This window comes from Pipistrellus hanaki (assembly GCF_964339955.1).
Source record: "Pipistrellus hanaki genome assembly, chromosome: 3".
In the NCBI taxonomy this organism is placed as follows: domain Eukaryota; kingdom Metazoa; phylum Chordata; class Mammalia; order Chiroptera; family Vespertilionidae; genus Pipistrellus; species Pipistrellus hanaki.
In genome coordinates this window covers 145,570,373-145,714,551 of record NC_140505.1, presented here as the reverse complement: position 1 = coordinate 145,714,551, position 144,179 = coordinate 145,570,373, and the positions used below count along the sequence as shown (strand labels likewise).

The 144,179-nt window shown below is 43.7% G+C and overlaps 3 protein-coding genes across 4 annotated transcripts in view; all 3 read right to left on the bottom strand.

Moving 5' to 3' along the window:
- Positions 1-69,780: 69,780 nt before the first annotated feature.
- On the bottom strand, positions 69,781-107,150 carry RPAP3 (RNA polymerase II associated protein 3). The gene is made up of 17 exons (XM_084880394.1): positions 107,091-107,150; positions 102,759-102,917; positions 101,737-101,877; positions 97,522-97,641; positions 96,575-96,702; positions 92,571-92,692; positions 91,577-91,647; positions 90,410-90,535; positions 89,350-89,477; positions 84,624-84,745; positions 83,013-83,083; positions 82,794-82,895; positions 77,998-78,236; positions 76,130-76,316; positions 74,658-74,755; positions 74,105-74,205; positions 69,781-71,973 (listed from the first exon to the last, which is right to left on the bottom strand). The coding sequence occupies exons 2-17, from the start codon at positions 102,909-102,911 to the stop codon at positions 71,888-71,890; spliced, it is 1,995 nt and encodes a 664-aa protein (XP_084736520.1). The 5' UTR covers positions 102,912-102,917; positions 107,091-107,150; the 3' UTR covers positions 69,781-71,887.
- A 2,537-nt stretch (positions 107,151-109,687) lies between these two features.
- On the bottom strand, positions 109,688-118,439 carry ENDOU (endonuclease, poly(U) specific). The gene is made up of 8 exons (XM_084880395.1): positions 118,359-118,439; positions 117,725-117,859; positions 117,104-117,275; positions 116,526-116,725; positions 113,289-113,402; positions 112,598-112,704; positions 111,724-111,866; positions 109,688-111,017 (listed from the first exon to the last, which is right to left on the bottom strand). Exons 1-8 carry the CDS (start codon positions 118,390-118,392, stop codon positions 110,897-110,899), a joined length of 1,026 nt encoding a protein of 341 aa, XP_084736521.1. The 5' UTR covers positions 118,393-118,439; the 3' UTR covers positions 109,688-110,896.
- A 20,218-nt stretch (positions 118,440-138,657) lies between these two features.
- Positions 138,658-144,179, bottom strand: part of RAPGEF3 (Rap guanine nucleotide exchange factor 3) — a 22,619-nt gene continuing 17,097 nt past the window's right edge. For both annotated transcript variants that reach the window (XM_084879176.1, XM_084879175.1), the window contains 10 exons: positions 143,885-143,982; positions 143,318-143,443; positions 143,037-143,218; positions 142,534-142,624; positions 142,364-142,414; positions 141,617-141,704; positions 141,110-141,174; positions 140,560-140,614; positions 140,395-140,466; positions 138,658-139,086 (listed from right to left, as the gene is read on the bottom strand). In XM_084879176.1, coding sequence (XP_084735302.1) covers positions 138,968-139,086; positions 140,395-140,466; positions 140,560-140,614; positions 141,110-141,174; positions 141,617-141,704; positions 142,364-142,414; positions 142,534-142,624; positions 143,037-143,218; positions 143,318-143,443; positions 143,885-143,982 — 947 coding nt within the window. In that variant the 3' untranslated portion in view covers positions 138,658-138,967. The remainder of the gene's footprint in view (positions 139,087-140,394; positions 140,467-140,559; positions 140,615-141,109; positions 141,175-141,616; positions 141,705-142,363; positions 142,415-142,533; positions 142,625-143,036; positions 143,219-143,317; positions 143,444-143,884; positions 143,983-144,179) is intronic.

Here is a 144,179-nt window from a genome sequence, read left to right as displayed (position 1 = left end):
AATTGACCACCATCTTGGTTGGGTTAATTTGCATATTTATTCCTGATTGGCTGGTGGGCATGGCTTGTGGGCATAGTGGAGGTACAGTCAGTTTGCATGTTTCTCTTTTATTAGATAGGATAGGTCTGACCATCTTTACTTCATCAATGCTTAACTCACTCGAGTAGCCACTCCAGGGATTGGCTTTTTGGGACTGAATTTGGTGTGTAAATTATAAATGCCTACTACCACTCTCCAGCATGGACAGTACCTCTGCCCATGCAAACTGGGGCTAATTACCAATAATGTGATTCACAAATTACAATAAATACTGCCCAACTCAAGAAGGTCTCAATACAAAAAAAGATTCAGAAAGAGCCTGTAAGGAGGCATTCCATTTTGTTTATAAACTTGCCCTTGTCCTCATCTTTTCTAACACCTTGGTGAGCTAGATGGTCCCCCTAATTTGAATTCAGTAATCCTACTGGACTTACAAGAGGGGTTCCCACCATAATCCGCACACAGGAAACAGCTGGAAGCTTATTTGAAGAACAAATTTATCTGTTGAAAAGACGGGTGGGAAGAACAAATCCAATATCACAGCCTATGAAGGACATTTGTCTTTTCAAAATGCCAAAGTCGTTTTCAGAGTGGTGATTTCACATGGTGCTTCAAACAGATTACTTTGAGGGAACAAAAACAATAAATCGAAATACAATGATGGCACTTGAAGCAGAAAGAGAAACACAGGAGAAAGGGAAAGCATTGCTTCTGGAACAATCAGAGGCTCACAGACAGGGCATGGCAAAGTGGGTTTACAGTGGTGAGTTCGTGAAACAGAGTTTATTCTTGTATTATTATTTATTAATTATTGTATTATTTTCCATATGAACAACTATAAGCCTACTTTTGCCCCACCCTGTATTTGAATTATAGGCTAGTCAGATAATTTTTAAAGTTCTCAAGCTGACTACATGTCCATGGTACGTTTAGGAATTAAAAATTACAAATATTTTTATTGTGCTGTTGGTTAGAGAAGTGGAGAAACTTGAAAGTAAAGACCCAAATGGCCAGCAGTGGTCTAGGGAGGCAGCTAGGGGCTCCGAAACTGGCTCAATTGCTCACTGGCTGTGTGACCTTGGCCGAATTAGTTAACTTCCTTTGGCCTCCATTTCCTCATCTCTAAAATGGGGATGAGCATATCAATCTCGTAGGCTGTTAATGGATTAACCAAGGTAATACCTGCAAAGCACTTGGAATTGTGTCTGAATATGGTAAGTGCTCAGTAAATATTTGCTCTTAGAACTACTGTTATTTTATTTTTATTAAAAATAAAACTAAACGTTTTAAGCATTCTTAGCTTTAAAAACTGAGAAATCTAGTAGCTATGAATACTGCATGACTAGCTTCATTGCTATGGAAGCACCTTGGGGCATTTGGTAACCATCCATGAGGTACATACTCTATCCTTACATTAAACCCAACCCCCCAGACTCTCCAGGGTTTTGGGTCTTCTGCCTTTAGTTCCCTGTGCACTGTGTGCTCACCAGTGCCCGTAATTTGTCTGAATTTTTCCTACCTCCACTTATGAGTAATTTATTCATACAGGCTGCCTTGCTATGTTGCACATTATGAGAGGTGTTTTCATAGATATTCAATTAACTTTCTGGATCTGTTTTTCTGTGGCAGGAAGCTGTTACTAAATTTTACCAATGTCCTCAATATCTCAAATTATTCACTGCAGCATTGACTGGAGCAAAAGAAATAACCTGAATGTCATGTTTAATTAATTATGGCACATATGATGGGATACTATGCAGCTGTAAAAACTTTCTTGGTAATGCACTGTCACCAAGACATGGTGTGTGTGTTTCTTTAATCTTTTATTATCTTTTAAAATATGTTTTTATTTATTTTTGAGAGGAAGAAGGGAGAAGGATAGAGAGATAGAAACATCAGTGAGAGAGAAACATTGATTGGCCCTGACTGGGGATAGAACGTGCAATTTCTTGGTTTACAGTCGACGCTCAATCACTGAGCCACACCAGCTGGGAACCAAGATGTGGTTTTAAGTGCAAAGAGCACGATGCATAACAATGTGTACACATGGCCAACTGTGAGGGAAGAAAGGCAATATAAATGGGGCTACTGGGGAACAGGGTTTAGAGGGGGCACTTTTCACCTCAGACTTTTGTACCATGTGACTTTTTAAAAAGCAAACAATTTATTACCCCTATTTAAAAAGCAAACAATCTATACTAATAAAAGGGTAATATGCAAATTGGTCAGGACGCCCTCACAGTAATGACCGAGCAGCAGGCTGCATGGGGTGATAAGGCTGGCAGGGAGGTTAGTAAGAGATGACCAAATGACTGAACAGCAGGCTGCATGAGGTGACCAAGCCAGCAGGGGGAAAGGCATATGGGGGCAACCAGGCCAGCAGGGGGGCAATTGAGGGTGACCAGACTGGCAAGGGGATAGTTGGGGGCAACCAGACTGGCGGGGGCGGGGGAGGGGTGTAGTTGGTGGTAACCAGACTGACAGGGGAGGGAGTTAGGGGTGACCAGGCTGGCGTGGGGGGGCAGTTAGGGGCCATCAGGCAGGTAGGCAGGTGAGCAGTTAGGAGCCAGTGGTCCCGGATTGTGAGAAGGATGTCCAATTGCCGGTTTAGGCCCAGGGATTGGGCCTAAACTGGCAGTCAGACATCCCCCAAGTGGTTCCAGATTGGAGAGGGTGCAGGCTAGGCTGAGGGGACCCCTCCTATGCACAAATTTCATGCACCAGGCCTCTAGTATTAAAATAAGTATTAAAACATTATTTTGACATTTAAAAATAAAACAGACTGTTCCTAGAGAAGAAATTATATCTCAGGTAAGGACAAATGGGCTAGGACACATGATTCAGAATTTTGTCCCTAACCAAGACGCTGAGAAAAACATCTTCAATAGAAGAAGTTAGGTAAAGATGATTCATAACAAATACACAACTGACTGCCTTAGCAGCAAGCTGGCCATAGGAAGGAGTGGGAGAGGGCTCACCTCCAGAGGCCTGTCTCATTTTCTCTGTTTTCAGCTGAAAGTGGAACGGTCAGCGGGGTGACTGATACAGATCCAGGCTTTCCAAGGGTGCTTGGGGATTCTCTGGACCTGCAGGGATTGGAAGGTATGTTGGGAAGAGTCCAGCCTCTCCGGGTTGAATAAATATTTTCCTCTGCTGAAGTTCTCAGAAGCTTTAATTTGGGAATGGCAACTCTGAACCTCCCAAAAGCGGGTGCACTATGTAACATGTCCCAAACACTTGACCACCAAAAAGCAGAGAGCCTCATTTGACTAGAGCTCCTCAGAGTTCACCGCAGAACCCTGGTCCACTTGGAGTCATACTGATGAAGGCAGATACAGAAATGCCTGATCTTACATAGATGGACCACTTCATAATACCTAAGATAACCACTTCCTTCCTGTGGGCCAGAACCTCACCATCTGGAAAATGGTAAACGTGGTGAGAAATTCACAGCTAAATCTATCTTCCTCGTTCTTTGAAAGGCTATAGTATTTAATTTATATAAGATGTGACATTTTTCTTTTTCTGCCTTATGCTACAATTTACCTGTAGCCTTGACCTATTCAACTCCACTGTGCTGTATACTTCTTGAGCACAGAGATTTTGCCCTTGTTTGCAATGCACTCAGAAAGGTTTAGGAGATGAAATAGTCCAATTATGTAACACAGAAAATAAGTATAAAAGGATCAGGGAAGGACAAGGACACTGGAATCTGGTGGTGTTCCTGGCAGCAAAACATGAAAATGGGATGAGCAGAGAGAAGGGATGGGGTGTGTAGGGACCAGGTCAGAGGGTGGCATGCACACCTGAGTGCATGAAGGAAGCACTGAGCTTAACATTGATAGTGACTGCAATACCACTTTGGAATACGTAGTCTTTTATTTTTATTTTTTATTTTTTAAATGTATTTTTATTGATTTCAAAGAGGAAGGAAGAGGGAGGGAGAGATAGAAACATCAATGATGAGAGAGAATCATTGATCAGCTGCCTCCTGCATGCCCCTACTTGGCACCAAGCCCACAACCTTGGCATGTGCTCTTGACTAGAATCGGGCATGTGCTCTCGACTAGAATCGAACCTGAGACCTTTCAGTGGGCAGACCGATGCTCTATCCATCGAGCCAAACCAGCTGGGGCTAGACTGTTATTTTTAAATATTAAAATAGTGGTAGTTTGATACAAAAACAAACAAACAAACAAACAAAAACAACCTTTTACTCTTAATTATTTACATATTAATAAACCCAGAGAATTAGAGGTAAATTATTTTATAAAGCAATCTGACCACAATCTCCCTTTGGCTAAAACCCTTTCAAAGTATTTTGCTCTTCTAACAATTAGCATAATTCTTTCTTCTTGCATTTCTAATGAGGTTGAGAACATTGTCTTCAGGTATTAGTCATCTCTATTTCCCCCCAGCTGTGTGGATTCCTGCCTGCCTTCAGCATCCCGAATGGTGTGGAGGGCATGAGGGGAGGGGTTGGGGTAGAGAGTGGTTCTCAACATGTGGCTTCCTCATTTGAATAAGAACTTTTTAAAAATAGATTTTTATTGATTTCAGAGAGGAAGGGAGAAAAAGAGATAGAAACATCAATGATGAGAGAGAATCATTGATGAGCTGCCTACTGCACTCCCCCTACTGGGGATCTAGCCCACAACCCGGGCATGTGCCCTGACCAGGAAACGAACAGTGACCTCCTGGTTCATAGGTGGATGCCCAAACCCTGAGCCATGCGGCTGGGCAGAATTTTTCTTTAATGATCCTCAAAGTGAATGGAGATTCTTAATCTCACTCACTAATAGCCCAGGGATTTCAATCAGCAAACACCAACCCATGGCAAAAAGATGACGGTGAGGTTTACCTCTGCTGTGACGCCTTCGTCCCCACCACGCTCTGAGCTATAAGGCTGCAATTTCCTACTCACTGTGCTGGCTGTCTCAGCCCTACCTGTGGAGCCATCCTGGACATGTCTTCCTGGCACTGTCACCACCAGCTTTCCCCTCTAGTGACATAACTGACCTGCCTCTGCTGAACTCCTTGGAACCTTTAATTTGGGAATGGCAACTCTGAACCTCTCAAAAGCGGGTGCACTACGTAACATGTCCCAAACACTTGACCTCCAAAAAGCAGAGAGCCTCATTTGACTAGAGCTCCTCAGAGTTCACCGCAGAACCCTGGTCCACTTGGAGTCATACTGATGCAGGCAGATACAGAAATGTCTGATCTTACATAGATGGACCACTTCATAATACCTAAGATAAGTTAGCTGCAGCGGTAGGTTAATGGGTGTGACCTGCTAAGACACTTATTTACATGAACACAACAGCAATAGCTCAACCCAACAATTTTCAACATTTTTCATCCCATGGCACACATTAACTAACTACTAAAATTCTGAGGCATACAAAAATATATATTTTTTGCAAGTATGACAAATAAATAGGTATAATTTTGATTGACTAAAAAATGATAATAGTAGTTATCTACCTTTTTTTGTTCCAAAGACACTTTTTTAAAAATCAAATGCCTATACATCTATATGAGAATTTCTGGTACCAATAATTAACCAATCAGATGCGACCTTATTATGCAAAGTGACCAATAAGATGCAACTCTAGCCCGGCCAGTGTCGCTCAGTGGTTGAGCATCAATCTATAAACCAAGAGGTCATGGTTAGATTCCCGGTCAGGGCACATGCCTGGATTGTGGGGTCAATCCTGAGAGGAGGGCATGCAGGAGGCAGCTGATCAATGATTCTCTCTCATCATTGGTGTTTCTATCTCTCTCTTCCTCTCTGAAGTCAATAAATATATATATTTTTTAAAGATGTAACTCTATTATGTCACCTATATATTTATGGTTCAAGACAGGGCATTCACACCTGATAGCTATTGTTGTGTTGGCTATTATCATTTTATTATTTGACAATGTAAGGAAAAAGAGGTCAGTGCCCCTGACTAAATAGTCAGCATTGCATGTTTAAAAATTCTTATAGCACACTGGTTGAAATCACTGGCTTAACCCTAAAGAATAATTTTAATGGTAATAATAACCACCATTTAATAAGTAGTTAACAGTCCTGGCGGTGTGGCTCAGTTGGTTGTAGCATTGTCCTCTACACTGAAAGGTCACAGGTCTGGTTCTCAGTCAGGGCTTATACTTAGATTGCAGGTTCCATCCCGATGTTTCTCTCCAATCCCTCCACCTCACCCCACCCCCATCTCCAGTCTTCTCTCTCTAAAATTCAATGTTTTAAAAGCATGAAAAAAAATTTATTTAAGTAGTTAACATATGCTAAGTATGTTGAAGACATTATCTAAATCACATTAAGCCCTGGAGATAGGTTATAATGATCTCAGGAAACTATGTGTCCAAGGTCACATAGCTGACAGCACTGACAGCATCCGTGCTCCGAACCGTGCCACCTCTCTGCAGGAGGTGAGAGAGGGGAGGCTTGGGGTCCTGTAGCATCCTGCAACCCAAAGGACAAAACACTTGGAATTAGCAGGCCTGTAATCTAATGTCTTTTGAAATCTTGGCTAAATTACAACTTTTCTGGCATTGGTTTCCTCAGCTGAACATTAGGATAGTGACAACTATTTACCTTAAAGGACTAGAGATGCTCCAGTGAGGTAACAGATAGAAGCAATTAGCTCTCAAACTCTGCACAGATGTTAAGACATTTTTCTTCAGCTAGCAAAGCATTCTGCTTGTTGGACAAAGGCTGGTCAATACTAATTTACTCAGTTTATGAGTCCGAGATGCTGATTTGAGTGGAAAAGCACTTATGACCTGATTTCCAATTGCTTATGCTCTGATGCCCTTTTTACGTTCATAAATATAACTGGTATATAATAATGCCTTTCTCCTATTAGTGATAACTGTTGATAGAAAAATATCCCTGAATTATGGCCATATTACAAATAAACCAAAGATATCAAACTAAACTATTTTTTATGTCTTTAGCCTCTATTCAAATGGACCATAAAACTGATGTTTTTGTCTTGAGATAAATTCAGAAACTGAAGAGAAACAGGGAAGTAAGAATAGGTCAATAAATACAAATGAATTGGGGTTTCTATGACAATAAATAAAGTTTCCCCAGAAGAAAGCATTGGACTCTCATTGGCCTCTCACTGTAGCTGTGTAAGTAAGGTTGTGCAGGACAAACGTCTTGGGGACGGACCTGAAGGTGTCCGAAGGCAATTCAGGTCAGTTCCTTGAACTGTCACTTCAATTAATGCGACCTCCTTTGGCCACAAAGAATTAATGAGAAAATGTCCTTGATCCGCAGGAGGGAAACAGTAAGTTGGACAGTGGCCTATGGTGCATTAGGGAGGCTGTTGACTCCCTGAATCAATTAGATATTCTCTCTTCAAAAGTTTGAAAATGGCTCCACAATGAGAGAGCTAGTTGTTGGTCCTGGAAGGACAAAGAGAATCACAGATGAATAATGTGAATAATAAAAAATGAGGAAAGAGTTTTGTGTTCAGAGAGGGTCTCTGAGTGACAGGATGAGCAAATTGCCCCCACAAATCTGTGTTGGGCATGTGTTATAAGGGAGAAATAAACTTGTGTTCCACCACTGAGATTTTGAAGTTGTTTTTACTGCATCGTAACTTGCCCTAAGACAATTTCACTATATATTTTTATGGTGCATTTCATTATATCCATTTATGGTGCATTAGGGAGGCTGTTGACTCCCTGAATCAATTAAATATTCTCTCAAACAAATATCTCCCACTTTCTTCCCCTTTCCTCCCTCTCCCCCCAGCTCCAAACCACCTCCCTAGGTCTTCACTTCACCACTGCCTGTGTCCATGAGCTATGCATATAAGTATATGTTCTTTGTCTTATTTCTTCTTGTCCTCCCAACCCTGCATCGAGGTATGTCAGTCTGTTCCATGCCTCGCTGTTTCAGGTCTTATTTTGTTGGTCAATTCCTTTTGTTCATTAAATTTCTGCAAGGTCCTTGGCCCGAGCCCCCACTTGCTGCTGCCATGGCTGCAGGCCTCTGCCACCTCTGCCTCAGCCCCCACCTGATGCAGCTTTGTCCAGAAGGAAGGACATCTGGAAGGACGTCCAGTCTAATTAGCATATTATCCTTTTATTATTCTAGACTAGTGGCCCGGTGCCTGAAAATTCATGCAGTGGGGAGGAGGGGGAGAGTCCCTCAACCCGGCCTGCCCCCTCTCACAGTTCAGGAACCCTCAGGGGATGTCCTACTGATGGCTCAGGCCCACTTCCCACGGAGTCTGCAGTATGACCTCCTTCAGTGGGAGGTGACTGGGCTGATCAGGGGAAGGCACCGCCTCCATCATTCTGTTGCTGCTGCCACTGCCGACACAGTGGCTGAGAGGCCTGAGCCCCAGGCCTCACAGCTGCCTAGGCTCACAGCTGCCTGAGCCCCAGGCCTTGTAGCTGCTGTGGCTTTGTCCGGATGAATGTCCGGAAGACCTCCTCCTTAATTAGCATATTACCCTTGTATTAGTATAGATGAGGAATGGAAAAAAGTTTTGTCGTCGTTTTGTTGTTTTATCCTTTTTCTACATTTGCACTCAGGGATATCATCCTTTCATGCATCTGTGAGGACCACTTTTAAAGGGATTCCTCATAAGGGAAACCCTATTTCCAGGTGCCCATTGCTTCACTCAACTTTCCAGCCATTACCTTAAACTCCACGCAATTCAGTTCCATGAATATTGGCTGAGTATTCACTAAGCATCTGGCTTTGTGCTAGATGCTCAAGATGTTGTGGTTAACAAGACACAGATATCACCTGGTCCTTATGGCACTTACAGTCCATCAATAGATCACTTTAAACTCAATGGTTCCAAAGAAAACTCTTCATACCAACCACGCAAATAGATGCATTTACCTAAAGGCCAGATTGTTACCATGGACAGTTCTTTTTATTTTTTGTGTGTTTTTATTTATTTTATTTTTAATATATTTTTATTGTTGATAGTATTACAGATATCTCCCATTTTCTTCCCCTTTTTTCCCTCTCCTCCCAGCTCCAAACCACCTCCCTAGGTCTTCACTTCACCATTGCCTGTGTCCATGAGCTATGCATGTAAGTATATGTTCTTTGTTTTATTTCTTCTTGTCCTCCTAACCCCACATCGAGGTATGTCAGTCTATGCCTTGCTGCTTCAAGTCTTATTTTGTGGGTCAATTTCTTTTGTTCATTAGATTCTACAAATAAGTGAGATTGTGTGATATTTATCTTTTTCAGTTTGGCTTATTTCACTTAGCATGAACAGTTCTTTAAAAAAAAAATAATAGATAGATAGATAGATAGATAGATATTGATATTGATATTGATATATATGTTTTTATTGATTTTAGAGAGGGAAGAAGGGAGAGGGAGAGAAAAATAGAAACATCAATGCATCATCAACATCAACATTGATTGGCTGACTCCTGCATGCCCCCTGTGGGGAACAAGCTCACAACTCAGGCATGTGCCCTGACCAGGAACCTAACTGTGCATGTGTTGATGGGTTCATAGGTTGATGCTCAGCCTCTGAGCCACACCTGGCCGGGCCTATGGACAGCTCTTCTTCCTTATCTTAGTTTAGCGAGTGTGGGAGGTAGGGCTGGCTCTCCTCTCATCTTCGTTCCTTAAACCCAGATAGACACTAAGTCCCCTTGATTCCTCTGAGCGCCCCCCACTCTTCTTCCCTCAAACACACCTGAGCCCCTCTTCCTTGCACCACTGCTAGCTGGCTTCGCTGCCTCTCACATCTACCTGGCCCAGATAAGACACATTTGGACCAAGATTTCTAAAACAGCTCCACCATAATATTACCAAGAGCATAAAACGAGACTTGCCTAACATTTCAAACCTCATTAAATCCAAATTCCTCATTGTCATTTTCATCATCCACCCAAGACATATTTTCCACTTCTCTAAAAAAAAAAACAATAGAAATGTTAGCTGTTTATTGAGCACTTACAATTATATGGCACTATGTTAAGCTCTTTTGTTCACTCATTTATTAAATCCTTACTAAAACTGCACGAATTAGAAGAATGGCTATCCTCATTTTACAGGCAAGGAAATTACAGCTTGGAGCAGTGAGGCAAGCCCAGGGTCAAATAGTAGATGGTTTTAAACATGGGTCCTGCCCTGGATGGTGTGGCTCAGTTGGTTGAGCATCATCATGGGCACCGAGAGGTCACTGGTCCCCCTGACACACGCCTGGGTTGCAAATTCTCTCTCTCTCTCTCTCTCTCTCTCTCTCTCTCTCTCTCTCTCTCTCTCTCTCTCCCTCTCCCTCTCTCTCTCTCTCTTCCCCCCTCCCTCCTCTTTCCTCTCTCTAAAATAAATAAAAATATATTTTTTAAAACAATAAACTTGAGCCGAAACCGGTTTGGCTCAGTGGATAGAGCATCAGCTTGGGGACTGAAAGGTCCTGGGTTCGATTCCGGTCAAGGGCATGTACCTTGGTTGCGGGCATATCCCCAGCAGGGGGTATGCAAGAGGCAGCTAATCGATGACTCTCTCTCATCGATGTTTCTAACTATCTCTCTCCCTTCTTCTCTGTACAAAATCAATAAAATATATTAAAAAAAAAAAAAAAAACAATAAACTTGAGTCCAAAACCATGTTTCCTTCTGTAACATGGGATCAAGGATCATTCTTCCTACTAGCTTATAAACCCATGGTTTTGAGCACAGTGCTGGACAAACATAATTAGGTTTATAATAGCAATTAGTCAGTTAACATACTCTCTCTAACCTATTCTAGTAAAGGAATAAGATATTCTTAGAAAGATGTCTGAGAACACCTCTGCAAGGATCCTGTTTCAAATCAATATATGTTGATTTATTTCTTCTGAAAGGAGCAAGTTCAATGAAAGGTCAAAAGAAGGGACAGGTCTGAGCCAGTAGCCTAGAAGTTTTGGGTTATTTGTTGTTGTTGTTGTTTTTAATGACAACATTGTAATAAATGAGCCAAATAGTTAGTTTGTCCTCCCAACTTTTATTTGTAATATTAAGAGGTTTTGCACCTGAGGCTATCTTGGAGAGTTCCGATAAGAGAAGAACTGGAGAAAACGATCGATTGACAGGGGTTGGAGCAGCAGCCGAGTTAAACAGAGTCCCACCAGTGTGTGTGAGCAAATTATGAGAAAGACTGCAGTAAAACATTTTCTCCAGGAAATGCATTGTAAAGGAAAAAAGTAAAAGGAAGAAGAATGGGAAGGTGTAGATTGAAAAAGATGTGAGAGACATATCAATCAATTGCAAAGTGTGGGCCATGTTTTGATCATGAGTCAAACAAACTGTAAAAAAATATTGAGAAAATCGGGGAAACTTATATATTGCCTTTATATTGGATGATATTTGGTAGTTTTTATTAGTCATTTTACTTGTGATAATTGTAATTTTTAAAAAGATTTTTAAATTGATTTTGAGAAAGAGGAAAGGAGAGGGAGAGAGAGAAAAACATCAATGCGAGAGGAAAAGATTGATTGGCTGCCTCCTGCATGCCCTCTACTGAGATTGACCCTGGTTCTTAGTATATACCCTGACCACAACCTTTTGGTGCATAGGATGACACCCAACACACAGCCACACCAGCCAGGGCAATAATTATAATTTTTAACAAGAGTTAGTTATTTTCAAAGATAGTGAAATATTTACTGACCACATGACATAATGTCTGGAATTTGCTTCAAAATAATTCACGGAGGAGAGGGGAAAGTAAGGAGTAGAGATGAAATAAGAGGAGCCATGGGTTGACAATTGTCAACGTTGGTTTGTGGGTGGGTATGGGGGGAGATTTGGATGTATTTAGTGTTTGCTTAACATTTTTCTCTGACTTAAATAATACATTGTTACTTTTATTAAAATATGAGGCATCGTTATGCTATTACCAACTAGCTTTTTATTTTGTAGATATGGTGGGATATGAGAGAGAGTTGGAGGCAGAATCCACAGGGTGTGTTAAAGGGTTGGATATGGAGCTAGGGAGAGAAAAGTGTCCAGGGTGAATCCCAGGCCTCTGACTTTCAGAACTGCTGGGTGGTGGCGTCACTTACTGATGGAGAGAGAAAACACCAGACCAGAGAGAGAGATAGAGAAAGAGGAGAGAGAGATGCACCAGGAGAGGTTTGCATGAAGATCCTGAGTCAGGTTTTAGATGTGATAAACTTTAAATGCCTTTGAGGTCTCAAGTAGGTTCAATAAATGTCTCCTTAATGTGTGAACAGATTGGCTCAGGCAGTGCTGAAGGGAGGTGAAACTCAATAGTGATGCTTCAACTTTTTTGGGTCATGGATTCTCCTGTGAACATACTGAAAGCTGTAAGCCTTTATTCTGACACTAGAGGCCCAGTGCACATATTTGTGCACCAGTGGATCATTCGGCCTGGCCTATGGGGATTGGGCCAAAACTGGCTCTTAGACATCCCCTGAGGGTTCTTAATTGCAAGACAGCATAGGCCAGGTTGAGGGATCTCATTTGTGCACTAATCCATGCACTGGGCCTCTAGTATTCATATAGGACCTTAAGTTAATTTCTTCCTGCCTTCCCCCCTACCCCCTTCCCTCTGAGATTCATCAGTCTGTTACATGTCTCCATGCCTGTGGTTTCCTGAGTTGAGCATCTTCCCCCTGGTGGTCAGTGCACATCATAGCTACAGGTTGGTCAGTTGGTTGGCTTGTCGGCTGGTCACTTAGGCTTTTATATACATAGATAAGCACCAAGTTTAACACAACTTCAGAGCCCTTCACAGAACCCTTAAGGACACTCAGACCCCAGATGAAGAACTTCTATTGTCTTTCATCACAGCAATTATAGGTCCTTTGTCTGGAACTTGAACAGCTCTCTCTATAGAAGGCAAATGGCAGACCATTGAAAGCTTTTCATGAGACCTCCTGCTCTAACACAACATAAATCTCAAAAGTGAAGGGAAAGTTACAGTCTTCCTCTTGCTCCTTTAAGGCTCGCCAAAGCTAAGACATCCGGTACAGCCACATCTGTGCCGCTGTGTGTAAGAAGCTGTGCCAGAACAGAGGTGAGGAGATGTGGGTTAACTGGCTGTGTGACCTTGAGAAGGCCACTTGTCCTTGAGGTGAGATGAAGATGTCCCAGCCTCCCAGTCACCTTCGGAAGACACCGTGGCTATCTCGGTCATGGGGAACTGGAATCATCTCCTCTCTAGGATATGGTGATTTATCTTGGCTCTTGGATGCAGAGAGAGGACATGGGTTCTGTCCACATGTCTCTGTTTCATGTGTTGAGCCACCTTTTGTATCAAACAGAGGAAGCCCTACGTGCCCACACCTTGCTGGTTACCAGCCATTGCTAGACAGGCTGCTTCCATTAATGGTGGTTTTAGATGTCCGTCACCTGAGAGCATGTGGTCATCTGTTTAATGAATCAGACGTGCCCTGCTGAAGTGAGTCTGTTCTCCAGTGCCAGCCTGGCCCGGCCCACACCTGGCCTGCCATCTGCTCTCCTGGGCTCACCTCCAACAGCAGCAATCCTGGGCTGCCTTTGATTACATTCCCAGCCATATGCTTATCCCTTTCAGTCCGAAAGACCACAGGATACTCCACTTAGGTGAGATGCCAGACGGCTTGAGCTTGTCCATGTCTTCCCTACAAACACTCTCATGTAGGCTTTAGAGATTAGGGTGAAGGGGGTTCCACTCTTCTCTACCAAATCAGCAGCAGCAGCAATAATAAAAATAGTATATATTTATTAAGTGCTTAATATGTGCCAGGTATATATTAAATATTTTTATTTATTATCTCATCACATTAATCCTCTTGACATACCTATGAGACAGATGCTGTTATTATTATCCCTATTTTCTAGCTGAGGAACCCGAAGTAGGAAGATAATCTGTTTAATGCCACATAAGAGATGGAATTTGAGGAGGAAGTCTGACTACATATTTAACTACTGTTCTACTGGTATTTCTCCCAGACCAGGAAAACTGAAAGCTTTCTAGGTATGCAAGCAAAAAGAGATTAATTACTCTTTTAGGTATTTTGTGCTTACAAAACTGTTTAGAATCGTGTGCTTACAAAATTATGTGAATTGTGTGTTTATAAAACTGTTGAAAGGTCTGGAAGAACTGAAAGTTAGGAAGCTGCCGATAAGTTGTTAGGTCATATGCTCAAGTGAAGACCTGGAATTTAAGAAGCTCCGGGATCCCTGCTGAAATCAATGCTTCCCACCCCACCCCCACCCCATGCCCACGGCCAGTAACTGGCAAAGGGATGCAGAGCCTGGCCAGACACTGAAAAATCTCATCCTTTGACGCTCCTGTCAGCCGCCCCTATCATTGGAGGATGAATCGCTCCCCTTCCTTCTGCCTCCCAAGGAACAACGCATTGGCTGAATCTGAATGTATCCAGAACCCTGCGGGGAAGGGAGTCTGAGAAAGATCGTTCCTCAGGGGAGGAATAGAAAGGGGTGGGAACCATTGCCAGGTGGTAAGTGTGCTGAACAAAAACATCCAATGTTTCTAGAGATGATGTGGTTAACCAGCCTCTAGGTTGGCCCTCAGTGAACTCCACCTCCTGGTGTTCACATGCTCATGTAGACCCAGCCCACATCTTATCGGGGTTAGTTCCTGTGACAATAAAATATGGCAGAAGTGATGTCATCCCTTCTGAGATTAGGTTAGGGATAAACTATGGCTTCCATCTTCAAGGTTCTCTCTCTCTCTCTCTCTCTCTCTCTCTCTCTCTCTCTCTCTCTCTCTCTCTCTCTTTCTCTCTGTCTCTCTCTCGCCTATGGGGAAAGCAAGCTGCCATGCTGTGGAGAGAATCATTAGAGGCTAAGAAAAGTAGAAACAAGATGATGCACAAAGAGAAGCAGCAATAGAGTGAGGCACTGAGCCCTGGGACTTGGAGAACACTCAGGTGAAGACAACAAGCCCCACTGCTTGTGTTCCTGGAGTAGCTCTGCATTCTGAGAAATGTTGGTCACATGTAACTGCCAACAGATTGTTTTATCATATCCTGGTGCCCATCACCCTAATTATCACTGGCGTCCTAAATGCAAATTCCTCATGACTCAAGCTAGCATGAGTGAGTTTGTGCTCCTTACCATGGAGCCTAATCAGCACACACTGCGGCCTGACTACCACCCTTTGTTACATGTTCAGAAAAGCTTCTTGGCCCTCAGCAATTTGGCTGCCAGAAACTCTGTGCTTGGAACACTCCTCCTTTGTTGCTGGCATGAAGTGGGAGCCTCGTTGGTTGGAAGAGTTGGCCTTCTTCAGGGCGCAGCTCCCAAGGCGATAGTTCTCTTCACAAGATAAAGATGTACCTCCCACAACTGAGAAGAATCCAGAGTTGGTGTCCTCTGCATCCACAAGGGCTTATGCAGACACTAACTTGATTCTGTTACTCAACTCCTTTCTTTACTGGAAGCTCAGGTTAGTACAAAAGGTACCTGGATCAAAGCCCTTACGATTCCACGTTAGCCCCAAAGGCTTTGCCAGTGCCTTCCCAGGTGATCCTCATTCTTACGGGATGTGTCCTTTGTTTATTATTTCTATGGACACTTCTAGAGCCCTGAATAGAAGTTTTCTCTGTCCCAGGTGCTCTCATCCTTCCCTCCAGTCTCTCCATAAGCACCATACACACTGTTGTTATGACAACCATTCTGCGTAAGTGCCCTGCAGGAAGGTAAATGCTGTGAGAAGCAGCTGTCCATCTAGGATGAAGACAAGAGGGCGAAAACAAAAATGAGGATGGCAGGAAAGAGGTATAGAGGATCAGAAGTGGAGAAGAAGGTGGGTTTTCCAGCCTGAGCCAGTGACCCGGGAGCAATTCCCAAACCCACGACAAGGCCACGTTAACAGAGCATTTGACTCAGCTGGGACATTGTTCTCCCAGGCCCGCCTCTGCCAGTGTTGAAAAGGCCCTGTTGGAGCTCTGCTACTCACAGATCAGGGAAGAAATAGCCAGGGTACCGGTCATATTTGTCCTTCAGTACTGATTCTCAGAGGAGGACACATGTCTACTCTTGCGCTTCCCAGAGGCCTGGCCTATTGAAGAAGCCACTTAACCAGAGTCTGCTGCTGAGTGGAAGAGCCAAGGGATGGTATGTGTGGGCTCTGGGGCTGAAGGCCCGTCTGTTATCTGTTTCGGTGCTGCAGCTGTCCATCAGCTTAGCTAGTGGGCGATTATCTTGGAAACTACCTATTTTCATAATTATACTGTGTTTTCAGTATATTAGTTTTGTTTTCCACATGTTTATTTTGTTCATCAGATTATAAATTTGTGGATCTAGAAATACATATAATTTTAAATACATCCCTTTCCAAGTATGTGAATGCACATTTCCCCAGCTGCAAATTCTCAAGAGAGAAAATGGGGTTGAGCCACAAAGGGTCAGACATCCTACTATGGTCTAACAGCCTGTGGCTGCAGGAAGCAGTCATGGAGAAACCTATTATTCTGGAAAAAGAAGAGGAGGGTCTCAGAAAAGGAGTTCAGTGATGGGGCAGACACTCAAAAAGCTATCTATTTCAGTAGAACTACTCAAAGAGTGGTCCATGGGCCAACAGCATTGGCACCAGCTGGGAGTTAGAAGTGCAAATTGTTGGCCTCACCCCAGACCTTTTGAGAATCTAGGAGGGAGGGGTGAGGGGGCCATGAACCAGCTCTAATACAAACTCTCTGGGTGAGTTTGTGTTAAAACTATAATACAGGATTATTCAGTCCAGGACTAAGGAAACAAACCATTTTAACATTCCAAGTGTTATAATAGGATTAGACTATTTTATATCCTATACTAGAGGCCCGGTGCATGAAATTCCTGCACATAGGGAGGGAGGATTCCCTCAGCCCAGCCTGCACCTTCTCCAATTGCCCTCCTCTGCTGGCCAATTTGGTTCTGATTGGTTGGTTTCTATGCCAATCAATGTCAAAAGCTCTGCCTCCTAGGCAGCCATTGGTTCTTCACAGCACCCACATTTGGGTTTTGATTGGTCAATTCCTAGTCATGGTCTCTGGGCCTATTAATGGGGCCTGATCAGAAAGGCAGGGCTGATCAGCAGCTCCAGAGGAAGCCTGGAGAGAAATGGAAGCATGACTGCTGGACAGACAGGGAGAAAAAGAGAGAAGCAAGTGCTGATCAAAAGCTGCCACAGAGGCAACAGATCAGTCCCTGCTTCTCTTTTCAGGCCTTTCTCTGGCTCTGATCCATGGCCTCCTCAGCAGTCAGTGCTAAAGCACTGCACCTAAAATGGACTGACTTCTGGTTGGTCAAGCCTTGGTCATTGCTGGTCATTACAACCCAAGGTTTTTATATATTAGGATAATAAAGAGGTAATATGCAAATTGACCATCACTCCAACACACAAGATGGCAGCCCCCACGTGGTCAAAGATGGCCACCCCCATGGGGACACAAGATGGCTGCCACAAGATCACCAGCAGGGGAGGGCAGTTGGAAGGGACCAGGCCTGAAGAGGAGGACAGTTGGGGGCAACCAGGCCTCAGGGGAGGGCAGTTGGAGGCAACCAAGCCAGCAGGGGAGAGCAGTTAGGGTCAATGTCTGACTGCCCATTTAGACACTTATTTTTAGTAGTTAGAGATAAAGGTGATATCTTAAAAGGATGATGACAAGATTCTACACAGTTCTTGGGGGGAAAATATTTTAAATATCACCCAACACCTTTTTTCTCCTTACCTGTCAAACCACAAGGCAATACACCATACAATGCTCTTGTGCAGGGGCTAGACTAAAATTAGTTAAAGTGTACAGAGTGTTTCCAAGCTCTTGCACATTATATTCTTGGTACAATCCAGTAAGGCTACCACTTGAAATAATTATCTTCTCTTAGTTTTCAACCTTAGTATCTGTTCCATCTGGCCCTGGAACACAGGTGTCATCTTCTCAAGGTTTGGGTCTTGTCCTCAAGAGTAAATCATTGGACTCCTTGATAGCGAGTGTTGTGATGCAACAACAAACCTAATGTTTAGTATTAAAGTCCTGAGGAAAATATGTGAGATTACAAATGCATTTAGAGGAATTCAATTTAGAGGAATTTCCATTTTACTTCTCAAAGGGCCTCAAACTAAGTCCTTGGTTTTATGTGTAGGGTCGAACTTTTTTGCATTTGGATTTTTGTAAGGTAAAAAAGGTCAAATAGCAAAAATTTTATATTGTTCAACCTAATTAAAGCAAACGTCAGCACTAATTCGCAGGCAGCAACATAGATTGTTATATGGCATTTATTCAGAAGCTCATCCAGAGAAGACCTGGAAGAGAAGATGATGTTTTAATAATGTGATTACAAAGATTCTGAGGGGCCTCCTACCCCTCTTAAACCATCCCACCTATACCCAGAGGTTGAAATTCAACTCAACTTTTGGGGATCACCGACCCTTTTGATAATCTGCTGAATTCTATGGACCTTCTTCATAGTAATGACCTGATGACATAATTACCACCGATATTAATTGTACACAATGATTTCATTTCACCAACATAAATTATACATACAATACTTAATGCTTATAATCTTTAACCTTTAATGCAAATAAAAAGCACAAAATAGACTTTTTAAACAATACACAAGTCAATTACTATTGTGAACTAGAAGTCAGTGATTCTCTGAGAATAGACCTTTGTGTAAGACATGTACAACTACTAAGAAGACAGCCTGATGACTCACACCTCCCTGCATCCAGCAGCTCACAGAGCTACCACCACATTGGTCTTTATAGATGCTAAGAGATGCCTTTAAAGCCAAAGTAGGGATCTTAAATAATATAACCTAGAAAGTTAGGGTTTCTCAATCCAAATAGGCAGGTAGTGGGGCATAACTGAATTTGTCCAAACCTATGATCTATGGTGCTAAGTTTGAAAACAAGATCTCTTATACTCTCTGCCCCACCACACCAGCCTTCAGCACGCAGGACAGCGAGAAGCCTTCGTAGACAAGGACTAGGGCTTAGGACCAGAACTGCTTTAGAGGCACAAGGCAAGAAAAGGCTCTTGTCTTAGTCATAACAACCCCACCCTGCAGAGGTAACCAGCCGTAACAACGGAGAGTGAGTGTTTTAATTTGTTTGAATCTCATAAACTCATAGTACAGGAAATAAGGCATAAAATTGACTTTATGCAGTGATCCCCCCCCACCCCCTTTTAGGCCCAATTTTCATTTTGTTCCTCTCTTTTTCAGATTGTGCTTCCTGTTTTACAATAAGACTGTTTGTCTATCTGACTATCTTCTCCAGATACAATTTCCTGTTGGACTGCAATCATATCTTACCATCTCTGCTGCCTAGTATTGTCCCTGGCATAAACTAGACACTAAAAACTATCTTTTGAATGAATAATTAAATAAGTGAAACATTAAGTCCTACATCTTGAAAATACAATTGCTGTTGAGAAGAAGATTTAAACAAGTCAACTGTAAATTTGGCTTCCACAGCAAACATTAACTCAGGTATTATTTTTCAGTTTTGCATATTAGATACACTAATTATATGCTGTTATTATTCAGTCATATAGAGCTGTTAACTCTAGTATCACCTGCCTCTGATTCGTAATTCTTAAAGAGCTTAGTAAAATAAGCAAAAGGAAAAAAAATAGGCTCTTTTCTTACAGTCCTGTCATGAGATTTGAGAGTTTTCAAACATCCTTGAGAGATTTCATCTCAGGAAACAGAGGCAACTCCATTTTAAATGGCTTTATGTTTTTTAATGATTTTCTTTCCGAGCCAAGAGGTATCATCTGCCAGGCAACAGAACATCCCTCTCCCTCCTTGCCTAATTAGAATGTGTCACTTACTCTCCTAAGGAGAAGAAAGTAACACCTGGCAAGGGATTGCCAGATTTAAGCACACACACATTGAAATGACATAGGAGCCTATTAAAATGGCAGAAAAAAAATAAGTATTGTATGTAGTGTTGTCCAAGAATTTGGGGCATGTCAATTGATTTGTTTTTGTGCCAGTTTATCAATATTGATAAAAAGCTTTTTTAAAAACCTTATGTGCCGAAACTGGTTTGGCTCAGTGGATAGAGCATTGGCCTGTGGACTGAAAGGTCCCAGGTTTGATTCCGGTCAAGGGCATGTACCTTGGTTGCGGGCACATTCCAAGTAGGGGGTGTGCAAGAGGCAGCTAATTGATGATTCTCTCTCATCAATGTTTCTAACTCTCTGTCCCTCTCTCTTCCTCTCTGTAAAAAAATCAATAATATATATATATATATATTTAAAAAAAAAAAAAAACCATATGCCTTCTGACCCAGTAATTACATTTATAGGAATTTATCCTGAGAAAATGACTAAAAATGTGGATCAGAGATTTAACTGTAAGAATGTTCACTGAAGCACTGTAGCAAAAAGATGAATTCCACCTAAATATCCAATAATAGAGAATGTATTGAGTACATTATGACACAATGAATTACCATGTAGCCATTTGGAAAATGCTACCCAAGTAACTTTAATGACTTCAGGAGATGAGTATGCTATATTTTGAATGCCAAAACCAGTTCACACACACAAAAAAAATCTATAGGAAATTAAGTATGGTACAATTATATACATAAAAATAGGTACCGTGATACTATATCTTATATTATGGAATTATGGCTGCTTTTAATCTACTTTTGGCTCATCTGATCAATTCTTTCTCTGCGATGAATATGAATCCCATGTATAAATAAGAGTTACCCAAAATTAAATGCATTAGGATGCAGCGCACATGCCCTTGAAATCCCACCAAGCCAAAGCCTTTGAAATCTGATCATGATGGGAACATCCCACACATCCCCTTTGTTAGGGATGGCAGCACGGGCTGGGACAGTTACGGAAAGCAGGGAAGTGAGTTCTGCCCTGTTATCAAGGCAAAGCCCCTGGAATAAGCAGAGGCTTTCAGAGTGGTTTTTGAGGCGAGTTCTTCTGTGCTCTCTGAAGTCAATCTTTTTGGATAAGCCCTGGAAAGCCACTCTTTAAAAGCACAATAAATGTTTACCCTTTTACATTCGGAAACTCTACAAAATTGTGTGGGAAATAACCATATCTTATGCTGTCAGAGTAGAAATGGAACTGCCAAGACTCACACCTTTGGCAAACTACAATGCTACTCAATCTTTTGGGAAACAGTTTAGCAAATGCCTACATAGAAAGAGGTCTGGGTAGTCCTGTGGAAAGCCCAGGGGTGTTGAAATCTGACAGACCTCAGTTTACATCCCAGAGCAGCCTCTTACTAGAATTGTGACCTTGAGCAAGTTACTTAACTTCTTAGAGCATCAGTTTTCTCTGATATCCCTTCAAAACAGGAATATGCTAGTGCTATCTCTGATGATATTGAGGGAATCAGTATAATACATGTAAACATCTGGTAGCATAGTGCCTGGCCCTGCACAGACACTTAACAAATGGGGGTAATTATTATAACCATGTCTATTTTTGCCACTGGACACTGAGTTCACAGAGTGCTGGCTCTAGGACTCTTACCTGTGACCATACAGGACTTAGAGGACAGTAGACCCTCAGTAAGTGTTTGTTACGTTAATTGCTCATCTCTTAATTTGTTCTTAGCCTTTGACCCGTAAATTAAACTCTGGAATTTGCTCTGTGGAAATCATTCAAAAGGAAAAAAAGTATTGAAGGCATCTATTTTCCAAAGCAATATTGCTGATAATGGAGAAAATCAGAAATAAGCCACACATCCAAAAAGGAAGGGTGGTTAAATCAATAAGGATTTCGCCATGGTGTGAAATATCATAGATCATTAAACGTGATGATTCTGATATGTAGGTAACAGCATGGCAAACTGATGTAATGTTGCAGATATCGAACTGCAGCTGTGCTCTGAGGGGCTGCTCTGTAAAGCAGGGAGCGTGTGAACCAATGCCAACAGGAAACTAAGAAATAAAAACAGTTGGCAGAATACAACCAAGATGGCCGTGTAGGTTAACTTGGTAAGTGCATCCCCCCACAACCACATCAAAAAATTACAACTAAAATACAGAACAACCATCATTTAGAACTGCCTGCAATCTGGCTAAATGGAAGTCCTACAACTAGAGAATTAAAGAAGAAGCCCACTGGGACTGGTAGGAGGGGTGGAGGTGGGGAATGGGCTGGTCCGACTCCCACATGTGGTGTGTTTTTAATCAGGAGGGCTACCTTGGCTGTGTAAGCCTCCTGTGAGGAGCAAAGGGTCCCAGCCCCACATCATATCCTCAGTCCAGGGTTTCAGATCTGGGAAGAGAAGTTCCTGTAACACTGGGCTGTAAAAACCAGTGGGGACTGTGGCTAAATAACATAGAGGCTGCTGGCATCCCAGGAAGTTCTTTTTAAAGGGTCAGCACACAGACTTACTCAGACTCACTCCCACTGAGCTCCAGTGCTGAGGCAGCAACTAGAAAGGATTCAGGAACATATGGAGAGGAACTAAATTGTCTAGCATCAGGAACTCGGGTGCAGACTCAGTGAGCACGAAAGCCCCACTAAAGCAAGTCCTCCATAGGGTTCTCTTACACAACAACTGTTTTTGCTGTAGTTGCAGCTGGTCCTCACAGCCAATTGGCCTAGGGATCAATTACTCCCAGTGATGCCAACAGCAATCAAGGCTCAACTACAATAAGACAGTTTACATATCCCACACAGGGTCACACCTGGAGTGCCCAACTCAGGTGACTGGGAAGGCTGAACTACTGGGCCCTACAAGCACCTACTACACAAGGCCACTCTACAAATTCCAAAAGACATAGCAGCTCCATCTAATACATATAAACAAACACAGTGAAGTAGCCAAAATGCAGAGACAAAGAAACATGTCACAAATGAAAGAATAGAAGAAATCTCCAGAAAAAAAGCTAAGAGAAATGGAAGAAAGGGAACTAATAGATACAGAGTTCAAAACAATGGCTATAAAGATGCTCAAGGAACTTAAGGAGACCTTCAAGGGACTTAGTGAGAATTTCAGGGATCTTAGTGAGAACATCAAAGATATGAAAAAAAGGACCAGTCAGAAATGAAGGATACAGTAACTGAAATAAAGAATAATTTACAGGGGACTCAATAGTAGAGGACACCAAGAGTTGAATCAGCAAGTTGGAATATGAGGAAGCAAAACACATTTAATCCAAAGAGCAAAAAGGAAAAAGAACCCAAATATATGAAGATAGTATAAGGAACCTCTGAGAGAACTTCAAGCATACCAACATTTGTATCATGAGGGTGTGAAAGGAAAAGTGAGAAAACAAGATATTGAAACACTATTTGAAGAAATAATGACAGAAAAATTCCCCAACCTGGTGGAAGAAATAGACTTACAAGTCCAGGAAGTTCAGTGAGTTCTAAACAAGATGAATCAAAAGAGGCCCACACCAAGACATGTCTTAATTAAAATGCCAAAGGTTAAAGACAAAGAGAGAACCTTAAAAGCAGCAAGAGAAAAGCAGGTCATTACCTACAAGGGAGCACCCATATGACTATCAGCTGATTTCTCAACAGAACCTTTGCAGACCAGAAGGAAGTGGCAAGATATTCCAAGTAATGAATAACAAGGACCTACAACCAAGATTATTCTACCCAGAAAAGTTATCATGTAGAATTGAAGGTCAGGTAAGAGCTTCATAGACCAGAAAAGGCTGAAAGAGTTTATCACTACCAACCCAGTATTACATGAGATGTTGAAGGATCTACAAGAAGAAGAAGGAGGATGAGGAGGATGAGGATGAAGAGGAGGAGGAGGAGGAGGAGGAGGAGGAGGAGGAGGAGGAGGAAGAGGAGGAGGAGGAGGAGGAGAGGAGGAGGAGGAGAGATATCAGCAATAAATACATATCTACCAACAATTAAGTCTAAAACTCAAAATAAACGTCTCTTTGTTCATTGGAGGAAATGAAAGTCTGGAAAAGAAGACACATTCTGGTTTGCTGATATGTTTTATATTTGATCATAGGACGGTCATTAAAATGCACTTCCAGCTCTTGCAGGACTCAACATTTGAAGCAAAGTTAATTTACTTCTTTGCCCAATGATCCTCACTGATGGTCATCTACTAATGACCTGTATACTCGTGTATTCTGGAAGGTACCTCACTAGGGGGGACACGAAAACACAGGACGGTATGTATCACATAATCCCATTCAGAGCAGGTGCTTGAGCTGGCCCTCAGGTCTCCAGCCTTCCCAGTCACCCTTTCCTGTGACACCCCAAAAGCACGATTCAAGCTTCCATCCTCCAGCATGAAGTTAGCCCCCCAAACCCAGCGAGCTCCCAACATTTCCAAAGATTCCAAAGGAGCCCAAGGTTATGCCTTTCTCCAGCCAGTGAGAATATCCTCTTATTTTTATATGCAAAGCAGCTCAGTGCCTCTTAGTTTCCACCTCTCCCCGTGGACTGGGCTCTGGACCTCGCCTCTGCTTTTTCAAAAAGCTTATGAAAGGGCTCTGTTTTCCTAAAGGAGAGGTTATTCTCTTCCTAGAACAAGGGACACATACCACTGACAGCTTCTGAAAGATTAATTTTTTTTTTCTGTTTCTGCTAGAACTGCATACAGATCGAGAAATTGATGGTGACATTTGAATAGAAGAGAGTTTAGACGGCTCCAAGGCCATCTTCTAAGGGTGATCTTTTAAATCTGGTGAGTGGGATTGAGAAAGAAGAGGTCAGGGATAAGTGCTGGTATTTTATTTGGCACTTTGAATGATAACAGAATAGGGGTATTATATTATAAATGCATTCTTTGCCATTTTTTCTCTTCCCTCTTTTTTAAGGAGGTTGGGCCTAGGGATTGCACTATCTTTTTTAAAAATATGTTTTTATTGCCCTAGCCTGTTTGGCTCCATGGATAGAGTGTCAGCCTGTGAACCAAAGGGTTCCAGGTTCAATTCTAGTCAAGGGCACATACCTTAGTTGCAGGTTCCTCCCTAGCCGGGCCCGGTTGGGGCTCATGCAAGAGGTATCCAATTGATGTGTTTCTCTCACATTGAATGTTTCTCTCTGTCTTTCCCTCTCTCTTCCACTCTCCCTAAAAAAATAATAAATAAATAAATAAATAAATAAATAAATAGAAAATCCCCTTAGGTGAGGATTAACAAAAAAATAAAAATAAAATAAGCCGAAACCGGTTTGGCTCAATGGATAGAGAGTCGGTTTGGGGACTGAAGGGACCCGGGTTCGATTCCGGTCAAGGGCATGTACCTTGGTTGCGGGCATATCCTCAGTGGGAGGTGTGCAAGGGGCAGCTGATCGATGACTCTCTTCATCGATGTTTCTAACTCTCTGTCTCTCTCACTTCCTCTCTGTACAAAATCAATAAAATATATATATTTTTTTAAAAAATAAATAAATAATAAAAATAAAATAAAATAAAATATTTTCTTATTGATTTCAGAAAGAGGAGGGAAAGAGGGATAAAAACATCATAGATCCACGATCAAACACAGAGCCACACTAACTGGATGCTCTATCTGTAGGAAGCGGTTATAGGGTTAAGCCTCGGACTGACTTGCTGGCAAAGTCGCAAACAAGTCCCAGAGTCCCAGCTTGGAGGGCACAGCCCTCTTAGCATAATGAAGCTTGATCTTGTGACTGCTCCCTGGATCTTTCCTGGGTAGCTAATGGGCTGTGGGAGGGGCAGCAAGTGCTGCCAAAACAAGTGATTTACAACAACATTGTAGATTACCTTGTTTGTCCCTGATTATAAATAAAGCCTCAGCTTTGCAGTCTGGATCTGTTCTGTGGCCTCAGCCAGTGCTGGCCCGGCACACTGTCTTAACAAAAAAGGAAGGGTAGGGCCTGGGGGAAGGTTGGTCTGCTTGGAGTTGACAAGAGGAGAGGAGAGAATTTGGGAACAGCTTTTGTGAGAACTTTGGGAAAGAGTCACTGCTAAACATGACCTGGGGCAATGAAGCCAAGTGTTATGCATGTGACCTCCTTCCCCAGACCCTTCAGGCAGGTATGTTTGTGTTTTTTTCAAAAGCAGACAAGTTTCACTTCAGAAAGTGCTGGGTTTGTGTGATAGGGATTTCACAGGAAAACACTTGAGACCCGCCACAGCCCTGCCAGAGCTCCACAACTGAGGCAGCGCAGCTGAGCGGAAAGTGAGCGAGGTCCTTCCCTTTGGGGTGGGCTTTGCACGGGCAGCACCTCTCTCACTGGCTGCCTGGCCGTCCATCAAATTAGCTGGGAAGGACGTGCAAGCCAACACCAGTACCATGAAGGCTCCTCTGAATCCCCTCCTTTTGGACTTTCTGACTTCTTGGAATATTGATAACTTTTGCATTCTGTGCAAAGGGTAAGCTCTTTGGAATTAGCCAGGCCTGGAGTATAATCATAGTGCTGTTGACTTCTGCCTGTGTGCATTTCCACAAGTCCTTTTATTTTTAACAGTACTGAGCCTAAGTTTTCTCATCTGTTTGAGGATTGATGGTTTCTTAAAGATTAGAGATAATGTGCTAAAAATAAGCATTAAGCACATATCTATACAGCCTAAGTGACCATTACAATGGAACCACCAGAATAACCAGTCGCTATGATTAGCACTGACAACCAGGGGACAGACACTCAGTGCAAGAGCTGCCCTCAGCCTACAGGCCTCAATCATCGATGGGGCCTGCTGGCCAACCTACCGGTCCCTCCTCCCCCACCCCCCACCCTGGCCAGCAGGTCCCGATTACCCAATTGGGGATGGTCCCTGGGTTGCAACGGGGAACCAGGGGTGGGTGGCAGCAGATGCGGGCAGCGAGGGACAGAGGAGGCAGGGAGGTGGGGAGGTGGGGAACCTAATTGGCCTAATTCATGCACGGGTGGGGTCCCTAGGCCTGGTTGCAGGCCTAGGGACCCCACCCGTGCATGAATTTTGTGTACCAGGCCTCTAATATTCAATAATTCTAAGTGTACCAGTTAATAATGTGGTTTTTTTTCAATAAATGGAGTTACACATATATTGATATATATGCAATTCGATACATAGGCTATTTTGTTGTATTGACAACAAGCTTTAAAACTTCATATGTCAAATTTGCTGAAGGTGTTACCATCATAGATATTTTTACACTTAAAAATGTCAAATTCCGTGCCAAAAGAAAGTGCATTTGTGAGAAGTTTTAATTCATTACTTTATTTTGAAGGCCAAATTACTTTGGAAAGAAGACAATGCTCTGAGTTTGGTGGGGTTAGGAAGGTGTGGTGTATTATGAGCTTTTAAGACCAGGTGAAACCATTAATAATGATCACCACTGACAACACATAATCAATTTGAACCACACTTTGATGGTGAAATTACCAGAATGTGCCAGAAGACACGGCAAAGTAATTTTGCTTCATGATGATGCACCATCACACACTTCAAAACCAACTAAAGACACATTAAAAGATCTTGCCTGGGAAGTATTAACCCACCTGCTGTATTCACCAGATCTTGCTCCTTCAGATTACCATTTGTTCCAATTGATGGCACACGCACTTTCTGAGCAGCACTTCAAAATGTATGAAGAAATGGAAAGCTGGTCTCTGAATGGTTTGCCTCAATACAAGAAAAGTTCTATTGGGATGGTATCCACAAATTGCCATCCCAATAGAACTTAGAGGGGGAAATGTGTACTTAGCGATGGACATTACTTTGAATAAAGAACTTTTGATGTTTCTCTTGAACTTATCGTGTTTTCTTTGATTACAAAATCTGCCATTATTAACCAATACATCTAGTATGTAACTAATTACATAAAACCTTACAAATGACCAGACCTGGCTATCATATGGATGTTTTTTTGAACTTATCAAAAATCCATTGAAGCCATGTATAGAGTGTAAAATTAAAATTTTTTTTTTAACTTTAAAACCTGTGAGGAAAAAGTACTTCACTTCTAGAAGGTTTTAATCTGGTTGGGATGAAATACATTCATGTTAAACAGTCATTAACAGCACAGGACTACAAATGCTAAGTATTTGACATACTGGGGAAAACATCACTGAAATGAATAGTTTGGAGACATTTATCCTGCTTGGTGCTCTCTCAGCTTCCTGAATCTGCAGTTTGATGTCTGACATTTATTTGGGGGCATTCTCAGTCATTGTTTCAAATTTTTTTTCTGCTATTTTCTCTTTCTTCTCCTTCTGGGACTCCCATTGCTAGTACATGTATGTTACATCTCTCGTAGTTGTCCCACAGTCCTTGATATTCTGTTTTGATGTTTCAGTCTTTGTTCTCTTTGTTTCTCAGTTTGGGGAGTTTCTATTGAATTGCCTCAAGTTCTGAGATTATTTCCTCAGTCATGTTCAGTCTACCAATAAGCCCATCAAAGGCATTCTTCATCTCTGTTAGTGTTTTTACCTCTAGCATTTCTTCTTGGTTCTTCCTTGGGATTTCCCTCTCTCTGCTTATATTGCCCATCAGTTCTTGAATGCTTTCTGCTTTTTTATCCAGTGGATCCCTTTGCATGTTAATCATAGGTATTTTAAATTCCAAGTCTGATAATTCCAACATTTCTGCCATGACTGGTTCAGATATTTATTTGCTCTATCTCAATTCAAATTGTGGGTATTGTTTGCCTTTTGGTCTGCTTTGTCAAATAGTGCAGTATGTATCTCTAAAAGGTGAAGAGTCCAAACTATCACCACAGTATTATTATAGCACCTAAAAAATAATAGTAATGCCCTAAAAGTCATTAAACATCCAGCTATTGTTTCAATATCTTCATTGTTTCACAAATTTAACAATTTGTTCATATTGGTAACCAAATAAGGTGCATAAGTTTCAAGTAGTTGATATTTTTATATAGTTTTTTATAATTTAACCAACTTGAAAGTTATAGATAAGTTTGTTACTTTAGGACCATAAAATGGTACAATCCTGTTTGTTCATAAATTGTTTGGCAAGTACAGTTATGTCAGATAGAATAAACTTAATAACTTTAATTTTTATTATTTTTTGTTATGAGTAGAGCAGCCAGCTGCTGATCTCTAAGGAAGATGTCATCTCTAATTTTCACATGAGAAGCAAGAAAATACTTCAGAATTGAAGAAACCATCAACATTACAGCAAAGAAAAGGGGGTTTTATTTTCTGAGCTTAATTCCTTTTGTCATGTGTCAAGCAGCCATCCTAGAAAAGGAAATAAGAGGGGGAAAGAAGATATGTCTCTTTATATTAAATTTGTGTTACATAAAAGTTTGCCTAATCCGTTCTTCTTTCTGAACTTTCTAATATACAATGTATGGGGAGTGGAGTATCAGTTAGAAATGTATTTAACCACAAATAATAGGAAGGGAAGCTTGAATACACAGGGATTTGTTTTTTTCTTCATGTTACAAGAAGTCCGGGGTTCTCAAGTCCAAGGTTGGGGTAGCTGTTCTTCAGTGTCATCATGGACCTAAGCTTCCTCTACCTTTCTGCTCTGCCTTCTTTTGTGTGTGGTTTAGTCTCCGTGGCCACAAAGTGGCTGCTGTACCACCAAGCACAGGCTCCTCAGCCTAGGCATGAAGAAGGAAGAAGGGCAGAGAATGAAGGGCAGAGGACTTTCTCAAAAGGGGGCCTCTTAGGGCAGAGCTTTTGCCTTTTTGTTGGGAAACAGAGGTTCCTCCCTGCAATGACATTCTGATGCTCACGAGACTACCCTCACCTCAGATATCAGCCACAAGCTTGGGGGTTCCAAGGCCACCTGTACTTTAGATCAGCCGGATACAAATTCAGGGGCTCCAACTATACTCTCAGGCTCGATAATTTGCTGCAGTAACATAGAACTCGGGAAAGCACTATGCCTGCAATTACAGTTTTATTACAGCAGAAGGATACAAATCAGAACCAGCCAAAGAAGAGACCCATTGACCGAGGTCTGAGAGGATCCCAAATGCAAAGCATCTGTATCCTCAGGATGCATCACCCTCCAGGTGTCACCAACCAGGGAACCTCCTCAGAGCTTTGGGACGTCAGAGTGTTTACAGTGGTGCCTCACACAACGAACTTAATTCGTTCCAGGAGCAAGCTTGTTATGCGAAAAGTTCGTTATGTGAAACGTGTTTTCCCATAACAATACATGTTAAAAAAAATAATTCGTTCTGTAGCATAAAATATGCTAAGATGACATAAAAAAAAATATGCTAAGATGACATATTTTTATTTAGATACATCTAAAAACATAATTTTTTTAAAAAAAAAACACACATTTTTTTAATTTTAAGACAGACTAAGTAGAGTCTACCGAATCTTGCACATCTTCATCCATTTTCTGCTTTTTGGCCGATGGTTTCATGAAAAACCTGTCCAAAGTTCGCTGTGCGAGGCGTTCGTTATGCGAGGCACCACTGTATTGGAGTTTCATTATACAGACACAATCTATAGGCTCATTGGCCACATGACTGAACTCAATCTCCAGATCCTGCAAAGACCAGACTAATGTCATGTGGCTCAAAGACCCAACCCTCTAAACATGAGGATGGTCTTTCTAGCAAGACCAGCTTCATCCTGGAACTATTTAAGCACCTCCCCCTCTCCACCCCCCATGAGTCACCTCATTAACATAAACTCGGGTGTGAATAGCAAAGACACTGATCACTCTTGGGAAATTCCAAGGGTTTAAAGTCTCCCTAACCAGAAACTGAGGACAAAGAGTCAAGTTCTTTATTATACACATTCCTACATCTCTTTGGCTGGATCTGTGTGGCATGGCCACCCCTGGCTGTCAGAGAGGCTGGAAGACTGAGTTTTTACTTTTACAGCCTCCAAAGTAGAAGCAGACAAGGGGAACATGGATGGAAATGAAATTGATTCAGCCAGCTCTGTGTCTGACATAACCATCAACTGTTTGGACACTTGAAAACTGGTTTTGTTCAGATTAAAACAAACTCCCTTTCCTTTTACATGGGACTTTATTTCTTAAAATGTTATTTTTATAACCATAAAACTATCATCTCTAACGGGTTGCAGAAATTCCCACAGTCTTTGACCCAATGAATCTCAGGGCAGAAGCTTGGACAGTATGATCCACTACAGTTGAACTAAGAGTAATTTCTTACGTTTATACAGCCTTTTGTAATTTGCAAAGCATAGTGTGCCCCTGTGAAGACATGCAGCACCGGGGAACAAGCCAGGTGGAGCTAACTGTGCCAGAGTAACCACGCCTGAGATGAGTCCGTGGGAGGATTAAATAACAACGTGGAGCTAGAACACCTGAGCCAGTGCCTGACACCAGAAATTATTTACCATGAGCCCCATAGTGACCCTTACCAAGGTCACTCTTTACACTTCCCAAGTTCATTTCCAAGTCACGGCTTGAACCAAGTTGTCCAACTGTAAATCCAAAACTCTATCCACGACACCAGTCTGATTCCCCACATTTAGCACTCAGTGGACCAAGAACCCAATCCCCCCACATAAAGGGCATCTGGGTAAAGAGGTAACCCCAAATTGTTCCTATATGAATTCACAGAGATAATAAATATCCCCAATATGGGATGAGGCTGTCCCCATTTTAGTTTGTACTCTCACCGATTTGATGTTAAAAACCTATTAAGAAGAACAAAATCATTCTATCCAACCTTCAAAAGCCTTCTGTGATTACTATCCTCCCATGTGAGCTACTGAGGAGGAGCCAAGCCAGAGAAGCCTCTCTGCATCATAATCAGCCCTTGTCACATCTCCACTCCGAGGAAGGAAGGGAAGCTGTGTTTAGCGATGTGAAAAGTACTTTTTAGTGCCTCAGCTTAAAGACTCTGGCTGTCCAAACAAGCATTCCTTTCCCCCACCACTCCCCATCGCTGCTTGAAGTGGACCCTGTACAGATGTTTTACGAAAATGCTTCCCTTTCTACTCTTTGTCATCAGCAGCTTACATGTTCTTGGCAGCAGTTGCCAAAGAAACAGATGAGATGGAATTTCCCAGAACTGAAGAGGATGCTCCTGGGCTTTTGTGGGTCCGCCTCTGAGAGAGTGTGCCCTTTGCATAAAGTCAGGGGCGCGGAAAGGCCAAACCACTCCTGGAACCTACTTCTCCTCTCTCCATTTGCTACATTAAAAACAAAACAAAACAAACACAAACCAGCTCCTGGGTCCAGTGCTAGAAATGAGGGCATGTTTATTTTCTAAGCTGTTTCTGATCCTCCACCCTCACATAAGAACTCCCCTACTTAAATATGTTTATTTTTTAAATTGATTTGGGAGAGAGAGATAGAAACATGGATCGGGCTGCCCTACATGCCCCCAACCTGACCTCAACCGGAGCTTGTGCCCTGACCTGGAATTGAACTGGTGGTGACCTCTTGGTGCATGGGACAACTCTCAACCAACTAAGCAACACTGGCCGGGAAGAACTCCCCTAAACTCTAGATCTAGACAACCTCAACTAGAGATGTGCACAGGTCAGCAAATGGTCCCCTGGTCACATATCCTTTTAAATTTAGCCAGACACAGCGAGTTTTAAAAAAGAAATTATGGCCGAAACCAGTTTGGATCAGTTGATAGAGCATCGATCTGTGGACTGAAAGGTCCCAGGTTCGATTCCAGTCAAGGGCATGTACATTGGTTGTGGGCACATCCCCAGTAGGAGGTGTGCAGGAGGCAGCTGGTCAATGTTTCTCTCTCATCGATGTTTCTAGCTCTCTATCCCTCTCTCTTCCTCTCTGTAAAAAATCAATAAAATATTTTTTTTAAAAAAAGTAATTTTGAAGCAACACATCTCAACTAGGTCTTTCTGTCAGCACGTGGAATCTTAATGGAAGAAAGGGAGGAAGGGAGAAGGGGAGACAAGAACATTCTATTTTCCATTTAACTATTTGATGACTATTTATTGAACCCTTTCACATGTACCATTTGATCCTCAAAGCAGGTATGTGGCAAACCCAGGTCTCTCTGACCCAAACACATGCTTAAATAAATTAATATGGTTTTATTTTTTTAATATATCTTTATTGTTCAGATTACTACAATTTTTCCTCTTTCCCCCCCCCCCATAGCTTCCCTCCACAGGGTTCCCACCCAATCCTCTGCCCTAATCCCCCCACCACCACCATTCTGCCATTGTCCTCATCCATAGGTGTACGATTTTTGTCCAGTCTCTTCCCCCCCACCCTCCACACCTCTTTCCCCCTGAGAACTTTCAGTCCACTCCCTTTCTATTTATTCTCTTTAGCAGATTTTTTATTCTCTTGATTTTTAGATTCATTTGTTGATAGATATGTATTTGTTGTTCATAATTTTTATCATTATCTTTTCCTTCTTCTTCCTCTTCTTAAAGAGTACCTTTCAGCATTTCATATAATACTGGTTTGGTGGTGATGAACTCCTTTAGCTTTTTCTTATCTGTGAAACTCTTTATCTTACCTTCAATTCTGAATGATAGCTTTGCTGGATAGAGTAATTTTGATTGTAGGTTCTTGCTATTCATCACTTTAAATATTTCTTGCCACTCCCTTCTGGCCTGCATAGCTTCTGATGAGAAATCAGCTGACAGTTGTATGGGTACTCCCTTGTAGGTAACTGTTTTTCTCTTGCTTCTTTTAATATTTTCTCTTTGTCTTTTGCTCTTGGCATTTTAATTATGATGTGTCTTGGTGTAGTCCTCTTTGGATTCTTTTTGTTTGGATTCTCTGCACTTCCTGGACTTGTAAGTCTATTTTTTTCACCAAGTGGGGAAAGTTTTCTGTCATTATTTCTTCAAATAGGTTTTCAGTATCTTGCTCTCTCTCTTCTTCTGGCACCCCCATAATTTGGATGTTGGTACACTTACAGTTGTCCCAGAAGCTCCTTACATAAGGTGACCAAATCGTCCCGCTTTTGGAGGGACAGTCCCTATTTTCAACAATTTTTCCTGCATCCCACGGCATTTTTTAAAAGTCCCAATTTTTTGAAAGATTGAAAAGATTCTTTCCAAAAATCAGGACTTTTTTTAAAACGCCAAGGGATGCAGGAAAAATTGTTAAAATTCAGGACTGTCCCGCCTAAAGCGGGACGATTTGGTCACCTTATCCTTACACTATCTTCATATTTTTGGATCCCTTTTTCTTTTTTCTTTTTGGTTGGGTTTTTTTGCTTCTTCATATTTCAAATCTTTGACTTGAATCTTGTGATCCTCTAGTCTGCTGTTGGATCTCTGTATATTATTTTTTATTTCAGTCAGTGTATGCTTAATTTCTAGTTGGTTCTTTTTCATTATCCTTGAGGGTTTCACTAAATTATCATCTTTTTCTAGGAAATTATTGAAAAACCTTATAACTATGGTTTTTAACTCTATATCCAGTAGTTTGCTTTCCTCCATTTCTTTTGTTTGTGACCTGTTTCTTTGTCTCCACATTTTGGCTGCTTCCCTGTGTTGATAGAGTGGCTTTGTGTACCAGGTGTCTTATAGGGCCCAGTGGCTCAGCCTCCCCAGTTACCTGAGGTGGACACTCTTGGTGCTCTCCTTGTGGACTGTGTGCATAGTCTTGTTGTAGTTAAGCCTTGATTGCTGTTGGTACACTGGGAGGAATTGACCTCCAGGCCAATTGGCTGTGAGGATCAGCTGTGTTTACAATGGGAGACCTTCTGTGCTGGAGACACCCTTATGGGGCAAGACTTGCTTCAGTGGGGCTTTGGTACTCACTGTGTCTACCCCCTGATTGTGGCCCTTATGGATCTGAGGAGTTGTAATCTGGATGCTCCCACTCTCACTGTTGGGTACACTGGCTCTTGGATCTCCAAAGAGGTGCTAATTTAGCCTCTGCTTGAGGCCACCCAGCAGGAGCTACAGAGAGATCTGCAGATTCCTCTTCTTTCTTTGGGTTTTGGAGGTTCCCAGATGAGGCCCAGCTGTGAAGCAATGCAAGCTGCTGTGGGGTTTTGGGCCTTCTTTTGGATGTTCAGGGTCTCACTGACTCAGCTGCAGTTTGTTAGGTAAGTTTAGAATTCAAAGGACCAGGTCATTCATATACAAAAGCCGCTGTGCTCAGCTTGGATGGGGCAGAGTCTCAGGGTGGAGCAAAGAGCTATGGCTTCATGGGGTGGGATCTCAGGGCAGAGCATACAGAAATGGCTTCCCATCAGCCCTGCACTAAGAGGCCCCTGTCCCACAGTAATCACTGCAAGCACCTCTGAGAGAAAGCCGCCCTCAAGACCTGCTGCCAGACAGTCCAGTTTCTCCCTGTATGAGTCTAGATCCCCAGAACCTTGCCTGGAACTGGAGCTCAGAGCAGTTGGGAGCTTGTGTCTCCCTCCTGCTTAAAAAAAGCAAGCCTCATACTCAGTTCCCAGCCCTCTGTGCGCATGTACCTCCAAACCTCTGCCTTCCGCAGCTCCTGTGAGTCTCAGTATGCTTTTCTCTTTCTTTCTAGTTGTAGAATTTTCACTCAGCCAGCCTTTCTATGGTTCTGGTAGATGTTCATTTTGTCTTTTAGTTATAGTTTTGAAATGGTTGTGTGATGCAGCAGTTTAGATGTTTATCTATGCTGCCATCTTTGCAATTCAAATTAATATGGTTTTAATTAAATGATTAAGAATTTACATTTCAAATAGATTAATATTTACTCCCCTTAAACTTAATATTGCTTAATAAAATAGGAAATAGAAGGCCCTACAATAAATATCATTGCATCTTACTGCAAAAACTGGCACTGTTAACCCAAGCTAACATGGATCCTAGGATGCACTACATTATAATATTTCTTTAAATTAAGCTGGAGACCTATGGCACCTCCTTATTAAGGGGGTATGACAGAGACTGCTAGTTGTCACCCAAATCCCATCCCTTAGTAAAAGAACCCTAACTTTTTGGTGGGGACATTACCACCCAGCTATGATTACATTTTCTTAGTCTCCCTTGCAGATGGCTGTGGTCATATGACCAATTTTGGCTCAATGAGATATAAGAAGCATTATGCGTTATTTCCAGGAATTCTCTTTTAAAGAAGGAATCCAGACCCTCACTTTCCCTTTCCCCATCCTACTGCCTAGAACACAGCCTGTCAATTTCTCAAAAAGAGCCAGCGTGATTTGATAAGGATTTCAGGATTGTGTTGACTTTGTAGATCAGTTTGGGTAGTACAATACTGTCATCTCAACAAAATGCCTTCATAAACAGGGATATCTTTCCATTTATTTAGATCATTAATTTCTTTCCATGGCATTTTATAATTTGCATTATACAAGTCTTACATGTCTTTTGTTAAACTTTATTTCTAAGTTTTTTATTCTTATTGATGCTATTGTCAGTGGAATTATTTTCTTAATTTCATTTTCTGATTGCTTTATCACAAGTGTATAGAAACTCCAGTTACATTTTTTCATAGTCTTCTTTACTTTTCTTTACTTGAAATTCCAGGCATAGCATTTTCTATTTAGATAAGAACTAATAGAAATTGGTTGTTCTATGGCTTATAACCTTTTCCCCAAGGGAGAGAAAGAAGCTAAATAAATTTTACTCTTAGAAGATAAGTAGAAATGTCAGATGAGGGCAATAATAAAGTACAATTTACTGTTTGGTACCAGCTCCCAAAAATGCAATTGAGAAGCAAATCTGGAAGATTGTAAATAGAATTCAGTTTCTTGTTTTCTCTTTGGAACCTGGTACTTCTAACTAATTACATTTACAAGATCTGTTTGTTAATTGTTTAGGAGCAGCTGGTCCTAAATAAATGGAGGCTGGAGACAATGATAGTAATTTACATATGGTATTTTATTATAATTAAAGTTCCAGAAACAAGCTTGAGTCCTTACAATGTAGAGCAATTACATAAGACTATGTTTTATTAAATGTGCTTATGGACAGTAAAGAATGTTGACACATTGGGTCTGTCCAATTGCCTAGAACCTTAAAGTTAACTGGAGCTTTTAGTTAAAAAGAAAGAAGCAAGTCATTAAAAAATATTGACAATTGACTTATTAAAAACAAAATAAAACTCACTTCTAGAAGCAGTACATGTTTAATTTTAATCTCTTGCAATTAAAGAGAGGCACTTGGCCTGGCCCGAGTGGCACAGTGGTTGAGCATCAACCTATGAATTATTCCTGGTCAGGGCACATGCCTGGGTTGTGGGCTTGATCCCCAGTGTGGGACTTGCAAGAGGTAGTTGATCAATGATTCTCTCTCATTATTTATGTTTCTATCTCTCTCCCTCTTCCTTCCTTTTCTAAAGTCAATGGAAATACATTTTTTAGAAAAAGATTTCAGCCTCAGAGTGAAAACAAAGAGTTCTGGCACTTCATTAACTAGAGAAATTCATCAATCTTGATAGCCTTAACAATCCAAAATGAAGTGGGTTGGTATTTGTTTTTATTTAAAGTAGATCCATTCTTATTGTTTTGATAATATCTATCATTTATTGAATGCTAGTCCATGCTTTGGTGTATTATATAATTACTAGAGTCCCGGTGGATGAAATTCATGCACAGATGCAGTTCCTAGGCCTGGCCAGCGATCGAAGCGCGAGTGTCTAGTGTGGAAGGGCAGGTCCCAGTTAACCTCTGGGCCCTTGGCAGCATTTGGGCCCCAGGGCCCCCACGTGCCTCCTTCAACCTGAGTCATGGTGCCTGTGTCCCCATGCAGAGATGCAGTGAGCACGGCAGGATGCTGCTGGCCGGGGTGCAGCATGGGCCTCTGTGCGGCCCACCAGCATGGTCCCGGTGGGGTCCTAGCAACTGCAACCAGCTCATGGGGAAGCCCATTGGGGCTGGCAGAGCCTCCTCTGTTGCCCACTGCCAGCACCTCGTCATGGACACCTGCCATGTTCTGCATCGCCCCCTGGTGGTCAATGTATGTCATAGCGAGCAGTTGAGGGGACAATTTGTATATTTAGCTTTTATTATATAGGATTTAATCTTCACAGTAACTCTATGGATTAGTTTCCCAGGATTAACATAAAGTACTCAGACTAGGTTATTTCAACAACAGAGATTTATTTTCTCACAGCCCTGGAGGAGTTCTAGAAGTCCAAGTCCAAGGTGTCTGCAGGATCGGTTCCTTTGAGGTCCCCAAGGGAGGGAGCTGTTCTAAGCCTCTCTGTGGGGCTTATAGATGGTCATCTTCTCCCTGTGTCTTCACATCATTTTCTCTCTGTATGTGTCTGTATCCAAATTTCTTATAAGGATATCAGTCATGTTGGACTAGAGCCCATCTTAATATCCTTATTTTAATTTAATCATCTCTTTAAAAGACCCTATCTCCAAATATGGCCACATTCTGGACACCCTACCTCCAAATATAGTTCAATGTATGAATTTGGGAGAAAGACACAATTCAACCAATAACAGCTATATATATTTTCCATTTTACAATGGAGAATACAGGCCCAGAAAGACTGTTACTTGTCCAAAGTCTCCAGTTAGTGGTGTCAGAGGCAAGACAAACCCAAATCCGTTGAATCCCAAAGCCCAGCTGTTAACCGTGACAATACACTACTGCCCTTCATAAGAGTCAGATGGCTCTTTTCCGTCAGTGTTCCCACTCAACCTCAGGCTCCCACATCCCAGAGACTCTATTATCCTACATCTTCAATACCTCCCCCACTAGCCTCGAGTTATCTCATTCTCATCTCCCCAAGTCCTGTTGAATGTTCTAGCCAGGCCTTTCCTCCCATGCGAGTCGCTGAATGGTCCACCACCCTGCTTCCATCATCCCCATCTCTACCTCCCAAGCACACACAAGTGAGACACCACTGCCTTTCACGGTAACACGTTCACACTACTTTTCACAAAGGCTCTCTGGGCCACCAATGTCTTAACCCACTAGCCAATAAATTACGCCACAACAATGAACTCAGGAGAGCATGTAAAGGCCACCAAAGCAATGTGTGTGCTCACTGCACCCCTATCTGTCACTGCTCACCTCCTTCACGAGCCTTTCCTGACCCAACACTCCTTCCCAATAGAACGACTTATGTCCCACAAGCCCCAGATAGACTTTTATCGAACACCAGCAACACTTCAGTGCAGGGATTTATTTTCTCATCTGCCTCTTCTCCCGATTGTGAGGTAGAAACTGCATATTATTTATCTCTGAAACCCCTGTGTAGCATTGATTGGTGAGTATTTAATAAGTGCTTGATGAATGAATGAGTCAGTGATTGAATTCTTTACCTTACACCTCAAGATACTTTCCCCATCCATCTTAAATGATGCTTAAAATTAGAACATTAGATAATATAGTTTGATTTTTTGTTTGTTTGTTTAAGAATTTGTGCCTTATTAAAGGATGGGAGCTCTTGGGTAGTGTAAGCCTCAGTGCGAGTGATTTCCTCAGAGGGGGGTGGGGGGTTGTAGATGGGGATATTAGAAGAGATGATTGCTTGAGGTGCCTAATAAGGGGTGAGGGGAAGATACAGAAAGATAGATTGAAAGCCTAGAGGAGCTTTCCCTCGTTAACAGCTTTTCTGAAGAGCAGCTCTGGTTGCCATAGCAACAGCTGCAATTTGTGGTACTTCCTTCAGCTTCCTACCTGTTGGTGAGGAGGACTTGAAAGCTGCAACCTCTTATCCCAGCAGGGCATTCTCCTGGCATCTCTTGAGAGGCTAAGACTTGGGCATGTGCAGCCTGGGCTGAATCACAGGGATGGTGAAGGGAAGAAGCTAACAGGGGCAAGGTGGGACCTCGGGAGCCACAATGCTGCCAGGAGAGGAAGGCTAATGCGTGGGCACTGGTCACAGCTGGGACAATAGTCCTCAGACATGATTACCCAGAGTTCCTCTGGCTTAATTAATTTTATACAACCTCCTGACTGCAACATTGGGAGCCTCACACAATAAAGGCCATTTTCAAAGGACAGCTGCTTGTTTAAATGGACACCCCACACAGAACTGTTTACTGGAGCTCCTAATGACTTATTCTTCTCAACCAAGCCAGAACGCATTTTCCTAAACAAGCAATGGGAAGAATGCCAGCTCTATGAATAGGAGATTGTGCATGAGAGTGTCGCTACAATGTGTAATTAGTACTCTCATTATAAATTAGACAAATTAGACTAATCAAATCAGCGGCTTTATAGAAAGATTTGCCCTTTTCTGCAGCAGAAATATGATTTGGAAATGCTAATGAAACCACACCAACTTTCTAGGTTCTTCTTTCTGCTCATTCTAAGTCTTGCACATAACCCAAATCAACAGTTTGTTGTTGTTTATTTGTATGTTTGCAAGATATGAGGAAAGGGGAGGATTGGGGATAATCATAAGTTACTCTTGATACATGTATTCATCGACTTCATTTATTTGTTGCTGAGTAACAAACAACCCAAAATGAAGACCTAAAGGAATTGTGAATTCAGAAATAAACATATTGGGGCTTCTAAAAATTCCTTGCAGAGAAAAGTTTCTATCAACACCAAAGGGAAAACTTGCCCACACAATTCCTAGGGTTGATCACGGTCAAAACAGCAGAGCCTTGCTTTTTCAGGGCCACTCCCACCACGGGCAGCCTCTGCTTACCAGCAACGAGCCACAGGACTTAGTTAGCAATCCTGCTGCTGGCATTTAGCCTTTGTCCTTCACACATCTGGTGCTCCAAGTATGATGCATTCAATAAACAGGCGTATAAGCCAGTAATTTATTTATGGTGCTACTTTTGCTTCTTTTCACACCAAACTTCATTCACAGGGAGGAAACATGTTAATTGTCTCATTGTTAAGTGACCTTTCTTACTATCGTGTTTCCCCAAAAATAAGACATCCTCCCCGAAAATAAGACCTACTTACAGGTTTCCTTCTGAGTGAAATATAAGGCATCCCCCGAAAATAAGGCCCCCCTAGGCTCTGTCTCAGAATGCTATTGCTAAACATGAGAGATTTGGTCCACTGATTCTGAAAGAAATGGAGTCACAAGAAATTCACCAGGAAATTCAGGAATTGGATTGTTAAGATGATGTTCCAGAAGATGATGACATGATTGTCATTGAATAAATGAGTAAATTCTTAATACTATAGGATTCATAGTTTGTCTGGTTTGTGTTGACAACTACCATACTACCGTACCGTATACAGGTAATAAATTTCCTTTATTTTCATTTAACAATAAATGTGTACCGTATTCTTCTTCATGGAAAAATAAGACATCCCCTGAAAATAAGACCTAAGGCATCTTTGGGAGCAAAAATTAATATAAAACACTGTCTTATTTTCGGGGAAACAGGGTATGTTGTTATAAGATTTTACAAAGCATGGAATGAGTATGCTCCTTGGAATCAAACCCAGGTTAAGCTGCTTTCATACAGCAGTCAGAAGTGAAGCTTCAAGCCCAGGTGGGGTAAGAGGGAGATCCACCTCAAAGCATTCCCTGAAGGCCTCTCAGAGTCAAAACAGCCGCAGGACATCACCCTGATGTACCTCCTGACCTCCTGATGACAATGCATTAGTGTTTCCTTTTACTGCTCCGTATGAAGATGGAAAATCAAATAGAGCTAATTAGATTTGGTTTGTGAATATTTTATGTGAAAAACAGGCAGATGGAGATGCCAAATAGTTACAGAACAACAAAGGTTGTTTGCTGTGTCTTCTAAACCAGATTATTTTTACAAAAATTTAAATGGATCTTCTTTGCATAAGAATGTCATCCATGCACCCAAATGACCCTCCCCCAACCTTCCCTGCCAAAGTGGTTCTCTAGGTCCTTGGAGAAAAAGTGGAAGTTCCTAGGTAGGGGTTGATAAATTTTTGTTCACTTTCACCAAACGGCCACATGTTGGAGTTCGGATGTGTCAAATCAAGCAGATGTGTGGAGTGTAGCATCTAGTTTTAACTAAACTAACTCATGAAATGGAGAGGATGGAAGAAAACATCAGCAATACTGAGGGGGAATATAAGACAAGTGGGGGGCTAGCAAAATGCATCTGTGCCCAGTAACCACTATTCTGATGCACATTCTTGCCAATATATAATTAAGCCCATTCTTATCATTAATGCTTGTCCAGCCTTGCAGACCTGTTTTCTGGAATACTTCCATTTTTACAGAGGCCATAAACCATGAACCATACACAAACCCCGGAGGGGGTTGACAGTGCTGGCGCCAGCCAGGCCAGGCTTTTGGGAATAATCTCATTTCCCCCATTCCAACCCACAGGGGCTGCAAAGCCTGCCACAGAGCCCAGAAGTTAAGAAACGAAGAACCCAGGGCTATTTAACGTGGGAACAAACTATGCTCAGCGCTCAGGCTTTGGAGACTGACTCCCCTGAGCCACCGCACATAGTGCACCTGCATGCAATTAAAGGCATTCTTTCTGAACCCTCTGGGTGCCTGGCTGATTGTTCTCCCATGCCACCTGGCAGCTTATCGTAACAATACACACAAGCAAACAAAAAGGCAACTGCAGAGCTTATGCTTCTCTGGTCCTTGGAACACAATCCTTTTATCAGCCACATTATGAGGTAAAACAAGGATCTGATTGCATCTCACAAAGAAGCAAATCCACTTAAAATTAATAAAAAGGTTTATAATATGGGTTTACCTCTACTCTTGCTCCTTGTGAACTTTGCCTTGAGTTTGCAGTGTTCCTTTGATATTGGCTAACGGCCAATGAAGGCATCAGGATTAGCAAGAAATTTTTAACAAGAAGCAGACAGAACACTCATTGTTGTAGTTGAGTGATATTATTCTATTAATGAATAACGTAAGAAAAGGACAGTTATTTCATCATTAGGTAATCCTTTCAGATTGCTATTTTATGTATGCTTTATAATATAGATAGCATACTGTTATACTAGCACATGTATTAAATTACTTATAAATATGTGATAAATTATATATAATTTATAAATAAACCTATACAGATTGGAAAAGCATGCTGACATACTTTTTTAACTAATGAGGTACATAATTAAAACAGTTGGGATACCACTGCTATAAATAACAAAAATTAGCAGGCTAAATGGAATTATTAAACTTAGAATCACTACACTTGGAGAACACCCATTAATAATTACTTTAATTGTGAAATAGTTCCTCTTAAGACTGCTCTTTCTGTTAGCGGCCTGATCCCAGGATGCATCGCCCACAGAGGCCACTTCCAGGTTGCACAGGAAGAAACTCACTCCACGATTTTCTTTGGCCAATAAATAGGCATCCACATTAACCAAAGCCAGTTTCAAGTCATTAATATTTAACATTTATAAAGGAGGTTCAGAATAGAGCCCTGCTTTATGCCACTGAACAGTTAGCTAAAATATAGAAAGATAAGCCAGAAACAACCTAAGTGTCTATCAACAGATGAACGGTAAACTTTCAAACGTGGTTGGTTTTGTTCTGCTAAGGCAGTGAGACTCCTGTGATGAAGTATTACACAGGAAATCCAATAAACAAAGCAGACAGGAGCAGAGCCCACAGCCTGAGCTGCAGGTGTGGTTTCCCCCTGCCCCCTCGAGTGGCTGGGGTTAGTGAGGCAGGAGGAGCAGGGGAGTGGGGTGGCCCCAAGGGCCCTCTGTGAAGCCTTTGAGTTAAGAGCAGGCGAAGGGGAGTGAAAGTTGGGGGCGGGGGGGCGTGAAAGGAGAAACACAGGAAATAAAAAAGGAAATTGCTGTAGGCTGGCTCCTTCCTTCCTTTTTTTTTTTTTTTTTTTAATATATTTTATTGATTTTGTACAGAGAGGAAGGGAGAGAGATAGTTAGAAACATCTATGAGAGAGAGTCATCGATCAGCTGCCTCTTGCACACCCCCTACTGGGGATATGCCCGCAACCAAGGTACATGCCCTTGACCGGAATCGAACCAGGGACCTTTCAGTCCCCAAGCCGACGCTCTATCCATTGAGCCAAACCGGTTTCGGCTTTTTTTTTTTTTTTTTTTTTTTTTTAATTAATATATTTTACTGATTTTTTACAGAGAGGAAGGGAGAGGGAGAGAGAGTTAGAAACATCGATCAGCTGCCTCCTGCTGTACCTACTGGGGATGTACCCACAACCAAGGTACATGCCCTTGGCCGGAATCGAACCTGAGACCCTTGAGTCCGCAGGCTGATGCGCTATCCACTGAGCCAAACCAGTTTCAGCCCTTCGGTCCTTCTTAATAATTTAGGCAGAAGTGATGCGGGCTTGAGTGCTCCAGCCTTTCTGAGACTCGCTAAAATGTGAAAAACACTGCTGTGGACCTCAGATGGTGAAATAAGTTTCTAGGACCAAGACAGAGCCGCCCCTGCAAGGAGCACCCCTTAAGGAAACCAAAACACATCACTTCTGCGTCCCCGTAAATGTTCTGCTTGACCAGAAACGCAGCCTCTCCAGGCAGCCAATCCCAAGCACCAAGACCAAGCTGACCTCAATACTTACTTTCTGTTCTTTATTCACTTCCTGTTTTCCTCTTCCTGTTCCTCATCCTTTACCCTGTAAAAACATCTTCCTCCCCCCCATTTGCAGTTCTCTGGAATAGAAAACGAGACTGCCTGCTTCATGAAGTGTTTGTGTCATTTAAATTGTATTTTATTCATTTTTAACACAGGGCTCAGAAGAGCTCCTCTCTCCTCCTCCTTCGCCTTCTCCTCCTCTTTCTCCATCTTCATCTTTTTTTTCCTTTGTTTCATGTTACAAAGCAACCAGCATCTACCAAAGAACACACTCTTTTCAAGAGTCAGTGAGTTTACTGTGCCAGGCATCTCAGCCGCAGGCCTCAGCTCTGATGCAGTGCCTGGCTTACGGTCAGCATTCAAGAAATAGCTGTGGAGTTAGGAATGGCTAAGGGGTGATATGTATATATTTTTTTAAGTTTACTAATTTCGGATACTAAGTTTCATTACTCTCATATTAAAAAAGAAATAGCAGTAGCATTTTTCAAGTGAACATTTGCTGATGACTTTGACATTCTCTCGGTCCAACCTTCTGATACCTAGCACTGCCTGGCTTCTACCGAGTAATGGCTGTTCACATGGACATAATGTGCCCACAGCTCTGCAAAGCTCTGAGTCACTACAGGAGCACACATTGTGTTCAGGGGGGTTTTAGAATAGCAGTGATTTCAATGCCCCATGGGGGACACCAGCCCAAAGACTGAATGACCCTTGAAAATGGATAAAAGTTCCCATCTAACCAGGGTGAGGGAGAGGCAGACTAGATGGTGTGTGATTCACTAATATAATATTTCATGGCCAGGATCTGTAATTTTTTTTAAAAAAAAAACTGTCAATAGAATACAGCTGGTTTTATATCAATAGGAACCTGGTTAAATATATTCTGTCCTACCCACAGGAGCCCCATGTGAGCAAGGAATCGGGGCTGTACACAGTGACATGGAAAGAAGCCCTTAATCTTTTTTGCTAAAAAAAATAAATTACAGAAGATTATGTATATATAAACAATTGAAGTTTGAATTTACAAAGTAAATTTTGTAAGTTTGGGGAAGAGAGGAGAGTTTTAACCATGCTTGGAAGAGTCCATATAGACCAGCCTGACAGTGGTAGCGAGCTCTTAGGCATGAGAAGGGAGGAGGCCAGGACGTGGTGGGCTTTCACTGTAGTATACTTTTAGGCATTTTCATCTTGCTTGAGTTTTTTACAAGTATGTAAATGATATAATCAGTCACCCAATGTGTGCTAACTCCCGTGAGCCAGCATATGAATATTCTGTTTCTTTCACAAAAGAGCTCATTGCCTTTGGAGCAGGAACAACAGACCACGCCCACTCCCATCTCTGCCCCAATCAGCTGTGGGCCTTTAGGAAACTCCCTGCATCTTTGGAACCTCTAGCAAGAGAGTGGAACAGATTCTCTCAAGTTGTGCCTAAGCTCAAAATTCCTTAAGGAGGAAATAAACGTTATGTAAGTCTCCATTTAAAAAGCCCGATTCAGCCTCAACTACCTTACTACAGTATTTTCTTGGTGAATCGGACAGTTCAAATATTTGAAGAAAACATAGTCAGTGGGAATGGGGAAAAAAATCTATTGGACTTTTATGTAAACATTTTCCAGTAAACATTTGCCTACAAAACCAAACTTTTCTCAGTTCTCTAATGCTTTGTATGAGGTTCATTCAAAGTTACCAGAAGCTGTAAATTGCTTTTTCCCACATCTTCCTGCTCTGCACATATTCATAACTTTCCATCTTCTTTGGGGGAACAAAAAAAATGGAGTTATGCAAGGTTTTGCTGTTGGGTATATTTAATCCCCCATTAAGCCAAGCTTTATATCAAAGTCAGAGTTAAGAGGAGGGACAAAACAATTTATTTTGAACCTAAGTAAACATTCAAATACAGAGTGGATTATGTATCAATACCAGGAGATTTCATGTAAATCCTAGAAACCAGGAAATTGGTTATGTTTCAGTAATGTTTTAATAATAAATACATTTTAGCTGGAACCAGTCTAACAGATTGTGTTTATCAGTCAGAAGGAGCCAAACTAATAAACAGGCCCTTAAATGCCCTTTAAAAAATGATTTGACTACCACATAAAGAACAGGGCCTGGAGCACAGATACATTAAATTGTCAACAGCAACATTCACACAGGGTTTTCGTCACACCCCATAAAGACCGTGTGTGGCTTATGGACGGTTGGTGGACATGGGCTAATCGGGCTGAGGCTGCACAGCCACCCCAGCCCAGACCACCCTCATCTGAGGAGCCAGAGGATGCGCTCCCTGGTCCCTGGCAGTTCGGGCTTTGGAGTAAGAGACGACACTGTTTAAATCTACCTCCACCTCTTACTAGGCCAGGCCCTTAACCTTTCTGAACCTCAGTTCTCTCCTCTGTAAAACAGGGATAATACGTACACAGGAATGTGGTGACACCCAAATAGGATATAGGAACTAGGGCCTCCTGGTGGTGCCGTGGACACAGTAAGCACTCAGCAAATATTAGTCCCTTTCCTTCCAAGCAAAGTCTCTATTTCCAAAGCCACAGGATACCAGGGTGAACTGCGGACCGATTTTATACTCCTGATCTGATTATTTTGCTGAAGTAAAACTGACCACCATGTATTCCTAAGTAAGTTGCTTACGCTCTCTCCATCTATCTTCTTATTTATAAAGTTGGAATAATGTTTCCTTGCCAGCCTTCTCCATAGGATGTCATAAAGAATGAGATTTTCTGTTTCTGTAAAGAGTATTTATTCAAGTGTAAGCAGTAAACTGGATCCAGAGAGGTGATGCAACCTGCTCACAGTTGTTAGGAACAGAGCTAATGTTGGCATTCAGTCTCCTGACTCAGAACTGCCGGAAGCCGATCATTGTTTTAATAACAGAGAGCTGTGGACAGGGAATTCAGAGGGCTGCTCAACCTTAATTGCTTTTAAAGGGTCAGAGCTGATTATTAGATATTGGTAGTTGAAGAAGCCCCCACTTGTGAGTCCTAAGGCTTTTATTGGAGTTTCCTGCCTAGAGCATATGGGTGTATCATATAATATTAATCTTAATAAAAAGGATGGAAAAGCTAGAGCGAGTAGTAGTTCTCCCACTAGAGTTGGACTACCACCTGGCTCCCATTTCCCAATTAAATCTTTCCTAAAGTCTCTTTTCATTTGTGTGCAGCCTTCTCCTGAACCCGAACCCTGAACCGGAACGCTGAATCATGCGGGACATGAAAGGAGCTCCCACACAGAACAATGCAGACACCACTGGACCTCAGCCAGGATGGGGAGTCAAGCCCTAATAAACTTATGTTGTATCTTTTTGATACAGCAGGCCCTTTTAGAAACTTTCAGAAAGAAACAACCTGTGCCTTTAGCTCCTCCTGTGAGGCGCTGCTCTTCGCAGTGCAAACCCAGAGCCAATGCTGAACCCTAGCGCTGTCATTCCATTTTCATTTGTTTCTAGATAACCCAACCTGCCACATGTGGCCACACTCAGCTACTTAGATGGATGATAAATGTAATAGTTTACTTGGTGGCCACGTGTATTCCATAATACCCCTATAGTAGGTTTTGCACAATGTCTTACAGGAGGTATTCCAAATATTTTTGAATGAATTAATGAGAATGTAGTTGAATGAATGAATGAATGAATGAATGAATGATAGGAATCCCCAGGGAAAGGACAACGAACCCAATTAAATGTATTGGGTCATGTGAACATACACATAAAGTAAATACTTTACTTATCAATAGTTAAAAAAACATAAGCACACTTTATGACACTCATTCTAATTTCACTTAAAGAAAGAGAGAAGGATAGTTTCAAAATGACTACCATATTTGGAAAGAAGAGGGAAAGTATTTGTTATTTTCTGTGAGAATTGCTAATGTATCACACTACTTGAGAAAATATATTTTGTTTGTTTGTTGTTTGTTTGTTTTATTTGCTTGCTTGTTTTTGCCAAAGCAGAGAGCACGTACGAAAGGAACCTGCTGTCTGTCTCCTGGAAATGTTAATTCCCTGAAACAGAAAGGAGATTTTAAAAACCCAACTTTGTACTTTTCAACACATTTGGCACGCCAAGGAATTTTATAGTGAAAGAAGAAATTAATTCATAAAATGTGTTTCCCCAAAGTATATGTACTTTTGTCAGGGAAATAAAACGTTGCCAGACTCAACAGCAGGTGCTCTGTGGACACAGTACCCCTGAGCAGGGGTGGGGGGGGGGGGGATTTGGGACAATGGACAAAGAGGGCTAAGGCCACGGGGGCTGGAGCCCCAGAGCCTGGAGGAAGGAGTCCGAGGCAGCCCAGAGGCCACTGTGCCCACACTGCTCTCTCCAAGGCAGGGAACTGAGTCTGTGGAACAGAACGCCCCCACCCGCATGGAGCATTTAAACAGCAGCCTTCTGCAGGTAGCAGCTAGTGGACAAAGAAGATATTCCGCACCATGGTCCTCAGAGCAGCCTGATTACTCACATCCTTGGGCGCACGCCCTGCATTCAAATGAGCACCAGGAGGAGAAACAAAATGTATGCAGTATTCAACGTGAGAACATAGCCCAAAGGCTTTTTGATACAACAGGCCCTTTCAGAAACTTCCAGAAAGAAACAACCTGTGCCTTTAGCTCCTCCTGCGAGGAGCTGCTCTTCCCAGTGCAAACCCAGAGCCCATGCTGAACCCTAGAGTGCTGTCATTCCATTTCCCTTTGTTTCATGTCCAGCCCAAGGCCAACAGCATGACACACTTTTATTTTTCTTCCAGAAAGCAAACAAACATAAGGCTTTGCGCAAGAAAGAAAGAGGCCAAATGTGGCTATTATTCCTCATTAAAAACTGAAAGTGTGAAGCTCTAACCCCAAGGACGATGCTGAGAGGCAATAGCCGGGAGACGTTTATTGACTGGAGGCAGGAAGTGACAGGTGGAAGAGGGTAATACAATTTCTCCCTCTCTGTTAGGGTTGGAGTCTCACTGTGGGGGTTTTCCATCACAGGCTCGGTTACATCTGTCATCCTGGAGCACCGGCCGCTGCCTCTGGGCACCTCAGCCTCATTCCCAGCAGGAGGGCTGAGGGGGGAGTCCTCTCGGCACAGCAGGGACCGCAGGCTCCTGACTCCCTAACGTTCCAGACACTATCAAAACCAGAGATGCATCTTCTCAGTTACTCCAACGGAAAGGTACTGTTTTAATCCCCATTGTATACACGAGGACATTAAGGCTTTGAGAGATCAAGTAAACTGAAAGAGATTAAAACTGCTCAATGAGGATCCAGGATACTATGGAGATGCTGCCTGTTTTGGAGGAAAGGGATGGTTGTGGAAATGGCAAAAACACTTTCTTTTATTTATTTTTTAAAAAATATTTTTTATTGATTTTTTACAGAGAGGAAGGGAGAAGGATAGAGAGTTAGAAACATCGATGAGAGGGAAATATCGATCAGCTGCCTCCTGCACACCTCCTACTGGGGATGTGCCCACAACCAATGTACATGCCCTTGACTGGAATCAAACCTGGGACCCTTGAGTCTGCAGGCCAATGCTTTATCCACTGAGCCAAACCAGTTAGGCAAGTACTTTCTTTTAAAACAAAATTATGCCCCCTACATTTCCTGTTTGCTCATGAGCTACACACAGAGGGTAGATACGTTGAGAAGAATAAATGAGATGATGACGGAAGGAGGCACAGTGGCCCACAGTAGGCACCAGGCCAATGGTAGGCATCAACCCTCACACCATCCCTGTGAGAAACAGGTGTCTTCCCTCATTGACCCCTAAGGAGACTGAGGTTTGGCCAAATTGAAACATGCCATCCAGGTAGGGAATGGAGTTGCTGGAAGGGGCCCCCATTTCCACCCCATCTGCAAGCCTTTCCACCCATCTCAGCTGCCTCCCACATGCTTCCTGCCCTCCTGGGTGTGCCCCACGCTGCACCATGCCCTCACTATTTTATTCAGTGCCCACAATAGACTGGCAAAGGTGGTGTTATCTTTGTGCATGAAAGATAACCTAGTATTCGAGCTTTGAGACTTTCTGATGAAATGCATGTATCTTTACTTTGCAATCCTTGATTGTTACCAGGATCAGGGCATTCTGAGAGTAGTCAGGCAGGGACCACATCATCCATTTTTGCAATATTTCAGCTCTAACTCTGAAAGGTCTAAATTAGGAGAGAAAAAGATCATATAAAATGGAAGAAGATTAAAGTTCTCTGAGTGCTTTTTCTACAAAAGAAAAAGAGAGAGAGAGAGAAGAGCTTATTTTCATTCAATTCAACCTGCCCAGATAACAAGCAGTGCCTCTGGTCTCCTTTAACATCCCGCAACATAATGACTCTGCAGACACTCTCTCGAGACGAGCTTTACTCCTGTGAGGCTGGCACTGAGGTTGTCTTAAATCGCGTTTTAATTTCTTCACCCCACTGGGACAGAATTATGCCTTGGCGTCTGAAGACCCTTTATGCCATTGTGCTCTCGGAATTAGCTGTGGATCAGGACTGAGTTTGCCCCAGAGCTGCTCCACTGACTTGATATTATAAAGTGAAAACCGCATGTGTAATAATGTATGTCTGAGCTGCACTGTATTGTACAGCTTGGAGACTAAGAACCTTTTGAAACAGGAAAAAAAAAATGTAAAATCTGACTTTTGGCCGGCAGAGTAAGGCCCAGAAGAATATTAAAGGTGGGATTCTGAACTTTGTCTTTGATTCTTTTTTTTTTTAATATATTTTATTGATTTTTTACAGAGAGGAAGAGAGAGGGGTAGAGAGTTAGAAACATCGATGAGAGAACGATGGATCAGCTGCCTCTTGCACGCCCCCTACTGGGGATGTGCCCGCAACCCAGGTACATGCCCTTGACTGGAATCGAACCTGGGACTTTTCAGTCCACAGATGGACGCTCTATCCATTGAGCCAAACCGGTTTCGGCTGTCTTTGATTCTTACCATAGCTCTCAAACAGAGTCTTGAGGGGAGGGTGAGGTTGTGATTTAGTGGGCACGGAAGGAAGACTCCTGCTGATTGACAGGTGTGGTGGCGGAGGGCAGGGTTGTTACTGTCTGACATTTAAGCTGTCCATCTGTACTGTGCAGTTTTCTGTGGGGTTCTTTTGTATATAACAATTTTTAAAAGTTCGTTTGTTTTGAAGAGGCCTGCTATGAACAAGGCTCAGTGCCAACTCCATGGACGTAAGATCCCTTTATCTGTTTTGGTCACTGCTGGAATTCAGCACCTAAAACAGCGCTTGGCCCATAGTAGGATAAACACTTGCTGAAAAATACCCAGATGAAAAAGACATTAATTCACCCATTTTCTCACTGAGACGAAATACTTGACAAAATATGGATACCAACTAGGGCTTAAGCTCATTTGGCAGGTCTAGGTTGGGACCTAAGAATCAGAATTTTACACGTTTTAAAATAATATATTTTATTGATTTTTTACAGAGAGGAAAGGAGAGGGATAGAGAGCTAGAAATATCGACCAGATGCCTCCTGCACACTCCCCATTGGGGATGTGCCTGCAACCAAGGTACATGCCCTTGACCAGAATTGAACCTGGAACCCTTCAGTCTGCAGACGGATGCTCTATCCACTGAACCAAACCGGTTTTGGCAGAATTTTACACTTTCTATTATGCATATTTTCAAACATATAGAAAAATAGAATACAATGACCACCCTTTAACTAGATTAATAGTTGTTGACACTTTTTGGGGATGGTGAACACACAATACAGTGTACATATGATGGGTTGTAGAATTGTGCACCTGAAACCTGTATAATTTTGTTAACCAGTGTCATCCCAATAAATCCAATAACAAGGAAAAATGATAGTTGTTAACATTTTTACCATATTTGCCTCATCAATTTTTTTTACCAGAGTTTTTAAAATAAAGTATATGGATGGACACCATGAAAATAAGAACATTATCCTCCTTAAAATCAATTCCATTATAGACCTAACAAAATTAATGATATTTTATCATCTAATGCCTGATCTATATTTAAATTTTGCCAGTTGTTCCAAAAGTGTAAGCTACTCATAGTTTACTAGTCCTACCAGGATCCAGTCCACATTTGGTTGTTATATCATTTAAATCACTTATCACTGAGAACAGCATTTCACCCTTTCTTTGACATAACGTTAACTCTGTGAAAAGACCAGTTCAGCTGTCCCTCAGAATGACCTTCTTCCTGAATTTGTCCCACTGCTAAAGTGTGGTGTCATTTACCTCACTGCATTCCCAGTAAGCTAGAGTTTGGATCTAGAGGCTGGATTTCATTCAGGTTAAATGCCTTTGGTAAGATATGATTATTGAGACTGTATGCTATTGCAACACATCATGAGGTACATCATAAACAATGGGCCCATTAGCAGTAAGCCGGAGACAGTTTTACTCCCATTGTAAAGTTCCACTATTCTTTTTCAACCACCAGACAATCTGTGGAATAAGACTTCAGCAGCACTAGGTATCCGATTCCCCATTATCTAATAGCTTTATCATCTACTGACTGTTCTTGCCTTAATCAGCTACTTCATTGCGGATTGAAAAATAGTGACTTTTCTATTTCTATCATTCATTCCACATTTATTAACCAGCAATATTTATAAGAGAAAGAGCAAGAAAGGGAGAGATTTATCTCACCAACTGCTACTGGGTCAGCAAGGTAAATAATCATCACTTTTCAGAGAAGGAGTAAGTAAAATGGTGGGTTTCCTTTTGCTTTGTTTTGTCTTTGGTTTTATCTTTTCTGAGTATTATTTTATATAGTCACAGATTTTTATGTATTCAGTGTGTTTCATTCCATTGCAGTCATCCTTTTTGAAACTCAAATTGTTCCATCTTTGGCCAACAAGTCCCTTCAAAGTGGCTCTTTTTCAAGCACATCTGGATATCCCAGGCTCACCTTGTACACTCTCTCACCCAGACCCAGAATCAGTCATTTCTCTAAAAAGCCCGGATTCTTTTCAGTGGAAATGGTACTTAAAGACCAAAATCTGGGTGCTAGGGGGACTCACCACTCTTTGCTTGTCAATGCTTCTATAGACTCTTCCTATGGACAGAGTTGGAAAGAAATATACATATATACCTTTTAAAATATGTTCATATTAAAATTTCCTATTCAATTTTAACAATACAAAGGTTTTACTATAACAATTTTTTATAGTTATACGTACTTTTCTCTTACACTAATAACTTAGTTTCTAAGAACATTAACATATCATGTATTTATTTTATCTTGCAATATACAGGGGTGGGAAAAAGTAGATTTACATTTGTTCAGATGGAAAAAGACATGCAGTAATGCTTATTATAATAGCTTCATTAACTCTATTTCATATATGCACAACTATTTTTGCCTATGCCTCTATGCTAGTTTCAAAATTAAAATATCAGAATTATAACTTGCTTTAAACTCCTGTGTTAAGCCCTGACTGGTTTGGCTCAGTGGAATAGAGTGTCAGACTATGGACTGAAGGATCCCGAGTTCGATTCTGGTCAAGGGCATGTACCTTGGTTGCAAGCAAATCCCCAGCAGGGGGTGTGCAGAAGGCAGCTGATTTGATATTTCTAGCTCTCTATACTTCTCACTTCCTCTCTGTAAAAAAATTTATAAAATATATTTAAACTCCTGAGTTAAATTTGCTATTTATTTTATCTTGAGAACATATTCCATTAAGCATGTTAAAATATTGTCTTCTAAAGCATATGAAATAATTATTTTCTTGTTGTGTTTGTTACCAATTTGATATATAATTACACTTATTTGTTTTTCATTCTAGAAATACTGCCAAGGGGCATCCTCTATGTCAGTTCAGACTATGTAGCTTGATGGATATAATCTGCTTATCCCCCTTCACGTGCTATAAACAGATCCATATTCACTTCTTCACTCCACCCCACACCCCAGCACATTACTTTAGGGAAAAGAATAATTATTTGAGCAACTAAACCAACTAAATGTTGAAAATGACACAAAGCAGCAACCTGGAGATTGGATTTGAAAAACCTTGGAATAGAAATAATTGGTAATGAAAACATCAGGGGGAAAGACTGAAAGAGAGAGAAAAGAGAAGTTTAAAAAAACCTGCAGACCAAATTGGGGAGGGCTCAGGAGCAGGGAGGAAATCAGGGTTTCCATTATCTGGTGGCCCCACAATCCACTGGCTTACTCATTTGCTTATCAGTCCACTTTTCCAATAATCTCTGGAGTCCCTGAAAAAGTCAGCACTGGCCGGGACTGGTTTGGCTCAATGGATAGAGCGTCGGCTTGGGGACTGAAAGGTCCCAGGTTCGATTCCGGTCAAGAGCATGTACCTTGGTTGCGGGCATATCCCCAGTAGGGGGTGTGCAAGAGGTAGCTGATCGATGACTCTCTCTCATCGATGTTTCTGACTATCTCTTTCCCTTCCTCTCTGTACAAAATCAATAAAATATATATTAAAAAAAAAAAAAGTCAGCACTGATAGCATTTAAGATGCAACTAAACAAATATTCATGGTTTTTGAACAAGCTCCATGTATTATTTTGTTTTTAAGTTGCTGCTGCTCCACTAATACCTAGCTTCTATTTCTACGTTTCTGTGTGATTACCCCTTATTGTTTTTGTATATTAAAAGTTATCAGATGGGGCTCTGCTTAGTTTTTTTTAACCCCTCAGGACTCCGGGATCTAGAGAAAGCAGGCAGGCCAACTCACCGTTAGCTGACAGCTGGCATGGGGCCCCTGATCTGGTTCTGTCTAATGTCATAAGCAGGCAGAGTTTTCGTCTCAGGGGAGAACCTCTCTAAGGTTGTAGTGAAGCCTGTTGTTTTTGATGAAAGGTTTTGCCTGGAGCAAAATGTAGGTGTCAGCTGTTGAGTTCTTATGCATCTGTAGACAGAACGGAGATCCAGGAACATTTTTGTGTTTTCAAAAATGCTCACAAAGGTGTTCTGTCTCTGAACATAGCCAGGCAAGTTTGTAAAGTTCTCCCCCAGATAAACGTGGCTATGTCTGAATCCTTCTGATGACTGATGAAAGGAGATATGGCCCATCCGCACTGAGCTTACAGATCGCACTCAACAAACCGTCCCTGGTTCAAGGACTCATTTGCAATCCCCCTCCATTCACTTTGATAATGTTACATCATCTTTGCATAACTACAGTAGTAACTAAATGGTCTTACTTGAGCACTTATAATGTACCATGCTCAGGGCTAAGCACTTGGCCCGGTGCACAAAATTCATGCACGGGGTGGGGGACTGAGGGGTCTCTCAGCACAGCCTGAACCCTCTCCAATCTAGGACCCATCGGGGGTTGTCTGACTGCCTCTCACAATCTGGGACCGCTGGCTCCTAACGGCTCACCTGCCTGCCTGTCTGATCGCCCCTAACCACCTCTGCTTGCCTGATCACCCCTAACCAACTCTGCCTGCCTGCCTGATCATCCCTAATGGCTCCTCTACCTGCCTGATCACCCCAAACTGCTCCCCTGCTGGCCTGATTGCCCCTAACTGCCTCTCACCTTGCACCCAGGACCCAGGATTCTGTCCTCTGGGTGGTTACAAGCACCCGGGACTGGGCTTCCCTCCCTCTGGCCAGCCACAGGCACCCAGGGCTCGGGCTGGCTTCACCTGGGGCCTGCCACAGCTGCAGGGGACTGTGGGTGGGTGGCTTGTCCCTCTCCCGGGCCACAGGGATGCAGGAGGTTGGCCAGCTGGGGAGGGACTACGGGAGGGCTCCAGGGCATGTTGGGCCCATCTCGCTCAGTCCCGATCAGCCAGATCCCAGCAGCAAGCTCACCTACTGGTCAGAGCATCTTCCCTCTGATGGTCAGTGCATATCATAGGACACATGTGTCAAACACAAGGCCCGCGGGCCAAATCCAGCCCGCCAGGCCTTGCAATGTGGCCCGCACCGTGCTGTCATCACTGCACTCCGTTGTCAGTTTATGACATTGTCAGTTTATGACTGTTCAGTAAACCATTCGGCCCGCGATTTAGGCTGGATTTTAGATTTTGGCCCCTTCTCTGATTGAGTTCGACACCCCTATCATAGGGAGTGGTTGAGCAGCCTTTGCATATCATTAGCATGTTACTCTTTGATTGGTTGAATGGCTGACTGGATGACCATACACTTAGCATACTAGGATTTAATTGTATAGGATGTTCTCTCTTAGAGTTGGATAAAAATCTTCTTGAAAATGCCAATTTGTCCAAGTGCTGCTGAGGGGACCCAAAGATAGAGGTTTGTATGCTTGTGGGCCTGTTTTCAAGTTTAATCCCCCCACCCTGGGAGCCAGGCCCAGTGATAGCAGTGGCCATTCTCGCATAAGTGGAAAAGCAAGCCATAGCCTCTCCTCTCTTCCTCACCTGACAGGCCCCTCAGCCCTGGAAGAGAGACCTCCACATGCCTGGCCCACTGGAGCACCATCGGTTACCCCATCCCCACCCCAGCTCTATCCACAGCGTTACTGAAAGCAGCAAAGGACCCAGGGTGGTTAACAGCTGGCCTTCAGCAACATTCTCAATCCAGTGTGTAAATCTGAGCTCCCAGGCTCACTTCTTCCCCTTGCGGAGCTCTAGCTTACTATTACATGTCCTTTTTTCTTGGGAGTCTATCTTCTTAAAAAAAAAAAAAAAAAAAAAAAGAGCCAGACAAGCCTGAGAGTTGGACCCTCAATGCTGCCCTTGGAACTCTGACTACAGAGCCTGGGAGGGACATCTTGGAAGGACTGGTGGACGAGGGCTTGACTTCCAGGTACCACTGGTGTCGCTAGCTGAACAGTTCCCCAGGGACAGGGGGGGGGGGGGAAAGAAGAAAAAAAGAAAAAAGAAGCACTAACCTTCAGAACCGCTGTGGTCTGGCTGAGGACGCAGAGCAGTCAGTGGGGAGCCTGGACTCCAGCAGGAGCCCTGGGGCCTCCCGTTTTTTGAAATGCAAGTCTTGACTACAATTCTAAAAATAGGAGCTGATAGCCACAGGGCTCCCCAGTGAAAGGGAGATTTAATTTAGATAGGACATGCAGAGGGAAGCATGAAATCTGAACAGACAGCAGATAAAGGGCTAGTATGCTTCTTTCAATACATGACCCAGAACTCAAGTGAAAGACAGTGATCTCAAACATACACGATTATTAAAGTCAGTCATCGGCATTCCTAACCACAGCGTGCTCACTGCGGGAGGGCTGCTGCCTCCACTGCAGTGAAGAGCCTGATTCTTGGGGTGTGAGTGAATGGACAAGAGCTACCAAGGGCCAAGGGAGACCTGGGAATGATTCTTCCAGCACAGGATGTCAATGAGGATGCTCATCAAAGTGTTTTGTTGGTTTGAGTCATGGGCATAACTGGCTGGATATGGCTCTTCAATGAAAGCTTCATTTGGAGTAGCCTGCCCTCCACCTCTCTATCCCACTTATTACACTTTTATTACATGCTTTTATATTTTATTGTATTCTCATCAGATTCACTCGCAATAATAATAAAACACAACATTTATTATCACTATGCTGCAAACCCAATGCCACGCACTTGAGATGAATGCCCTCACTTAATCATCATGTCAACTCAGTGGCGTGGGCGTTTTATTATTAGCTCCTTTTTAAAGATGGTGAATCTGAAGTTCAGGGTCTTTGGGTCACTAGCCCCAGAGCTGGGATTCAAACTCCTGGCCACCTGACTTTTGGATGTAAGCTCTGATGCAATACCACCTCGCTAGACCGTAAGCACAAAGGCAGGAACAGTGCCATCCATTCATTCATTTATGCAACAAGATTTATTAAACACTACTACAGTCTCTTCTGAGCTATTTGAAGTTCCAGGAGTACAATAAGCAGGCAAGTTTCCTATTTGAAAAAGCTAACATCCTAGAGATCAGAAAACAAACAAGAAACAAGTAACCAGTAAATAAAGAAGTTAAGTAGTAAGTGGTAAGGTTTCAATAGGCAAAGCACATAAGCTGGCTAGAGAATGACAGCGCAGGTGTGTGGCCCCCAGAGAGAGTGCAGCTTCAGTCTGGGTGACTGGGGAGGCCCCCTCTTAGGAGGTAACCTCTGAGCCGAGACCTGCAAGATAAGGAAGAGAGTCCCAGCGAAAGGCCCCAGGTATGTTCAAGAACTAGAAAGGAGTGTGGCTGCAGTGAAATAAACCAGGAGAGACTACCTGATGCTGGAGGTGAGATTTTTATTTTCATTGTAATAAAAAGCCAACACTGTCTCCTTTACCACTGAATCCAGAGAACTTAGTGATGTGTTCAAGGTACATGTATTAGTCACTGAATGAAATCTTGTTACCTAAAGGAATGAAAGAGCGAACTATATCCCCTTTCCAGCTCTGAGGAAGAAGCTACAGGACCGTGTATCCTGCAGGGGACTGAGACCCTGACATTGACCCAGGGTGCACATGGAGGGCCAGGCGTGGTGGTTAGAAGCCCGAGAATGGAGAACTGCAAATCGAAGGCCTTTGCCCCTTTGTTGCACATCTATAATACAGGGAATAGGGGACGGGAGGACCATTACTGTGTGTGTATGTGAGTATGGCTGTGATTGTGTGTGTGTGTGTGTGTGTGTGTGTGTGTGTGTGTGGTGACCCTGCTCACAATCTGTACAGTAGTTTTCCTTTTGGCTGTGTGTACAATCCTCTTTAATCTCTGAAGGACAGAACACATGTCAGTACAGAGGAGGCATTCCCTGGGGACTGTAGTCCTCATTTCTGGTGACAGAGTCTTAAGAGTCATATTTGCAACTTCTGAGGGACCCGAGTCTGAGCAGAAAGGGAAGCTGGCAAAGAAGCACACCAACCTCCCCAAGGACGGGGTAGGGCATGATGGGCTTAAGCCAGTCTGTACCTACCACTGTTTGCCTGACTCACCTGTGATATGACACGTGATGAAACAGATTATCTGATTATCTTCAAGCCCCAGATTCACCGTAGGAAGTAAGCATGCAGGACACTTCAAATACTTGCATGGCAGATTCTTATTTTGCCAAGAAATCTACCAGCCTATCCACATATTGCTTCTATCCCTCAATGTGCAAACGATAGCAAATAGACGAGCAGGTACTCTTCTGAAGGTGAGGCCAAAGTGCCACTGAATTTTTATGAATCAGAGGAAAAAGATGCCTAGAAGCAAATAAATAAATGTGTGATATTAGTGATAAACACTTTGTAGAAAATTAAACAGGATGATACATAAAGTTATCTGGGTAAGGGAGCTGGTAGGAAGGCTTCTCAGAAGAGGTCCTGTTTAAGCTGGAATTCACATGAGCAAAAGGAAGCCTGTGATGAACTGAGTGAACTTTGACCTCCATGTTCTACATCCTCACCATTTTTCCTACCATGCTCACCACCACCAGTGACGCAGCTGCTGCATGAGGCGGGTAGGGAGGCAGTGTTGTTTGGAAGCAGACCTGGTTTTGAATTCCAGTTTTACTACTGTTAGCAGTGTGGCCTCAGTCAAGCTGCCCAACCTCTGTGTGCCTCGGTGAGCCAACCTGGAAATTTAAGAGAATAGTGTGGAATATGTTAAAATGCAAAAAGCACTGGAGCACCTAGCTCCGTATCGGCATACATTCCACATTCATGCTGTCCTTCTCCTCACTCCCCTGGACCAAAGGTCCATTCCCTTGTCCCTAAGGACACTGCCCAGCACTGAGGGAAGATGCTCAAAGCTCATTCTCCCAGAGATGTTAATATCCAATCACAGTTTTATGTATTTCTCCTCCCAGTGGTATTTGTGTTCCAATCAGCAAGGTCGACTCCACAGCAAATTCCTAGCTCAGGGATTTCATGTCGTGTGGCTACAATGGCAGGAGTAAGAGAACCTCCCCTTGGTGCTTCGTCCTGTGCCAAGCCCATGAGGCAGCAAACCGGGTATCTGTGAATTTACCAAGCCCTTGGCCTCACTTCCACATGGTGCCACTGTAGTTCATTCAAGCAGAAGAGATTCATTGAGGAAAAAATGCATAAAGCTTTGAAAAAAAACTTATACAAAGCAAACTTTTATTGATTCTAGGAGATAGATAAAAAAAATTCATTAATTTTTCACTTGAATTTGATAAACGTTTGACAGCCCAACCTGCTTTCAGTAGCTAACTAGTTAGGATGGGCACTCTTTCAAGTCTCTGCTTTCACAGCTCTTCTTCACTCTACCTGGAGAGCTCTGATCACCCCTTCTGCACCTGGCAGAATCCTACTCATCTTCAAAGGCCTACCTCAAATGCCATCTTCTCTGTAAAACTTTTCAAGATCTATATCCAACCATCCTGCAAAATTCGGCACACAACTCCTTATCTCTTAGCGTTTTGTTCCTACCTTTGGAATAAGGTTGACCACCACGATTCGCACATCACATTGTAGTACAATGGGGCACCAGATGGAACCATGAGAGGGCAAGAGCCCTGCCTTAGTCCCTTTTGTACCCCTGGTATCATGCACTGTGCCTGGCATACAGTGTGCACTCAGTAAATGGTGGATTTGTTAACATTGGGGCAAGTACTGAATCTCCGCAAGCCTCAGTTTCATCCTTTATAACAGGTGACAAAGATAACAAAAAGCCAGTGTTTAGATTCAATGTCAGATGTGAAATACTGTCTTGTACCCAACATAGACCCTTATATATAATTAGCTCAATAGAAGTTGATTAAATTGATCCTTTCAGGAAAAAAAATATTTAGATATTGTGTCCCCAGTACATCTCAGTAGACAGACTACACAATGACCCTGATCTCATGAATTTTTATGTATCAGAGGAAAAAGATGCCTAGAAGCAAATAAATAAATGTGTGATATTAGTGATAAACACTTTATAGAAAATTAAACAGGATGATACATAAAGTTATCTGGGTAAGGGAGCTGGTAGGAAGGCTTCTCAGTAGAGGTCCTGCTTAAGCTGGAATTCACATGAGCAAAAGGAAGCCTGTGAACATCTGGGAAAAGAGCACCCTGGGCTTGGCCATAGCAAGTGCAAAGGACCTGAGGCAGGTACAAGATAGAAGAATTTAGAAGAGAAAAATAAGGTCAGAATGATGGGAGCTTATTAAAAGTGTAATGAAAAACTATTTAGAGATCACTACTCAATCACAACAGCAGAATCCATAGGTTTTTTTTTAAGTACCCACAAATCATACACCATATCCTGGGCCTTAAAACAAATCTCAATAAATTTAAAACTATTGAAATTATTATTTAAAGGATAAGAAAATACTACAAACAAATCTATACACTCATATCTGACAACTTAGAAGAAATTGATCAATACCTCACAAAAAACACAAACTACTATTATTATTCAACTAGAGACCTGGTGCATGACATTTGTGCATTTGGGCGGAGGGTGGTAACCTCAGCCCGGCCTGTGCCCTCTCACAATCTGGGACCCCCGCCACAAGGTGTCCTAGCACAGCTGTAGAGGCGGGAGAGGCTCCTGCCACCACCTCTGCGATTGCCAGCTGTGAGCCTGGCTTCTGGCTGAGCAGTGCCCCCCTTTGGGAGCACACTGACCACCAGGGGGCAGCTCCTATGTTAAGTGTCTGCACCTTGGTGGTCAGTGCATGTCATAGCGACCAATCATTCCACCATTTGGTTGATATTAGTCTATTATTATTATTATTATTCAATATGAAATAATTTGGTAATATTTAAAATTTGTAATTTAAAAGCTGCACGCTGCCCCCACATCTCCAGCCAGTGTGGCTCAGTTGGTTAGAGCATCATCCCATACACTGAAAGGTTGAGTTTAGGTTTATACCCAGATTGCAGGTTCCATCCACAGTCGGGATGTGTACGAGAAACAATCAATTGATGTCTCTCTCTCTTTCTACCTATTTCTTTCTTTCTCTCTCCTTCTCCTTCTTTTTCTCCTCCTCCTCCTCTTCCTTCTGCTCTGCCTCCTCTTCCCTAAAAACTTATCCTTGGATAGGGATTGAAAAATAAATCTGTACACCAGATTGCTTCTCTGGAGAACTTGATCTAATGTTTAAAGAATTAGTACCAATCATAAACAATCTCTTCCAAAAAATAGGAAATAACATTTCCCAATTCATTTTATGAAGCCAGTATTACTCTTGCACCCAAACCGGACACTGACAGTATCAAAGAAGAAAACCACAAACCAGTATCCCTCATGCATATAGATGTAAAAAAAAAAAATCTTAAACAAAACATTTGCAAACATAATTCAGCATTACATAAAAAATTCTATATCATGACCTAGTAGGGTTTATTTTGGAGCTGCAATCCTAGATTAATATTTGAATATCAATCAATGTAATCCATCATATTAAAAAGCTAATGAAAAAATGCATAATCTTAACATGTACAGAAAAAGCCTTTGAAAAGTTAGCATCCATTCTTGATTAAAAAAAAAACAACTCTCAAAAATTAAAGATAGAAGGAACTTTCCTCAACTTGTTAAAGAATAAACAAACAACAAACAACTGCAACCAGCATTATACTTATGGTAATGGTGAAAGAATGCTGAGGTTGGGAACAAGGCAAGGATGTGCACTTTCACCATTCTTCTTCAGCATAATATTGGAAGATCTGGCCAGTATAAGTTTCACAAAAATTAACTCAAAATAAATCATAGATCTAAAGTAGAACACAAAACTTCTAACAATGAAATGCAAAGAGAAAAGAAAATGAAAAGACAGAATATTCAAGAACTGTGGGGTGATTACAAAAGGTTCAATAAACAGCCCTGACCACTTTGGCTCAGTGGATAGAGCATCAGCTTGCGGACTAAAAGGTCCCAGGTTTGATTCCGATCAAGGGCATGTACCTTGGTTGCAGGCACATCCCCAGTGGGAGGTGTGTGGGAGGAAACTGATTGATGTTTCTCTCTCACCAATGATTTAACTCTATCTTTCTCCCTTCCTCTCTGTAAAAAAAAAAAAAAAAAAAAATCAATAAAATATATATATTTTAAAAGGGTTCAACAAACATGTAATAGGAATACCAGAAGAAAAGAATAAGAGAAATATTTGAAGGAATAATAACTGAGAATATCCCAAAATTAATGACAGACACCTACCCGTTATTCTGGTTTCCCTCAGTCCAGAGCCTCTCCAGGGTCCCAGAATGTGAATGGCTTCTGGGTTGGTTTGCTAGGGCTGCCATAGCCAAGTACCACAGACTGTGGATCAGACAATACAAGTCTATTTTTCACAATTCTGGAGGCTAGAAGTCAGATCCAGGACTAGCAGGATTGGTTTCTTCTGGACTCCTTGGCTTATAGATGGTCCTTTTCCCCATCTTCATGTGGTCTTCCCTCTGTGTGTCCTAATCTATCTATATAATAGAGGGATATGCAAATTAGCTGGGATGCCATAACTTCACGGCTGTTTATGGTTTACTCATTTTTAATCCTATGATCTTACTAGAGGGAGAGAAATGAATGTGCTCAATCCCCCAACTTAATCCAGAAGCTCCTACCCACCCTCTAAATTACCAGCTCCCTCTGAGAAGTCCTCTTACCAACAAAGACCATAGTAATCTCTCGTTTCTCTTAACTCCTAATTCGTTGAACATATAGCTGTCTTGTTTCATTTTTATTAGCCTTTGAGTTAACATATTTCTATTTTACCCACTGAATATCCAGTACAGTGTTGTGGTCACTATTTGATAAAAATATTTTTATGAATATATATGATCCCATTCCTATAATTCAGAACCAGTTTTTTGTTTTAATGTAGTACATCCATGAACACATTACATCATGATTTCACAATGTACCACCCTATTTTACAGCACCTTACAGGTTAAGGAGGTACAAGATTTCACATGCAAATCCCAAAATGGAAGGCACACTGCCACCTTCTGGTCAAAGCTAAAAATGCAGCCCTTAAAAGGACAATAATACAGCTCCAAGTTAAGTCAAAAGCAAGCCTAAGAAAATCACACAAATGAGACTCTGATTTCCTTCCAACAAATGTTAGGGGTCATGTAACTAAAATCAATATTGATGACTAGAGTAATGAAAATTTTAGACCTGAATTCAGGTGATGCACAGAAATTTGACCTGTTAACAGGATCTTTTAAGTTCACCTAAGGAACCTCATTCTCTTCTGTGATTTCCTGAATTTCCTTCAGGCCTGGGCACAAAATTCTCTGGTGGTAAGTTTTTGCTCGATCGTTAGTGAAAACTTTGTTCTGCTCTGCTCTCTCAAATGCAGTGACAAATCCAGAGTGATGAGAAATGAGATGGCAACATGCAGGGCCTGAGTTCACAGACTCCACACCCAGTGTGGAGATTTGCCTGGCTTACTCTGATGATCCAAATCAGGCTTTCTTGGATAGAAACAAAGGGGAGGAAGGGAGGAAAAAAAGGGCAAAGTTCAAACCCCAGGTACCTGATGTAACAGACATGAAACAAACGAAACATTTAAAGCCCACGTTTAGGGAATCCCAGCATTGTTTCTGCATTCTTGTGAGCTCACGGGAAGATTCTCCCATCGTCCTGGAAACACAATTTAAGTTTGGGTCAAGCACGTCTGAAGGAAGTGCCTATCCTTTCTTCCAGGGATGTTCTGAGAGCAGGAGTGATCCAAGAGCAAGGGCAGAGGCTGCCGACTGAGACACGGAGGGGCTTCAGAGAAGACATCTTCGCAGAGTGCAGTGACCTGGGCCGAGCCTGCGGCTGGTTTCTGCTTCCTCGGGCTTCGGCCAGCTGGTAGAGAATTCTGGACTTGTGGGGGTCCTGTGCAAAGCAGCAGCAGACTCCAGGAGCACAGATGCCTCCCTCTTCTTTGTCTCATGTATGACGAGGTCCTCAAATATTCAGTTACGTTGTATCAGACCCTGCCTTCTAGTAGGACCCATGAGTGGAGGCTGACAATGAGGCCTGTGCCCACACTTGGGGTTCAGTGGAGGGGCAGCAGCGGGGAGAAGAGGCTGCGAGGCGGCCAGGCAGGGAAGCTTCGGGAGCAGTCCAGAGAGCTGACAAGGGGCATTCAGGACAGATTTGTGCCTGTGTAAACACTCCCTGGGCTCAGCGTTCCTGGGCCCCAGTAGAAGACTGATGTGCTCCAGGGAAGGGCACGGGAAGAAGGCTCAGGCCATGTTTTGGGCCATCAGAGGGATGAAGGACCCCTAGAGCAGGAGCCCTTGAGGATACCTAGAGACAGTTATATAAGTCCATCTGAATCGGGCACTCTCTCTGGAGTCTGCATCCTGGACCTTTCCCCCAGAGGTCAGAATGGGTTTCAGGCACTGCAGCAGGCAGAGGGGAGATGCCCTAGGCAAGAGGCCCCGTCAGCACTTTGTGGCGGCTGTCTAATCCAGGGCTAGAGAAGAGGCACAGTCATGTCTATAACCAAGCAGGGCTTCACCACGGCCAGACTCCAGGACACTACTGCTGCCCTGGTTCTGAATGGAAGGCTCTTAGGGCTAATGTCAGGTCAGTAGCAGAGAACCAGTCTGGCATGCTGATTGTCTCAATTTATTGCTGGGTAATCAATAGATGAGTCCTGTCCTTTCCTTCGATCCTCTCACCATCCTAATAAGCTACCACCTGCCCATGAGCAGTAACTAATCACAAAGAATTCAAGGATGTTTGGCTCTCACAAAAAGCTTGATGCAGAGTAGAAAAGAAAGGGTTGAACATGGTATAATCTTTGGAATAGCAACCCAATGACCACAGAACTATGACAACTTCTTGGTCTCTCTCACCCTCGCCTGTAAAAGTGTCATTATAAACACACTATTTCACCCTAGTTCAGGATCTGCCTTGACTTCATAGTTTATGCTCTGATGTTACATACATATTCAATTATCCCGGGGAGAATAAATGCCCAAATCTCCTTATTACTTAAATGAACTCCATAAAGTAACCATCAAAACTATTTAAAGTAAACATCTAAACAATTTATTGGTGACAGAAATGGGGAGGCAGGTGAGAAGCAGTTATCTGTATGCTGGTGATTAAAACAGACCCAAGTATCCTATTAAGACTCATATTTCCCACCACCACACACACACACACACACACACACACACACACACACACACTATGTGCACATGCACACGTATAACCATACACCTCCTCCCTCTCAAAGGAAGAACACGGGCAGTCCTTTGTGACTGCCCTTTTGTGGCATCTCTTCCTCTCCGAAGTCCAGTCTGATACTCATTTTAGATGCAGGTCCCATGCACTAAAGCACTGAAGGAACGCCCTTTATGTGACACACTAGGAAAGACCCTGTGACACACTAGGAAAGGGGCCTCTGCTTGGTGGAGGCCGATGGAGCTTCTGATGTGGCCACGGCTGGGCACTGCCTTTAGGGTCCTCCCTGCCTTTGAGGTGACACTCCCCCAGTGTCCTCAAACCCTCCCTGTGAAGACACCGGGGTCAGGACACCGGGGTCAGGGAGTCAACTACGCAGGACAGAGTGAATCAGGCTCAGAATGGGGCCCAAAGAAACACGAATTCCTTTCTCCTGAGCCAACTACCCAATCCAACCACCACGGGGACGGGCAGGGCGGCCTCCAGGACCCGCCGTGGTTGACTGAATGAACTACAGAACGCATACAGGACTGTCGGCCACACTCCCTCCTCGCACCATCTTCGCTTCCCAGGTCTCGGCATTGGACAACACGATCAAAGATCACACCTTCACGTGTGCTGGCCATGCTGACAGACATCTACAGATACTGAACAGCCTTGCTAAGAAATTAAAATTCACTTTCCCTTTGATTCTTATCAGCGTGCTTTAAGCCACATAGGTGCTATTTTCAAAGGATCCAGTGGGTGGCAGTAATACGAAGGAAATGACAGCTGTCCTGCTTGTTCAACACTATAGCACAGAAGAGCCCGAGTGTCTATCAGACTAACCTCTGCCTGACTCCCAGCTTTGCAGGGCAACTCATCTCCCGAAGCCTGTCTCCAGGATTAAGTGAGACGATAGATGCAAAGCCCTGGTACAGCATCTAACACACAATAGAGTGCATATAAATGGCAGCTATATTAATCCCAAGCCTGTTTGAACTGCTGACTAGTAGGAGAGTTCCACATGAGAAATTCCATAGAAAATTCCTATTCCCTTTAAAAGCAGTTTCCGAATGGGGAGAGGAAGTATCTGAACACAATCCTGTAAAAGAAAAGAAAATTAATCCCCACTGATGATGAAAAAGTCTTCAATGCCCAGGCAATTTCTTTGATCCACATTTTAAAGGCTCTTCATCTGGATCCTTCATCTCTTTCCATTGGGCTTGAAGTCATTCATTCATGTATTGAACAAATATTTATTAATTTCATATTATGTGCGAGATAATAGGCTTTGGAAAGTCATCTCTTAAAAACACACTGCTTGCTTGTAATCATTCATGCACACAACCTTCGGGACAACTCACTTCTTCCAGGACAGTGATGGTCTTTCTAACTTAATCTTGGAACACATGGTTTGACAAAGGCCTTTTTGACTTGAGAATTTAATTTTAAAGTCAGCTATACACACACACACACACACACACACACACACACGCGCGCGCCACTGTCAGAGTTGTTACAAATATAAAAATCAAAGCTACAGCCTCTTCCTTCAGGGACCTCAGAGCTAGTGGGGTAATCAGGCAAGAATAGCAACTATAAGCTGAAACCGGTTTGGCTCAGTGGATAGAGCATCGGCCTGTGGACTGAAAGGTCCCAGGTTCGATTTCGGTCAAGGACATGTACCCTGGTTGCGGGCACATCCCCAGTGGGGGGTGTGCAAGAGGCAGCTGATCAATGTTTCTAACTCTATCCCTCTCTGTAAAATAGGGGTGTCGAACTCAATCAGAGAAGGGGCCAAAATCTAAAATCCAGCCTAAATCGCGGGCCGAATGGTTTACTGAACAGTCATAAACTGACAATGTCATAAACTGACAGCGGAGTGCAGTGATGACAGCGCGGTGCGGGCCACATTGCAAGGCCTGGCGGGCTGGATTTGGCCCGCGGACCTTGTGTTTGACACATGTGCTGTAAAAAATCAATAATATATATATATATTTTTTTTAAAAAGAATAGCATCTATAGCAAAGAGTGACGAGTGCAATGACAGAAGTCTAGACCCTAGATACAAAGCCCACCTGATGGGATCCAAGAAGGCATCAGAAGACCAATCAGAAGAATATGGCAGGGCATAGGAACTAAATAATGAGCATTTGAACTATTGTAATTACAATGGAAAACAAGTTAACATTAAACAATTTTTAATGCAAAATCTAAAGCAAATCTTGGCCCAGGCTAGTTTGGCATGGTTAGAGCATTAGCCTGCAGACAAAACGGTCACAGGTTGAATTTCCAATAAATGGCATTGTAACTTGATTGCAGGTTCCCTAGCCCTGGTTGGGGTGCATGTGGGAGGCAACCAATTAATGAGTCTCTCTCATGTGTGTGTCTCTCTCCCTGCCCCCGCTTCCTCCCTTCCACTCTCTATAGTAATCAAAAGAAAAAATATATTCAGGTGAGAATATTAAAAAAATAAAAAAGCTAATCTTGAAATTCATACTTCTTCAAGGTATTGCCTACCCAGACAACACAACATAAATAATGCAACCAGGATAGTCCAAATAGCTGTAGATTAAGTTAGAAGACAGCGTGTTCTGAACCCTCTCTATTTTTAAACTCTGTAATCATGGAAACACTGACTCTGAATCTCCTTTTCTTATGTTAAAAACGGCAATAACACTACCTACCCTGACTACCTTGTAAGTTTCTTCTGATGATCACATAAGAAAATATCCTATATAATAAAAGCCTAAGTGTCCGGTTGTTGGGTTATCCTTTTAACCAATCAAAAAGAAATATGCTAATGATATGCTAAGGTTGTTCAACCGCTCACTAGGATGTGCACTGACCGTCAGGGGGCAGATAGTCAACCAGTTGATCAGTCGCTATGATGTGCACTGACCACCAAGGGCAGAGAGTCGACCAGTCTATCAGTCACTATGATGTGCACTGACCCCCAGGGGGACAGACGTCCTGACCTATAGGTTAGCTTGCTGCTGGGGTCTAACCAAATGGGACTGAGCAAGAGGGGCCAGACATGCCCTGGAGCCCTCCCCAGCTGGCCAACCTCTCGTGTCCCTCCCTGGCTCCGACCATGGGTAGATGCGTGGCAGGTAATCAACCAAAGACCATCCTATATAATAAAAGGCTAACATGCAAATCGATCAAATGGTGGAATGACTCATCTCTATGACATGCACTGACCACCAGGAGGCAGACACTCAATAAAGGAGCTTCCCCATGGTGTCAGTGTACTCCCACAGAGGAGCGCAGCCGCTCAGCCAGAAGCGAAGCGGTGGCAGGAGCCTTTCCCACCTCTGCTGCAGGCAGGCAGTAAGGAACAACAGTCCCAGACTGTGAAAGCCTCGGACTGCAAGAGGGATGTCTGAGTGCCAGCTTAGGCCCTAAGCCGGCAGGTGTACATCCCCCAAGGGGTCCCAGACTGCGAGAGGGCACAGGCCAGGCTGAAGGAACCCCCTCAAGTGCACAAATTTCGGGCACTGGGCCTAAATAACTTTTTTGCCTTTGTAATACTTTTCTATTCATCCAAATCAACTTCTTACTAATGGCTTGAGAAAAAATTAAAGTCATTCGAAATTCAATACACATGTGTAAACTATATATAAAAGGCTAAATTTTATTGTTTGTCATATACCATAAAAAGATAATACATTTAGCAATGCATAACATTAATAAATTCTAACTCAAGGGCTATACAAACTATGATCATTTCAATAATTTATATCTGGACAATTATCTTTGTAAATAGGTTATGATTACTCAAGCAATTGTAAGTATAACAATGTATGATGCAACAAAAATTATCAACAATGTAAAATAAAGTTTTAAATTTAATGCTGATAACAGTTATACTAGCAGGGGTCTTCAAACTTTTTAAAGTGGGGGCCAGATCACGGTCCCTCAGAGAGCTGGAGGGCCGGACTATATGAACTACTAATTCCTACTGTAACACCTCGGCTGCGCTCACTGCCCAAAAAACCTGGCGGGCAGGATCAGACTCCTCTGCAGGCCGCATGTGGCCCGCGGGCCGTAGTTTGAAGACCCCTGAGTTATAGGATGGTGACCTAGTATCTGTTGTTAGTCCTCATCACAGAGTATTTTTCCATTGATTTTTAGGGAGAATGGAAGAGAGAAGGAAAGACAGAAACATCGATATGAGAGAAAAGATATTTGTAGGGAGCGGATATAAGGTTAAGCCTCAAACTGACCTGCTGACAAAGCCACAAACAAGTCCCAGCTTAGAAGGCACAGCCCTCTTAGCACAATTAAGCTTGACCTTATGACACCTAGAAACTATCTGGGTAGCCAATCGGCTGTGGGAGGAGCAGCAAGTGCTGCCAAAACCAGTGAAACTCACAAGAACATTGTAACTATGGTGACCACCACCTGTTTACCTCTTACTATAAAATAAAGCATCAGCTTGCCCTCTGGATCTCTCTCTGTGGCCTTAGCCAGGCACATGAAGATCCACCTAGACCCAGCTTATTCTCTTTGTCTTTTCTTCAACCCTTCGCCGTCCCCCCTCAGGCTCACTGAACCCTTGGATGTGCTGGCCTGGCAAACACATTGATTGGTTGCCTCCTGCACGTGTCCCCACCAGAGCTCGGGCCAGGGAGAAGCCTGCAACCAAGGTATGTGCCCTTGAATGGAATCAAACCCAGGACCATTTGGTCTGCAAGCCAATGCTCTATTCACTGGGCCAAACAAGCTAGGGTGACCTAATATGTTTTTAACAACTTGATACTCTTTAAAATCAAATGGATTTTAACAACATTTACAGGATGCCCAAAATTTGCTAAGTTGCTACTTTTAAATTTACTAAAATTGATTCTTACTGTTAAATTAAATTAGATTGTACAAATATTAATCGAGCACCTAACTAGGTGTAAAGGACTGTGCCAGGTATTGTACAAAACAAGGATGAGTGGAATACTAGCCCTGCTTTTAAAGGCTTTATAGATACACACTCACACAACACATACACACATAAGCTATAAGCTAATTTCTACTGAAATATTCCCAGTTTTTAAATTTTCTACACTTTGCTTTGAATTATGTGCCTTCAGTATGTATGCATATATATATATATATATATATATATATATATATATATATGATGTTGATATCATGAAGAAAAAATCTGAAGTATTAAATCTAAGGATGCTGTGACTCCTCAGTGAACCACTATAAAAAGTCTAGTTAAAAGTCTCTGTTCAACATAAATACTAAAAATACTTACCCTGCAGCTAAGTACTTATATTAGTGAACTGGCACAATGATATTAAAGAGTCTTATAAAGAAACGATCTAGTTACCTACTTAACTCTCTCTATACAAATATAACTTTACTTAAATGCTAATGAAGCAGCCTTGTCATGTAGAAATAATGTTACACTTACAGGGTACTGGAGAATGTATCTATCAATATATCTAACATTTAAATGAATTACAAAATACTGATCTTTACAAATATACCTCCATTATTTATATTTTTATTTTCAGAAAAGACTTATAAATAGATCACTTATAAAGAATACATTTCTCACTAGTTAAATCACAATTCACTTTATAGTTAATTAACTTATATCCAAAGACAGTATTTTCTTGTAAAATTTCATTTTCTTCAACGCAAAACAAAACTTTATTTCAGTAGAAAAAAATTTACATGTGAAATTCAAAGACAATAATTTTAGTAAAAATAGCAATCAACCACCATATCTTTTCTTGAGTTCTTCAACAGACTTATCCTTCAACCCTGAGTTCTCTATGTGACTGAATAATACATGTGCAACTGAAAAAGAAAAGAAAAAAATGTCCCATTTTAATCTCCATTTTTAAAAAAGTTTAGTGAAACAAAAATTAAAGGGAATAATCTGATCTGTCAAATAAAACATTTTACATTTGAAAGTTATAAAGATTATTTCTAAATTCTAATTCAGATATTTAAAAAGCCAATCCGAGAATAGAAAATTACATATCAATCCAATGTTTACCAAAATATTGTGCTTCAGGAGTAAAAAATTTCCTCTACATCCTCAATAACATTAATTTTACAGAGTAAACTTTATTCACTCTAAGCTTCCTAAAATTTTTACTCAACTATTTTACTTAATATTATAATTAACTGTCTTTCAAACTTAAATAATTTTATTTTAGAAGAAACTTTTATATCACTACTCTAATTGAAAATTAGCAATAACATCTACAATTATATATTATATACATTATATAATAAAATAAAATATATAACTATTAAGCATTCAAAGATCTTCCTATAAACTATGTAATCTTTATCTTTCACACCACTGAATAGTCCACTTTGGAAAATACTGTTATAGTTCACCTATTTCTCAACATTAAAACTAGCTAACAATTGTTAATAATAATGGCAATAATGGAAGATAAGAGCGCTAATATTTATTGAAAGTTTAGTTACATGCCGGAACTAATTTAAGTGCTTAGTGGACAGTGGAGACCCAACCAAGATAGAAGGCCAGTCTGAAGAGCCAACTCACATTCTTGGAATACATTTTAACTTGTCACATTATAGTGGCAAGAAATTCTCTCATTCAACATGCTTCTACTAAGAAGTTACTGTGTACTAAACACTGTTCTATGCCTGAGACCTAGAAAATAGTAGACAAAGTTCCTGCTCTCATGGAGCTTTAATTCTATTATATTAGGGAAAGAAATAATAAACATACACATGGAATACTGCCAGCTAGTTATTTTGAAGAAAAATAAAGTAGGGGAAGAATACAGAGGGTGAGGAGGGAGGGCGGGCAGGCAGTTATTTTAACTAGGACTGCTGAAGAAAGGTATCTCTGAATGTTAGATGGAAACTTAACAAAGTGAGGAAGCAGGTGGGAGATATTCTGGCTGAGGCTAAGTTAAGTCTGGTAGTTTGGTATATTAAAAAACACCAAGCGGTGTGGTGGGGCCAAGTGAAAATAGTGGTAGAAGGTGAGGTTAGAATAGTAGTAAGTAAAAGCAATACTTCCCGGGGAATTTCAGGAATTGTCTTTGATTAACAGAAGATGAAGCAGAAATTTCTTTTCATTTAAATTCCATTTTAAAATCTCTCTAAATTACATATTCACTTCCCTAAGTACAAAGGAGTATGTTTTTCTTACTGATTAAGACTCATTCAATGTCACTGTTAGACACATAAAAAAGAAAAGGAGCCCAAAGTACATTTAGCCTAAGACAGTGATCGGCAACCTCATTAGTCAACACAGCCAAGTATCAACAGTACAGCGACTGACATTTCTTTTGAGAGCCAAATTTTTTAAACTTAGTAAACTTCTTCTAACGCCACTTCTTCAAAATAAATTTGTCCAGGCCGTGGTATTTTGTGGAAGAGCCACACTCAAGGGGCCAAAGAGCCGCAGTTTGCCGACCACGGATCTAACTAAATCCTGCCCTTCTTTGAGAATTCAGCTACAATGAAACAAACTCAGGGGAATTAGCTGTCACAGAATGGGTCAGATTTCTGTGCGCCCACACCCAGTTACCTACCCCCTGTGGCAGGGAACCTTCACATGCTGCATGATGGCAGCTCAACCATTCTGTTATTACTGCTTTTTCAAATAGAAAGCTCAGACGCTGGAGCAGGACTGGCTACGTTTAAATCCTGGGCCTGACTTCCTAGCTGTATGACCTTGATGGTGTTCCTTTCCTCCCTATGCCTCAGTTTCCTCCTTTGTAAAAGTGGAATAATAATCATACCAACACCTCATAATGTTATTGTCAGGATTAAAATTTTTTAATTTTACTTAATTTAATTATGTTTTATTTGAATGTAAGTATATGTACCTTGGACATAGTAAACATTCAACAAATGTTTGCTATCATTTGTTTAAAAAATAAAAGAGGAATGTAAGAATAAAGAGATATGGAAACGCTTTGTTCACAGTTCTCACTTTTTTTCTCAGGTTCTGACATGAACATCACTGCCATATCAAACCTTCTTAATTCAGAAAGCCTTTGTAAAATCTCCAAGATGAGTGATGGCTTTTCTTTCCTGAAGTAAACAAAATAAAAAACAAATGATCCATTAAAAGTAGCTCACTTAATTCTTTACTAACACAATATTTCTAATTATATATAAATAAGGTCTTCATTTATCTTTTTCTCTGGGCATTTAAAATAAAGAATACTGTCAGGTGAAGAAATTTATCAAGTCAATTGAAGAAATAATATTTTCAAATGTGAGGCATTGCACGTTATTAATCTGCTAAAACACTTATTCACCTCCATGCCCTACTTTTCTCTTAAAAAAAATAAAACTTAATCATTTCCCTTGTTACTCCTTGCACTTATCATCTTCACAACTTCTGCCATAGTAAAATTTACTAGAGTGCTAATATTGCTCTATAGAAGGTAGCAATAAAATCAAAACAAATGAATTTCCCAAACCCTTAGAAATAGCATAACACTGCAGTATGAAAGTATAACTAAAAAAAGTCAACTTACTCAATGTAAAAGTCATGCAGAATTTTAATGATTTGGTTGAATACATCTGGATCTAAATTTTTCTGAAACAACTTAGGATACAAGGATGGTTCAATTTTCTTGGGGAAAAAAACAGTTAGAAAATTAAATTATGACAACATTCACATATAAATTATATAATAACTGCTTACGTGAATATAGTAAAGAATAACTACTATGCATTAATACATAATAAATAATAATGGGGAGAGGAGGGCTGTCACACTGAAATGTAATTAAAGATAGAAGAGGAACAGTAAGATAATTACTCTGTACAAATCAGAGAAAAACCTCGAACAGATAGATGTAAACCACCATGAGAGAGACGGGAAATTTAAGAGCTCTCAAAAAGCAAGAACAATAGAGAGTTTAAAAATTAAAATACATGAGATAATGTATTTGGAATAAACTATATATTGCATAATTATAAGGAATTACCACTATAATTAGAGGCCCGGTGCACGAATTCGTACACCAGTGGGTCCCTCGGCGTGGCCTATGGGGATCGGGCCAAAATCAGCTCTCCAAGGGGTCTCGAATTTTGACAGGTCGCAGGCCAGGCCGAGGGAGCCCACTGGGGCACAATAGGCCGGGGAGGGACCACGGGAGGGCTCCAGGGCGTGTCCAGCCTGTCTCGCCCATTCCCGATTGGCTGGATCCTAGCAGCAAGCTAACCTACCGGTTAGAGCATCTGCCAGCTGGTGGTCAGTGCATGTCATAGCGACTGGGTGAACGGTCGAACACTTAGCATATTATGCTTTTATTATATAGGATTACACTGGAGAAAAATAACCCACTATTTGATAAATTTCATATGATTTTATTCTTTTTCTTGGAGCAAATAAAATCTCATTTTCAGGAGGACGACTACCTAAATAGTGCAAACATTACTTGACACAAAGAAGGCATTTAATGTATTTTAGCTTCTTTCCCCATCTTAAAGGATGAAGAAGTAAATTCAAGTTATGATATATAAAATCAGGTTAAGTTATTTTTAGAGAAGAGAATTCAAAACAGAACCTATTTCCAAAGGTTCCCTCGTTGCAAATATTTTAAATGGTCTGGCCAATCCTAGCTGGTTTGGCTCAGTGGATAGAGCGTTAGCCTGTGGACTGAAGGGTCCCGGGTTCAATTCCGCTCAAGGGCACATATCTGGGTTGGGAGCTAAATCCCCAGTGGGCAGGAGGCAGCCAATCAATGATTCTCTCATCAATGATGTTTCAATCTCTCTTTCCCTCTCCCTTCCTCTCTGAAATCAATTAAAAACTTTAAAAATAAAACAAAATGATCTGGCTAGGGTGATACATGTGTCAAGTAAGGGATAATAAGAGCATTTTCTACAATTATATTAAACAATACAAAGAGCAAATATAACACTATTACTGTATAGTGAGTGACAAAGGTGTTCTTTGACCTTTTATTTACAACAGAACTACTAGCTTCCTCTTTCTTACCGTCAAATACTGATATAACATATCTGGAGAACTTTTCAGTTGTCTAAAATCAGATTCAAGTTGGAATGAATTTGTAGGAACTGGAGGAAGAACAGTTGTGATAAACTGAGCAGGCAATTTGTCTCCCTCTGTAGAAATCTTCTCACGGGAAGACTGACATACATCCTGTTTCATATTAGCTTGAGGTCTGCAATATTGCAGAGACATCGGTCAAACAATTTAAAAGAGCCAAAAGTAGTCAAAGCTTATTATAAGAAAGCATCAATAGAGATTTTAAAATTTCTGATTTAATTAATATTACATCATCTATTTACATTCTAAAAATCCTAAATTGTTTCAGTGGATAACATATGTATTTTTTTTGCAAGACATGCCTTTGCAAATTTTCACATGCTACACAATGACTATTCTCATTTGTTGGAGTATCAGCCTGGCCACTGTTTGAGCACACCATTTTTATATACCACATTACTACATCATATATACTTACAACTCAGCCTTTCAGAAATCTGAATTATAAGTTTCAAGAAAGACATCCTAAGAAGGAAAAAATGCTTTCTCCTTAAAAAACAAACAAACAAAACTACTTTTCCCACAATCCATACTATCACTTTAAACAGAATTACTAAAATTCAAAGTTTAAAAAAAATCCCAATAGAATTGTTGAGTGAAATGCAATAATATATGAATAAAATGTCAAGACCTCAAAACAAACCTGTCTATATCTTTTATATTCTCACTAGAGGCCTGCAGGGATCGGGCCAAAACGGCTATCTGGCATCCCCCAAGGGGTCCTGGATTACGAGAGGGTGCAGGCCAGACAGAGGGACCCCACTGGTGCAAGATCAGGGGTGGAGAGGGGCTGCGGGAGGGCTCCAGGGCATGTCTGACCTGTCTTGCCCAATCCTCATCAGACAGACCCCAGCAGCAAGCTAATGTACCAGTTGGAGCGTCTGTCCCCTGGTGGTCAGTGTGCGTCAGTGACTAGCCGAATGGTCAGACACTTAGCATATTAGGCTTTTATATAGAGAGAGAGATCAAGAAAACACATCACTACTTTTAACAATTCCAAACAAGCCCTGGCTGGTCTGGCTCAGTGAATAGAGTGTCAGCTTGCAGACTGAAGGGTCCCAGGTTCGATTACAATCAAGGGCACGTGCCACGGTTGCGGTTTGATCCCCAGTAGGAGGTGTGCAGGAGGCAGCTGACCAATGATTCTCTGTCACCATTGATGTTTCTATCTCTCCCTCTCCCTTCCTCTCTGAAATCAATAAAAATACATTAAAAATTTTTTCCAAACAAAATTTAAAACAACACATAAATAATCTTAAATATGAACAGCTAGAATAATGTAAATGTTTAAATTCTACATTTTTCAGAAGCTTCCTTTTAAAAATTTAAATTTGATGCTGAATTAAGAAGGGAAACAATATACTGAAATTTGAGGCAAAAAATGAACACAACCAACTTGTTAAAGACAATTTCCAATTATCTCTAAATTCCCCACTATGGTAAAGGAACAGTGATCATTCCTTATGCAAAACGTCTCTGAAGAGTCAGAACAAATAAAAAAGAAAAACTAGAACATGAAGTTGGGTAATTCAAAAAATTACAGTGGTGAGAATAAATCAAAACTCTCATTGGTAATATCAATTTTCTAGTGGAATTAAATCCTGGGTCTGGCTTTACCATTCTAGAGATTACCCTATATAAAACAAGCTAATATGCTAATTAGACCAAACAGCAGCAGAACGATCGTCCGGATGACCTTCTGGACGAAGCTGGGGCTTCGAGGGGCTGCAAGGGCTGAGCCCCTTGCACAAACTTCGTGTATCGGGCCTCTAGTAAAAAAAAATAGTTCTACTTACTGGAGGGCTGAAATCTCACTGATTTCTTCTATTTTCAATACTTTTGCTTTTGGAATGTCACTTGTGGGCAAAAGGTCATCTTGGCTTGAATTCTTCTTACTTGCACTGCCTGTGGTTGCAGTTACATCTGCTATGTTAACAGGATTACTCTCTGGAGCAGCAGCAGTAGTGCTCTCTGGCATGTCAATAGTCTGTATCAAATTACCAGTTTCTTCAATAATCACCTTCTTGAGTGGTTTCTAAAACAATTAAAAACAATTCCTTAAATCGACACATAAAGTTTTTCTATTTTAGAATTACAAATTAAAAGATTCCTGTGTTCTTACAGACAATATCCCAGTTATAAAAAAAAAAAAAGGAATTTGAAGGCTAGGCAGACTTAGGAGTCACACTCTGAGAACACAAATAAAGATTCATAGCACCTACCATGCGTATGTCTAAACAGGGAAAGAAGATGTATATATAAATAATTACTAGGCAATGGGATACAAGCCATAAAAAGTGAAAGCACAAACCTATGAGAGAACACAGAGGAAGGCAGAAAAACATTGGCATTAGCAGAGACTTCTTAGAAAAAGTACACAAGAATGGCCATGTGGAAGATTAACTGTGGTATGTGTGGTCAGTGAAAAGGTGATAAGTCCAATGTCACTGATGCAAAGAGATAAGTGATAGAGACAAAGCTTGAAAGGCTCATTAAAAATAGCTTATAAAAGGACTTGTGTGCCATATCAAGAAGTTTGGACTTTATTTTAGAGGTAACAAAGCCAAGAAAAAATATTATCAAACTGATAGCAGTATTGTGGACTAACTGAAAGCAAAAAAAAACAAGGTTAGACAATAACCAGCATTCTGTATAAAACAGACCAACATTAAAAACTGAATACATCTAGTTGGTGTAGCTCAGTGGTTGAGCATCAACCACTATAAAAAGATTTATGAACCTGGAGGTCACAGTTTGATTGAGCCTATATTGAGTTATAGGCTCAATACCCAGAAACGGGCATGCAAGAGGCAACCAATCAATGATTATCTCTTATCATTGATGTTCCTATCTTCTTTCCCTCTCTTTTCCTCTCTGAAATCAATAAAAATACATTTTAATAATAATCTTATATAATAAAAGACTAATATGCAAATAGACCAAATGGCAGAATGACCAGTTGCTGTAACATACATTGACCACCAGGGGGCAGATGCTCAATGCAGGAACTTCCCCCTGGTGGTCAGTGTGCTCCCACAGGGAGTGCTGCTCAACCAGAAGTCCTGAACGGGGCTCACAGCTGGCAAGCACAACAGCAGTGGCAGGAGCCTCCTGCCTTTGCAACAGTGCTAACAATGTCTGGGAAGTGGGCCTAAGCTGTCAGTTGGACATCTCCTGAGGCTCCTGGACTGCAAGAGGACAAAGGACACCCTCCTTCCCAAGTGCATGAATTTTGTGCACCGGGCCTCTAGTAATAAATAAAACCTGAATACATTTTCTATATAAGACGCTGGATAAAGCCAATTTAGGATTAAAAGTTTGCCAAATAATATTCACAGACTTGTTAATTGGCTATAATAGTGGTTTTTAATTTAATAAAATAAATTGCATTCACTATTTCAAACATTACAAGTATCAAATACTTTCAATTTCTTCTAAAGTTTACATATTGTACTCTTATTTTTAACAAAAAAAAAAAAACTTTTAGGATAATGTGAGTGCTCAATTGTATAGTTAAATAAGAAAGCTGTTAGCAAATATGTTAAAAGAATCCTGTTAGCAGTTCTATTTTAAAAGATAATCATGTTAAGCTAAGGCCTTTGCTTTGCTGAGAACTATCATCACTAATAGATAACTATCAAGATATTGGTCAAGAGGCCGAAACCGGTTTGGCTCAATCGATAGAGTGTCGGCTTGGGGACTGAAAGGTCCCGGGTTCGATTCCGGTCAAGGGCATGTACCTTGGTTGCGGGCATATCCTCAATAGGGGGTGTGCAAGAGGCAGCTGATCGATGACTCTCTCATCGATGTTTCTAACTCTCTCTCTCCCTTCCTCTCTGTATAAAATCAAAAAAATATATTTAAAAAAAAAAAAAAGATATTGGTCAAGAATGGATATATATAAGTGTTTAAAATATAGACTATAATTTGACAGGCAATAATTATTGAATTATATCAATACAGTATTATTTAAAAACAAATACTTTCATTGACTTTAGATGTGTACTAAGCATGATCCTTATTAACAAATTTCCAAATAGACAGTCTCTGTTAACTGTAGACAAGGGATTGGGGAATGACAGTAGGAACAGAAGTAAAACTCAAAAGATACCACTACAGAAAGATTTATGAAAAGATATGAAAGGTTGAATTCATCACTATTTAAAAATTAAAAGTTAGAAACATGACATTTTATTTAGCTCTGTATAATGGCCAATTCAAGAAAAAGAAAAATAAATAGAAAGGGAAAAAGAAAAGGCTAAGGACCAAAAAGAAAGGTGAGGTTTTGATATGAAAAAAGTATTTTAGCAGAGACTAAGAGATCAGAAAAAACTTTCATTTACTACCACCCTATCAGGGAGCCCCAGGCCCTTGCTTAGCTGATCTACATCACTGGTCTCCCATGCTCTCTCTGGAGATTTGACTAAAGTACTCCCAGGCTACCAGCCCTTGACAAACAGGCTACCCTGGCCTAGCCTCTCACTTGAATAAAAGTAACCCACCCCAGAATTATCTCTTCACTTCTTAGACTTCCTTCCTTTCCTGACCAACTTACTCATTGACCAGGTAGACTCACAATATGTAACTGAAAGGAAATAACATCTATTTCACCTGACACTGCCTTAGTATTAATGGACATTATTCCTTTGATCTCAACTAATCTGTGAGTTAATCTCAACTTGAGAAAAAGTGAGGATCCCACAGGAATTGGGTAACTTGCCTAAGATTTCAAAGTTTATAAAGTGGGGCTCAAATCAACTCTAAAAAGCATTATACCAACTATACCTTCAAATAAATGCCCACATTTTTATTATGGAAACCTATTATAAAATAAACAGCCTTCCCCCCCTTGCCTACTAGGATAATAATTTTGTTTGTGATGGATCATTTATAGAATAGTTTAGCCCAGATCTCTCATCACAGAGGTGTTTTGTTTTGAGATTGTGCCACAAGAGACTTAAATTCATGTTGCATTTTCACAATTATTAACATAAATTAATTTTTAAAGTGAGAGAGAAGAGAACCAAAAAGATTTCTAAAAGCTTGCTGAGGGTATCTTGGCCATGGGACATAATATATAAATATATACACATATTATGCATATTATAAATATATATAAGCATAATATGCAAATCGACCGGATGACAGAATGACCAGGTTGGCTATAATGCACACTGACCACTAGGGAGCAGGCACTCAATGCAGGAGCTACCCCCAGCCTGCAGACCCTGATTGCTCTATTGGGGCCTGCCAGCCAATCTCTTGGTTCCTCCCCATGGCCAGTAGGCTCCGATTGCCCGATGGGAACTGGGGGTGGATGGCGGTGGAAGCAGGCAGTACCACACACAGAGGGCAACCAGCAGTGGCAGCGGTGGGGCTGGTGCTGGCAGCCAGGTAAGATTGGCCCTGAACACAGGCCAGGCCTAGAGACCCTACCTGTGCTGTGTCTTTATAATTATGGACAGCAAAGTCTGAAAATGGCTTCTTAAAAACCTGTGACTTAGTTTTTGTGAAGAAGTCAACACTCAATCACCTTTATTGAAAAGAATAAAATAGTAAATGAATATAATGAATGAAAATTAATATAATGTATGAAAGCAACTAGCTTTATGCTGGCACATGAAACAAGTATTATCTCAGAAAATTCAAGAGTAAAGTCACAATAAGAACACTGGAAAAGCACTAAACTAAGGATTTCTCTATCTGCTACTAATCTGAAATGTGAACTTGGCAAAACAATTTAACATCCTTTGCCTCACTCTTTAGCAAAAAAGAAGATAAAAATATCCACTCAGACTTCTTATAAATTTGTTATTACTCTTAAAGTAACGCCTATACGTAACAGGGGGCAAGAGAGAGAATTATCCATGAGAGGCATGCAGGGAAATTTGGGGGGGAAGGGAGGGTGATCCTGGTGGGTGGTTTCATAGATGCTCACATTATAATTATTCTTTAAATCTTAACTAATCTTGTGTATTTTTCTACATGTATTTTATCTTTCAAAAATTTATATATAAATATATTTTAAAAACTATGTCAATGTTGGAAACTACCTTAGAGTCACATATATTTGCCTTAAATTAATTCAATTTTTTGTTTCTAAAGTGCAGGAAAAAATCTTGGCTTTGTTTAACTTAATGAAAAACAGTATGGTATACCAAAAACATGCAGAACATATTGTAAAATATAATCTTGGCTATCCAAGGTTTTGCATAAGTGCTGATTTTAGATCTTACCTCACACAAGATGCAAGAGTTATTTTAAAACAATCCCAATCTCAAATAAGAATAGAAATAAAAATTATTTATTACTTCAAAAATGTAAAACTGTTTCAAATTCCTTTAATATCAGAAAACATGGAAATATTTAAATTTATGGTGTTAAAAACTAAAGGCACTTAACTCTAAATAGCTCATTTCCCCCCAATGTAATTACATTAATAATCCTAAAAAGTATTTTTTATTGACCCTAGAAGAGACTTCAACATTTCCTTTAAAAGATTTTAATTCAACAGTTTGTTTCCTACTCTTATTCATTCCACACCGATACTTACATACCAAGAAAGAAAAACAAAGACAAGTGTTTCACTTACAGCTGATCCAGGAGGAGGTGGATTATCAATGGGTTTTACCACGTTCTGCCTTTGAGTAGAATCGAGAAACACATCATCCCAGTGTCCTTTTTCAATTAATTCCTTGAAAATAGATTTGTAATCATGACTATAAAAATATCCTCAAGTTAATTATGCAACAAATAAATGTGTTTAAGTTGCAGAAAATAAAAGTATATATTGGTGAAAATAATATATTACCTTTTTAATTTTGGAAAGTTCAGTTATTGCTTGTTTATTTCCAGGTTCCAGAAGCAAAACAGTTTCGAAATCTAAAGTGAATTTTTAAGAAATATAATAAATTAGTGAAAATGCTTTATAAAGTTTAAGACATGATATATTTATTGGTTTAATAATCCCATGTTTATCTCAGGAAGTTTTACTCAGGATGCTAGGAAACTAACATTTACTGAGTGCTATTCTTTATATAAATTCTGATATATTCCTCACTACAACCCCATTTTACAGATGATACGATTGAGGCCTGCAGGTCACATAACTTGCCAAAGCCTACACTACTAATAAATGACAAGGTAACTCACTAAATGTAAGATAGAGTCTAGTATTATTCAGCCTTAAAAAGGAGTTGAACTTTGATACATGCTACAACATAGATGCACCTTGAAGAAATTATGCCAATTGAAATAAGCCAGATACAAAAGAACAAAATACTGGATAATTCTACTTATATAAAACACCTAGAATAGTCATATTCAGGGACAGAAAGTAGAATGGTGGTTCCAAGGAGCTGGAGAAAGAGGGGAATGGAGAGTTACTGTTTAATGCGTAGAGTTATCAGAATGAAATGATGAAGTTCTGGAGATGAATAATGGTGATGGTTTCACAACAAGGTGATTTAATACCAATGAACTTAAAAATGGTTAGAAGAGTAAGTTTTATGTTATGTGTCTTTTACCATAATGAAAAAAAATGCATGGGTTACAGCTGAAGCCAGGTTTGGAGAAAAACTGACAGAGTTAAATGCATGGATTAGGAAAAAAGACTGAAAATCAATTATCTAGGTATTAATGTTAAAAATTTAGAAAAAAAAAGCCGAGACCGGTTTGGCTCAATGGATAGAGCGTTGGCTTGGGGACTGAAGGGTCCCAGGTTCGATTCCGGTCAAGGGCATGTACCTTGGTTGTGGGCATATCCCCAGTAGGGGGTGTGCAAGAGGCAGCTGATAGATGACTCTCTCTCATCGATGTTTCTAACTCTATCTCTCTCTTCCTCTATGTGAAAAATCAATATATTTTTTTTTAAAAATTAGAAAAAAAAACAGCAAATTAAATCAAAAAACAGTTCAAGAAAGGAAATAAAGAGTAGAAATAAATGAAATAGAAAACATACACAATAGAAACAAGTTGGTTCTTCAAAAACACTAATACATACTTAAAAGACAGATCAATGAAAAATAAAAGAATAACTAGTAGTAAGAAAAAAAGGGGGGCGAGGGCATCACTACAGACTTTACATTATCCTCTATCTCCAGCTGCTGATTCCCTTCCTTTTTATTCTTGCCTTTGTCTTGCTTTTTTCCTTCTCACCTATAATTCAAATCTTTACTAATTTTGATTGGCAACTAGCCAGATTGTACTGAATGCTATCAAAATATAATCAGGTCTACTATTGAAGCTGCATTCCTTCAAATCTGCATACATATTCATGATTTACACTAAGAAAGAAAATATGCATATCTTTCTCTAAATTCTGTATCCTTGAACCATGGGAAGGCTACACAAATCTCTGCTTTTATAACTTGGGAGTCTCGTCAGAATGAGTGAGTAGCAGTTGTTATGAAAATAGTCGTACCTTGTTTGGCCTCATTTAGCTTTCCCAAAAATGTTCTTGCAGTTCCTCTTCTGGCATAAGCTTTAGAATACGAACCATCTAATAAAATAGCTCGTGTGCAGTCCTTTTCAGCCTCTTCATACCTATTAAACATAATACAATTACCAACTGGAAAAATGCAGCCTATAGAGAAACTTCATATAAGCTGAGTTTCTAATATAAAAAAGCAAGCACATAATTTCAAATATCAACCCCATATCTGTGTTTGAGGGAACAATTATAAAATTTTATATTCTCACCAAATCTTGAGATCATCTGCTAAGGAGGGAGAAGGTACCAGATTAAAGGAAAGTCAGAAAAGGGTGGAATTAGGATGGCAAAATATGAGTAGAGCAGACAAAAGAATAGTACTGCTGGAAGTCTGCCACCCCACCCCCTCCTCCCACCCCCACCCACCTTCAATGTGCACACACTGCATTAACAATTATAACTGGCATTCATTTTCTAATAAAACTAGAGGCCTGGTGCATGAATTGCAGGATCAGGCCGAAACCAGCTCTCCAACATCCCCAAGGTGGTCTTGGATTGTGAGAGGGTGCAGGCCAGGCCAAGGGACCCCACCGGTGCACTTCTGGGGCCCAGGAGAGACACAGGAGGTTAGCCAGCTGGGGGGGGACTATGGAAGGGCTTCAGGGAATGTCTGGCCTGTCTCACTCCAGTCCCAATCAGTGGGACCCCAGGAGCAAGCTAACCTACCGATCAGAGAATCTGCCCCCTGGTGGTCAGTGCACGTCATATAGTGGTTGAGCAGCCTTAGCATATTATTAGCATATTACTCTTTGATTGGTTGAACAGCCAACCAGACGACTGACACTTAGCATTAGGCTTTTATTATATAGTATTCCATTTTTACTTATAGTACACATTGCCCAAGGAAAAACAACAACAAAACATTATATATTTGTAAGTATATCATCTGACACTTCATAAATCCTATTCAGCGATGCAACCAACAATCAATTCAGTCTGACTGGGTACTGCTCTATAATAACAAGGCACTAAGAGCAAAAGCACAAAAACTTGAGACCCTATATATTAACACATCGTGGGCAGATCACAATAATTCTCGTGTCTTCTGTTCTAAGGCTTGTGGCTAATCACAAGAATTCTTTAAAAAGATATTAACTTGTATGTATATGTAATAAATAACTTGCAATGGGTTTTTAATTTTAAAGCATGCCTTTAACATTTATGTAAAACGTTTTTTGTACTTGTTCAATAGAAACATCTGGCCACTGGATAAAGCTAGCAATAAAACTACTGGTCTGATATATGTTAAAATAACAATAAATTCTTTTTCATTTATATGGCATGATAATGGTATTGTGGTTACACGTGAAGTATCCATTAGGGATAAAATGTCATAATGTCTGCAACTAATTACAATTCAAGAGGGAAAAAAAAGCTGAGACAAATATGAAAAAAAAAAAAGCTATGGCTTTTTTAAACTAGATGGTTTAAAACATGGAGCTTTTTATACCACTTTCATGGAAGTTTGAAAAGTTTCATAATAAAAATACTTTTTAAAAAGAATCTCCTGTGATTACATTCTCCCCAAGGCCTAAGTGAATATTATTATACCCTCAAAACAAGATCTACTCTGAACAAAATCAGATCTTTAAATGAAGTTAAAAATTTATGAATTTTTGAATTCATTTTTCAACAAGAGAGAAAGAATATCTTTCTCTGTGTGTGTGTGTGTGTGTGTGTGTGTGTGTGTCTATTCCCTTACCAATGTTTTCTACCTGACTGATTATATCATTCGCCAAACCATGATACTTGCATAGCCCACACACTGCTCAAGATAAAGTCAAGCTCCTATGCAGAACATAAAGTCAGGGGCCTGCCTGACTCTCCAGCCTTATCCTTGTCATTATCCCCAGCATAACAGCAATAATATGGACCACCTGCCCTTTCCAGAAATTACCATGAAATTTCCCATTCCTGAGCCTGTGAACTCCACTGGCATACCTGTTTATTTCATCTCACTAATGCAGATTAACCCTTTAGACCTTATTTCAGCTCAAATTCCTGTTTGAAAAGTTGTCCCTTTTTATAATCCTCATCTAGTCTGTAATGGCTCACAACAGTCACCATGTGGTGGAGAAAACTTCTGTATTAAGTGCATCTAAAAGATACACTAGAAAAAAAATACAAATCAGAGTCATATTTAATTTAAAATATACCATTAACTTACTATAACATACCAATGAAATTATAAACTAAAACAATATAATAATACAATAAATTAGAACGCTCAAAAATGTAGATATAATTTATCACCTATTAGAAGTTATTATTCTTAGCATTAATCAAACCTAGGAATCCAAATCTTACAATTTTTAAATCATGCACAATTCCTGAATAGCAAAAAACAAAATTTTCATAAGCTAGCAAGACATGCTATGATCTTTACTCTGACTAATCAAAATAATATATCTCTAGTATATATTTTAGATTCAATGAGGTTAAAAACACAACCAAAATTTACTTCAATGATAGGGGTTCCTAACTTGAGGCTCTTTAAGAAATCTGAAAACTTAGGTGGAAAAAACATTACATCCTTATTTTTATTAACTTTCAAATTAACTTTCGCTTTTCTTCCTATCAGAACTATAGATAACAAACCACAGTAGTAAAAGCAGTACCTATGCCTTTGTCACCAATAAAAATTACATATATTTTCATATCACATTATATTTGTGACAGATATCTCACAAATTGTTTTGAGATATCACCATTTCAGAATTACAGTAGCAACTTAACCTGCTACTTGTCTGCACGTGATCATCCTATCCTATATAATCCTATATAATAAAAAGCTAATATGCAAACAGACTGAACAGTGGAATAACCGAAGAACTGAACAACCGGTTGCTATGATGTGCGGACCACCAAGGGGCATGCACAGAACATGACAGCTGTCGGTAGCAGGCGGCAGAGTGAGGAACATGGCCAAGATGGTGGAGCAGGTAAGCGGGGGTGCCAGACCAAAGAGGGGAGAGCCTTTGGTGGCTCTGAAAATTCTTTGCTCCCGTGTGCCGCAGTCCCACCCGATGCTCGCACCTGCTGCTGGTGCCGGCCCCGCTAGCACCTGCTGCCAGCACCCAGCGCCAGCCCCAATTGCTCAGTGCCATCAGCAGGTGAGAGCGGCGGCTGCCGGCTCTGATTGTCCCTGAGCGCTTCTCTACCTCTCCCTGCTCCTGAGGGGTGATTGGGGCTGGCAGCTGCCTCTTGCACCTGCTACGGGAGATGTCTTGCTCGCACTCACTGACAGCACTGGAGCCACCGCTTGCACCTGCTGATGGCGTTGGCGCTGGTCCCAATTGCTTGGTGCTGTCGGCAGGTGCAAGTGGTGGCTGCTGGCCCTGATCACCCCTGGGGGCTTCTCCAACTCCCCCTGTTCCTGAGGAGCGATCAGGGCAGCAGCCGCCGCTCACACCCACTGCTGGTGCCGGCACCAATTGCTCCACACTGTCAGCGGGTGCAAGTGGGGCTGGCGCCATCAGTGCATGGGAGCAGCGGTGGTGGAAGCGGGCTGCAGGCAGCGGTGGTGGAAGCGGGAGGGGCCGGGCAGGGGCACTGAGAGTGGGCTGAGACCTACCTCTGTGCCTACCACAGCCTCACAGACCACTGTTCCTTTCAAAGTGCATGAATTCATGCACTGCCCCTAGAAGTACCCTGTTTATAGACACTCCTGTCATAGCTAGCCAACATCTGGGCAATTTTATCCCTAGGAGTTACTCAAATGGCAAAGAGTTAAGTCATATGTTATCACACTAATAATATAACCATCAATACTGATTTCTAAGTATTCCTATCCACACTTTATTAATCAATATGTGGGAGATGTGTCAACCCCCCCTCCCCCAATTCTAGTGTATTTATTCAAGTCTTCACATTAACATCTTTTAAAAACTTTTAGCTTTAATTTGCCTATATTTTAAATGTAGTTTCTCATTATATAATGTGTTTTAAAAAGTACATATATCAGGATATTGCAAATTTCAATATTTTTAAAATTATATCTCAATATAATTGGTTTCCTTTATAACCCTAAATGCATTTAATAATTTTGAGAACATTTCATAGGGAAGCCAAAGGAGTCCATGGCACAAAAAAATCTAAAATCCCTATTTATAATATTTATAGCATTTTTAAAAAATTCTGTCACTAGTGTATACAATTATTACAAAAGATACAAAGAAATGTAAGACATAGATTCTGCCATCAGATGTTACCCTGCTGATTGCCTAATGTGGAGCCCCTGAGAATATCCAGAAACCAAGTTTTAGTTGCATGTATAATCAATTAGCAGTTTCAATGACAGCAATTCTTGTTTGTTATATATGTGTATGTATAAATACACATAAAAGTATATATACAAAAACACTTCCAGATAAGATTTTTCCTAAATGATTCTAAAGTTAAAAATAATTTTCAAATCACTAATTCAGAATAACATGCATAAAGCAATTTTAAAGTGTTAAACTGTGTAATGCCAGATTATTTCCACTAAGTGGAAAAACATTTACAAGAACAAATTTACTTAATATGTACTATGACATTTTCTCTCTCATTTTAATTTTAATGCTTAAGAGTAAATAAATTTTAATTTTGCCAATATGCCAATTTAAGGTAAATTTCATTTTCAACCTGAAAAGCATTAAATGTGACCAATACTTACTTCTGAATCTTCAGATAGGCCATTGCTCTGTTAGCTGGAAGAAGGGCATTAGCGCCATCTGCTGCTATTCCTCGAGTATAGCATTCAATTGCTCTTTCATACTTTCCCTCTTTGAAAAATCCATTCCCCTATCATTTTGGAAAGAAGTATGGAAAAGAATGAAAACATATGCAAGAAAATTAGTTGAATTCACTACAAGGACACCACTCATCAGTTTATTATATAAATAATTATAGTATACTTTAATTGTTAAAAATCTAGTCCATGACACATGTTTTAGAATTTGTTAGTTTGGGTTGTTTTATAGAATGTTGTTATTCTCTTCAGCTCCCCCTAAAAAAAGTATACTACTCTATTACTTTGTAGCATTAACCATTATTTTACTAACTAAGTATTACACAAAGCTCTACTTTAAGCACATTATAATATATACTCTTTAGTTATTTAAATACTGTACAAAAGATGTTCGTAACGCACATAATTTTTGTGAAAGAACAGAGTATCAGAACTGAACAACTAACTCTTCAGCAACATTAATAAACCTAAACATAGGATAAATTAAGCTATACTGAAATGTGTATACTAGATTTTATTTAATGTTTACTTATAATCGAAGTCAGGTATATCACAATCAATGATCATAAGCATTTACTAGGAGTCTTCTATGGCTCCATGAAAAGCTATAAATATATTAAATTAAAACTCAACTCAGGATTTCTACTGGAATTTTTCATCAGATAGTCTAGTGTGAACTATGAAAAAAATTATAACAAATTGTAATTTATTTCTGTTAAATTTATAACTACATGTAAATATGTTAAAATGCTCATAAGTAATTTGTTCTTTAAAATTAAATGTTTCTAATTATGTAATAAGTCATCAATTACTTAAATTTTGAATTAGTAGGCTTCAGAAGTTTTATTATATTTATTTAATTTTCAGTTCCTACTGAAAAAATAATTTTATAATAATATTAGAAAAGACAAAAACTTAACTGATATATAAGAAACTAAGAGTAAACTCAGCAAAACACATAGATGGTGGATTTCCTCTGATTTACCCGATCTTTTTCTGAAATTGCCTGCTGCTTATGCTGCTGCTCTTCTATTTGCTTTTTCTCTCCTTCAGTTGACTTAATCACTGTGTCAGCTTCCTTTGGGTGTGAGTTTTCTTTGGATGTTAAAGCCTAGGGGACATAGCAGCTAAACTAAAACAGGTAATGCAAGATGCATACATATTTGACTCTAAAATAATAAATTACTCAAATATATTAGAATTCCTGCTACATTTCACAAAATAATATTTTTACTATTTCAAAAGTCTTTCTACTTATTAAATAAAAGGCAAAAGACTATAATAAATTTAATGTGCATCTTATTCCAATAAGTAGTATCACTAAAGGTAGGTACTTGTTTATTTATTCAACTAATACTTATTGAATTTCCACACAGGCCAGTTACTGTTCAAGGAACTATTTTCAAAAAGAAAATAGGTAATTATGACCACATAACCAAATCTCAAATTTAATTTTCATAGTCATTATTTGATTTAGGACAAAATGCAAAATATACAGCACAGTTCACAATTATAATCAAGTTGATATATTTACCAACAGGTTTTTATGTGCAATAAATAATGGCCATATTTAGAAGCAGATTTTCCCCAATCATTGTCAATTTTTTCTCATAGTTTCAACAGATGGCAAATAATTATAACTAATTCAACAGCAAAGTGAAAGGAATATGTAGCTCTCAGTATCATTTGAAGCAAATTTTACATTTATATAACTATTTTCTTACTATTAAAAAATTAGTATATAAATATGCTATAATATAAACTACAAAGATGCAACAACTTAAAAACTACAAAATCAAAGAAATATGCAAAAGTTTAGTACAGAAATTAAAGCACAAGCCAAAACAAAGCAAAACAAAACAAAATTAGTAGGATAGTGAAAAATAATTCTGTCACCTGGGGGGGGAAGGGAAGTAAAGCAACAGTAGTTCTAAAGATCTCAGACAACTTTCTAAAATGATGATTAAGGATCTTTAAATACCATCATATTACCTCTTATTTGCAAATTGTTTGGTAAAGTCTATAGCACAAAAAAATTAAAATTAGAGAAATGCCTATATTAAATAATCTATAGTACAAAGTCTATGCTAAAACCCTTACTTCATCAAATAAAACTAATAAGTAATGCAGTTAATTTAAATAACTAGTTTACCTGATCAATTTTTTTTAGTTCATTTGTTGCTTCAAAGTTATTTGGTTCCAGTTCTAATACTTTTTCATAATCTGAGCAAAAGAGAAGATAAAGAATACTTGAAAGGTACATCTTTAAAAACAATAACTACTTGCTGCAACATGTGACAAATAGGCAACTGTCCTATAGCAAAATTAAGAGAAAGTAAGAAATACTAACAGACTAGTGGGCTCTCTGCATTCTCTCCCAAGACAGACAAAATCCTGACAGATCTATTTCTTCCACTAGGAAGGATCCTTGTTATCATAATTCGTATATCATTAAAGCAAAAAGCTTAAGAATCTTTTAGATATCATCTTTATTCAGACTATAATTTATATTACACATACCAATTTAATGGAATAATAAAATGCTGACAAATTACAAATAAATAAAAATGTATTAAGAGCCGAAACCAATTTGGCTCAGTGGATAGAGCGTCGGCCTGCGGACTGAAAGGTCCCAGGTTCAATTCCAGTCAAGGGCATGTACCTTGGTTGCGGGCACATCCCCTGTGGGGGGTGTGCAAGAGGCAGCTGGTCGATGTTTCTCTCTCATCGACATTTCTAGCTCTCTATCCCTCTCTCCTCCTCTCTGTAAAAAATCAATAAAATATATATATTTTTTAAAATGTATTAAGAGCTTTACAATCATTACCTATAACCTCACAATAGCCAACATCTAGTCTACAGATGAGCAACTGAAAATCAGAGATGATGCATAACCTTCCCCTGGTCACACAGCTAATACATAGTAGAATGACATCTTGAACCAAAATTTCACTGGTGGAAAATAATGCATTCTTTCCAAAAATATCAAGATAACTTTTTAAATTATAAAAATGAACTTTATTCAAATACAGAAAACTCTCTGAAGGCAATAACTCTGATTACCCAATATTCTTTGTATAACATCTATTAAATTAAATTATTAAAGGTTTTGTTTTAGATAATGATGATCTGGAAAATACTAATACCTTTTTTGGCATCCTCTAATTTTTGCAAAGCAAATCGAGCAGCACCTCGTCTTGCATAAGCTTTCGTGTAACTCCTATTCAAGGCAATTGCTAAATTACAGTCAGACTCAGCAACAGAAAACCTGCAATTAAAAAAAATAAAGTGACATTAATAAAAACAATTTGTTAAACTAAAACTTCAAAATTTGTTTCTGAAATCCCCCAAAAAGGGATTTATTTCCCAACTGAAGGGGATATTTCTCATCTCCTTTTATTTAGTTAAGCCTATCAAAAGCAATAATTTTTTATAGTAAAATGTTAAGTAGCAGTACCTTTAAGGCAAAGAACAGTTTTTTTCTCAGTATTATAGGTCCTGGTCAATATAGTTCCATAAGAAAGACAGCTAAAAAAGACTGAAAAGGAAGGAACAAAACTGATATTCCTTAGATGACACGATAGGATACCTAGAAAACTCAAAATAATCTAGAGACATTGTTAGAAATAACAAAGTTTAGCAAGGTGGCTACTTTAGTAGAGATCAACAACAAAAAAATAAACCTAACTAAAGATGTACAAGTGCCATATGCAGAACACTACAAGACTGTCTTAAAAAATATCAAAAAAGACTTAAGTGGAGGCATTTCACATTCACCTATAAGGCACAAAAACATAACTATAATTCACTCCAAACTAACCTATAAATACAAAGCAATTGTTAGAAAAATCCCAACATAATTTTTCAAGGAATTTGATAGGATGATCCTAAATTTATATTGATAAGCAAAAGTCCAAGAATATCCAACACCTTCCTGAAGAATAAGGCAGGATAACATGCCCTACACCAAATACCACCAAGACTTAAAATTATAATGCTATAGTAATTAAAGATAGTATGGAATGGATTTAGTAAGAGGCAATAGATCAATGTAAGAATAAAGGGATGAGAAAGAAATCCATGCAAACTTGAGATATGACATGGTAGCACTGCAGATCCATGGGGAAAGCATGGATATTCAATAAATAGGGCTGGAACAATTGGGATATTCATATGAAAAGATATGAAATTGGAATTCTACCTTCAGCATATATAAAAATGCTTAAATGTGAAACATGACGCAAAAACTTTTAGAATACAGGATATTATAAACTCAGGGAAGGAAACTATTTCAACAAATCATATTTTTAAAAGTGCTAACATTATTTAAAAAATACATTAAAATTATGAATTTCTGTTTATCAAGACTCCATAAAGGAAATAAGCTACAAACTAGAAGATAATTAATTACTATAATCAAGCACTAGAGAATTAGTATCTAGAATAAAGAAAAAATTAATAGCAAAACAACCTAACAGAAAAATGGCCAAAAAACAAAACAAGCATTTCACAGAAAATACAAGCGGTAAATAATCATATAAGATGGTTAGCCTCATTAGAAACTGGGGAAATGCAAATTAAGACCACAATGAATTACCATTTTCCAACCCCTGACTGAAAGCAATTAAGAAGTCCTATTATATCAGTACTAGAGGCCCTGCATGGAATTCGTGCACTGGAAGGGGGGGGGCCCCCTCAGCCTGGCCTGACCCCTCTTGCAGTCCGGGACCCCTTGCTCCTTACCGTCCGCCTGCTCACTGCTCTTTACCACTAGGTTCACGGTTCCTTAGTGCTGTTGCGGAGATGGGAGAAGCTCCTGCCACCGCAGCTGTGCACACTAGCCCTGAGCTGGCTTCTGGCTGAGCAGCACTCCCCTGTGGGAGCTCACTGATCACCAAGGGGCAGCTCCTGCATTGAGCATCTGCCCCCTGGTGGTCAGTGCACCTCATAGCGACCAGTCGTTCTGGTTATTCCACCGTAACGGTCGCTTAGGCATTATTATATAGTGGTAAAGATATAGGACTTGAGGTGGTAAACACACAATACAACAACATAGAGATGATGTCTTATAATACTGTACACCTGAAATCTGTATTTTTATTAACCAATATCATTCCAATAAATTCAATAAAAAATTTTTAAAAGAAGATATAGAACAGGCATTCTTTACATTGCTAATGGGAACTGTAACCTTTATAACAACAGCTACCTTTATAACAACTGGTCATCACCATTTAAAGTTGAACATATGCACACCCTACCACCCAGCACCAAGAAATATGTAGAAAAGTGTTCATAGTATCAATGTTTTTAAATAAGGCAGAAAAGTAGAATGGGAGGTAGAGAGAGTGGGAAGGAGAGGAAGAAATAAATAAACCAACAATTCAGCAACAGGAGAATGGATACATCATGGTATATTCCTAAAAAGAAATTGTACATAACGGTGAAGAGGTCTACAGCTATATGCAAACATGAGGAATCTGAGAAATTTAGTGTTCAGAGAAATTTAAGATTACATTCAGTATAATACACTTTTATAGTTCAAAAATAAGCAGTTATACAATACATTATGTATATAATAAACACTTAAAAATATATTTTATTGCTTTTTTACAGAGAGGAAGGGAGAGGGATAGAATTAGAAACATCAATGAGAGAGCAACATCAATCAGCTGCCTCCTCACATCTCCTACTGGGGTTATGCCCACAACCAAGGTACATGCCCTTGACTGGAATTGAACCTGGGACCTTTTAGTCCGCAGGCCAACGCTCTATCCTCTGAGCCAAACCAGTTAGGGCTAATAAACATTTTTTTAATCAAAACTGATATACAACCAAAGGTAGTGTTTAACTAAAAGGGAAAAGGGTCAGCATATGGAGAGGTGTAGCGAGGTAGCTTCAAAAGTAATAACGGCCTGGTTCTTAAATTGTGTGATGGGTTCATGTGAGATTATTTAAAATTATTCTTCAGCATTTATATATATTGTAGATACCAAATATTATAAAACATAAATATTTCCCTAATTTGGATATTAATAACATAAATTTCAAAGATCTAAAAATACGTTGCTTAGTCTTGGCCAGGTGGCTCAGTAGGTTGGAACATCATCCCGTGTATCAAAAAGGTTGCAGGTTCAATTCCTAGTCAAGGCACATACCTACGTTGTGGGTTTGATCCCCGGCTGGGGCATGTATGGGAGGACATGGACCATTGTTTCTCTCTGACACTGATGTCTCTTTCTCCCTACTGCCCCGCTTCTAAAATCAATAAAAATATATCCTCAGGTGAGGATTAAAAATCAATAAATATAAATATGCTATTTAAAACAGTAAAAACTCAGACACCAATATAATTCATATTTCCAAATGATAATTAAAAAAGTAAGAATGTCTTCCTTGATGGTGTTTATCCTCTTAAAAATTCCCTGCATATGATAAGACCATAACACATTTATGTTCTTCAACAGTAAGAATGTATTTGGAGTCATTATGATTTAAAGATAAATGTTGGAATATATTTTAGTTTACCATAATAAAAGTTCTCTAGGTTAAATAGTAGATAAACAATTTTTCAAAATAATGGAGAAAAATTAATTTCTAAAAAGAAATCACCCAGCTACCTTCCTTTTCCTTTTGTGAATTAGATACTGAACATCATTATTGGATTTTTAGAGAAGGAACACTTCAGTAAAGTGAACTACAGGGCATGGTTTGAGCACCTAAATGTTTTAAATAAAATGGCTTAAATAAAATAACTCAGGAAGAGGGAGTGAGCTATAAGAATTTACAGCTGGCCAAAGCCAGTTTGGCTCAGTGGTAGAGCGTTGGTCTGCGGACTGGAAGGTCCCAGGTTCAATTCTGGTCAAGGGCATGTACATTGGTTGCGGGCACATCCCCGGTAGGGGGTGTGCAGGAGGCAGCTGGTCGATGTTTCTCTCTCATCGATGTTTCTAGCTCTCTATCTCTCTCCCTTCCTCTCTGTAAAAAAATCAATGAAATATATTTAGAAAGAAAAAAAAAATAGAATTTACAGCTGAAAATAAACGTAGTACCTTTTCAGTCCTTCCCACACATTTCATCATAAAAAATATTTTAAAATATCAGTCTCCATATACACATAAAATATGCACACATTATAAAAATTCCTTACTTTTTCATTCTAAAGTATGCTGATGCTCTGTTTGTTGGCAACACGGGATTATATGGATCGGCATTCATGCCTTTAGTGTAGCATTCAATTGCTTCATCATATTTTCCTTGTTTGAAATACTTATTGCCCTGAAAAAAGCATACAAGTCAAATATACATTGGCACAGAATTTTCAGAGTCATTTTTTCCCAATATTATCCAGCTCTTTATAATTTATAGCTATGTGATTAAGGTCAAAGAAATGAAAGTAAAACAAAAGGTATTTTTACAAGTGCTGAAATTCATTATAAAGTCATAGTTTGGTCACAATCTGAGGGTTCTGGCAGAAAAATGAATAAAATACTTAGCATTATATACTTTTATTGACAATAATAACCCACAGAAATGTAAACAAAAAAAATATCAAAATGAATTTTAATCTGAAGAGTGCCACCTTTTTGAAAAGCAATATACCCAATTTTATAATAATAAGGCACTCCTCAGAAAGATTAATATTCCTAAAAGTAACCACAGATGGCCGGTGATATGGAGAAGTGGAATATAATATTCACGTCAAGAGTCACACACTAATTTTAAATTACTTCAGTCTACTACTAAAATCCCCGAATAACTCTCTGTATGATCTAAGCACTTTTACATATAAGAATTAATTTAATATTCACAACCCATTGAGGTTTATTAATAATATTAATCTTATTTTACAGCTGAGAAAACTTAATACTACAAGGAATTTAAAGAACTTATCACAAGATTTGAACCCAGGCAATCTGATTTCAGACACATACTCCCAATCACTAAATTACGCTGCCTTCCGATAAGGGTATGGCCGAATAACAACTTAAAGAGTGAACACCCGCTAAAGTATGTTGAAGAAATCCTGGGATCCACATGTTTTTCTATATGATCTACCCACCTGAAGAAACCTAAAGTTATCCCAAAAAGTTATACCTTTTCTTTTAAAGCAAGGGCCTTTTGTGAATCTACATGAATTCCATCTTCTTCTGACTCTGATTCTTGAGACACAGAATCATGGGTACTCTCTTTGTCAAGTTCATCAAGGATACTTTCCTGAAATTTTAAGTAGAGGAACAGTGTTCATCCTATTAATAAAAGAGTACTGTGCAAATTGACCATCACTCCAACACACAAGATGGCCACCCCCATGTGGTCAAAGATGGCCACCACAAGATGGCCTGCAGGGGAGGGCAGTTGTGGGAAATCAGGCCAGCAGAGGAGGGCAGTTAGGGGTGACCGGGCTGGCAGAGGAGGGCAGTTGAGGGGAACTAAGCCTGCAGGAAAGGACAGTTTTGGGGGACCAGGTCTGCAGGGGAGGGCAGTTGGAGGGGACTAGGCCTGCAGGGGAGGACAGTTGGGGAGGGACCAAGCCTACAGGCGAGGACAGTTTGGGGTGACCAGGCCTGCAGAGGAGGACAGTTGGGGGTGATCTGGCCTTCATGGGAGGGCAGTTAGGGGTGACCAGGCCGGCAGGGAAGGGCAGTTAGGGGCAATCCAGCCAACAGGGGAGCAGTTAGGCATTGATCAGGCTGGCAGACAGAAGTGGTTAGTGGGTGATCAGACTGGCAGGCAGAAGTGGTTAGGGGCAATCAGGCAGCAGTCCTAGATTGTGAGAGAGCAGTCGAACATCCCTCAAAGGATCCCATATTGGATAGGGGTAGGCTGGGCTGAAGGACAACATACCCTCCATGTATGAATTTCATGCACTGGGCCTCTAGTAATTATATGAACATTTAAAAAAAGGTACACTCAACAGAACTTAAGTTGTTATGATCTAAGGACTTAAAGGTCTATAAAAAGCAAACCAAATAATCTCATTGTTAAGACAACATCCAGAGAAAAGGGTACTCTTGTTTAGAAAACCAATATCCAAACCACTTAAAGAATTTGACTTTGATTTCATAAAGTAAGCTAAGTGAAAAGAGTCTACAAACCACCCCTAAATCACAAACTATTAGCAGTGAAATATTATGGTTTGATAGAAGCTTACAAATAACCACAAACTAACCTAATATCAACAAACAGCAAAATCAAGTGCTTGGGTTCAGTCAAGGGCACAGGCCTAGGTTGTAGGATTCATGTGTGAAGCAACCAATTAATGTCTCTCTCACATTGATGTTTCTTGCTCTCCCTCTTCCTCCCCCCTTCTTTTTCTTCCCCCTCCTTTCCTTTCACACTCTCAAAAAACAAACAAACAAAAAAGGAAAAATATCCTTGGGTGAGGATTCAAAAAACAAACAAATCTGTGATATATTCACACAGTGAAATTCTGATCAGCAGTAAGAAGAACAAACTACTGCTACTGACAATACGGATCAATCTCAGATGATGCTAATAAAGAAGAACATACGTATGATACATTTACATGAAATTCCAAAACTGGCAAAACTGATCTACAAATGTTAGTGGCTGCCCTTGGAGGTAATTAACTGAACAGGGAGGCTGGTGGCATGCTGAACATGTTCTGTATCTTGATCTGGATGGTGGTTTCTCAGGTGAATTCATGCTAAAAATTCAGGCAGCTGCACACGTAAGATTTTTGTACTGTATATATGTTATATCTCAATAAAAACATAAAAGTGCAAAGAAAATAATAAACATAAAAATCAGAGTAGTGGTAATGTCTGGGGGTAAAGAGAGAAAGATGGAATAGGGAAGGAGCAAACTGGCAGCTTCAACAGGATTAGAAAAATTCTCTTTAAATTAGAAGGTCGGTTCATGGGACTTTTTTTTTTTTTTTTTTTTTTTTTTTTTGCTGAGTTGGGCTATTCTCAGACTGATAACTAAGACAGCACTTGTTCTTGACCAGTATAATGTTGATGCCTACATTATTGCTACAGTTTGTACATTCACCAAAAGAATTTCTGGTTTAGACATAGAGAAGGCAGAAAATCAAAGTGCAATAATTTTCTAAGCTACCATCAGCTGACTCTTCAACAAAAGTCTGACTGGTTTCTCTTCTGCCTTTCAGTTTCTTTCCAGGTTTGTTTCTTTACAGGGTGGGGCAAAAGTAGATTCATAGTTTTGTTACACAAAAGTTTATTCTTAAGTTATTATTAATTATACGAACAACTGCAACCTACTATTGTCCCAGCCTGCATTTATTTTATTATGATTTAGAACATTTATCTCCACAAGCTCTTTTGTATGAATCAAATATTACATAATAAACACTTTTTTTCTAAATATATTTTTCTTAATTTCAGAGAGGAAGGAAGTGGAAGAGAGTAAAACTTCAATGATGAGAGAGAATCATTGATTGGCTTCCTCCTACACACTTCACACTAGGGAATGAGCCCACAATCTGGGCATGTGCCCTGGTCAGGAATCAAACCATAACCTCCTGGTTCATAGGTCAACTCTCAACCACAGAGCCACTCCAACCAGGCCATAATAACACTTCTTTTAAAAAGACTAAAAGGGACTGTATATTCCAAATCAACCTAACCAAATCAACCCTGAAGACTCTAAAATAGGCTGGCCAACAGGTTTTCTTTCACAGGTTCCCTGACTTGACAGCGGCTGCTTGGAGCACTGGGTAGAGGATTCTGAGGAGGAATACTGGCTCTCCAGTTACACTGCGTATCCTGGGAGATGGGAAGCACACTACACTTATGCTATTCCTGGTCTTCAAGCATACCAACATCAGAATTATGGGGATGCCAGAAGAAGAGAGAGAGCAAGATACTGAAAACCTACTTGAAGAAATAATGACAGAAAACTTCCCATACCTGGTGAAAGAAAGAGACTTCAAGTCCAAGAAGCACAAAAAACACCAAAAAAGAGGAATCCAAAGAGAACCACACCAACACACATTATAATTAAAATGTCAAGGGCATAAAAAAAGAGAGAGAAAGAGAATATTAAAAGCAGCAAGAGAAAAACAGTTACCTACAAGGGAGTACCCATACGACTGTCAGCTGATTTCTCAACACAAACTATTCAGGCCAGAAGGGAGTGACAAGAAATATTCAAAGTGATGAATAGCAAGAACCTACAACCAAGATTACTCTACCCAGCAAAGCTATCATTTAGAATTGAAATTTCAGATAAAGAGCTTCACAGACAAGAAAAAGCTAAAGGAGTTCATCACTACCAAACCAGTATTATATGAAATACTAAAGAGTATTCTCTAAGAAAAGGAAGAAGAAAAAAGATAAAAAATTATGATCAACAAAGTGGCAACAAATACTTATCTATCAACAAGTGAATCTAAAAATCAAGAGAATAAAAAATCTGATGAACAGAATAAACTTATGAATGTAATAGAATCAGGGGCATGGAAAGGGAGCAGACTGACAATTCTCTGGGGGAAGAGGGTGGGGGGTGATGGAAGAGATTGGACAAAAATCTTATACCTACAAGGACAGTGGGGGGAGGGAGGGGAGAACATGGTGGAGGTAGGAACTGAGTTATGAGGGGGGGGAAAGAGGAATATCTGTAATAATCTGAACAATAAAGATTTTTTTTTAAGTATTGGTAGAGTCACTGTTTTCTGGGAGTATTACTATTTTAAAATTCAGGCTGTTTAGGGATTAGAGATGGTGGGAGAATGGAAGAGGATGCAACTACAAATGGGTATCACAAAGGAGATCTTTGTGGTAATGCAATATTTCTGTATCTTTATTGTAATGGTGGTTACCCAAATCTACACACGTGATAAAATGGCACAGAACTATACATATATTGTACCAATGTTAATTTCCTGGTTTTGATACTATACTATAATTAAAATGTAGCCATTGGGGGGAAACTGAGTGAAAAGTATACTGGACCTCTATGTGCTTCTTTTAAAAAATATATTTTATTTATTACAGAGAAGAAGAGAGAGGGATAGAGAGTTAGAAACATCGATGAGAAATAAACATTGATCAGTTGCCTCCTGCACACCTCTGGGGATTTGCCCGCAAGCAAGGTACATGCCCTTGACCAGAATCGAACTTGGGACCTTTCAGTCCACAGGCCGACACTCTATCCACTGAGCCAAACAGGTCAGGGTTCTATGTGACATTTTTATTCCACAGACAAGTTTATAAGAGAAAGAAACAGGTTGTAAGAATTCAACATTTTTCATTTAATCCATGGCTCTCAGCTAATGCCATGAAATTTTACTCAAAAACTAAGAAACACATAATTAGATTAACTTACCACATCAAGTTTTGCCCATGCCTCATAATCATAAGACTTTATCCTATTTTTTGTGTTTTCATCTTTGGTTTTCTTAGAAGACTCTTTAGCTTTACCTTTTTTCTTTTTCCTAAAATTCCTATTTCGAATTGGAGGTAAATTCTAGGAAGGAGAAAAAAAACACACGTTTTGAGCACCACTCTATTATTAATTTTTCTATACCTAGCGATGTTTAAAACTCTCACTAAATTATATTCCATGTAAAAAGTATTTTTCAATTTTAATATTCAAGTGCTTAAAAATACCAACTTACCACCTTCACTTATAATAATTTATGCTTAAAAAGTTTAATTCATCCTTTGACAAATGTCAAACATTGTTCAGTCACAAGAAAGTACCACCCAAAATTTTTAATTATATACTTAATTTGTAATCCTAAATTCAAACTTCAAAAACTACCTGATCTTCAGCCTTAGTACAATTAACTAGCAGTGATACAATGGCAAATTGAACTGCCTCGACATTACATCTAGTATAAAAAATGCAGTCTTTAAAGAAACATTTGATTAAACCCAGGTACTATCTACATTTTTATGACAACAGTATATGTTAGTGTCATTACAAAATTATATATAATATACATGATATACTCACCAGCCAATACTGCTATTCATTTACTTTTTAAAAATATATGTTTTTATTGGTTTTAGAGAGGAAGGTAGAGGGAGAGATGGAAACATTGATCATCGTGATCATCGTCTACCTCTTGGTGCATGGGACATTCAACCAAACTGAGCCACACCAGCCATACTGCTACTTATTTAAGAATTATCATATGATCTTTCTCTCACTAAGCCTTAAAAATGTGTTACTATAGTTAATACAATGATTACAAAGACTTTAAAAGCAGAATTTTCCAAAATGTTGACAGGAAGCAAATCACTTCTATTTCAATATTTTCACAACCCATTTTAAAAGGTGCTTTATTTTAAAGTAAATAGTTCTGCTGGATTCTGAAGTAGGAATCTAATTAAGAAATTTACCTCTTCAGGGGCACCGTTTTGTCTTCTTAGTTCCATATCCTTTTGTTTAATATCTTCTTCCCAGTTTTCTAAATCCCTCATAAAGTCTTGTAATTCTTCTGCATTTTGTTTCACTTGTATTTGCAATTCAATTGCTTTATTAGTTGAAGTCATTATAGCCTGCAGAGTGTTGAACAACCAACCTCTAATAAGAATTAAATTGAATTATTTACTTGTTTTATTTTTTTGAAATCTAGCTAATTAACTGCGTTTTACCTTGTCATAAATCAGGGGTCCTCAAACTTTTTAAAGTGGGGGCCAGATCACGGTCCCTCAGAGAGCTGGAGGGCCGGACTATATGAACTACTAATCCCTACTGTAACACCTTGGCTGCGCTCACTGCATGTGGCCCGCGGGCCGTAGTTTGAAGACCCCTGTCATAAATGGTCAAGATATATGAATAGAAGTAATACTGAAGAAAATATCAGTATATTATTTTTAAAATAGGTCAGTAAGAATTTGCTAAATAAGCAAAAAGTTAAAAAACAAGTTTGGACATCCCCAAACATTTTTTTAAAAATATATTTTATTGATTTTTTACAGAGAGGAAAGGAGAGAGCTAGAGAGCTAGAAACGTCGATGAGAGAGAAACATCAACCAGCTGCCTCTTGCACACCCCCTACCGGGGATGCGCCCGCAACCAATGTATTAATGCCCTTGACCGGAATCGAACCTGGGACCCTTCAGTCCGCAGACAGACGCTCTACCACTGAGCCAAACTGGCTTCGGCCATCCCCAAACTTTGAAAGTCAATTGGGAGGGAATCACTGAAATTACCAAATACCCATGGTAGCCAATTGGTTGCTCATCTCTAAAGTTAATAAATTTATACTAATTAACTCCTTTCCTCCTTTTTATTTCAACATTTATTGACCTTCTGCCATATGATAGGTGTCCACAAAGTCCCTTGTCTAATGTAGAAGAAAACAATCAAATAGTAACAAAATATTATCTTAAACTGAATTATCTATTGTACTTGTTTCTCAACATTGAGAATATTGACATTGTGGGCCAAACCATTCTTTATTGAAGGGGGGGCTGTCTTATGCATTGTAGGATGGTTGGCAACATCCTTGGCCTCTACCGCCTAGGTGCCCGTATTACCACGTCCCGGCTAGACTGTGACAAAAATGTCTCTCTGAGAAGCATAATAACCCCTGCTTGAGAAGCATTTTGCTGGAGAAACACATAAATGCTATGGGACTGACCACAAAGGACAGGCATAAATCAGATGGTAGGATGGTAGGTTCAAAAAGAGTCCCCATGGGTGCTGCAACTTCAGCAGAGTTTCAAAAGCGGCCATCCAAGTGATTTACATGAAGGAGTGAGCAGACACAGTGAGGGACTATGAAGGACTCTTCAAGGAAGACAAAGTGGAAATGAAACAGATCTTAAAATGCTAGAGAGCTATGTGAAAATATTAGAATGAAGAACTGCAGAGTGCAGTGTCTTAGGTTTCCTGTTTGGGAGCCTGGTAAGAAGAGTGGTGACATTCTGAGTCAGGGATCACAATTTTAAAAGAATAAGAGGCTTCAGGATTGAGGACAAATGAAAAGACAGATATTTCAGTTTGGGATATGTTTTTGAGTGCTTATGGGACATCAGGAGGACATGGTAGGTAGTTATAAAAGGGTAGTTCTAAATTTTGGCACCATTGGCATAAAGGTGGAAACTGTGTCTATGGGGTCAGGAGGGAGAGTAGAGAACACTAATATTTAAAACGAACCCAGGAAGAGATGCCCACATAGAAACTAGGCAGTAGCATCTAGGGCAGAGGTCTTCAAACTACGGCCCGCGGGCCACATGCGGCCCGCAGAGGAGTCTGATCCGGCCCGCCAGGTTTTTTGGGCAGTGAGCGCAGCCAAGGTGTTACAGTAGGAATTAGTAGTTCATATAGTCCGGCCCTCCAGCTCTCTGAGGGACCATGATCTGGCCCCCACTTTAAAAAGTTTGAGGACCCCTGATCTAGGGAGCTGGGAGGAAAACTTGGAGAGCACCATCACAGATGAGTATTTTCAAGAGTTGAGTAAGGTGAGATAGGTTAGCAGTGCCAAATGCTGTAGAGATTGTATGGGGAAAATAAAATTTTAAAGATTAAAATATCATCTCTATATTTAATGTTACAAAGATTATTGAGAGTTTTAATGGGATTTTAAGAAGTATGGAAATAAAGCGAGCTGAGTAAATGAAATTACCATAAGGAGATTAACATAATTTTGTCTTTGATATTGTAAGATAGCTCCTGTGCCACATAACCATGTTTGAGTTGACAAGGCACCACACATATAACCATGGTTCCATCTATATAATAAAAACCTAAGCAACAATTATAATGGATCTACCGGAATCCGGAATGACCAGTGAACCATTTGTTATGACATGCACTGATCACCAGGGGGCAGATGCTCAATTCAGGATGATCAGTGCGCTCCCACAGCCAGCCAACCAACCTCCTGCGGCCCCTATCCACTCCCACCAGCCAACCTCCTGCAGCCCCTCCACTGTACACCCGCCACCTCCCCATCAGCTCTGATTGGGAGGGCCAGCCAGCCAACCTCCCGTGGCTCCTCCCCCTGTCCAGCCCTTCCCCACAGCTGGCTGGCCCTTCAATAGGCCTCAACCGCCAACCACCAGTCAGGCCAAGGGACCCCACCAGTGCACAAATTCGTGCACCGGGCCTCTAGTAAGATAATAATGGAGCTGAAAATTTTCCATCACCTAGTGACATCATGCATTATTCATGTGTTTGTGGTGATGCTGATGCAAACAAGCCTACTGCACTGCCAGTCACATAAAAAAAGTAGAGCACATATAAGTATATAGTACATAATACTTGATAATAAAAGACTATATTAGTGGTTTATAATTTACTATACTACATTTTTCATCATTATGGTAAGAGTGTATCCTTTATACCTATTTTTTAAAAAGTATGCTGTTACACTAGCAGCCTCATCCATCTCGTTTACCAAGTCTCTTCATTCCATCATTTTCTCTCGTGCTTGATTTAATCTAAGTTGTTTTGTTCAGTAACCTGCTGTACAGGCTCCTAGCCTAGGACCACTAAGCTATACTATGTAGCCTAGGTGTGCAATCGGCTGTACCACGTTGGTGTAAACGCACTCTATGACTTCCACACAACTACAAATCACCTAACCATGCATTTCTCTTAACTTTCCCCAGAACGTATCTTCATCGTTAGGCCGTGCATGACTGCTGGAGGGGTCTGGGGAGAAACACTGGTGAACGCAGATATGAGAAAGAGGTAGTCATGGTGCAAGGTCACCAAAGGGTGAGAGGGGATTCAAAATTTAAAGGAGGGGAAAAGGGACGTAGAATTTGGGAGAGAAGTGATTAAAAACGGGATTCGGGTCCTGGCCGGGTTGGCTCAAAGGACAGAGCATCAGCCTGTGGACTAAAGGGACTGATGGGTTCCAGGTTCTATTCTGGTCAAAGGCACATGCCTGGGTGGCAGGCTCCACCCCCAGTGGCTTTCAGGAGGCAGCCAATCAATGATTCCCATCATTGATGTTTCTATCTCTCCCTCCCTCTTCCTTCCTCTCTGAAACAAATAAACAAAAAGTATATTTATTTAAAACAAACAAACACGGGATTCGGGAAAGAGATGTTGCAAATGCAGATAGGTCTTCTAACTCCCAGCCTAGACCCAGACACTAAGTTTAAGCTCCTTTCGGGCAGTGCCCATGTTTGATCGCATGTGTCTGTCTCATTAGGAAACAAAACAAGTGCAATGCTTTGCTGGGGACTCAAAAATCTGAATAAAAGGGCAGCAAGCCAGGGCGATGCTGTAGGGGGGCGGGGATCCACAGCCTCTCCACTTCGCCAATCACCTCTGCTACCCCTGCAGGCCCAACTGCTCCCCCGGAACCTGCGATGGAACCTGCGATGGACCGAGTGCGGTCCAGACAGGCACCCAGAACCTCCCGGTGCTCGCGGGGGATCTCTTCACGCCCGGTCTCCAGGGAGCACCGCGCACCCACGCGGAAAGGGGGCAGGCCCGCCGTGGACTTCTCCGGAGTGCGGACCTCCGGTCCGGACCACCGCAAACCGCCCAAAGCCCGGGCAGCCGGGGCGAAGGGGCCGCCAGCCGAGCAGAACGTCCCGGTCCGGGCGGCGCGGGGCGACCCCCTCCCGGAGCGCCGCTGCCGGGGACACCGCGGCGCCGAACCGCGCCCGCCCCGCCCACCCGGCACCCGCGGCCGCGCCCCCTTCACCCGCCCGGCGACCCCAAGGGCTTCCATCGGCGATAACCGTAAAGCCGGTTCCCCTCACCAGGCCGTTAGGGCCGCGCCGCCACCGCCTCCAGCACCTCCGCCGCTCACGCCGCACCCGCCTCCCCGGCTTTCCCACAAGGCCCCGCGCGCCAGCCCCGCCCCCAGGAGCGTGCGCAGAAGGTGAGACCAGAACAGGGAGCTGGCAGGTGCAAAGCCGGGAGTTTGCCTGCTTCCCATAAGACTGAACCTCACGGGAGGGTACCCAAAGCCTTCAGGGTCTTCCTGACTTGTCTCCCAAATTGTCATGCCTTGAATAGTTCCTTGGACTTCCCTCAAACTACTGCATCCCGAATATCTGCCTTGGATCTTTGTGAGGATGATAACCATGGGAGAAAGTTACTGTTTCTCTGCCGCGAACAGACGATTGTAAACTTGTAACTCTGGCAATTCTGCAAGGTTTCTCCTCCTCCCCTGCCCCCCTTTAAATGCTTATATTTGGTAAACCAGTTCTTCAATCCACCTTGGCAAGTGAACTCCTTTTCGGTGTCTATCTTTGAGTCCTTCTGTAGCGTGTGTGAGTACTAAGGTCTATCTTTAGATGTGTCCTGGCGTAAAAACAGAAAGAAAACGAAGCTTGTACCATTTCTTGCTTCTGCTTCCTATATGAGTGATTTCTCTTTTTATGACAACTCTAAAAAAAACAAAAATAATTTTTTAAATTTCACGGAAGCAAACAAACAAGCAAAACTTTTCATTTGGAACAGCTCTATGATCTTAAACGTTAGCCCAAAAATTCAGGTCAGTGGCTCTCAAAAGCTTGACTAGACCTTGGAATTACCTAGGGAGTATGAAGGAAAAAAAAATGCTTGATTTCTAGGTCCCATATTCAGAGATTCTTACTTAATTCATGCCACCTGGGCATCATGATTTTTTTAAGTCACAGGATATAGCTGTACAGTTGAGGTTGGGAACCACTAAACTAGGGGTGTCGAACTCAATCAGAGAAGGAGCCAAAATCTAAAATCCAGCCTAAATCGCGGGCCGAATGGTTTACTGAACAGTCATAAACTGACAATGTCATAAACTGACAGCGGAGTGCAGTGATGACAGCGCGGTGCGGGCCACATTGCAAGGCCTGGCGGGCTGGATTTGGCCCGCGGGCCTTGTGTTTGACATATGTGCACTAAACCAATGAAAAACCTCCCTCGGGCCCTCCCTTACAAAGTAATATTATTAGCACATCTTTCCCACTGTATAATTATTTGGTATCTTTGTATTTTAAAATCATAGTCTCATTAAAATATTTACCAATGAAATTTAGTAAATTTACTTTGGTTTTTGTGTTAAGAGAATAGATAACTAAGAGTTTTTTTGTTTTAAAAATTAATAGTAAAACACTTAAAGCAAATATTAATATGTAGGTGTTCTATTTTTTATAAATATATTTTATTGATTTTTTACAGAAAGGAAGAGAGAGGGATAGAGAGTTAGAAACATCGATGACAGAAAATCATTGATCAGCTGCCTCTTGCACAACCCCTACTGGGGATGTGCCCGCAACCAAGGTACATGCCCTTTACTGGGATGGAACCCAGGAACCTTCAATCCGCAGGCTGACGCTTTATCCACTGAGCCAAACTGGTTTTGGCTGTGTAGATGTTCTTAACAAAAGCAACTGTATTTCTTAAATTAATTCTGTCAGAGTCCATTGAGATGGGAGAGGAAAGAGCCACCTGGCTGGTCTGGTAACACCTCATAGACCATTGGGTGAATTCTCTTTCTCTCACAACTCACAACAATCAGACAGTTGTTTAGTGAGTACAGAATCAAAGTGAGAGCAGTTAGTCTAATGGTCTCTATGGCCATCATTACCTAATTCTGAGGCTTCCATTGGCCTACAAAAAAAAACTATGCCTATAAGGGCAGCCTTCTCTCTTCAAGGGAATTTGAGCATTTTTAGTTTTGGGCAGTCATGTGCTCATCTGAAAACTAAGAATTCAATAAATAACAAAGAAGAGGAGAGCAGATATTGAGGGGCAGGCAGCAACCTCTGACCCAGGCCTTAATAAGTATCCTTTGAAAGAAGGATTAATGAATCAGTACTGCTAGAAACCCAGGCTCACTATAACCTGAGGAAAAGGGTTGAATTTTGTAACCCTGATTCTGCTACTTACTGAGAATGTAATCTATAAAATGAGGCATAATCTGATTCTCCATTGTTTAGGTGTAATTAAAATAGTGAAGATAAAAAATACTTCCCGGAGAGAGAAAATGAATGTAAAACTCCTATCTAGCACAGCTTGGGGCATGGTTAAGAGCTTTAAACAATGTTATGGCTCCCCCTCCCTCTCAGGATAGGTTCTGACTAATTAGTTTCCCCTGACAGCAGGCTTTAAGAAGGACAGTGCTCTGGAATATTTCAAAATGGTTCCTTTTCTCCTGCCTGTGTTGGGGAAAAACACTGGTTTCTGCTCCAGAATCTCTTCTCCAGCAAGCCCTATCTACAGTCTCCTGTCTTTGCAATCTTGGAGGAAGGAGTTTGCCTGTGTCCTCTCTTCTCTTATGAATCCAAGGAGAGTTGTTGGTTTTTCAGTCTGTTCTGTTTTCACTTGTTAGGATGGAATGGCAACTTCCAAGCTCCTATATGTGGAACCAGAGCCAGAAGTACACTCCTCCCATTCTTCACATTACAAGTCCACCAGGAAGAATTCTCACCCCATCTCGGCCAGAGGGACTTGGTGAGACCTCAGGGACTTCACCAAGCCATCCTGAAGAAACACTGAAAGCAGAAGGACCACCCCCAGCCCTGTTCCTGGGCAAAGGCAGGGAGACAGACATTTGAGGAAGGCCAGTCACAAAGAAGAGACACATTTCAAATTTTCTTAAATGTCTTTAATTGGAGACTCAAACCCTGTAGTTCAAGCCTGGCTCTGTGGAACAGCAGCTGGTTCTCAGTGGAGTGAGGGGAGAAATGCATAATTGAGGTTGAAGTGCAGTCTTCCTGGTCTTCCCTTCTAGAGTTTGTTGCTGCTTAAGCCTTAAAATAATAGTTAATGGCACCAAGCTATAGGCTCCTTTCTTCTTCTTATGCAAAATCCTCCAGTGGGGGAACCCTTTCACAGATTATTTGGGATCAAAATACAGCTCTGTAACTGCCCTAAAGAGCTACAAGCAGGAACGTTCTTGATGCGGTTACTGAGCTGGCTGTCAAATCCGCCAGGCCTGGAGAAGTCTACTCCCTGCCAGCCCAATAACTGTGTCAACCCATGATCCTCTCTGTCTAGCACTGGAGTTCTCTCAGACCCTGCTCTGAGAGGATGTAACCCTAGAGAAGACCAAATACCCATGCTTGATTTCCATGGCCTGATTTCTTTGAGGCCCCAACATAGGGCTGAATTGCTGTTTGCAGAGCTGTGTACAATGACAGCCATTATAGTAATCTTAAACGTCTATCAGCCGTTCTTCCTAAGAACAATTGATAGCACTTTCACAGTAATAATCCATCAGGTTTGCCCTCTCCCCAACCCCAAAAAGAGGAGAGGGGGCAAACCCCTTCCCTTACATTGAAAGGGAACCTGAGTCCTGGGAGAGGTTGTTCACAGTTCCAACTTCCCAAAGGGCGAAGAGCTATGGAGGGGCCACCTTCTGTGTCTGGATGCTGTTTCCGAAATGCTGGAGGACAAAGACTTGACTGTTTCCCTGCATTTTTCTAATTTGTATCTTTTCTCTCTTTCCTATATGGACATGTCTGGATTTGGGAATCCCTCCCAGTCTCCTCCATCCCCCCACTCCAGCCCAGAGCGGATAGCATCTCTGTCCTGCAAAGGCTCTCACTGCCCTCTTGCCCCTTCCCGGCCCCCCGCACTATCGGGTCGAAGACACTATGTAGGCTGTGGCGATGTACTTCTTGCCGTTTCCGTAGGTGGACTTGTCCCAGGTGTAGGTCTGGATGGCCAGGGGATGTCCCCCCAGGCTTACCTGGCACCTGTGGAGAAAGATCATCAAATCATGGGCTCCTGCTTCACTCCACCCCTGTCCCCAGACAGGAAGGAACAAGCCCAGTTCCTGCAGGAACTCCAGACTATCTGAACAGGCCTCTAAGAGGCTGCCACCGCTTACTTCAGCTCCCCACATGCATGGAGCCCTTTCAAAATCTATGCCTGTTTCCTATCTTCTTTAAAACACACACACACACACACACACACACACACACACACACAACAAAAACAAACAAACAAAAAACACCACTTTTCATCTTTCCCAGAGCAGTATTCTAAAATCCCAGATTCTGGAGCTGAACCCCCAGAAATTAAAAGTCTGCGTAGGGTTTCAGAGGTAACAGGACCCAGGATTCTCAAATGTTAGAGCACATGAGGCCCAGGGGTTTCAACACTCTCTGGGGCTCCAGGGTTCCCCCAAGCAGCATCAGGGGCAATCAGAGAGGCTTGGAGCACCAGGGCAACTCCATTTCCCACTGTCACACACATTAAGGTCCTCATAAGATTTCACTTGGAGGAAAGAGGGGTGGCAGTTCCGCCAATCTGATAGGTTCATTTCCCAAGTGAGAACCCTGAGCCTCAGTCCATCCCCTCTGAGCCACCGAGTGGCAGAATCCAGGTCTCCCCATAGTCCTGGCTGAGGCCAGCCTGCGGCCCAGCCTGTCCCCCTGGCCTGGCCGGCCCAGTACTCACGTTTTGCCTGGCCTGGCGATGAAGCACAGGGAGTAGAGGGCAAACTCAAACTCGGGGCTGCTGCCGATGAAAGCGGAGCCCACTTCCTTGTAGTAGCCGTCCCAGTTGAACTGCATGGCTAACACGTCAGGGTAAGACTCCCACTGCGGACAGAGAGGGGGTATGAATGCCACAGAGTGGAGGCTGACTGAGTGGAAGCAAACGGCAGCAGTCAGCCAGGATTTATTTGTTGAGGGCCAATGGGTGTCTGTGTGAACTTTTGGGGGGAGGCTGGATTCTTCAAATCAACAGTTCCTCCTGCTACTGTGTGTAAACCCCTCTCCGACCCTGTGTCTGGAGCTGCCAGTGCGTATCTCCCAGGGAGGCCAGAGTCAGCATCTGTATGATCGATGCCTGGGGAACAGGGACATATCTGTGCCCTATGGCCCTCACACATGGAAGAAAAGGATTGTTTATCACTCCCAAATTATTTTCTGGCACCGGGGGGTAAAGGTTTCATTTTTATAAAAAGTTTAACTCAGACTAGCCAGATGAAACTTCCAGCTGACACCACATTCTAAGAAAATTCGGGCAGGAAGTCATTGCACGACTGGTTCTCCTCTCTGAGAACCCTGCCCTGCCCGCAGCCCCATCCAGAGATGGTGCCCTCTGCCTCCTGCCCCTGCAGTTGGGGAGCCTTCAGGGTTTGGAAAGGAATTCCAGTGCCCTGACTGGCTAAACCCACTGTCCGGAATGGGGAAGTCCAATCCGTAATCCCCATTAGCTGCCAATGAAGGTCAGAGTGAGAGGCAAGTCTGACTGCTCGGAATGCAGAATGAGGGCAGCAAGTCTGGCTACTAACAAGGCATCGACGGGGTCAGTGCTCAGTACTCACAGGCCCATCGTAGATGTGGCTGTAATAGTCAACCAGGCCCTCCTTCTCTTGCATGTAGAAGCGGATCCAGTTATGGAAGCCGGTGACCTTGCCTTTTTTTACTTCACCTATAATAAAAAGGGCAACATGGGCGACAGGGCCTCCCCTCCAGCCCCCCTGTCCCTCCCATGCCAAGGCTGTCCCTTTTCAAGTCTCTGGGTCCTAGACTTTCCACCTGCCCAGCCCCTTGCCCAGACTGCTCAGAATCACTTGCATTCCTAACTTTTACCTCCAGAAGCCCCCCCTTTCGGCTCAAACCCTCGGGGAAATTCCTCCTCCTGGCTGACTCTGGTAACCAATCTGAGATCCATTCCTCCAAGAGCAAACCAGACTTGCTGGGAGCTTTCTGGGCCAGAAAGACCAAGGCCCTCTTGGGAAGCAACTGACCAAGCCCCGGAAGCAGAGGACCATTCAGAGGTAACAGCCATGGCCCCCAACATGTCTCCCTTCCTACATGTGCCTCCTGGGAGCCCAGCATCTGGTCCTCTTTCGCCCTTAGACTGTTCCTCAACAGTGACTCCTCAGGCCCCACCCTCTCAGTCTGGGAGTGGACACGTCCCTCCCTGCTGGCTGGTGCAGCTGCGGATTCATCAACGCCCAGTCCTAAGGGAAGCTATCCCTCCATCTTTCTTTCCAAGCAGAGTGATCCCACCTGAGAAGACGTGTTCAAAGCCACTTGAGTCCCCCTCTTCATTGCCTCTTGAATAGAGCCCAAACCACATGTTCTTCAAGTCAATGACAAACTCTTGCTCAGAGCTGTAGCGGTCTGGGGAGAGAAACATAGAGGATATAAGAGAGGGGAAGGCAGGATCTGATCCTGGGAAGGAAGGAAGGAAGGAAGGAAGGAAGGAAGGAAGGAAGGAAGGAAGGAAGGAAGGAAGGGCCACCTGCTCCATCATGTCAAGAGACACCTGGGTTCAACCAACAAATGCATTCAATTGTTCATTCAGCAGTGATGAATGGGGCAACCGTTTTGTGCGAGGCCCAGATCTGAAGGTGAAAGATTCAGCAGGGAATCACAGGACTGGGTCATAGTCTTTACAGTTTGCATTCCAAATAGAGGAGACAAATAATAAGCAAATACACAATAAGTGAACAATATGGTTTCAGATAAGTGCTATAAAAAAATAAAGATTATTCCATGATAACTGAAGGTGGGGATGGTGGTGGAGCTCTTCTAGAAAAGGAAGATCAGAAAGGCCTCTCTGAGAAGGTAGCACTAATCAAAGACAAAGGATTTTTTAAAAATCACTCCTCGATTGGCTGGTGTGACTCAGTTGGTTGAGCATCATTCCATGCACCAGGGGTTGTCGGTTCGATTCCCCTGCAGGGCAGATGCCCAGATTATGAGCTCGATCCCCAGTTTTGGGCAAATAGGAAGCAGCCGATCAATGATTCTATCTCATCATCGATGTTTCTATCTCTCTCTCTCCCTCTTCCTTCCTCTCTCTGAAATCAATAAAAACATTTTTTAATCACTCTGGTTGTGTGTATAAAAAAGTCAGCAGGGCATATGAGCATCAGAGAGACCAGTTTTGAGGCTAAGACTTTGTCCAGGTTACAAGTGGTGGTGGCTTAGACTGTGGTGGAAGCCATGGAGGAGGGGTGAAAAGTGGGCAGATTAGGGGTAGATTTTTTTTTAATAATTATATTTTTACTGACTTTAGAGAAAGAGGGGAAGAGGGAGGGAGGAAGAGTCAGAAGCATCAATGGGAGAGAACCATTGATTGGCTGACTACTGAGGACTGAGCCCTCAACCTGGACGTGTGCCCTGACTGGAAACCAGCAACCTGACCTCTCGGTGCATGGGACAGTGGTCCGTACTGAGCGACGCCAGCCAGGGCCAGGGATAGATTGGGAAGGTGGACATAATAGATGTTACTGGTGGAGGAAGTGGAAATGGGGAACAGTGAGGTAAAAAGAAGAATAAAATATAACTCCTGGGCTTCTGCCCTGAGCAACTGGATGAATGGCAGTGTCATTTATGAGATGGGAAAAAACTGAGGAAGAAGCAGGACCTTCTTTACTAAGTTCCGAAGAGATGCCATTAGATAGGCAGGTAGGGATGTCATAAAGGCAGTTGGGACCCAAGAAAAAGGTCAGGGCTGGGTGTCTAAATGAAGGATCCATCAAATACCAACTGTTTACTGCCCAGAATTGTGGGGGGGGGGGGGGTACAAATGTGATACCGGACATAGTCCCTTCTTTCAAGGACTTAAAACACAGCTGGAAAATAAGACTAAATCTGCACAGAATTACAGAATGGTTTCACAATCTGAATGGCAACCACTTTCTTGGTGCCAGGCTTTCCACTGGGTGCTTTACAAGTGTAAGTCCTCCAAAACCCCATTTCACAGATAAGGCTCATGACAAGTAGGTTAATGTATCCAAGGTCACTCCGCTAGTAAGTGGCAGAGTAGAACTCTAATCCAGTCTCTCTGGACCAAGGCTATTTGGGGCCAGACCCCAAGCCCTTGACTTCTGAGGAGATGATGAAAGCCAGCTAGCTGGGAGCTGCGGCAAGTACAGCTTCAGACATGCGGTGGGATGTGAGCTAGAACTCTAAGGACAAGTGGAATTTGGACGAGGAGAGGATGAAGACAGTGAGTAATGCAACAGCCTGGCCTCGGTATGGGAACCCTGGGTTTCAGCCTGGCTCTGCTTACAACTTCCTTTGTGGCCTCAGCCAAGTCACCTAGTCTGTCTGGGCCTCCATCTGATTTGAAAAGTTAAAAGGGCTCAGCCTGGACAGCCAAGATTCTCTCCAGTGTTTACTACAAAGAGAACACCAGGGGGCGTTGAAGGATTGTTTCCTCTTCATAGTGATTACACCTAAAAAACAGCATGTTACTAAGTCAAGGCAGAAGCCCTGGGACCGAATGCATAGCCGAGACCAGAGAACCAGGGAGGGAAGACCTGGGCAGAGCCTCTCTGAGGCAAAGCCCAACTGCCTGGACTGCAGGAAAGGAATCCGGAGGACACTAACAAACACAACCCGTGCCAAGAAGTTCCGCAGCCCTGACCTTTTTTGGTCTGATTCAAATGTTTAATCAGAACCCTTCCTGGTAGAACCTTCCCCTCTGAACCTTTGTTGATTTTCTGTTGCTGTTTCCCCAACAACAACAAACATGGAGTGGGCCGACCTCCTTCCTGGACTGAGCAGGAGCAAGGAGTGGAATCAGGGACGCTGTGAGCCTGGAAAGCGGTGCTGAGCTGGGATGGCCGAGGTGGCTGACCCTGCCCTGGGTGGAGTGGTCTGGCTCACAGCCTTGCAGAGAACCCTGAGACTGAAGCAGTGAGTGAGAGGGAAACAAGGCGGCTGAGAGTAAATCAAAAGATGGGGTGACTTCCAGGCCAGACGGAAGATTCTTCAGCCTCTGCTTGGGTCCATGATCTTTTTGGGTTTCTCTCTGGCCCTCTCTCCCTTCCCCCTTAAAAAATGGACACCCAGCCCTGACCAGTTTTCTCAGTGGTTAGAGCATTGGCCCTCGGACCAAAGGGTATCAGGTTTGATTCCCGGTCAAGGGCATGTACCTCGTTTGCAAGCTTGATCTATAGCCCCTGTCAGAGCAAGTGTGGGAGGCAACCAGTCGGTATGATTCTCTCACATTGACATTTCTTTCTCTCTCCCTCCTGCCCCATTCCCTCCCTTCTACTCTCTCTCTCTAAAGATCAATGGAAATCCTCAGGTGAGGACTAAACCAATAATAATAATAATAATAATAATAATAATAATAATAATAATATCAATACAATGGACACCAGCCTCCATGTAGTCCCGACCCATGCTGTTACCCTCCCCACCGTGGAGGCCCCAGAGGTTCCTGGCTCTCCTGCAGACAGACCTGAGCCCTCAGCACTGCCTTGGGGCCGGGGCAGGTTCACTCACTCTGATGATGGAGGAAGCTGTAGAGTTCCTTCATGACGGCCGTCTTCATGACCTCCGTGAGGAAGGTGTCCTGCTCGGCCAGCTGCTGGGCGCTGAAGTGCTCCCCGTGGCCCGTCGCCCGCTGGTAGTTGTTGAGGAGGTTGATGAAGGCTGCGTAGGTCGGCTTGGAGAACAGCTCTTCGTTGACATATGTGAAGAGCCTAGGGAGGTGGAGGGGGGCCCAGTAAGAGGCCTGAAGGTGGCGCAGGAACCCCTCCAGGATTGCTGATGGGCCGGGGCAGGCCTGGGAGGGTTGGGTTCAGGAGCAGCGTGGGGACCTCAGATGTTCTCAAGGGCCTGCATGTGGTTACTCTCTCCTTACACTTCAGCTCCTGGAAGGTTAGGTATATTCCCAGCCTGGCCAGTCACAGAAACCCTCCCGCCTGGTGCCCAAGTCCCTCATAGCTTTGTCTGCTTCTGGAGAACATTTTTTTTTTCTCTCCCTTTGATCCTCCTGCCTGGAGGATAAAAGAGCTGAGGCATCAAAAGAAGCAAGCCTGGGGGAGAGACTTAGCAGGAGAGGAATGACGGGAACCCACGGCTCCGGGCAGTGGTCCACTCGGTCTCTGGTCTCCGAGGGCGAGATGGCGTTTTGGCTGTTGAGAATGATGTCTTCCTTCTGTGCCTTGTTGGTGTCCGCCCTGTAGATCTTCTCCGAGATGGCCTTCAGCTCATCTGTGGTTATGGCGTCACTGCTGTGGGAGAAGCCATCTGGGAGGGATGGGGTGGGGAGGGTGTCTCAGAGCCAGAGGGTGACCAGAAGGAGGCATCTGTCTGAATGCATCTCCTTCAGGCACCTTCCAGAAGCTGGCAGCAAGGGAGAGGGGCTGTAGTCAGGCCCCCTAGTGGCCAGAGGACAGGGGCCTCGAGCCTTAAGGATCCTTAAAATCAGCCCCTGGCCTTGCCCACAGAATGTCCACACGGGCCCTTCCTCTGGGAAGGTTCTCACACTTTGACATGCATCAGAAGGCTTCTTAAAACAGGTTCATGGGTCCCTCCCCTCCCTGCAAGAGGTTCTGATTCAGTAGGTCCAGGGTGAAGCGTCTCTAATACAGGCCCGGATGATGCTGATGCTGCCGGCACAGGGACCCACTGGGAGAACTATTGCTCTGGAGGGTCCCCCAGTCCTGGGGGCTAGGCTAAAGGGAGAGGAGACTCACTGTGGCCGCACTGGCTCTCGAAATCCTTGCAGCAGTTCCCAAACTCTGGGCAGCGGGCATCGCAGTGGCACGGGTGGTGCTTGTCGAAGGACTTGTGGCAGCGGCCCCGGCAGGAGTCGGGGGCTGAGTACAGGGCTGAGAGAGCAGAGGGAGGTGTGTGCCCGGAGGACCTCTAGAGGTCGCTGGGTCACGGCTAGTTCCCCACATTTAGCTTTGTTGGCTCTCCCGGCTATTAAACATCTCCAGGGAAGGGAAACAAACAAGCTTCACTAGTCCACACCCTGCGCAGTCAGGAAGTCCTTTCTAGTGCCCAGCTCTCCTTTCTGGCCTGTGTTTTTATAATCTTCCCGCTCTAAAAATAAAATCTCTTCCACTTCCCTCTCCGGCCTCTCCACGGGCCCCTGGCCCTCTTTCCTGCCAGAGCCCCCACCCACCCCCGGGCTGTGAGGGCCTCAGGCTTCTTCCTGCCCATCCTGAGTCCAGCGAGCCCCTCTTAGCACCTCCAGGTGCTGGACTGGGGTCTGTCTGACGTAGGTAGGCCTAGGCCTGCTGCCACTGATATGGCTGCCCCTGCCCTGTCACCCTCTCATGTCCCTTCTTCTTTATCCTGAAGGGGCTGGGGAGGTAGACTCACTGCTAGCCAGGGCCTCCTCCATCTCTTCCTCCATCTCTTCTTCCGGCTCCAGGAACGGCTTTGGCTCTTTGGGGTCCTCTTGAACTGAAAGAGAGAAGTCAAGTCACCAGCCATCCCTGATGGACCCCTCCCTTTATCTCTGGTTCTCAGTGCCCCAGCCTCAGGGACAAGCATGTGTAGTAGAAGAAAATACGAAGCAGGCCCTGGGGAACAGTGAACAAATACCAAGTGAAGGGGGAGAAAGGCTGGAAATGGAAGACAGGAGGGGACCGATTATTGAAAAGAATCTCCCCCGGTGACAGTCCTCCTCACCACTTTACCTCCTGGTCTCAGTGTGCTTGTCTATACAAAGGGGAGGGGCAGGCAGGAGGTGGTCCCTTCTGGACTGAAAACTCTGATTTGGTTACGACAGGTGGGCAGGCTTGACATTTTCTCCAAATGACAAGACCCTTATTTAGGAGCACGCCAGGCCTATCTTAACTCCCCATCGGAGGCAAGAGTGAGCTCCTCTCAGGGCCTCCAGGAGTAAGGACTGCTTCCTGAGGAGCTAGCTTCCCTTCCTTCGTTGCGACACTTGACAATGGCCACCTGTGTTTGGGGGAGTGTGTGTTCAGAAAAGCCCGTTCTTATTGCTGCTCCATTCCGTTGGCTTGCAGCCTCTCCCCTGGGCTGAGTCGAGTGAGTTGGGGTGGGGAGGAAGAGGATGATCTGGGGTGGGAGGAAGAGGATGAGCTGGGGTGGGGAGAAAGAGGAGGAATGTTCCTGGGACCCTGAGCTCCTTGTTCATCACACGGCAGAATACTTTCCCCCAAAAGAAACAACGCTCTGACAGAGTGACTGGGAATCCACGCGAGAGTTCGCTGGGTAACACTGTGTGGTTACCATCAGAACCACCGGTCACATTGTTCATTCGGTCCCCAGGGATCTTCTGACCACGTGCCCTGTGCCAGGCTGTGTTCTGAGTGCTGACTCCCAGGGTGCCTAACTCAAGTTACATTTTATGCCAAACAGACTTTTGGGAGCTGATGTAGGTCTCAACAATCTTTGGTAACATTTTGAGTTGCACATCAGAGGAAGAGAGAGAAAGAGAGAGAGAGAGAGAGAGAGAGAGAGAGAGAGAGAGAGAGAGAGAGATTCCAGGGCTCCTGGCAGAGTGTTGTCTCTATCTAGACATGCGAGTGTGATGGTCTAAGGTGAACGGGCCTTCCTGGGTCTGCCGAGTGGGCGCAGCAGCAGCAGAAAGGGGCGGCTTGGCTGCTGACAGTGAGCGCTGGGCCTGTGCTCCCGCCTGCGCCCAATCGGCACAACTCCTGCGGGTAAGTGGTGTGCTTGTGCAAACTGAAGAAAGGTCCTTCTGGGTGGAAGCAGCTCTGTGGGCACAGGACTGGGCCAGCAGACACCACCTTTGGGCAAATCAGGAGAAGTCACCCCTTTCTTTCAGCGGGCACAGATCTGCCCAGGGCACACGGCTTAGCAAGAAAGACACAGATTCCGTTTTGATCCGATTTGCCTCCTCACCAGGCGCCCTCGCACCCTGCCCAATGCACACAGCCGTGTGCAGTGATCATGCAGGCCGTGACCTACCATGGCTCCAGGGACCGTGCTTTCCAAATTGGGAGTCAGGACACACGGTTGGGCAGAGAACGTAGCTAGGCGTTGTATCCTAAAGCAGACGATCATTTACCTGAAAGTCTGAAACATCGACCAGCAGGCAAACCAGGTGGTTATTCAAAATGATGTGTGTGTTTTTTTAATTTAATTTAATTTTATATATATTTTAAAATATGTCTTATTGGTTTGTTTTTTTTTACAGAGAGGAAGTGAGAGGGACAGAGAATTAGAAACATCGATGAGAGAGAAAGATCAATCAGCTGCCTCCTGTACACCCCTTACTGGGGATGTGCCCACAACCAAGGTACATGCCCTTGACCGGAATCGAACTCGGGACCTTTCAGTCCACAGGCCGACTCGACGCTCTATCCACTGAGCCAAACCGGTTAGGGCATGATGTGGTGTTTTTTTTTTTTTAAATGACTCACTTAAGACTGTGCCATTGAAGTAACAATGGCTCTTGAGGGCAGTGTGTGTCCCATTTAGTCGCTGGACTGGGAATGAGGGTTGGGGATGTCACGGCCACCCAGCCTACTCACCGGGGGAAGAGCGGTGTGAGCTGTGACCGCCACTGTGTCGCCCAGTCTCCCTGGGCGCATGCATGTGGGGGAAGCAGGCTGCCGTTTTTTATACTTTTGCTTTTTAAAGTGTCAAGTAACCATTGGTATCGGAATACATAGTAAAATGAAATGGTTATCATTTTGCTTTTTGGGGAATTGCTTAAACTTTCAAGATATCATTAATCCTGATAGTTCAGACAGATAACCCAGGCAAATGACATCTGTTTTATTTTAAGTTGGGGTTTTACCCTTGGGGACATCATAGAATACCCGGGTCAGGTGGTGTCTAAGTGGCTGATCCCTGCTGCATGCCCAGTATCCTCATCCCAGGCCCCCTGAGTGCCGGCATCAGTCCTGAATCCCGTTCTAGCCTGCTGGCCATCCCAACCAGCGGCCCCTGGGGCAGGCTTGGCATGGACGTGGCTCAATCCACTGTGCTCAACCCACTGTGCTTTCCTTTACCCGCCTTCCCACCTCTCCCCCCCAAGGAGCCTCACTGGAACACGGGTGCTGGTAGTCGTCACAGCAGTCCCAGTACCAGGGACACTGGCGGTCACACTGACAGGCAGCATCATGGTTACATTTCTCATTACAGCGTGATGCGCATGACTCTATTTCTCCTATGGGCGGTCTGGGTCCCAAACTCAACCCTCTGAGGATCCTATTCGCCTCATCAAGGTACCCCTAAGTAGAGGGTTCACAGTCCAGGGCTGGGACCCTGCTAGCAAAGGAAGGTCATTGCTGTCCGCAAGGGGGAAGTGCTCCCACAGGCCCAAATGCACTGTGCCCAGCACCCACCCAGTACTGCGGGGCTCAGCATACAGACCAGGGTCACACACTCAAACGCCTACGGGGCTAGGCCTTCGACACAGATGAGTGAAGAAGCAGGAAGGCAGTAGGAAGAGGTGGGCACTGTGAGAAAGTTGGGACTGATGCCCAGCCTAAAACTGGCAGCCACCGCCAGCTCTAGCCACCTGCCGCCATGCTGGGATACAGGCTCAGTGTCGCCACACCCTCCAGTTCTTTAAGAGAAGCCTTCATTTTTATATGAGATTTTCCGATTTTTAAACAATTCAGGCAGCCCAGATGAAGAGGTCTGCGGGCTGGGTGAGGCCCCGAAGCCACTCTTCACCTGTCCTGTAGATGAAGGGTACCCCCCTACCCTCTCCCCTGACCCATCCCCTTCCCCTCATGTGGTCCCTTTTACGTTTTTCTGCTTCTTTGTTCTCTCCTCTCCTTCATCTGGACTTCTCTGCATTCTCTTCCCATCCCCCCCCCCCCCCCCCCCCCAGCCATATCTTCCAGTTTCTTGAATCTTTGGAATGCACTCAGATTCATTTATCTCAGGGTGGGAATGAGGCGGGTGTGGGTGAGCACTGGCCTTGGGAATAAGCTGTTATGTAACCACAGACCACATCCCGTACTCCAGCCAACGGGCTTGCAGAAACAAGCGTTTGGTCACAGGACAAGACATTTCCAAAGAAATGGTGCAAACCCACCACCCCTCCTAAGCAAACAAGTCCCACCACGCCTACCACAGCACAGACAGTGGCGGGTGCGAGCCCAGGTGAAGCTGGCTGGGGGGCCCTTCCTTCCACTCGGGTTTTAAGGGTGACAGCAGAGCCTTTCTTTCCATTTGAGGTTCCTGAGGTTTGGATTCAGCGAGTGCTGGGGTTAGGGTCAGGCTGTGGGTTAGAGAATGTCAAGATCAGAGGCAGAGTGACTGTCGGTGCCGGAATTTGTGTAAATGAGGAAACCGAAACCTAATTTGGGGGCTGGGGTTGGGGTGAGTTAGGTTTAGATTAAGTGCTACAGTTAGGATTTGGGCTTGAGTTAAATGTATTGATAAAAATAACAATTCTGTAGTCATGTTTAGGGTAAAGCACTAGGGATAGCTTTAAGACCACATTCAGGGCTGTGGAATGTGTCCGGTCTGGGAGAGAAGGAATTAACCCAGTTTTGCCTTAGACTAGATCTGGGATTTGAGTTCTAATTATGATTCCATGCAGGTATAGCACCTATTTAGCCTGGGTTTAGGGCGGCAGTGAATATTAGGATATGGGTTAAGTTCCTGCTTTGGGTTCTGGGATTAGGGGTTATGCCGTGCTAATGAGGGTGACACAGCAGGGAGCTGGAGAACCTGGAGTCTGGCGCCCAACTGCTTGGGGCTGGAATTCTGGTTCTGCTGCTTTCTGGAGACACAATCCAGGACAGGTTATCTGACCTTCTGTGCCACGGTTTCCTTATCTGTAACAGCATGATAATGAGCCGATCCCATTGAATGTTTATAAGAACTAAATGAGTTCATATTTGTAAAGCACTTAGGATAGTGCATCACAGATTAGCACCAGGCTAGTGTTTGTGAGATAAACAAACCGTGGCAAAGTTTTATGCTTCACGGTGACAGGAATTCAGACTGGCTGGAGCAGTCTCTCCTCCTTCCAACATGCCCTCCGGCTCCTCCCTCCCTGGGTTTCAGCTAGGCCTTGGGGGTGCCCACGATGAATGTCGCTGATAGTCTCCTAGCTGACACCCCCACTATATGTCTGTTTTCCTTACATCAAAGAGGTGTCAGGTCAAGGATACCCAGGGCAGTAGGCACCTTCACCTTATGTACAGGGCCTCCTGTGTGGCCCGGACGGTTTGGCCTTGGATCCAGTGAATTGTCCCTAAAAAAAAAAAAAAAGAGCGCAGGCCCCAAGCCCCTGTCCCTTTAGGCCCAAGGGAACTCCTCTTGAATCTTAAACGGTGCTCCCTTAGAGCCTGCCTGGGAAGACCTTAAGGAGGAATGGTCAGCCCGGGAGGAAGGCTGGGTCAGCTGCCTGCCCGGTCAGCCTGGCAGTACACCCAGACTCCGGAGGAGAGAATTCAGACAAAGCAGGGCAGCGTCTAATGGGCCAGGTCAGCAGAGTCCGAGGAAAGAATTCGCTTCGTTCCAGCAGCTGGCACCCGTTGAGACGGGTTGCGAGTGAATAGGCAGCTCTGTGGTGCTCAGGAGAACGCCACACCCCCGGCCCCAGACTGTGTCCCCAGCAAGAAGCCTGGCCCGGGATCCTGCACGCTTTGCACGCTTTTAGAGGACCTTGGGGTTTGAGGGGGGAGGGGTACGGTGGGAGGAGCTGTTCCTCAAAGTGACTGTTCCTGCTGTGCTGCTCTGGGGACACTCACCCTGACTCTTCACACCAGTGCACCACCCAAGGTCTACTGTTTACACCAGTGTACCTCCCAATGCCTACTGTTTACACCAATGCACCACCCGGGTCCTACTGTCTACACTAGTGCACTACCCAATGCTTACTGTTTATACCGGTGCTGTTTGTGCCTGGCTCACCAGCCAGGCACCTGAGTCCCTGCTCCAGCCACCAGCTGCCCTCATCCCTCTGCCCCTTCTCTGACTCTGCCTTTCTTCGTTTTGGCCTTTCTTCTCAGACTCAGATTCTTCCTCCATTCCCCATGAAGAGCTTAGCCATGACCACCCCACCTCACCCCAATAAAGCACTACATCTCTCTGCACCCTCCAAGATGTCAAGGTGCTAGAATGAAGCTCACTCCCTATCCATTCAGCCCACCAACAGAGCCTGGGCGTCCCCATATGTCAGTGCTGAGCCCCTCTGATGGTTGGGACAACCTACATCTGTGCTTCCACGAGGGCCCAGATGCTGTTTCCATGGAGACCCAGTCAGCTAAGAAAATTCATTTCCAGGACCAGCTTCCTACTTCAGCCAAAGGCTCCCCAGTGTGATTCATGTTCTTGCATCAAAGTTCTGAGATGTTGAAATAAGATAGACAAGAGCAGAGCCTCTTCCCTGCCACCTGAGAAAAGAAGGTGACATCAGCCACTCAGCCCTCACTTCCCCAGCAATCCCACAGCCAGATCAGATCACCACCCTCAGGCTCCACCTGCATGTCCGAAACCACTGTTGCCTCTCCCCCGACCCCCCACCAGACCAACAGTCTTATTTTATTTTATTTTTTTAATTGATTTCAGAGAGGAAGGGAGATGGATAGAGAGATAGAAACATCAATGAGAATCATTGATTGGCTGCCTCCTGCACACCCCCTACCGGGGCACTGCGGAGGGGAGCATGATCGAGCCCATAACCCAGGTGCATCACGGGCATGTGCCCGTGGCCGGAATCTAACCTGGGACCCTTCAGTCCGCAGGCCAACACTCTATCCACTGAGCCAAACCAGCGAGGGCAGAGACCGAAAGTCTTGAGCTGCTGTCCTCTCCTTAGAGTGGGATGTACCAACCCTGTGGCCATTTCTTCACACTAAGCGAGTTTTCCTGTCCTCCCTCACTCTCTACCACTGGCTCTCCGCCAGGCAGGGCCCAGTCAGAGCTGATTCCCGGGTCTGAGCGCCGGGTGGAGGTACATGATCCCATCCAGGGATGGACGCCTGGGAGAGTTTCCCTTCCAAAGGCTCTCCACTTAGGAATCCTGCCAGGGGTCCCCTTATCCACAACCCGCTTGGAAATGACTCCAAGAGTAACCTTCTCACAGGAAGATTTATAGTCCTAATCAAAGCCCCAGTTCATTCAGATCTCCCCCCATATAGACTGCTTTTATCTTACTTAATCCTTACAACAGTCCTAGACAGGAACCACTTGGGTTGGGTGGGATGGGTATCAAGCTCTGATCCTTTCTCCTCTAGGCAGACAAGGATTCTCCCCACACACCTCAGCTCAGCCCCCTCCCTTGGCCCTTGGTTTCACTGGCTCATTAGCCACAATTAACACAGGGCCCCAGCGTTTTGCATAGCTACTAAACAGGAAAGGACTCCTGCCCCTCTGCTGGCCCCATCCCATCCCCTGCACCGCTAGTAGCTGTGGGCCAGGACCCTTCTCTGTGTGTTAATCCCTCCAACTCTGGGGCAAGACCGATTCCCCTGACCACTTGCATAGCCCCAAGTCGCACATGGCCCACTTCCTGGTCAGGGGCTCTTTCTTCCTTCCAGTTTCCCCCTGAGCCTGCCCATTTCAGAGAAAGGTCCATCCCCAGACAACCTCATTTATTCCCAGGCAGCGGAGGGGGTAACCAAGGGTAGCAGGCCACTAACACCCAGCAGACCCCAGCCCCAGCTTTATACCGTACAATGACCACGAAAAACAAAACTTGGGTGAGATCAAAAGTCAGGTTGTACTAAGGAATGTTTGGGGCTGGTCTTCCAAGCTGTCAAGAAGTGTCTCCCAGGACATGAGTCCATCAGCCCAGAAACTCCCTTCACTCAGTCCACTCCACTCCAGAGGCAACTCCTGTACCTCAGACCAGGACCCATCTAAGGTTCTCCTTGAATTTAGGACGGAGCTGGCCCTCCCTTGTCCCACTGCTCTCACCCTCTACCAAGTTCCCCAAACCTCTGCTTCTTTATGCAGGACCTCTTCTACCTCCACCGGATAATGACTTACCTGCCCAGGCCAGGCCGCAGAGCAAGGCCAGTATCAGGGAGACATGGGCCTTCATGGTGCCCAGTAGGAGGCCCAGATGGGATTGGCTGTCAGACTTCCACTAGAGTCAAGATGAATGTCACAGCTCTCAAGTGGGCCTTATTTCCCAGGCTCATCCTTTTAAAGACATCAGAACTTGTAGATCTGGTACCTCCAGATCCTTCCCCAAAAAAGGGGGAGGGATCCCAGATGGATCAGAGGTGGATGGGGGTGGAGTTCTCCAGCTGTTTGAAGCCAGAGGGAAGGTGACTCAGCAGGCAGGTACTGCCAGATGTTTAGAACAGGTAATGCTAGCCAATTGTCGCTAGGAAATAGGTCATACAGGCAGGCAAGGCAGATGCGGGCCTATGTTGAGATGCTGTCCAAACCCGGGGCAGCCATGGCTCACCTTTGGGTGATGTCTTCCAAACACCCACCTACCCGCAAGCCACAGGCCTGGCTTTTCTACGGGGAAGGGGCTACAGGCTGGCCTCGTCATTGAGTTACTGGTACACAGCATAAGGAACATAGTAAGATGATCATTACAAGTTTGACTAACAAGTGCTCAGGCAAGTGTTAAGATTAGTGGAAGGAGAGATAAAAGAGGCCTGGGTTGGAAACAAAGGCTGTTCTTACTACCATCAAGCCGCATGTAGCTAAATCACCTTATAAATATCATGCAAATTGGCCTCTAACTCTTACTGAGTCAGCATCTCGGCTCTTACACGCTTCAGGCCCTCGTGGACTTCAGGTTTATGAGGCCAGAGAAGGTTGAGAGGCCTCTTAAAGGACACACCCTTGCTCTTCTGGGAGCCCAGGGCCTAACTCCCTTTATCCCCTCCTCAGTCTCCTGGCCCCCAAAGGCCATCCCCAGAGAGATGAGGCCGCTCAGACTTTCCTCCCAAGTCTGAGAACAGGAGTAGCCACTCAGGCTGCCAAGCTTTCTCCTCCCACCGAAGGTTAAACCTGCTAAGTAAGATGCCCTTTCCAGAAAGAGCACTGCATGGGAGTTCTCAGCTCCCTCAGAAAAGAAAACCCTCATATAAAAAGGCAAAGCTGCCCTAGCCGGTTTGGCTCAGTGGTTAGAGCGCCAGCCTGCGGACTGAAGGGCCCCAGGTTCAATTCCGGTCAAGGGCACATGCCTGAGTTGGGAGCTTGATCCCATTGTGGGGTGTGCAGGAGGCAGCTGATCAATGATTCTCTCTCATCATTGATGTTTCTATCTCTCCCTCTCCCTTCCTCTCTAAAATCAATAAAAATGTATATATATATACATATATATATATATATATATATATATATATATATATATATTAAAGGCAAAGCTTATGAACAATTGAGACTATTCCACAGTTTTCTGTTTTGGGGTGTTTTTTGTTTTGTTTTGTTTTGTTTTGTTTTGTTTTTTGGTGGGAGGGGGTAGCATGTCCTCCTCAGTTTAACAGTGAAACTTTCCCCCTTTTGTCCTGTTTTCTCCTCTTTGAAGGAATAGGGCTGCATTGGACAATTCCCTTCTAAGTTCTCAGACTTTATGTTGAAGCTTCCTGCCCATGTCCCAGGCCAAGCGGCTGTCAGTGGGTTAAGGAGAGCCCCCCACCCCCTTGCTGTGTGGAGATGAGATGGAGTACGTCAGGTTCAGGAGTGAGAGGCCAGCCTGGGCAAGCCCCCTTGAAGAGAAAGCCTGGCCCTTTTAGGAAGGAAGCCAGTTACAGGGAGCGGGAGCAGAAATGGTTGCTTGTTTGTATTATAGGTTTCATTTGCACAACCTGAGTGGCTGCCAGCCAGACTTCTCATTCTCAGATGCCAGTTAGTTTAGGGAATAAAGGAGAATGTCACTGCTGGGCCAGGAAGCAATGACACCTCAGGATCTGGGATTGGATGGTCTGTCCCTCTCAAGGGCCCAGCTGGCTGGCTGGATCCCGGCTGAGGCCAAAACTATGAGAGAGGGTATGGGTTCTGGCCAGCATTGCCCTGCTATCCAACTGAACTAACTGTGGGATGAAGCTTTGCGGTGAGTGCATTGACCTCCATTAAGTGAATGTTAGTCAAGAGCAAGGCTGAAAGATGGCAGACAGACTGACCCCATAGAGCCAGATGATCCCCTGAGGACCCGGGTGTTTCAGACGGGGTCCTCCAACAAGAGCCACGATGTCAGCTCAACAGCCATCGCCAGCACTGATGGAGTCCTTTCCATGTGTCACACACGAAGACCAGCCAGTGTGCTCTCGCCTTCATTCTCACTACAGCCCTTACCAGGGACTCTTGTCATCTCATTGTACAGGTGAGGAAGCTGAGGCACAGACAGGTAGGGAGATGTGCCCAGAAGCACGCAATTTTTAAGTTATGCAGTCAAGTTTCTGACCAGAGTCCACCCTAGCCAACACCAAGGCCACACAGCCCCAAACATCACACCTTCACATACAGCAGCAGCCATTCCATTCTGCCTGCATTACTATGCAAAGTGCCCTGTGATCAGATTCACTGGAAATGGGGACCGCAGAGGTCACCTAGTTTCACTTCTTATGTGATGGTGCAATGCCCTAAACAACCCTGTTCTGCCTCCACTTGAATACTTGTGGTGCTGAGGCGTCCCTCCCTTCAAGGCTGCTCATACCACGTTCCCAGATCTTATTCGAAAACCCCAGGACTTTGCAACCCAAGACATGCTGACCTGGATGAAATCGATAGAATAACAGGAAAAAATTCCACTCAGCAGATATATGAGCATAAATCCACACATTCATGCAAAGATGTCTCACAGAGAATTTAGATGCACATATATAGGGTGTCCCCCAAAAGGGGGGGACACTTTGGGGGACACCCTATATATGTGTCCCCCTTTGAATGATTATAAGGTCAGTGCTTACAGTTCATTTTCAAAATTTAAAAGAATCCTCAGAAATGAATAATTTCTTTTTTTGTCAAGCTTGTTTTCAAACTGATGACCATTCTGGTCCGGGCACTACTGATAACACAAAACAATGGAATTGCGAACATCAGGAATCATTTTGTTCAGTATTTGTGCGCCTTCACTTCATTGACTGTTGCAGTTTTATACCATAAACTTTATCTTTTATGTATTTCGCCCCCCCCCCCCAAAAAAAGTCCAGTGGCACTTTAGGATAAATGTTCTTTGATTAAAGCTTAGTCTGGCTTCACTCATGATTTCAAACCAGTTAAGCCTGAAAAGGAGTGAAAATTAAATGACTTATCGGATGTTAAAGTGTGTATACCTTTTGGGGGACACCCGATATATGTATATACTGGAACGGACCAAATAAGTAGGTTGACAGTTTCGCAACTGACAGATTTTAGCCTTGTGTTATTATTTATTGACCTGCATGTCCTTTTCCATACGAACACCTGTAAACCTACGTTAGCTCACCCCTGTATGTACAGAGGCAGAAACATTCGATTGTATTGCGGACAGTTCCTCTTCTCTGCCAGCTTGGTCTGGGCAGAAAACTCGGTGGCTCGTCCTTCTAAGTTCTCCCCCAGTTAGTTAGTCCTCACACCCACCACCTTCATTGTAAGCTCTCCCCCAGGAGCAACCATGGGAGGCAGCCAGCAAGGTGAGAGTCCCAGGAGGCGGGGTCCCGGACACCTGGGGAGGGAGAGGGGGCAGCTGCTGCCTCTGTGGAGGGTTGGAGGGTGGAGCTGCCTAGGCCAGGCTCTAGGAGGCAGTCAGCGGTGAACTCCATTAGGTGAATGTTAGGGATTGGATGGTCTGTCCCTAACAGACCATGGGGAGTGGGAGTGCCAGCAGTAAGTGTTTCCTGGGTGCTCACGATGGCCTGGTCCATGCTGTTACTGCACTGGCAGGGCTCAGGCTGGGCTGGAACACTGCTCTTGGAACTGGTTGGTTTCTGGTGGGACAGAGGACAGGGAAGCCGAGGCACTTGGTCACTGTTTGAAGGAGACCCCACTCATCCCTGGGCTACCAAAGTGGTGAGGGGTCTGTCAGGACCAGCGGGCTGTGAGAGCCTGGCACAGGGACACATGCCCAGGCCAGCCTATTTCACCGCCCTTGCCCTCTGTGAAACCAGGACCGAGTCACTCCAGCCAGGAACAGAGGCTGGAGGGACCCTGCAGCCGGCGCAGCTCAGGTGAGGCCTGGCCTCACTCCCACGGGGACCCCTTCCTGAAGATCCTGTGTCTCCAGCCCCCATCCCACTGTGGCGTGTGAGTGCCCTGGCTAGAGGCCCAGGACAGTCACCCGCATCTGATCGCTGGGGAACCACATCAGCCTGTCGTGTCCTCTTACTCAGTGAGTGTTAGACCGGTCCTGTGTGTGGTTTTCTCCCACACTAGCTTGTATACGGTGCACCACATGTGGGTTTCCAGGCATTTGTTTTAAGTGTGTGGGCAGCCCTGACATTCAGCATCACACTCCTGGCCAGCCCTGGGCACATTAGTCAGACAGGCTGCTGAGCCACTCATCCCAGAGTGCCAGGCTGTGCTTCTGGTTCTGCTGGCCAAGCCCCATGCCAGTCCTCTGCCTGGAACGCCCTCCCCGACTAGCCAGCTGCCTGCCTGCTGCTCATCCCTCAGCCCCAGGGCAAATCCACCTTCCAGGAAGCCGGACTTCCTCCCGCCAGCCCAGGGATCCCTTCTGCCTGTGGACTCGGTTCTTGATATTTGTTTGTCCCGTGTTTGCCTTTGACACATCACAGCTGTCTCTGATAGATACTGCCGATGTGCTGGCAGTTAACCCGTGCACTGCCATCTAACTTTTCGTCCGTATAGATGTTTGTTCAGCTCACCTCTGAAACTCCTTGAAACTGATACCCTGCCTCACAGGTCGCTTCTACTGCTTTGAATCTTTTTCTTTTTTAAAAAAATATTTTTTTATTGCCCTAGCTGGTTTGGCTCAGTGGATAGAGCATCAGCCTGTGGACTGAAGGGTCCCAGGTTTGATTCCGGCCAAGGGCACTTCCACGCAGAAGGCCCAGGTTTGATTTCTAGCCAATAAAAAATATATATATGTATATATCTTTATTGATTAAATATATATATATATACATATATATATATATATATATATATATATATATATATATATATATATTATTGATTTCAGAGAGAAAAGGAGAGGAAGGGAGAGAAAGAAACAACAAGAGAAAGTCATTGATTGGCTGCCTCCTGCATGCCCCCCACTGGGGAGTAAGCCTGCAACCCAGGAATATGCCCTGACTGGGAATTGAACCGTGACCTCCTGGTTCATAGGTCAATGCTCAATCACTGAGCCATGTTGGCCAGATCCTTCTACTGCATTGTCATCCAATATGTGTTAGATACCAGCAACATATGCCTAGGACCAAGAATGAATGAATGAATGAATGAATGAATGAATGGGTTTGGAGCCTAGCTTCACCACTCACCAGCTGTATATCTCAACCCCAGCCCCCATTTGTTATAAAGAAAAGATGATGAGCAAAACAGAGAGAGAGCAGGTGGATCCCTCTATGAGATTTGGAGGTTCCAGAATTTGTTCATGGTGGGAGGGGAGCTTCAGGTCCAGTGGGTGTAATGGGGTCTGAGGATTCATGTGTAGTTGTGTTTCCATAGCAAACACATCATTTTAAGCTATGCTATATGTTTATTTGGGATTAATGGAAACTTTGGGGGACTAAGCCCCCATACCACCTCTTGGCACCACCACTGCAAAGGGCAGCCATCACAGGGGTCAGAATGAACCCGCGATTCCAGGAGGTTCCGAATCCACAACGTAACACATAACTCGACTTGATCCAGCTTTCTAGGATCCCAGCGAAACCACCTGCCTCCATGTTTTGCCAGCCATGCTAATGTTGGTTTCACATTTCTGACGATGATTGAAAATAAAATTTCCCTCTCATGTCCTCAAGCCAGTGGCTTTGGAGAGGGGCTGGAGGCACAGACGGGAACAAAGAGAAGAGGATGAGACAAGCAGAGAGCGACAAGGAGGCTCAGAGAGCGACAGGAAGGGTGTGAGCAAGGGAAGGCCAAGACAGAGAGCCTGGCAGAGGCCAACCAAAGCTGGGCGCCGCCATGGGCCACCTCCCTGGCTGCCCGCCCGGGTGTGTTGGCACAGCCAGCTGCTCTGTCCTCACAGAGATGATGACAGGACGGGCAGGAGCCCTTCCTGCCCCAGGGTCTGCAGATCTGCAATGAAATGATCACACTTAGTGCTAAGGCAGAGGGATTGTGGGTGTTTCCCCCCTTCTCATTCACTCGTTCATTCGCAGGCTGTGCGAAGGGCACGGAGCTCAGCGTCTGAAGGAGGAGGGCGACGATGGACAAAGTACATTCAAATCTATGGCTGGGCCCTGGCCGGTTTGGATCAGTGGATAGAGCGTCGGCTTGTGGACTGAAGGGTCCCTAGTTCGATTCCAGTCAAGGGCAGGTGCCCGGTTGCTGGCTCGATTCCCAGTGGGGGCCATGCAGGAGGCAGCCAATCAATGATTCTCTCTCATCATTGATGTTTCTATCTCTCCCTCTCCTTTCCTCTCTGAAATAAATAAAAATATATGTTTTAAAAATCTATGATTGGGGCAGTAATACATAAATGCTAAGACCACTGATTCTAAAGACAGACGGCCTTGGTTCAAATCCTAGCTCTGGTACTCACTAGCTGTTTATCTCGGGCCAGGCAATCTTCCTGATCGCCATGCCTCAGTTTCCCCTGGCACTAAAAATAGAGCAAGTAAGAGTTCTTTACAGGTTTCTTGTGAGACCGAATGAGTTAGTACTTGCAAAGTTCTTAAAACAGTGCTTAGCACATAACAAGACCATATAAGTGTGTATTATCAAAGAAAAGAGTAGGACACAGAAAACCTAATTTAGATAGGATGACTAGGGACACACTCCCTGGGGAAAAAAATGGCATTTAAAACAGACACACAAAGTGGCAGCTTCTGGAACTTCTCCATACTGTGATTTTTTTTTTTAATTCAAAAAATAAATGTACATTTTAAATTTTTTTCGAATCCTGTGGATCAGTCTTTGATGATGCGCACTGCCTAGCTCCCAGGTTTGGTGGGCAAAGGTGAGCACCCGTTCTCTGGGGGTGTGGCTGCAGCCCGGGGAGCTGAGCCTTGCTCTGCCATCCATGGGGAGCAAGTCCACAGCTCCAGCTGCCTGCACCTCGGGCTTTTTTTTAATGAAATCACCAGCAGCTACAGGTGCAGGATCCAAGAACCAAGAGAGGAGAAACGGAGAAGGCTGTCCACCTACCTCTTCCGCTAACTCTCTCCCTTGGGGGCCCTGTGCTCCCCAGAGCCACTGCAATATGCCCTAAGGCAGTGGTCGGCAAACTCATTCGTCAGCAGAGCCAGATATCAACAGTACAACGATTGAAATTTCTTTTGAGAGCCAATTTTTTAAAACTTTAAACTTCTTCTAAAGCCACTTCTTCAAAATAGACTCGCCCAGGCTGTGGTATTTTATGGAAGAGCCACACTCAAGGGGCCAAAGAGCTGCATGTAGCTCTCGAGCTGCAGTTTATCGACCACTGACCTAACCCACTTAGTCCAAATCTCTGTTTGTGAGCAAGGGAAACTAAGGCCCGGGGAGAGAAAGGACTTGCCCAAAGCCACATGGCCACTGTGTCCACGGCTCCTCTCCCACACACCGCTCACCGTGGGAGGACCGCCTCCCACCTGCCTGTGCTGCCTCCCGCTCCGGCTCACAGGGCACTTTTCGGGAAGGCAGAAAGCGCCTGGCATGTCCTGCTGCCATGGCCCTAGCAAAACGTCACCCTCTGTCAACCCCCCTGCTCCCCAGAGTCCTCTGAGTGCCAGGAAAGCCTGCCCTCTCCTCCACTCAGCAGCCTGGAAACATCGGGCTGCCCACAGCTCACCCCCCAGCCAGAGCTCCGAGGCCCCGAGCGCTGCCCCAGAGCCAAGAGCATGGCAGTCAGGCGAGGCCCTACATGTCCAGGCTCCTGGCCCGGGTCCATGCTGGTCAGTCTAAACACATCTGAGCCACCGGAATCCCACTTGCTTATACAGCTAAGTGGGCCTGGGCTCTGAGTCTGGCCTTCTTCCTCCTCCTGGGGCAGTGGTCGGCAAACTCATTAGTCACCAGAGCCAAATATCAACAGCACAATGTTTGAAATTTCTTTTGAGAGCCAAATTTAAACTTAAACTTCTTCTAACGCCACTTCTTCAAAATAGACTCGCTCAGGCCGTGGTATTTTGTGGAAGAGCCACACTCAAGGGGCCAAAGAGCCACATGTGGCTCGCAAGCCACAGTTTGCTGACCACGGTCCTGTGGGTTCCCTGGGCCCATGCTCCTGCCTCCGTGTCCCACCCACCGCCACCAGCAGAGCAGCCTCCTCCGGCTCCATCAGCGGGAGGTGGGGCAGCCTGCCCGCAAGGCCCTGGGCATGGGAGAGAAGACGCCCTCTAAGCACAGCTTAGTCAGACTCCTAGCTCTCCAAGCACAGCTCCCAGAGTGAGCTGCTGTCAGCATGTCACTGTGAGGAACGGCAGCCATCGGTCCCCTGGGAAGAAAGCCCCTTCACCCTCAGGTGCCCCGTCAGGCTGGGCAGCAGGAGGGCGAGGCTCAGGTCTTGAAGAGTCCAGACCCCCGGAGAGGGGGGCCTGGGGCAACTGGACAGGCCTGAGTAGACACCCACGTAGCTCAAGCCCGTGGCCCTGGCAGATGCGAGGAGCCCAGAACTCTGGGTGGGGGGCAGGGCATAAGGACACATTTGGAAATGCACCTACTTCCTGGCCTATCCGTCCATGGAAGGGAGGGAGGGACCAAGAACAGCGGCCAGGTAAGAGCTTTTGCCTGAGCCGCCAGCCCTGTATCTGACACTCGGGCCACTCTGGCGGCCTGTACCAGCGGGGAGCTGAGAGTGCACCCGACTCTGGGAGGCAGAGGATCGCAGACTGGTGTGCAGGGCGCTGGGAGCGAGGGGTGGGCAGTCACTGGGCTGTGCACCAGCATTCCAGCGTGGAGCAGCCATGGGCCTGAATGCTTGGGGGTGAGCCCTGCAAATGAGCCCCCACCCCTCCACTCTCTGGACTCGCCCTCTGAGGCATCCTGTCCCCTCTGCTGGCCTTGTTCTGCGTCCACCTGCCCAGCTGGCCCGTCTGCTCCATGAGGAGCCAGGACTGCCTGTCACTCACAGAGCCTCCAGCAGCCCCGCGCGGTAAGGGTCCCACAATGAAGGGACTGAGGGAGGACGGGAAAGGGGAAATTATATGCCTGGGCCTGTGAAATGCTGGAGTTCTTCGGGGGCACAAGGAAAGGTCACGGATGATCAAGGCCCACGGCATAGGCATGACGGAAACACATCCAGCCCTTTCACCAACCCACCCGTTATTAACCAGTGAGGTGACCTCAGGCAGCTCTTCCGGGGCCTCCATCTCTGACTATAAACAGGGGTAAAAAGACCTCCCTGTCATCAGGGGGGAACAATAACAGAAGTGAAAGGGTGCTAGAAAGGATGGAAGCAATTCAAATTGATTAGCATGCTAAGTACAGGAATGACAGCTATTGTATATTAAGGAACTTAATTGTGCCCTGGCCAGTGTGGCTCAGTTGATTGGAGCATCGTCCTGTGCACTGAAGGTTCGTGGGTTCAATTCTGAGTCAGGGCATTATACCCAGGTTGTGGGTTTGATCCCCAATCGGGGTGTGTGCAGGAGGCAACTAATCAATCTCTCTCTCTCTCTCTCTCAAACAAAATAAAATACAAAAACAAAACAAACAAACAAACAAACAAAAAAAAACAGAGCAGAGACCTAAGGCAGCACTAGGGGAGAGGGGAGGACTGCCTCCCAGGGAGAGGAGCGGCAGCAGCTGGAGGCTTGGCTCCCCATCCTGCCCTCCCCTTTCACCAGATCCTGCTCAGCCTGCTGGAGACGTGCCCCTCCCTGGTGTGCACCCACAATTAGAGTCCTGGCCTGGTCCCCAGCCTGCCTCGGGCCTGCACAGGGAGGCTGAGGATAAGAGGTAAGGAGGGGACGTGGTGTGTATTTGAGAGAAGGGATTACCCTCCGTTCTGTTCTCCCCCATAGGACTCGCTTCCCCTCTGCTTTACCTCTTTTAGGTAAAAGGGTTTTTTTTGTGTGTGTGTGTGTTTTTTAATATATTTTATTGATTTTTTACAGAGAAGAGGGGAGAGAGAGAGAGTTAGAAACATCGATCAGCTGCCTCCTACACACCCCCTACTGGGGATGTGCCCACAACCAAGGTACATGCCCTTGACTGGAATCGAACCTGGGACCTTTTAGTCCACAGGCTGATGCTCTACCGCTGATCCAAACCGGTTTGGGCGGTAAAAGGTTTTTTAAAGGCTTGTCCTTGCACTTCCTTCTCCCAGCCATCCCATGAATTCCTCCTCCCTTCAGGGTTCCCCTGAAGCTGGGACACAAACTGAGAGGCCTACTCACAGCCTGGCTGCCCAGACATCCTACCCACCCACCCACCTCACCCACCGCCCCCGGGCAGTGAGGGAGACAGACAACACCCTCAGAGCCCGAGTCACTGCGGCCTGGAGCCCCTCCCTCCTCTGCGGTGACGAAGCCTGTCCCTGGGCCTCCGGCACCAGGTCGGTGTCCTCCCGCCGCCCTGGCACCGGTCTCCCGGCCTCTCCCACGGGCTCCAAGGGGTCCCGCCAAGAGATTGGGCAGCTGGGACGTTGCAGGCAGTCCGAGGCTGAGGGAGATTCAAAAGTTGCCAAAGTCCTACAGGGACATAAGAGTGACCAGAGACGTAGGTGTGACCACAGGGATGTAGGTGTGACCACAGGGACGTAGGTGTGACCACAGGGACGTAGGAGTGACCAGAGGAGAAACACTGACGGGGACACAGCCCCCACCTCACTTGCATCACCGTAGGGCTGGTCTCGCCCTTGGGTCTTAGAGGAAGGGGAAGAATAGGCCCGTCTTGCCGGAGCCCGACAGACAGACAATGGGTTTGGAAGAGAAGGAAGCCACTGGGAGTCCTGACTCACTCAGGCCGAGGCTCAACCTTGTGTTTGCTCAGCTCTGGAAGCTTCTGTGCCCAGCGGTCCTCCACCTCCTCTCGGGGCAGGGGAGCTGGCCGGGTTACCGCCGCCACCTGCTCCACGCCCGGTTCTCCCTGGGGAGCGGCTCTGCCTGACTTTGCCCGTCAGGCTGAGGACACGGGGAGCCCACGGCTGTCACGTGGCTCTGGCGGCAGAGCTGCAGTTTGGTTGCCTTTTCACCAAGAACGGGACTAAGATCACCACACCCATCCCACCGACTAGAGACGGAGGCAGAGAACTGTTCACTGACTCGCTCAGGTTCACTTAGAAGCCTGAGGTTTCATCCCAGTTGTGCTGCCTGTCGCTAAGCGTCTGGCGCTTCCGGGAAGCAGCTTGCATGAGTCCCTGAGCAGGGGGACGAGGTCTGGCGCTGAGGGGTGAGGGGAGGTGTGTGTGGGGGTGCGGGGAGGTGTGTGTGGGGGTGAGGGGAGGTGTGTGTGGGGGTGAGGGGAGGTGTGTGTGTAGGTGAGGGGAGGTATGTGTGGAGGGGCGAGTGTATAGGTGAGGGGAGGTGTGTGTAGGGGTGAGGGGAGGTATGTGTGTAGGGGTGAGTGTGTAGGGGTGAGGGGAGGTATGTGTGTAGGGGTGAGTGTGTAGGGGTGAGGGGAGGTATGTGTGTAGGGGTGAGTGTGTAGGGGTGAGGGGAGGTGTGTGAGTAGAGGTGAATTTGTAGGGGTGAGTGGAGGTGTGTGTAGGAGTGAGGGGAGGTGTGTGTAGGGGTGAGGGGAGGTGTGTGTAGGGGTGAGGGAAGGTGAGTAGGGTGTCCAGCCTGAGCCCTGGCAGATGTACCTGCTAAGCAAATGCAGGGCCCACTTCCTCCACATGCCCTGGACCCTGCAGCTCAATATCTCCCCCAGGGTCCTCCCCAAAGCCAAGAGGCCCCTCGTGGGGCCAGACAGTGACCTCCCCTGCCAGGCCCAGGGCCATGGGGAGCAGGGAGCAGTGGAAGGGGTCCTCTCAGCAGCTGGTTCCCAGGCTGAAGAGGGGACTTAACGCTGACAGAGCCGGCTGGGCCCATTCTTGCCACCGATGAGAAAGCCTGATTCCCGGAAGCCTGCTCGGCCTCAGCAAGGGATGGACTCCCCTCGGAAGCCTCTGCCAAGCGGTGCACCAGGCCGAGGGACAGGAAGTGGGCAGAGAAGGCCGTGGAAGGAGATAGCTGTAGCTGGGCTGTCGCTGTCCCCTCAGACCCCCATGAGGAGCAGAGGGTTACTCGGGCCAGCCAGTGCCGGGCTCCAGGCTCCAGCAGGTTCTGTGCCCGGGGTGGCGGTGGTGGTGGTAGGGGTGGGGGGTGCAGTATGGACAGCAGTGAGCCATCTGGGAGCCCTGCCTGGGTCCCAGAGACCACACACGGCCATGGAGCTGCTCCGTCTGCCTCTCTGGGGCCACTCCAGGGCACAGGGCCTCCTACTCAGCTCCTGGCCTTCCCCGCCACACCCACAGGGCAGGGCTCACACACACAGGCATCTGTCAGCTCACAGAAACAATGAGGCTCCTCAGGGACCACCACTCCCGCACAATCAGCCCTGACCACACCCGCTGTTTATCTCCTGTGCTCTGGAAAGAAAAGCAGGGCTGGCCCTGCCCTCCCGCCTTCCCCACCGCCGGCCCTGCCCTGCCACACACATGCCACCCAAATGCAGACACTCCACAGGGGCCTGGAGACGGCTGGACAACAAAGCCACGAGGCACAGCGTCTGGAAAAAGCCTGGTGTGGAGAGCTCTCTATTGAACGCAGAGTCCCAGCGCCTGCTCTGCTCTCCCACCCACTCCGGCCTCTCTGCCCCCCGTTCCTTGGCGTGGGCCTCCGCTCATTCCGCTCTGAGGTCCTCCTTGGCCGACAGTCATCACAGGGGACAGATGCCTCCACGCTGCCCGGTCCAGGGCCTCACGTCCACTCCTCGGAGAGCCCTGCCCGGCTGCGGCCGGCCTGCGGGCCCCTGGGCCCAGGCGTGCCCTGGCTTTCCAGGCGGGAAGTGCCTGCTGCTCAGCCCCAGCCCCCTCTTCAAGGCTCCAGCTCCCGGGAGAGGCGGGACAGTTCCCGCTGGTTGTCGATGACCTTCAGCTGCTGGACATACGCCCAGGTGCTGGCTGGACTCCGGGTGCTCAGGGACTGCTCCGAGCCTGGCGGGATGGGGGAGGTGGTCAGGGAGGGCCTGGACACTGCTTTGTAGAGCCCATCTCTTCCCCCTCCAAGGAGCAAATCAGCCTTATTGCCCTCCACCACCCGCCCGGCCACTTCCCACAATGCACCACCCACCCGGCCACTTCCCACAATCCACCATCCACCCAGCCACTTCCCACCCCCAGCCCTGAAGACTGCTCTTCCACCCCACACTGATTTGGGGGCAGAACGGCAGTCGGTTAAGACAGGAAGAACAGGTCCCCAAGATTACATATAGCACAGCATCTCTTCTACTAAGTTCAAAAACAACTAAAACTAAAGATTACTCTGCTGTCGTTACATATATATATTTATATTATATGAGGCATATATATGTATGTATGTGTGCGTATGTATTTGTGTGTGAATGATAAAGCTATTTTAAAGAACAAGAAAATGACCTGGCCAGGTAGCTCAGTTGGTAAGAGCACCATCCTGACACACCAAGGTTGTAAGTTTCATCCTGGTCAGGGCACATATAGGAGTCAACTGATGAATGCTTCAATAAGTGGAATGACAAATCAATGTTTCTCTCTCTCTCTCTCTCAAGTCAATAAACATATATGTTTAAAAGTTTTATTAAAAAAACAAAAACAGCTGAAACTGGTTTGGCTCAGTGGATAGAGCGTCAGCCTGCAGTCCGAAGGGTCCTGGGTTCGATTCCGGTCAAGGGCACGTACCTTGGTGGCGGGCACATCCCCAGTAGGGGGTGTGCAAGAGGTAGCTGATCAATGATTCTCTCTCATCGATGTTTCTAACTCTCTCTCTCTATTCCTCTCTGTAAAAAAAATCAATAAAATATATTTAAAAAAAAACAACAATGAGTGACTCAAAACTCAGGATAGCAGTTACCATGGGTGGGAGGCACGGGGCCAGGAGAGGGGAATATGACAGGGAGGTTTTACTGTCAGTGTGCTCTCGCTTGGCCTGGGTTGAGAAATGTTCATTCCATTATCAGAAGAAACACATACATAAAATATAATAAAAGGCCGATGGTGACAGTGTGGAATGAAGTGTGAATTATGATTAATCCCATTACATGCAACTGAGAGGCAGTGTTTAAAACACAGGTCTTGAGTAAGCCTGCCTGGGTGGCCACGCTCTCGCTAACTAGTGTGGCCTCTGCACGTTATTCGCATCTTTAAGTTGGGATAACATTCCACTACTCCATAGAGGGGCTGTGACGCTATCAGCATGTATTCCAGATGTACCATGGATGCTAGTGCTTAAACATGCTAACGCATCAGCACCCACCCCGCCCCACTTACACGTGGAAAACCTCGCTGCCTGGCTGTCCTCATGGAGGTGGGAGACGCGGCTTCTGAGTGGTGAGAGCGGCACTGGGTGGGGGAGAGGTGGGAGTCAGAAAGACAGAGCCACACCGGGAAGGAGAGATTGGGGGGGGCTCCTACCCCGGGGGCCGGCCCTCTCACCGTTGCTATGGCTGCGGCAGTGGTGCAGCATCCGCACGGCTCTGGCCATCATTCTCTGCAGACAAAGCAAGGACATGAGACCGGGCCTGAGGGCAGAACCCCGGCCTGGCCCGTGGGGCAGCTGGGAACCCGAGCTCCCTGAGAGCAGGTGCACCTAGAGGCTAAGAGGCTATGGGGTAGGTGGCGGCAGGGGGGGTGGGGGGGAGGCTGGGGGGAGATGTCCCCTTTGCCCCAGTACAGGCAGGGGCCCAGCAGGAACCAGGAAGTGGGAGAAGAACCGAGGTCAGGAAGCGCTCAGAGAGGAAGGGGACTGGGAGGGGCTCTCGCTGAAGGGTGAGAGAGTTGAGGCTGCCACCCCAGCACCTCCAATAGAGCAGGCTCTCCAGTATACAATGGAGTTACGAAAGGGCTAATTTAAAGTCTTCACATTCATATTATTAATAACTGTAGACCATCTCCTACCCACCCCACCCCCCTCCACTTTCTTCCAAGGTCATAGTCTATCTCCCAACCTACTCCGATAGGAGGCCACTACTCTCCTGGAACTCACCATCTTCTCAAAGTTGATGAGATTCTCCACCAGGGTGTGGTTTCCCTCGTGGATAAAGGTCATGTCTGCAAAGAAACTGGTTATGCTCAAAGATGCCCAAACGCCTTCCCCTTCAGCAGCCCAAGAAAGGCGAAGGGCCGATGATGAGCCTCGGGCCTGCTCCCCACCGTACCCTAACCTTAACCCTAACCCTAACCCTAACCCTAACCCTAACAATCCCCCCCACACACACACACCCACATACACACTGCCCTTTTCCTCTGGCTTCCCCCCAACTCCTGGAGTAATTTCCTTGTATCCCTCATAGCAGAGGCCATGCGATGTCACCAATATCTGTCGGCATGTGCTGACTCTGCTGCTAGCCTGTGAACGCCTCGTTCATCTCTGTGCCCCTCAAGGCGCCAGCACATTGGAGTCGCTCAGCGAGGGTTGGGCGGTCACACAGACATTCAGGCACAGGCATGTGCAACAGGATGGAGGCTGGAAGGTAAGCTCTGGTCCCGTTACCTTTGAGAAGGAGGGGCATGAAGGGGATGACGGGAGGGGAGAGCTTGGTGAGGGCCAGGCGGTATACTCGGTGGTTCCATGAGGGGTCCTGGAAGGAAAGAAGTCACAGGGAGAAAGGGAAGGGCCCCCACACCGTAGCTCACCACATACCGTAACACAACCAAATGCCCCCTCTTCCCCTCCCCGCGGGCCCCCCCCCCCCCCCCGCCTCCCTTCTGCCCCAAGAAGGGCCATATGCCCACCCCCTGGAGCCCAGCCTATGCTCAGCCCCCGGTCTCACCAGGGCAGGCTCTGTGGCAGGCGGGAAAGCCAGGTGTGCATGTGGCTTCCTGGCTTCCAATTAGCCCCCAAGGAAACTTCATCGCCATTAGTCATAGGGCCCTGAGTTTTCATGGATTTCTCTTCCCCCCCACCCCACCCCCCACCACTCTCTGGCAGGTAAGTTCTTTTGACCCTCTTGAGCCCCACCAGGTGAATTTTTTGCTCAGAGCTCCCAGAGCTGTACTGATAAGAACACTCGGAGCCAGTTTTCTCCTGAACACATCCTGGGGGACAGAATGCCCTGGGCACTCCCTCCATAACGCTCAGCACCCATTCTCCAGCCATCTCCCCGAACTCACAGGCCAGGGAGAACCAGGTCCCGGCTCAGGGCTGGGAACCTTGGCAGTGACCAAGGACAAGTAGAAGGGCTGTTGGGAGGTCAGGGAGCAGGGTTTCTGGAGGGACAGGCCGGGGCCCAGCACTCACCAGCAGCCTCTCGAGGGCCGAGTACAGCTTCCGGACTTTGTGGGGCAGCCGCTGCGAAGGAAAGGTGGATGGAGGTGAGGCCGCTCCGGGTCCTGTCCCCAGGGGGGTCCTGTTCCCGGGATGGGCGTGGGGTCCAACCTCAGGACTGGGGTCGGGGGAGGGGCACCTACCTCCCAGGTGTGGGCCAGGCGGCTGATGGCCGAGTTGCTGAGGCCAAACATGACGGCAAAGAAGGAGTTGAGGTTCTTCTGTTCCTTGAGGCTGTTCGCAGAAGAACCAGAGGCCCTCAGGGGAAGCAGCCGTCCCCACAGAGCCCCCCACTTCAAGACAACATCCAGATTTGGCCACACACTGACCAGGGACGGGGAGGTTTGAGAAAAGGTGGCCTAGCCCTGACCGGTTTGGCTCAGTGGATAGAGCGTCAGCCTGCGGACTCAAGGGTCCCAGGTTTGATTCCGGTCAAGGGCATGTACCTTGGTTGCAGGCACATCCCCAGTGGGAAGTGTGCAGGAGGCAGCTGACTGAAGTTTCTCTCTCATCAATGTTTCTAACTCTCTCTCCCTCTCCCTTCCTCTCTGTAAAAAAATCAATAAAATATATTAAAAAAAAGAAAAAAAGAAAAGGTGGCCTAAGGACGCTGCCCCACACCCCATGGGTCCCCACAGGCACTCACTGGGCTGCCAACTTGATGAACTTCCTGAGCAGCTGGGCCCGCGGGCCGGGCACGGGGCAGAGGCACAGCTCCGTGGCCACCCAGTACTGCAGCTCGTTGAAGCGGCGCATGAAGCGCTCCAGGTTGGCGGTGGTGACGTCCCGCAGGTGCTGGGGGCCCAGCACGTAGTGGATCAGTTCTACCTGGGGGGGGGGGGGGGGGGCGGCACAGGAGATCAGCACCTGCCTCTCAGGGTGCCCGCCACCTGCTGTGCCCCCCTCGGCCCTGCCCCCCGCAGTAACCTGGTGGATACTGTTGAAGAGGCTCCAGTCATGGTCCGTCAGCTGGACGGCCAGGTCCTTGGCGCTCACCAGGTCCAGCCCCTCCGCGGAACCCACCGTGGGCCCCAGCTGCTCAGGGTGTGGGGTCTGCAGGGGGGAGAGTATTCAGGAGGGGGCCGAGGAGTCCAGAGAAAAGGTATCAGTTGGGAGAAGAGTTTGGGGTAGACTCTCTGCCCATGAGCTGAGGAGTGATGGGGGGGGGGGGGGAGGGGTGCTGCAGGCAGTGAAGGGGCCTCTAAATGACAGGGCTCCCCAAGGCTCCCTGGTACTGAGACCCCTCCCTGTATGGCTCCTATCCCCTGGGGAGCCCCTCTGGGGGCAGATCTTCCTCTTTCCCCTTGAGAGCTCCAAATCAGCGCTCCCCTCCTCATCCTTTGGAATACCCCATCAACCGAGGCCCACTCCTTCCTCTCTCCACTTAAGGCCCAGCAGCAGCCAGACCAGGCCCCCCTCTCCTCAGTGCCCACATCCCTACCACCCCTAAAACACAGGTCTGCCCTGGGTCCTGGCGCCCCTGCCTGACCCTACCAGCTCATGCACTTCCTGTGGGTTGACAACAAAGAGCCGTTCGTTGAGCCCCAGGGATGTGGCCACTCCACGGGCATCTGGCTGCAGGCCAACGGCATCTGCAAAGAGAGCAGAGGATGCACTAGGTGGGGACAGGGTGTGAGGCCGGGGAGCAGCTGGAGGCAGGGTGGAGGCCCTGTTTGGGGGAGGTCGGGAGGTCCTTCTCTCAGATCAGGGTTAGAGTCCCGGACAGGCGCTCTAGATGCACAGGTGGGGAATAAGGGGGATGCTCAGTGAGACAGGAAGACCTTGGGCA

Coding starts and splice junctions, on each gene's coding strand:
- RPAP3 (XM_084880394.1), bottom strand. CDS start 102,911: ATGACTTCAACTAATAAAGCAATTGAATTGCAAATACAAGTGAAACAA. Junction 97,642..101,736: donor CATGGGCAAAACTTGATGTG/GTAAGTTAATCT, acceptor TTAAAATTTCAG/GAAAGTATCCTTGATGAACT. Junction 84,746..89,349: donor GCCTATCTGAAGATTCAGAA/GTAAGTATTGGT, acceptor TATGTTTAATAG/GTATGAAGAGGCTGAAAAGG.
- ENDOU (XM_084880395.1), bottom strand. CDS start 118,392: ATGGAGGAAGAGATGGAGGAGGCCCTGGCTAGCA. Junction 117,860..118,358: donor GGAGGAGGCCCTGGCTAGCA/GTGAGTCTACCT, acceptor CTGCTCTCTCAG/CCCTGTACTCAGCCCCCGAC. Junction 111,018..111,723: donor ATCGCCAGGCCAGGCAAAAC/GTGAGTACTGGG, acceptor CTTTCTCCACAG/GTGCCAGGTAAGCCTGGGGG.